Consider the following 115,929-nt stretch of genomic DNA (forward strand, 5'->3'; position numbering starts at 1 on the left):
GGGAAGGAAGGAAGGGGGAGGGAGCGAGGGAGGGAAGAAGGGAAGCAAGGAGGGAGGGAGGAGGGAAGGAAGGAAGGGGGAGGGAGGGAGGGAAGAAGGGAAGCAAGGAGGGAGGGAGGAGGGAAGGAAGGAGGAGGGAGGAGGGAAGGAAGGAAGGGGGAGGGAGGGAGGGAAGAAGGGAAGCAAGGAGGGGGGAGGAGGGAAGGGGCCGATCCCCCGCCTGGGGCAGCAGCCCGTGGCCGAGCGAGCGAGCGGAGAGCTGCGGGAGAACGAGCGGGACGGGACGGGCTGCCCCGGCCGCGGCGGAAGGAGGATGAACCGGGGGAGGGAAAGTTTCGGGGGAACAAGCGAGTGAGGGAGCCGCGCCCCGGGCTCTGGAGGGGGAAGGAGGCAACGACCGGGAAGAGCCGCTGAGCCTCTCGCTGGGGCGTTTGTTTTCCTCTTTGTTTCGTTCTCTTCTTTTATCCTCCCTCCCTGCTTCATTCCCCCTTCCCCTTTTCTTCTCTCCCTCCTTCCTCCCTGCTTCATTCCCCCTTCCCCTTTTCTTCTCTCCCTCCTTCCTCCCTGCTTCATTCCCCCTTCCCCTTTTCTTCTCTCCCTCCTTCCTCCCTGCTTCATTCCCCCTTCCCCTTTTCTTCTCTCCCTCCTTCCTCCCTGCTTCATTCCCCCTTCCCCTTTTCTTCTCTCCCTCCTTCCTCCCTGCTTCATTCCCCCTTCCCCTTTTCTTCTCTCCCTCCTTCCTCCCTGCTTCATTCCCCCTTCCCCTTTTCTTCTCTCCCTCCTTCCTCCCTGCTTCATTCCCCTCTTCCCCTTTTCTTCTCTCCCTCCTTCCTCCCTGCTTCATTCCCCCTTCCCCTTTTCTTCTCTCCCTCCTTCCTCCCTGCTTCATTCCCCCTTCCCCTTTTCTTCTCTCACTCTTTCCTCCCGGCTTCATTCCCCCTTCCCCTTTTCTTCTCTCCCTCCTTCCTCCCTGCTTCATTCCCCCTTCCCCTTTTCTTCTCTCCCTCCTTCCTCCCTGCTTCATTCCCCCTTCCCCTTTTCTTCTCTCCCTCCTTCCTCCCTGCTTCATTCCCCCTTCCCCTTTTCTTCTCTCACTCTTTCCTCCCGGCTTCATTCCCCCTTCCCCTTTTCTTCTCTCCATTCCTTGTTTTTCTCTCCCTCCTTCCCCCCCTTCCCTCCCTCTCCCCAGCTCAGAGCCAGCTGCAGCCCCTCCCAGGCAAAGTACAGCCCAGGGGGCCAGCGGGCGCCCAGCCCAGAGCCCGGGTTTGGCTTCAGCTGCTGGGCAAAGCCCCTGATTATGGGGTTGGGGAAGAAGCAAACTCCCAAGAGAGCCGCTGGCTGCTGAGCTCAGAGATTTCTTGGGAACTCAAAGGGAGGAGTTTGGCTTTCTTTCTTTTTCTTTTTCTTTCTTTCTTTCTTTCTTCTACACATTCAGCAAAAGACCTTATCTATCTCATCCTCAAACCCCTTGCACACTATCTATCTATCTATCCCCATCCACCCCCTCTATCTATCTCTCTATCTCTTTCTGCAAAAAAAAAAAAACCCTAGTCTGGAAGGGGGCTATTTTGGGGCACACTATATTTTTCTGGATTTTGACCTTTGCCAATTGTCGTTTGGACGTTGTGCTCTTTTGGTTCCGGTGCGTTTGCCATCTGGCTGGCTCGGCGCCGGCATCATTCGTGGCATGGTGCAAAATCTGGGGTTGGAGGAGATGCCGAAGCAAATGACGGGGTTTGAATTTTGAGGTAGTGGGGGGATTATTTCAATTTTCTTGGAAGTTGCAAAAAAAATTAACTCTGTGTGTGAGAGAGAGATTGTTTTCCGCAATTTAAAGTTGCCACAGTTTTCCCTGTGGATTAAAAACATTCTGGATTTCTGCATTTGCCTAATTTCTGGAATTTTTGATACATTAATTAGCAGAATTTCTCAGCAATTTCCACCCCAAGATAATGATTTTTTTGCTAGCTTTGCGTAGAAAGTTTGCAACATTTCTGGATTTGTGAATATGCACCACTTCTTCTGTGGAAGGAGATTCAGGATTTAAGGACGCGATTTTGGTGAGGGTTCTGGAGTTTTTTGAGAGTTAGATTATTTTTTTCTTTCATTGTGGGGAAAAAGACTTGTCTAGATTTGTAGGGAGTCTGTGATTTTTCTGGAGATTTGAACTTGTTAAAAAAAATCTGGATTTGCAAAACCAGTATATTTTGAGGGATATTTCATGGCATTTCTGGTTATCCAAACTTGCAAAAAAGGGCGGAAATTTTGAGCTTTCCAAAAATCGTCTTGATTTGGGAACGTTTGCAAAAGCAGGAGTGTTGATGCTTGCGAGAATTCTGGAGTTTGGAATGGTGCCACATTTCTGGCTCCTTTGGCTCAGGAAAATGGTCTAAATTTGGGGGAAAGGTCGCAAGATTTCTACACAGTTGCAAGATTATTTTGCAAAAAATTGTCTGGATTTTTCGCTGGCAAGATTACGCAAAGGTTTGCAAGCTTTCCTGGATTGCCCAGGTCTGCAAAACCCCAATCTTGGATACTCTGAGCTTTGGGGAGGACCCTCTGGAAATGCCTGCCCTTTGCTTTCTGGTTGCAACTCAGTCCTGTTCTTGCAAAATAGGATTTTGTCCTAACTTGTTGAACCTCCTTGCGTGCCTCCCTCCACGCACCATGAAAGCAGCCAGGCCTCTCTGCATGTGTCTGTGCTCGCTGGATGTATTTTGCTGACCAAAGAAGCTGTTTGCAGAGCAGAAAAGACTCCTCGATCCTCTGGAAAATGACCGGGATTTTGCTCTTCCATGTCTGGACTTTTTGAAAAGAGTCGTGTTTGGATCCGAGGGGAAACCCAACGGATTTGCTGAGTTGGCTGGAAACTACTTAGGCTCAAAGTATTGGACTTGTTTGTTTGGCCTCCAAAACTCATGGAAGAAAGACTGAGGGACCTATAAGGAACTGGGACACTTTGAAATGATACTTTGACAAAAGTTTACAAGAAAATTGTGATTCTCTATCTCTTTCTTTCTCTCTCTCTCCATCCCCATATGCCCCCCACCCCCCATTCCACAGCAGAAAGAACTAAACAAATCTATAAACTCCAACGTATAATCTAGGCCTTAATTTACAGTTTAGAGGAAAGCTGTGATTGTCTTTCTTTCATTTCACACTCTTTTCTTCATCATTCACACCCTTTCCCAAGTTCACTCCCTTTGCTTTCTCCTATCACCCCACCTTCCTTCCTTCCTTCCTTTTCTCATCTGTCTCTTCCAACACAAGACCCCTCCCTGGAAGCACCATGTCTGTAAGTAGATTGAAGCTTGGGGTTACAGCCTTCCCATTTTCACCCTGACGTGGAATGGGTTGGCTGGGAATTTGCAGGGGGTGGGGGGTTGTCTCTGCCACACCGACTGGGGGAAATGAGCCCTGTACTGGGGGATACTGGTCTGCCACCAAGCAGCACTGGGAGTACTGGTCCCTCTGCACACAGGCCCAGCCAGCCCTGGGGGTCCCAAACTCTCTTCCGGCAGCCCTCGGGGTCCTCGGTCTCTCTCCTAGCCAGCCCTGGGGGTCCCTGGCCTCTCTCCCGGCTCCCTGGGGGTCCCCGGCCCCTCTCCCAGCCGTCCCTGGAGGTCTCCGGCTTCTCTCCCGGCTGTCCCTGGGGGTCCCCGGTCTCTCTCCCAGCCGTCCCTGGGGGTTCACTGCTCCCTCTGCCCCCAGGCCCAGCTGGCCCGAGCGCTGTTCGACAATGTGGCTGAGTGCCCAGAGGAGCTCTCCTTCCGCCGGGGGGACCTGATGCTGGTGCTGCAGCCCAAGGTGCCTGGCCTGGCCGGCTGGCACCTCTGCTCGCTGCATGGGCAGCAGGGCATCGTCCCGGCCAACCGCGTCCGCATCCTGCCCGAGCCGGGGCCCCCCGACCTCTCCCCGGCGCCCCACAAGGAGAGCGCACCATCCACCCTCTACAACCCACCCCGGGGCCAGAGGAGGAGCAGGGCAGGGCAGAAGGAGGAACAGCAGGAGGTGAGAACCCAGGCGTCCGGGATCTCCCACCACCGCCTCCCTTCCCCCATCCAGCCAAGGAACCCAGGCTTTAGAGGTCCTCCAACACAATCACCCCTGGGGATCCCCCGTACCACTCCCTATCCCCATCACCCACAGCTCGGCCTGAGAACCCAGGTGTCTGGGCCCTGACCCCTCTCTGGCCCCCCCAGGTGTACGTGGTGCCCCCACCCGCCTGGCCGTGCCCGACCACCTGTGATGATATCTACAAGGTGCCCCGTGCCACCCGGAGAGACAGGGACCCCAGTGAGGTGAGAATGGGGGCAGGTGGGGGGAGGGGAAGGGGGCGGGGAGATGGGGGGGACCAGTGTCTGAGCCTTGATTCACTTTCTTTTCCCCCCGAACCCCAGGTCTACGACGTCCCCTGCTCCCTGCCGCGGGATGCTGCCCTGTCTGATACTTATGACACCCCCACGCCCTTCCCCAAGCAGGCAGTGCCGGATACCGACCCCTACAACGTGCCCCCCCCAGCCGTGCCCCCCCTGGGCCAGGAGGAGGAGGAGGAGGAGGAGGGATGGGAGGAAGAGCCGGCCCCCATCTACGCCACCCCATCCAACCTGCGCCGGGCGTCCGCCCTGCTCAACCTCTATGAGTCACCTGAGGAGCTGCTGGGGGGGGAGTACGACCTGCCAGGGCCTCCCCCGCCAGAGGTGGCCCTGGGGGGGCTGAGCCTGGGTGAGACGGGGGGCGTGGGCGGGCGCCCCCGGCTGCCCTCAGCCGAGAGCCTCTCACGCCGCCCCCTGCCGGCTCTGCCCTCGCCTGGTGCCCCCCGGAAGGGCAGCATCCAGGACCGTCCCCTGCCTCCGCCCCCGCCCCGGCTTGGGGGACTGGCTGGGGGGCTGGATGAGGGGGCGGGGGATGGGCACAGCGACTACGAGGGGATCCGGCTGGCAGAGGAATACGACTACGTCCACCTCAAGGTGAGCCGGGGGTGCCCCCGCCCCCCGAGCCCGGCTACCCGAGCCCTGACGCCAACCTGAGCCCGGCTACCCGAGCCCTGACCTCTGAGCCCTAACGCCAACCCGAGCCCGGCTACCTGAGCCCTGACCTCTGACCCCTAACACTAACCCAAGCCTGGCTACCCAAGCCCTGACCTCTGACCCCTAACACCAGCCAAACCTGGCTACCTGAACCCTGACCTCTGACCCCTAACACCAACCTGATCCCAGCTATCCGATCCCTGACCTCTGACCCTGGTCCTGACTCCAACCCAATCCTGGCTACCTGATCACTGGCCCAATGCCAGCCTGCGCCTAGCTACCCAATCCCTGACCTGTGACCTCTGCTTCATCCCAGCTTTCTGTCCAATAACCTCTTACCCTAATGCCATCCTGACCTCTGACCCCAGCCCCCAACCTCTGACTCCAGGTCACTGACCTCTGACCTTGACCCCAAAGCCAACAAAGCCCCAGGGTCCCTCACCTCTGACCTCAACCTCAGAGCCTGCCCCAAACGCCAATCGGACACTGCATTCCCTGACCCCTCATGTCAACCCTGTCCCACAATCACTGACCTCTGACCCCAGCATCGACCCTGACCCCAAATCTGACCTCTACCCCCTCCAGGGGACAGACAGGCTACAGCCCCCGGCTACAGACCGTGACCCCCCAGAGGAGGTGAGCGGCCCCAGACTCCAACCAGAGACCCCCATTTTGCTGGAGGAGGAGGAGGTAGGAGTGGTCCCTTCCCGGATGCTTGGGTCCCTTTCCCTGGTGGTGGATGGGGATCAAGCTGTCCCGGGTGCCTGGGTCCCATTTTCAGAAGGGTGGAGTCCTTCCTGGATGGTGGGTGGGTGAATGGGGGGCGTCAAGATTGCCTGGATTCCTTGGTCTCATCTCCTGGAACAGGGGGTCCCTCCCGGACTCCTGGGTCCTTCCCGACCCCTTCTCCCCAGCCTGGGGCAGGAATGACCCCTTCTAGCACTGACACCCTCCCTCCCCTGCCCCCCAGGTGCCCCCCAGCCCTGAGGACGCCCAGCTGTTGCAGTTCTACGCGGGCCAGTGCCGGACACACTGCGCCACCCTCCTGGCGGCCACGGAGGCCCTGCTGGCCAGCGCCGGGGCCAACCAGCCGCCAGGCGTCTTTGTGCCCCACGGGCGCTTTGTGCTCGTCACGGCGCACAAGCTGGTCTTCGTGGGCGACACGCTAGCGCGTCAGGCGGCCTCGGGCCCCCTGCGGGCCCGGGTGGGGGCAGCTGCCGGCGCCCTGTGCCAGGCCCTCAAGGGGGCCGTGCTGTCGGTCAAGGGGGCGGCACTGAGCTACCCCTCACCCCCCGCTGCCCGCCTGCTCCGGGAGCGCCTGGCCGAGCTCTCCCGGCGGGCCCAGGGCTTCACCAGCCTGCTCAGCACCCTGGCGCCCTCCTGACCCCCGGGACCTTTGACCTCTGACACCAACGATCCTTGGGTGACCTCTGACCCCCTCCCCAGGGTCCTCTGTGTCAATGAAGCCCATGACCTCTGACCCCCTGCCCATTAGCCCTGTATGACCTCTGACCCCCCTCCCCAGGGTCCTCTGTGCCTCTGCCACTTGGTCCTACCTGACCTCTGACATAGTCCCAAAGCCTCCTAGCAAATTATCCCCATGTGACCTCTGACCCCAAAAGCCCTACCCAAACCAATTGTGACCTCTGACCCTAGCCCAAGGCCCTCCCAGATCCAATGGCCTACTGCAATCTCTGACCCCTGGCTTGTTTCCCCTAAGCCATGACACTGTGACCCTTGCCCTTTGACCTTTAGCCTTCCACAACTGATCTTCCCCTTTGCCCTCCGCCCCTCTTTGACCTGGGTGCCCCGTTACCTTCACTCTTGATTCCACCCAAGGGCACCCCCTCCTGGCCTGGCCCCCCAACCAAAAAGCCCCTTGAGCCTTGCCCTGTGACCTCTGCCCCAGTCTAACTCTCACCCTGCAAAGCCCTGACCCACTTCATAGAGGGGAATCTTCCTATCATTGATGGTTCAGGTCTGGACTCATGGAGGGGGATGGACCTCACCCCCCCAGCCCCAGGGACCCCAGCGTTGCTTGGGGGGGGTCAGAGCAATGCCAAAGACTTGACTGCAGTTGGGCAGCACAAGAGGAACACCCCCCCACCCGGAGACGGGACAGCAGCGAGGGGGGTCAGCCAACACCAGCGGGGAGCAGAGGATCATGGGAGAATGGCCAACACCAAGCAGAGGATTACAGGAGACTGGCCAAGGCGACAGGAAGCAGAGGAGTCTGGGTAAAGCTCAGCAAAGGGGATGGTCCCCGTCCGCTGACGACTCCCCAGCCCCTGTACCCCCACTTCACAGCCCTGCCGGTGCCCCTCACTCCCAACCCGCAGCCAGGGAGCCCATGGGGTGACCTGTTCTCTCAGGAAAGATTTTTTCTATGTTTGTAAATAATAAATCAATGAAAAAAGCCAATTGTCTCTGTTCCTTGGGTGGGGGGAAGGCTGTGCACGCGTGCCCCTCCCTCCCCCCCAGCAGTCAGCCTGCCCCTCCAGGGCCAGATCAGAACCAGCAACCCCCTCCCCCCATGTTCTATTCCCTAAGAAAGGTAGGGAGGGGACGGAGGGGCTGTTGGGGGGATTAGTTGGGAAGGGGCTATGCTGGGCGGGGCGGGAAGAGAGTCTGTGAACAGGAGGGGAGTTAGAGGCCAGGCTGTGGGCTCCAGTGGTTAGAGCAGGGGTGCGTCTGGGAGCCACGGGGGAGGGGAGTGAGGTCTAGTGGTTAGAGCAGGAGAGGCTGGGAACCAGGACACTTGGGTTCTTTCCCACTTCTGGGACGGGAGTGGGGGCTCGTGGTTGGGAGGCGGAGGGGACCCAGGACTCCTGGGTTCTCAGCCCAGCTCAGGGAGGCACCACCACCCCAGGACTCACAAACAAGCGCACACTGCTAGGCCCATCCAGGGGTGTGGGCGGGCCAGGCCCAGGAACACGCCTCGCCAGGTGACCATGTGAACTCCACGCCAGTGCCACACCTGGACTTATGGCAGGCCTGTGCCAGGCAACAACACGCCAGCAGGCCCGTGACACGTGAGGAACATGCCAACAACATTGCCAAGTGCCCAGCACACACACCAGCAACACACCAACTCCATGCTTGGCACATGCCCCACCCCATGCCCAGACATGCAAGCACACATGGGCACCATGCCAGCACCACACATGGGGCCAGGCTGACAGGCCAGCTGGCAAGGGGCACCCTCCAGTGGTGGGCAGTGGGATAACAGCTTCCTACTGAGGATGGCAGGGACCTGGGTTCAAATCCCAGACACCCACTCCCACCACCTCTGCACTGCCCCCCCTCACCAGCCTGGCTCCCACCTCATCTCCCCTGACATCAGAGGAAGGGGGCCAAAACATCTGGGCTCCCTGGGAGGGTGATGAGGTCTAATGGTAGAGGGGGGCAGCGGGCCCCTTGTCCCTGCTGTCTGCCCCCACCTCAACAGCTGAGACACCCCAGGGGGATGCCCCCATCCCTCTACAACTCCCTAACCTTTGCTGGGGCCTGCTATGGCCTCAGGGCCCCTCCCCCAACCTTGCCAGACCCCATCATTCTCTGGGGTACCCCCTAACCCCCTTTGACCCCAAATGCTCCCAGGGATTCCCCATCTTTATCAGGACCCCCCCCCCAGTCTCCCCAGAACCTCCAGAGGCCCCCAACCATGCTGGGACCCTCCCTCTTCTATGGCACCTCTCACAGGCCGCTACCACCCCCATCAGCAGAGACCCCAGAGAACCCCACCCCCGACAAACCCCCAACTGAGACCACCCCCCCGCCACTGTCAAGGGCCCTTTTCACAGCACCTGCCCCCCATGACCCTGGTCATATGACACCCGCTCCCCAAACACCCCCTCCAACCCAAGTCACGTGATCAAGAGAAGACACCCAACAGACTTGTCTCAAGAGCCTAGATTTAGGACCCTCCAAACCCCACTCCCACCAAGGGACAGCAGAGCAAGCCAGCAGCTCAGGTCCCCTCCCCCGCGGGGGGGGGCTGGTTATCCAGGGACCCCTTGCCCCGGGGCTAAGATGCACCCCCTAACAACCCAGGAGTCCTGGTTCCCCACCCCCACCACAAGAGAACCCAGGTGTCCTGTCCCCTCACAAATCACCCTTAACCCCCTTTTCTTTCTTCCAAAAACATCTTTTATTTTTTTTCCACCCTCAAAACATTTTTTTTTAAGTTTTTTTTCTCCCCCCTGCCCTTGCCCCCCCCGCCCCCCAGCCTGGAAATTAAAATAAAGGGGGGAGGGGAAAGGCCCCCCCAATCCCTGCTCCGCCCCCCTCCCCCAAAATAGTTAATCTGGTCGCAAGAGCTCCGTGCGGCTCGACAATTCCTTCAGGCTAAAGCCACCTGCAAAGATAAAGACACTGAAATACGGCAGGTAACAGCCCCAGCCCGGACGGAGGGAAGGGGACAGGGGCAGCGGAGGAGAGGAGAGAGCCGGGCAGGGGCAGCGCCAGGGCCAGGGCCCACCCGCCGGGGGGCGGGACAGGGACGAGACGGGGGAAGGGAGGAGTGAAGCGCCGCCTGCCCAAGGCGGAGAAGTGAGGGGCCGGGCGCAGAAAGCGGGAAGGAAGCGGGCCGCCCTCGGAGGGATGGCGGGAAAAGGGGGAGCGAAGAAGGACAGAGAGGAGGAGTGCCCTGTGCTCAGCGAGCCAGCCCCCGCCCCCCGCCGCGCCCCACGGGGCTGCTGCAACACTGTCACATTCTTCTCTTTTTTTTTTTTTCTTTTTCTTTCCCAAAAAACACTTTTTTAGTAAGGGGAATACCATGAGGTTGCTCTCGCCCGGCCCCTGCAGAGGAGAGAAGAAGGGAGCGAGTTAATAAACCAGGGGGAAGAGAGAGGAGAAGAGAAATACAACCGAAGAACCTAGGAGTCCTGGCTCCCAGCTCCTCCTGCTCTAACCATTACACTCCCCCCCCCCCCCCCAACACACACATACACCCTCCACTCCACCCAGGAGTCCTGGCTGCTAGCCCCCACTGCTCTAATCACTAGCCCCCCCACACTCCCAAGCTGGGCAGAAAATCCAGGAGTCCTGGCTCCCAGCCCTCCCCCTTGCCCCTGCTCCAACCACTAGCCCTCACTCCCCACCCAGAGCTGGGGATAGAACCCAAGAGTCCTGGTTCCCCAGCCCCTGCTGCTCTGACCACTAGACCCCACAGCCCTCCCAGAACCAGGAGAGAACCCAGGCATCCTGCCTGCAGCAGCCTGGCCCCCCAGACCTGTATGAGCGTCCGCGGGCTCGGCTGCTGAATCCACTGTAGAACCGGGCCCGGGAGCTGGTGTAGCCAGAACCGCGCCCTCGGTACCGGGCCCGGGGAAAGCCCCGGTCTGTGGTGCTGATGCCGGGCCGGTTGGTCCGCTTGGGGATCACCTGTGGGAGAAGAGGGGGGGTCAGAGAGGCCCAAGCAGGGGGAGGGAAGCGGGGTGCAGCAAGGCTCAATGAGGAACTTGGGGGCAGGGGAGAGAAATGGGCTAGAGAAGGGAAGGTGGGGCTGGGGTTCAGGGACAGAACCTTGGGGTTCAGGGTGATGGGTGAAGCTCCTGTAAGCCAGGAGAGAGCCTAGAGATCAGGGCAGGATAGGGGCCCAATCTCGGGATTCGGGGGCCTGGGTTTTAGGGTGTGGGGCTTACCTTGATCTGTCGCCCCCTGAACAGGGATTCATCTAGCGCCATGGAGGTGCGCACAGACTCCTTGTCGGAGAACTCGATGTAGGCGAACCTGGGGGGGATCCCACATTAGACACCCCAAAAACATAGCCCCCATAAAAACCAGCCCACAGGGCCGCAGCTTCTCCTCCAGCCCCTCCCTTATGATCCACACTCCTCCTCCTGCCGCTCCACGAGCCCCCCAGAATCTCACTCACCCTTTGGGGTGCCCACTGTATTTATCACACAGGATGGTGACGCGGTTGACAGACCCGCAGCCATGGAAATGAGCCTCTAACTCTTCAGCCGTCGCCCCATAATCCACCTGAAAAAGAGGGGGGGCAATGGGCTGAGAAACAGTGTCCCTTGAATCCCCCCAGCCCCTCCATGGCTCCCCCACTTACATTACCCACGTATATGGATCGAGCGTCTGCCTCCATCTTTTCCTCTAGGGACATTATGACTGGTCCAGCTGTGAAGAGAGAACAGGGGGCTTAGTAAGGGGGGGCTGTACCCCAAATCTCTTCCAGGGCACACCCCCTTTCCCAGAACAGAGAGGGGAAGACCCCCCTTTCTGCATTGGATTTATACCAGCATCTGGCATAACTAGTATGGACAGATGTATAAACAAAGATGTTTATACAGGCCCTACACAAACAACCCAAGGGGTAGCGTTTATGTAGGACCTACCTAAAAGGTTCAGAACAGCATGAGTGAGGTCGGTGTTTACATAGGTCCTATGCAAACCAGATGGGAACATTTATGTAGGTACTACACAAACAAAATTCAGAGGGGCATAATTTGCATGTGTCTCCAGGCTTTACAATCGCCAAGGGGGTCTGAGTTTGAATGTGGGGGGCGGGGAGGTTACAGTTTACACAGGTCCTACACGAATACAATTCAGAACAGTGAGACTCCCCTGGAGTCTGGAAATCACCACCATCCACATGGTCCAAGGGCGATATTGCAGGGATGGTTCAGGGCAGTGCAGTTCACAGATGCCCCCTAACTTCGCCACGTACAGGGGGCCTGAGGTTTATGGGGGGCCAGACAGGGGGTGCGAGGAGGTCTCACCATTGCCAGGCGGGGGGCTCATGTTCATCTGCTTCTCCACCTCGTTCTGCAACTCCTTCAGCTTCTCCGCCTCCTCCTCCATCTCCCGCACTCGGGCTTTGATGGCCTCCAGCTCCTGGGGCACGGGGGGGGGGGGAAGATTGGGGGCCTGAGTCACCGCCCTCACTCCCCCGTTGACATCTGCCACCCCCATGTCACCCTCCCCCACCAACTCCCCCCATAGCTCTGCCCTGGCCCCCAACAAATCTCCATCCTACCCAGGACCCCCAGCAAAGAGCCCAGCACCCCAAATCAGCACCCCCCTCCCTACAGCCCCCTCTCCTGTTTAGTCCCCTGAAAACTAGCCCCACCCAAGACCAGATCTGCCCCCTCATGGGCAGCCCCCCCCTCGGGCCCCTCCCCCCCACGGGCCCCAGATCCCTCCCCCCCTCCTCGTGCCCCAGATCCCTCCCCCCTCCTCGTGCCCCTCCCCCCACGGGCCCCAGATCCCTCCCCCCCTCCTCGTGCCCCACCCCCCACGGGCCCCAGATCCCTCCCCCCCTCCTCGTGCCCCTCCCCCCACGGGCCCCAGATCCCTCCCCCCCTCCTCGTGCCCCTCCCCCCACGGGCCCCAGATCCCTCCCCCCCTCCTCGTGCCCCAGATCCCTCCCCCCCTCCTCGTGCCCCTACCCCCCGTTCCCCCCGCCCCGCTCACCGGGTCCTCGATGGCGGGGTCTCCGGGGTCCCCCTCTCCCAGCCCGGCCTCCTCCTCCAGCTCCTCGGGGGGGCGGTGGGCACCGGGGCCCCCCCCAGGCCCGACCCGGGGGGCGGAGGCGGAGGGGGGGGGGCGGGTGCGGGGGCCCCCCCCCGTGCGCCGCCCCCGGCCCGGCCCCCCCCGTCCAGCAGCAGCTCCCCCTCCTCCTCCTCTTCCTCCTCCGCACCCCCCGCCCGCCGCGCGCGGGGCCCCGCCCCCAGTTCCGGCCCCCCGCCCAGCCCGTTCCCGTACTGCGCGGGGGGGCCCCCGCCCGCCTCCGGCCCCTCCCCCGCCCCGCGCGCGCCCCCCGCTGCCCCGCGCCGACGAGGCCATGGCGGCTGCGACTCTGCCCCGCGCTGGGCCGGCCGCTGCGCCGCGCGCCGCTCCTCATTGGCTGCCCGAGCTGGGCCCGCCCCCTCGCCCCCACGCCATTGGCTGGCTCGGCGGAAGGGCCTGGAGGACGCGTCTGATTCGCCGACGGCCCACCATCGCTCTATTCCATTGGCGAAGGCGCCCGCTCGTCTACGGAGCTCTCCCGTGTGATTGGCCGTCCGCCGGAAGGGCCGTGCCCAAACCTCTGATTGGCCCAGTGTCCACTATCGCTCGAATCCTATTGGGGAAGAGTCCCGCCAGTCAAGAGATCGCTGCCTTCCGATTGGCTGCCGGGGGCCAGTGGCGGGGCGTACACTCTTGACCGGCTGAGCATCATGATTCGTCACGTCCGACCCGTGGCTGCGGCCCTGATGGGATAAACCGGCCCAGCCTCAGCGGCGGGGGGCTCCGCCGCCCTGAGCGAGCCCCGCCCACGTCGGACCTTTTGACCCCAACTTGAGCCCCTGGGCCCCTGACCCCTCCCTGCTTCACCCCTCCCAGGGGCCCGGCCCTGAGACCCCGCCCCCGCCCCGCCCCGCCCCCGGGTCGCTAAACCAACATGGCCGCCCCGGGCCTGAATCACCCCACGCGCCCCCCGCCGCTCTGGGGCCGCCGGGGCCGCGGGGCTTCTTCAGGCTCCGTGATGGCACCTGCTCCCGCCCCGCCCCCACCCCCCGTGCCCCTCACTCCCGCCCCGCAGCCCCCCCCGGCCCCGCCCCCACCCCCCCGTGCCCCTCGCTCCCGCCCCGCAGCCCCCCCCGGCCCCGCCCCCACCCCCCCCCGAGCCCCTCGCTCCCGCCCCGCAGCCCCCCCCGGCCCCGCCCCCACCCCCCCGTGCCCCTCACTCCCGCCCCGCAGCCCCCTCCTGGCCCCGCTCCCACCCCCCCGTGCCCCTCACTCCCGCCCCGCAGCCCCCTCCTGGCCCCGCTCCCACCCCCCCGTGCCCCTCGCTCCCGCCCCGCAGCCCCCCCCGCCCCGCCCCCCCGAGCCCCTCACTCCCGACCCGCAGCCCCCTCCTGGCCCCGCCCCCACCCCTCCCCGAGCCCCTCACTCCCGACCCGCAGCCCCCCCCGGCCCCGCCCCCACCCCCACCCCCCCGTGCCCCTCACTCCCGACCCGCAGCCCCCCCCGGCCCCGCCCCCCCCCCGTGCCCCTCACTCGCGACCCGCAGCCCCCTCCTGGCCCAGCCCTGCCCCCCGCCAGCTCTGCTTCCCCTCAGTCCCCCCCACACCCATTCCCTGGCTGGCTTCCCAGGATCCATTAGCTGCATCTTGTCTCATGAATTATTGATCCCAGATTGGAACATTTTAGACCCTTCACCTCTCAGGTACATGGTGTCCCCAGCTGGGCCTAGACTCCCGGACGCCTGGGTTCCTGCCAGGTTAACTCCGTATGGTCTGGAAGGAGCAACTACCCCACCCCCACCTCCTGGCCGGGGCGGGGGGGAAGGGGGAGCCCTGAGCATTGGAAGGAGGGGAGAGTGCTTGGAGGGGATGTGCCGTTTCTGAGCATTACAGTAATTGCCAAGTCAGATTTTGTGTGCACCTGGACCAGGAGGGATGGAGGGATATTGAAAGAAGGAGAGAGTGGGAGGGAGGAGGGGCGTCTGCTGGAGGAAAGAAGGTGAAAGAGACCGAGAGAGAGCCACGGTGAAGCCCCCTCGGAGCGACAGAACGAGACAGCTCCTAGCCAGAGCAATAGAAAGATGGATCGCAAGGAGACAGAATGAACCAGCGGAGAGTGACCAAGCCAGACAGAGCCCGGCCGGAGCGAGAGAACGAGAGAGTCTGGAGGAAAGGAAAGGAAAGTGGCAGGCAGAGTTACGGCAGGATAGGAGGAGAGAGGAGACAGCGCAGAAGCGACCGAACGAATCAGAGCCTGGACAGAGAGAGACACTCAGACTCTCAGGAAGGGAAGAACCTGGAAGACAGAGTGACGGAGAGAGAACAAACCAGCGCCTGGCTGCAGTGATAAATTGGGACTCTCCAGAAAAAAGGAACAAGAAAGCAACAACAGAGAGATAGAAGGAGGCAGAGTCCAGACGGAGACGTAGTCTCGGAAACTCTGGAAGGGAGGAACGTGGAAGGCAGCGAGGAAGGAGTAGAATAAGCCAGCGCCCTGCCAGAGCAATAGAACAAGACACGGCCGAGACGGAGAGAGAGAAGGAGAATTTCGGGAAGGGAAGAACGTGAAGATAGCAACAGAACAAGTCGGGGTCCAGACAGAGAAACAGACTTGGACTCTCTAGAAGAGAACAATGTGGAAGGCAGCGATGAAGTGGTAGACTGAGCTGGTGCCGTAATGGAGCGATAGAATGAGACGCAGCCCAGATGGAGTGATAGAAAAAGGGAGCACTTTGTTGAAGCAGTAGAATGGACAGAGAGCTAGGAGGACTCAAAACCCAGATAAAGCGATAGAGCGAGCCAGGGCCCAGAAAGAGCGATAGGAGGAGGCCTGGACGGGTGACAGAAGGACACAGGGCCTGGACGGAGGGACAGAATGAGGCCTGGGCGGAGCGACAGACAGGTACAGCTCCCGGATGGAGCAACAGAATGAGCTGGTTCCCAGACAGAGCGATAGAACAAGCCAGCACCTTGACAGACCAATAGACCGACACAGCGCCTGGACAGAGCGATAGAAGGAGCCGGCGCCCGGGGGCAGCGATAGAAGGAGCCGGCGCCCGGGGGCAGCGATAGAAGGAGCCGGCGCCCGGGGCAGCGAGCTGGCCTCCACCCCAGGCCCCATGGCACGCGCTCCCCCGCCCCCCAGCGACATCCCGCGCAACCTGAGCTACATCGCGGGGCTGTACGAGCGGGCGTACTACCGCACAGTCCGGCCCAGCCTGGGCGACGACTCCGACTCCGAGGCCGAGGGGCGGGCCCGGGGGGCCCGGCCACGGGGACGGCAGAGCCGCATGGGTGGCGGGGGGGGGGAGCCGGCGCCGCAGGGCCCGCTCCGCCCCGGCTGGGGGCCCCGGTGGGGGATCCCGCAGCTGCAGCCCCGGCTCCCGCAAGCGGGTGCGCTTCGCCGACGCCCTGGGTCTGGAGCTGGCCAGCGTGAGGCACTACTGGCCGGCCGAGCTGCCCCAGGTCCCTGAGCGCGTCCACACCCAGCTCCGGCGCGATGCCCTGCGCCACTTTGCCCCCCTGCGCCCCTTCCAGGTAACGGGGGGCACGATTGGAGGCAGGGGAGAGCTAAGGGCTGGGGAGGGCAGGGGCAGGCAGGGTGGGGGCAGGGAAGGGGATGAGAGCTGGGGGGCACGTGCCTAGCTCTGCCCCCCCAGCAGGGGGCACCGGGGTCCAGGGTGGGGAACAGCGTGACATTAATTTTCTTTCTTTCTCTCCATCCCCACCCCCACCGCCCGTTTTCTCCAGGACCCCCAGGACCCCCTGGAGGGGCGCCTGCTGCTGGCACCATGTTTCTGGGACCCGCTGGGGCTGCCAGACTTCGGGGCGCGGCTGGGGGCGCAGGGCGTGTGTCTGGAGGGGGTGCGGGCCGGGGGGATGGGGGTGGCGGGGACCCTGCGGGTTCTCAACCTGGCCTACGAGAAGCGGGTCAGCGTCCGCTACAGCTGGGACGGCTGGGCCAGCTATAGGGAGGCCCCCGCTGCCTACGCCGGCCCCTCCGCCGGACCCCCCTCCGACCGCTTTGCCTTCCGCCTGCCCCTGCCCCCTGGGGGCACCCTGGAGTTCGCCCTGCGCTGCCACGTGGGGGGCCAGGAGCTGTGGGACAACAATGCGGGACAGAACTACATCCTGCGGGGCGGGGGGCGGGCCGAGGGGCCCCCCAGTCCCCTGCAGGACGGAGACGGGGGCTGGATCCACTTCCTGTAGGGGGCCCCACATCCTCTGCGGGGACTGAAACGTCGGACCCCAAAGCCATGGGATGGGGGGGCAGAAATAGGGGGTGAGATACAGGGGAGGGGCCTGATGGGTGGAGGGGGGAGACAGGACTTCTAGGATGGGGTGTCCAGCGGAGGGTGGGGCTAGGATGGGGGCGGAACTCAAAACAAAGACGCCCCCCACATCAGGCACTGCCCTCTGGGACCTGCACCCCCACCCAGGACGTTGGGGGAGCCATTGCCTTATAGGGGACACTAAATCCCATCTGAACCTGCCCCCAGCTCGAGGGGAGGGTCTGGCTGTATCAGGGGGGGTGGGGGGCAAGGACATTGGGAGGTCATTAACTGGTGGAACTCCCTGCTGGTGGACAGTGCTGCACTCAACCTGCTGCAAGCCAGGACCAGTCAAAGCCACCCGGCCAATCCGGGATGGGGGTCCGTATCACACTGGTTGGGCCCCTGGGGTGATCCAGGGGGGATGTACCAGGCTGGCTGTTGTGGGCAGGTTTCCCCCACGACCGCAGCCCAGAGGGGGGAGGGAAGGTGCCACGTTCTCCATGGCACATTTGTCCGGACACCAGGGCTGCCCACATCTTGGCACCCAACGCCCCCTCGGACCAGCCCCCTGCTCCCCCAGCCCTGCCTCTGGCCTCTGACTCCCAACCTGCAGCCCCCTGCCGCCCCAGCCCTGCCGGTGCCCCTCACGCCCGACCTGCAGCCCGCTGCACCCTGCCGGTGCCCCCTGCAGCCCCGGGGGCCCCCCTGGCTCCATCGTGGGCCGGTTTCCCCAGGGCAGCAGCCGGTTTCTCTTCCGGCCCAGAGGAGCGTCTGTGTCTGAGAGAACCCAGGAGTCCTGGCTCCCAGGCCCCGCAACAGGGAGGGAACCCAGGCGTCCGCCTGGTGGCCGGGTTTCCGGGCTGGGCTCCGTGGCAGCCAATGGCCGGGCCGGTCCCGCCCCCCGGGCCGCGGCCTCCAATCCCCGCCCGGAGGGGCCCAGGCCAGGCCGAGCCGCGCCGGGCAGGGATCGGGATGGTGCCGGCCCAGCCCTGGCAGCACCGCAGGGAGGGTGAGTTCGGCCGCCCTTCCCCCCCCATCGGCGCTGGCCTGGGTCAACCCGTCCCCGCTTTTGTGTCCGGGCTCCTTGCCCCCTCCCGGGAGAGAACCCAGGCGTCCGGGCTCCCAGCTCCTTCCCCTCCCAGGAGAGAACCCAGGTGTCCTGGGCGCCCTTAAAGGGCCAGTGCAGGGGAAGCCCCGCCCCCTGAGTCTCCATTACCCAGGATGCAAGTGGAGCAAAGTCCCAAAACTTGGGAGGAAACTAAAATCGGAGGAGGAGGGAACGTGTGAGTGGGGGGAGGGGCTGGGGGCTCTTGGGGGAAGAGGGGAGGCTTGGGGGGAACCCCGGAGAGAAAGAGGGGGATTGTGGGGGGTCCCTGGGGGTTGGGGGATACCAGGAGGAGAGACTGAGACAAGGGTCGGTGTCGCAGAGAACCCAGGAGTCCTAGCTCCCCCCACCCGCTCTAACCCACTGGACCCCGCCCTCTCAGAGCCAGGGAGAAAACCCAGGCGTCCTGGCTCCCAGCCCCCCACCCCAACCCACTGGACCCCCCGACCCGCCCTCTCAGAGTCAGAGAGAGAACCCAGGTGTCCTGGCTTCCAGCCCTTCCCCGCCGTAACCCACCAGACCCCGCCCCTCTTACAGCAGGGATAGAACTAGGTGGGGCTGGGGGTCTCGGAAAGTGTAGGGGGTTAGAAGGGGGTCGGAGGGAGCTGGGAATTGGTGAGGAAACTGTCTGTGGGGAGGTCGCTGGGAATGCCTGGGGGAGGGGATGGGGAGTCTCTGTGGGGTTGGGGGAGCTGGGGGATCTTGGGGAGAAGCTGGTGTGGGGGTCTCTTGGGGAACTGGGGAGAAGCTGGGGTTTGGAGGAGTTGGGGTCAATGGGGAGCCTCTGGGGGAGGGACTGGGGAGAAGTTGGGGGTTTGGGGAGGTATCTGGGGTTTGGGAGCCTCTGGGGAACAGCTGGAGAGTGGGGGTCTCTGGGGGAGGAGCTGGGGTTGTGGGTGGCTGGGAGGTGAGGAAACGGTAGAGTTGGAGTTGGGGGGTCTCTGGGGGAGGAGCTGGGGTTGTGGGTGGCTGGGAGGTGGGGAAACGGTAGGGTTGGAGTTGGGGGGTCTCTGGGGGAGGAGCTGGGGTTGTGGGTGGCTGGGAGGTGGGAAAACGGTAGAGTTGGAGTTGGGGGGTCTCTGGGGGAGGAGCTGGGGTTGTGGGTGTCTGGGAGGTGGGGAAACGGTAGGGTTGGAGTTGGGGGGTCTCTGGGGGAGGAGCTGGGGTTGTGGGTGGCTGGGAGGTGGGGAAACGGTAGGGTTGGAGTTGGGGGGTCTCTGGGGGAGGAGCTGGGGTTGTGGGTGGCTGGGAGGTGGGAAAACGGTAGAGTTGGAGTTGGGGGGTCTCTGGGGGAGGAGCTGGGGTTGTGGGTGTCTGGGAGGTGGGGAAACGGTAGGGTTGGAGTTGGGGGGTCTCTGGGGGAGGAGCTGGGGTTGTGGGTGGCTGGGAGGTGGGGAAACGGTAGGGTTGGAGTTGGGGGGTCTCTGGGGGAGGAGCTGGGGTTGTGGGTGGCTGGGAGGTGGGAAAACGGTAGAGTTGGAGTTGGGGGGTCTCTGGGGGAGGAGCTGGGGTTGTGGGTGGCTGGGAGGTGGGGAAACGGTAGAGTTGGAGTTGGGGGGTCTCTGGGGGAGGAGCTGGGGTTGTGGGTGGCTGGGAGGTGGGGAAACGGTAGGGTTGGAGTTGGGGGGTCTCTGGGGGAGGAGCTGGGGTTGTGGGTGGCTGGGAGGTGGGGAAACGGTAGAGTTGGAGTTGGGGGGTCTCTGGGGGAGGAGCTGGGGTTGTGGGTGGCTGGGAGGTGAGGAAACGGTAGGGTTGGAGTTGGGGGGTCTCTGGGGGAGGAGCTGGGGTTGTGGGTGGCTGGGAGGTGGGGAAACGGTAGGGTTGGAGTTGGGGAGGAGTTGGGGTTGGGTCTTTAGCATATTAGGAAGCTGTATTCGCTTATTTTACACAATTCCCACATGGTGGAATTTCTGGGCAGTTCCCTACTAATTGGTCACTGCTGAGGAGGCTGATTGGCGGATAACCACCAGGGACTTGTTGAATCTTGGGTGACAAATCAGGATGCTCTTTTCTGGAGGTGGAGGCGGGGCACCTATAAGACCAAGGCCCTGCAGGGATGTCTGGTCACCCCCGGATTGAATCTAATTCCTCGTTCTTCAGGTTTGTTGGGCATTGTTTGGCCCATGACCTGGTAATTGCTAATCACTCATCCGTTATTTCCGTAACGAGGGGCCCGTCAATTAATAGTGGAGTGGTAACGAATAGGGGCTAATTTCAGGACTGGTGAGTTCTCGGTCCAGCTTGGTGAGCAAGGGAAAGACCCGATTGGCCCCAGTGATCTTGTTAATGTAGGGTCTGGGCCATTGTTACATTTCAATCATATTGACAGGATCAGTGCTTAGTTACTTTAATTAGATTGATTGGTTTACTTTAATGAGCTCTGTTCTTTGAGGAACAAGAACTGTTGCTGTACGTCTGCTGCAGGTTAGGAGCCAGGACTCCTGGGTTCTATCACTGGCCCTGGGAGAGGAGTGGGGGTCTAGTGGTTAGAGTAGCAGAGCTGGGAGCCAGGACTCCTGGGTTCTAGCCTTGCCTCTGGGAGAGAAGTGGGGTCTAGTGTGCCAAGCGTAGTCAGGCCCACCCCTCCAATCAGTGACATTTCTCTGTTTGTCTGTAACGCGATGACCTTTGAATGCTGCAACCAACCGAGTCCAAAACGTCCGGAAATATGGCAGGCATTGGTGGAGAGAACCCCATCTGTTGGAGTGAATCCCGGAGACACAACAAATGCCCTCACACTGACAACCTGCTCGGCCGACATCGGGTACAAAGTCTGAGACCCCAGAGCGAGCCAACGGTTTTAGGGAAAGTGGTTTATGACCGTTAGGATTGCTAAAAATTAGAAAACCAGCAATGGCTCCTCTACTTAGAGCTCTAAAGGTTGATAGTTTGTGTGCTCCGATACCACTGGGTTGTACCTTACATACATTCACGGTCCTAGTTCCTCTGGCTGCGTTGCTCTTCCGCTCATCCAGAATAAGGATTGGTTGATAAACCTCAAAGACTGTGGGATGGAACCGAACTAATGAGGATTCGTAGAGGTGACAGCCAGTTGACACACTAGATCATCCAGTTTGGATCACAAGCTGTTCAATTTACCCATTGTCCCTCTATTTAGCCTTAATAACATGCATTAGACTAAAACGTATTTTCCAGTCTGGATTTGAAGAGCTCAAGATATGGAGATGCCACTTCCCTTGGCTGTTTGGGCCAATGGTTTTCTTCCGGAATTGGGGCTGTCTTTCCAATCGGAATTTGGCTGCCTGCCGCGTTCAGCTGTTGGTTTGGATTCTGCTTTTTTCCGCTAGATTACAAAGCCCTTCAGCACTGGGTATTGGTACGTAGACACCATCGGAGAAGGTGGAAGAATGGACAATGTTCTTCAAAAAAATAGGGTTCTCCAGTGCTCCATCCTCTGGGCATTGGCTGAGCTGAGGAAGCCCTTATGTAGGAGTGATAAGATCTGATTTTGAATTTTATAGTTCACTGTCTATCCTGCCCAGGACCAACAAGCAACCAGCAGCAACCAAAGCAAAACGTCAAACCACGTGGTGTCAACAGTGTCTGCAGACCGAGGATGCGCTGCGTGCCATTACCCAGGTGGTGGAAGCCAGCACCTGGTGTCACAGGGAGAGCGCCAGAGGCTAGTTCATGCCATGGAGATGGCTCTCCAACAGTGGCTGCAGGGGGACCGTTGTTGCCATGTCACTACCTGTGCCTTGGAGACACTGGTCAAACGCGCCAGTCAGTTGGTAGCGCAGAGAGCGCGCCAGCAGCAAGCTCGCACCATGGAGATGCCTCTTCAATGCCAGTGGCAGCTGCAGGGGGACCCCTGGCGCCAGGTTGTTGCCCACACAATGGAAACGATGCTACAAAGCTAGCGGCATCTCCTGGAAGAGCAAGAGCATCATGCATTTGCCTGCATCACGGAAACGAAGCTCCACCATGAGCAACATCTGGAAGACGAAGCTGGCTGCACCGTGGACACTTCGGCCGAAGGTGCTGATGGATTGTTGCTTAAATGGCCCTTCCATGGGAACCTGGCCCATTAGTCACTTACGACGGCAAGCAGCCAGATGTGATCAGGAAGAGGTTACCAATGCGGATCCATCTCAACTTGATCGCACGGCTCTAGGGTGCAGCGAAGACCAGGGGCGTTGGGAGCGATTTCTAGGAGCGGTCGGAGCCGGGGGCTCTCAGAAGCAGCACACGCAGTAAGCCATTTGCACTGAACTCAAGGGGCCAGCCGAGCTCGGGGCTCGTTAGCCTACTTCGAAGTGCCAGCAGCCATGCCAGTTCTCGGTAGGGTGGTTACAGTCCCTGCTGCCTAGAGCCTCCCTGGCAGCGTCGGAGTGGGTCGGCCGCAGCATTACAGAAAGACGGAGAAGCAACCAGTGTGGGCTTGGATAACACCCGGCGCCCGGCTTCCATAAGCGAAGAAATGCACGACCCTCCAGTTTCCAAATTACCGGTCAAATATTTTGTGGTATTAGTGACTAATTAGTAATTATTAGTCAATTATTTAATTAGCCAGTCAATAATCAAGCAATCCTTTCCACGAGCTAATTATTGTTATAACAGTTTGACTGTTTCTTTAATTGTTAACCAGTCAGTTCATCACTGAGCAATCCCTTCTTGAAGGTAATCACCAAGTAATGCAATCGGGGTTCGCTTATTTCTTAGCCAGTAATTACGCATTAAAACAAATTGCATTATTAGTAATTATTGTGTGTCTTGTCCTAGCATCTCGGCAGCCTTGTCACAGACACACAAGCACGATTGCTGCCCCAGAAAACTTATTTTAAGGACCGATCAGCTATGTCCCTAGCTAACAACTGACCCAAAGACGTAATTGGCCCTAATTAGCTAAAGAAGGTAGGAGCTGGTCCTTGAGTCCCCTGAAATATGATGGAAATGAATTCCTGGGTATGTATTTCATTTCATTATTTGAATGTTTCTGAGTTCTTTGAGGCAAGAACTGTGCTGTGTGTTTCCTGCCTGGTGGGGGGTGGCTGCCAGGACTCCTGGGTTCTATCCCCAGCTCTGCGAGGGTAGCAGGGTCTAGTAACTTAGGGAAGGGCGGGAGCTGGGAGTCAGAACTCCTGGGTTCTATCCCCATCCCTTTCACCGGCATGTGTCTCTCTTCTCAGGTCTCAGGCTCCCCGGGGGGACGTGGGGCTGACAATTTGGGGTTCAGACCCCCTTACGGCAGGTAAGAGCCTTCACTCCCCATTGCTGTCTGGGCGGGGGGGCAGCAATCACCCCCAAACCACCCCCTGGGGGGAGGAGATTGCCTGGCTTCCCATAGAGCTCTGGGGCACCCCACACTGCCCTCCTTGGTGTCTCCTGCTCATTGTGTCTCGCACTCTCTCTCCCCACAGCTGTCCCCGTGGGCCAGCTGGCCCCGGAGCCCCAGGCCAAGGACCCCCCGGTGGCAGGGCCAGCCATGCCCCCCAACAAGGAGTCGCCAGGCCGCCCCGGCTCGCCAGCGGCCCTCATCTGCCTGCCGCCCATCTCGGAGGACCTGCAGCTGGTGTGGACCCAGGCGTCCCAGACCAGCGAGCTGGACGGCCACCAGCCGCTGCGCCAGGCCTTCAGCTACTTCCCCTACCCCAGCCTGGCTGACCTGGCGCTGCTTTGCCTGCGCCATGGCCTGCAGTTGGAGAAGGTCAAGGCCTGGTTCATGGCCCAGCGGCTGCGCTGCGGCATCAGCTGGAGTGCCGAGGAGATCGAGGAGACGCGGGCGCGGCTGGCCTGCCGCCAGGACCGCCCGGCCTTCGGGGCCCTGCTGGCCCCCAGCAACCCCCTGACGCAAACTGGCAAGGCCCCAGGCGGCAGGGAGGCCCCTGCAGCCGCTCACCACAAAGCCAAGCCCCAGGAATCCCCGGGGAGCTGTTCGGCTGCAGCCCAGGGGCCCCCAGAGCCGGGGAGAGCTTCTGCGGCCCCCCAACCCAAAGCCAAAGAAATGCTGACACCACCCCCCAGCCTTTTCCCCACGCCGCCCCCTCCGTGCCGGGCCTGGGCGGATCCTCCAGCCAGCGCCAGCCACCTGGACACTGCCTGGGACCTCAGCAAGCCCTGCCGGCTGGGGGTGGCTGACGTCGCGCCGCCCTCCTCTGGAGCTGCCGCCAATGGGCCCGAGGTGTGGGCCCGGCCCGGCCACCCCCACGGCACCCTGGAGGCCCAGCGGCAGCGCAAGAGCCGGCGGAAGAGCAAGGAGCAGCTAGCAGTGCTGAAGTCATTCTTCCTGCGGTGCCAGTGGGCACGACGGGAGGATTACCAGTGGCTGGAGCGGATCACCGGCCTGCCGCGGGCAGAGATCATCCAGTGGTTCGGGGACACCCGCTACGCCCTCAAGCACGGGCACCTGCGGTGGTTCTGGGATAACACCGTGCCCCCCGCCGCTGCCCTGGAGCCCGGGCCCCGCACGGACACGGGCCCGCTGGAGCGGTACTGGGCCGCCCGGCAGCAGCTGCGCCAGGACGACCTGCCAGCCCTGTGCCGCGAGTCGGGCATGGGGGCCCAGCAGGTGCTGAACTGGTTCTATTCCCGCTCGCCCGAGCCGGCCGAGGTGGTGGTGTGCCTAGGCGAGGAGCCCGAGGATGAGGACGAGGAGGCCGGGCTCATGGTGCAGGACGACGGGGAGGAGGAGGAGGACGAGCCAGAGGAAGAGGACCTGGGCGCCCAGGAATGAGGAGTTTCAGAGACTCCCGGGAGGGCGGAGGTTCGGGGGAACCGACCCGTGCACTGGGGCCCTGCTCTGTCTAGTTCTTCCCTCTGCTCTAGAACTCAGATCTGGGTCTTGCATCTAGTTCCCCCTCCCTCTCCAGTCCTGGGCCCCACGTTCCCCCCTGCCTCTCCCCAGCTCTAGAACCCGGGTCCCAGGTTCTTTTCCCTTTCTGTTCTGGAACTTGGTGTCATGCGGTTCTGCTTCATAGCTCACTGTTGTAATTTGCTCTCCGTGCCTCAGGTTCCAGATCTGGGTTCCTTCCCCCCTCATCTTGGTGATCTAGAACAAAGTACTGGTTCCTCCCTGTTCTAGAATCTAGAACCCCCGTGTTCTAGAATCCCAATCACACCCTGGTCCTCTTCCTCTTCTAGAACAGAGGGCCACCCCCAAGCTCTGCCACAGACCCTAGAACCTGGAGCTCTTGACCTAGAACCCAAGTGTTCGGTTCCCTCTACCGTGCTCTAGAACCCAGGGACCATTTCACTCCTAGTCCCCAACTCTAGAATCTATGTTGTCCGGTTACTGGTTTGTGCTCTAGAACCCAGTACCTTCCGACCAGTTGTCTGGATTCAGGTATGCTCCCTTCTCCAGACTTCCCCCACCTCTCCCCCCTCCTTCAGGCGCCTCTGTTTCTAGAGTCTGCCCTGGTTCGTCCCTCCCCCCCTTCTAGATCATGTTACGGCCCTGTCCCCCAGAGACACTTGTGTGGAGGGAGCCGGGTGGGGGCGGGAGCTGGTCTGTCGGGGGCTCCCTGGGTTTGGTTTTACAAACTGGGCAGGAGCGAGGGCACAGAAAACTGGGCAGCGGAGAGCGGGCGCGGGACTGACTTTCCCTGGCGGCTGTCGGTCCTTTCTGGAGTTGTTAATTTATAACGCCCTGCGATGGGAGTTAAAGCGAGGTTTGAAGTTGAACCCCACGCCTGTGGCCTGTGTCTGATTGGCGGGGGGGGAGGGTCTGGATGGGGGGCACGGGGAGCAGGGCTTTGGTTCATTCATTCACTCACGTTCTCAGTTCTTGTTCCCTCGTTGGTAGCTAGCGCACGTCAGTGGGGAGGGGTCCCTGACACTCAGTGGGGGTGGGTCTCCCGTCTCCCCTTCCTCTCTCCTCTGGATTCCCGGTCACTCATTTCCTCCTCTCCTCCCTCATTTCCTCTTCCCCACACCCTCCTTCTCCTTCCGCGCCCGGCTCCTGCCATCCCTGTTGCCCCCTTGCCCCACTCCCTGGCCTCACCCCCTCCCACTAGGGCTCTGGGAGGTTGGGGTTCACCCCCCAAAAACCCACAGTCAAACCATCCAACCCTTCCCCCAGCAGAGCCCCCCAGGGCAGGGGAAGAGCGGCTGGGGGGCAGGGAATCGGGTTACATCCCCCCAGGGTAAGGGGCAGGGGGGTTACAGCTGAGTCTCAGTTCTTTCCCCCAAAACACGCAACACCCCAGTTGGAAAAGCCCAACATTTATTGTCAACCTGCGGGGGAGTCTGGGCTCCAGTGGGGTGCCCCCAAGTGTCTCTGATCCCAGCTGGGGGGTGGGGATAACAGGCCTGGCCCTGGGGCTGGCTGGGTGGGGAGGCAGGTGCATGGGGAGTTGGAGGAATGGGGGACCCCTGGGCCGGGCCAGCGGGGGTAGTATGGGGGGGCTGTTAGGGAGTGTGACAGGGTGGGGAGGCTCCCCTAGCTGTACCTCCCACCGCACCCCGGCACAGTCACTCCGGTCCCTAGGGGGCTGCAGGGGCAGAGTCCGTTGGGTGCTGGGGAGCCTGGGCAGTTTCTGTGCCCCACATGCTACAGCTGGGGGGCCCGGCTGGCACTGGGGGGCCTGCGGGGAGAGAATCCTAGTGAAGAGACAGAACAGCCCCTGGGAGGGGTCCCTCCCCTCTGAGCCCCCCCTCCCCAGACCCCTCTTTTGGGGGCTCACCCCATTCTGAGGCCCCCTCCCCCAGACCCCTCTGTCTAGGGTTGTTGCCACCCTCTGGGCTCCCCTCTGTCAGACCCCTCTGTGTGGGGGATGACCCCGTAATCCGTAATCCAGTCTCACTCACCTGCCATGCTGGGAGGGGATGAGCTGGGGGGTGAACCTTAGCTGGGGGAGAGAAGAAATTACCCAGAATGCTGCAGACAGACATCCTAAATCTGAGCCCCCCATCCCCAGCCCACTCTGCTCCTGCGCACCCTCCAGCTTAACCCCCAGCCTGTTCAGCCCCCCAGCTTGACCCCTACCCCACCTCCGAATCCAGTCTCCCCTGCCCCCCCTCACCTGTATGGGTCTTGGTCTCTCTGCGCTTTGGCTCCCCCGAGGGGTGCCCCTCTCTCTCAGATCTGTTAGGCAGATGGGAGGGGTTAGTGGGGCAGATTGGGGATGCCCTGTGGACCCTGCTATGGGCTGGGAGGGGCATCCCCTGACCTCTCATTCCCATCCCTCCCCAGGTCTCCCAGGACGGGGTGTGGGGCTGGCTGAGTTGGGGGTCCTGGCTGCCATTGTGGGTCCTGTGTCTCATCCCCCTGGCTCACCTGCGAAGATGCTCGGTGCCAGCGTGGGGGGGCCCCGGCCCTGCCCAGCCTCACCTTCCACTGGCCCCTGCCCAGGGGGGCGCAAGGGGAAGGTGCCCAGCCCAGGGGTCTGGTTGGAGGAGGAGGAGGCCCTGGGGGGAGAAGAGAGGAAGTTAGTGGAGGGGGGAAGAAACAGAGAGACCCCCCCCCGGGGGAATCCTAGGTCCCAGACCCCCACAACCAGAGAATCCCAGCCCCATAGACCACCCCCCCACTGGGTAATCTGAGTCCCAGAGACCCCCCCCCCACCTGGGGCAATCCCAACCCCACAGCCCGTGCCCCCCAGGGGGATGCAGGGGCACCCCACACACACACACACTCACCAGTAGGACAGGCTTTGGGTGGAGGCTGGAGACGGGGTGGCTGCAGAGCAGAGGGCAGACAGTTTAGGGGGGGTGTCATGGATTTGGGGGGGGCCCAGCCCTGAGAAGGGAGAGTGAAATTGGGCAGGGAAAGGTGGGGAGCGATCCAGTCCCCTGGTGGGGAGGTGGGTGGGGGGCAGCCATGGCTCTGAGGCCTCATCCCTGTGAACACAGTTGGGCCAAGCTGAGGTCAGTTCTCAGACTGCTGTGGGGCTGCCCTCTGGGGCCCCTGAGCTAGCTGGCCCCCCAGTCCTCTCACCGATGCTGGAGCCAGTGGGGGTTTGGGCAGCTCCTGCAGCCTGCTGGGAAAAGGAGAGATGGAGTGTGTCAGAGTGGGGTGCCCGGGCAGCCCCCCCATGCTCCCCCACAGCTTCTGTGGTCCCAGGCACCCACACACCCCACATGGCCCCCAGCTCCTGCACGGCCCTCATGCCCCCCATACCCTGTGTAAGTCCCCAGGCCCCCCCCACAGGCCTCCCACTCCCCAAGGGGCACGCGGGTGACTCACCGGCCAGCTGGGGGTGCTGGAGAGGCGGTAGGGGATGGACTCCAGTGAGGAGGAGTGGCTGTGGGGGGAGAGACCTCGTTACATGGGTCACGGGGGGCACCCCCTGCATGGGCACATACACAGCAGGGCTCCGCTCTGCCAGCAAGGGGCACAGGGACACACACACACCCCGCAGGGCTCAGCCCCGCCCGCAGGGACACAGACCCCCCCCACCGCAGGGCTCTGCCCCGCCAGCAGGGGGCAGAGACGCACGCACACATGCACGCTCACCTGACCACTTGGCTGCAGAGCTGGGTGCGGGGCCGCGGGGCACCTGCGAGGAGGGACGGGCATTAGCTCCAGCGCCAGGTGAAGACAGGGAGTCCAACGCCTCACCCCCATTCACACACCCGCCATCCCCCACTGCCCTCGCACACCCATTGCCCCACGGGTACCCCTTGCAGGCCCACCACCCCACAGGCACCCCTGGCCCTGGTATGCCTGCTGTCTGTGGGCACTCCTGGCCCTCATATGCCCATCACTCTGTGGGCACACCCAAGACCCTGTGGGCACCCCCCAACCTTGCATGCCCACCACCCAGTGGACACCCCCTACTCTCACACACCCATTCCCCCACAAGACCCCTCAGTGCTTGCACACCCACTGTGCCACACCACCCACCTCACATTCCCAGCATCCCCGGCCCTCACATGCCCAGCGCCTATGCGCACCCCCACCTTTGCACACTCACTGCCCCCACCATGCCTTCGCACACTTGTCACATTTGTCCTATTTCAAGGAGGCTCCCTGGTGCCCCCCCCAGGGTTCTCCTTACCACTCTGTGAGGGGGAGGTGATGCCAACCGGCCGGGGGGTGCTGCCCCTGCCCAAGGGAAAGGGACACAACTCAGGGCTGAGAGGATGGGGCACCTCCAGTGCCCCAACTCCCCATACCCCCATCCAGCACTCCACCCACCCCACCCCCGCCCAGCACCCCACTCCCAGTGCCCCCAACTCCCCATCCCCACCCAGCACTCCACTCCCACCTCCCTGCCCAGCACCACACCCCAGTGCCCCCCAGCTTCCTACCCAGCACCCCACTTCCAGTGCCCCTAACTCACCACCCTCCTCCAGCACCCCACCAGTGCCCCCAACTCCTCATCCCCCACCCAGCACCCCAGCCCCCATTGCTCCAACTCCCCATCCCCCCGCTCAGCACCCCAACCCCAGTGCCCCCAACTCCCTGCCCAGCACCCCATGACCAGTGCCCGCAACTCCCCATCCCACCCCCGGTGCCCTCAACTCTCCACACACAGCACCCCACTGCCAGTGCCCCCAACTCCCCACACCCTCCCACCTGGCACCCCCACTCCCACCACTCCCCATCCACTGCCCAAGGCTCCCATGTCAGACCCCACTCCTGCCCCACAGACCCCCCAGGTCACATGCCCTGGGCCCAGGAGGGGTTTGCTGACCTGCTGCCCTGGCATCGGCTGGGCGAGGCCTGCAGAGAGAGGGGCAGAAGGGGGGTTAGTGTGTCCCGGGGGCAGCAGAGAGACGGGGGCACAGGCTGCCCATGGGGTGAGTGGCACAGATAGACAGACAGCAGGCGGGACAATGCACAGACAGACAGACAGTAGTCAGGCGACACACTGACAGATGGACAGACGGCGGGCAGGATGACACACTGATGGTCGGACAAACAGCGGGCGGGATGAAACTCTGATGGTGGGAGGGCAGGATGACACATGAAGGATGGAGAGACAGCGGGTGGGATGACACACTGACGGATGGACAGACAGCAGGCAGGGAGGACACACAGACAGACGGACAGACAGCATGCGGGATGACACATGAAGGATGGATAGACAGTGGGCGGGAAGACAGACAGCATGTGGGACAACACATGAAGGATGGACAGACAGCGGGCGGAACGACACACTGACAGATGGATGGACAGCGGGCGGGATGACACACTGACAGATGGATGGACAGCGGGCAGGAATGACACACAGATGGACAGACAGACAGCGGGCGTGATGACACACTGATGGACACACAGTGGGTGGGATGACACAGACGGACAGACAGACAGAGGACGGGGATGACTGATGGACAGACGGACAGCGGTCGGGATGACACACTGACGGACCGACAGACAGCGGGCAGGATGACACACTGACGACCGACAGACAGCGGATGGGGATGACTGACGGACAGACAGACAGCGGACGGGGATGACTGATGGATGGACAGACTGCGGGCGAGATGACACACTGACGGACTGACAGCAGGCGGGGAGGACGCACAGAAAGACGGACAGACGGGCGGGATGACACATGAAGGATGGACAGACAGCGGGCGGGATGATACACTGACGGGTGGACAAACAGCAGGTGGGATGAGACACAGACAGACGGACAGACAGCAGGCGAGCTGACACACCAACGGATAGAGAGACAGTGGGCGGGGAGGACACACTGATGGACACACAGTGGGTGGGATGACAAACCGACGGACGGACAGACACTGTGGGGGATGACACACAGATGGATGGACACACAGATGGTCAGACACACAGACAGCCCTCGCCTTGAGGATGCTCAGATATTTCTTCAGCTCGCCGTTCTCCTGCCTCAGCGCCTCCAGCTCCCTGGGGAGGGGAAGGATACATGGGGTCAGAGGGGCTGGGCACTGCCCCGCTCTGCCCACCCCTGGGTCCCCCCACATGCTGGGATGCATGCACAAGTGCCAGGCTTCGTGCATGCTGTGCCAAGCAGGCCAGGCGCCGTATGCCAGCCATGCCCCAGGGATGGTGGGTGCTCTGCCCACCAGCGTGTCACCCATGACGGGGACATGGGGGTGAGTCATATATCCCTGGTGACCCCCAGTGGCTGGGCTCTGACCTGTCACGGGTGGAGAGTTTCTGGCGTGCCTCCTGCAGGGACCCCTCAGCCTGGGATGCCCTGTCCTTGTAGAACGAGAGCAGTCGCTCACTCTGCGCCCGCTGGAAACTCCACACCTGGGAGACAGACACAGGGAATGGGGCACAGGCCGGACCCTCTAGGGGGTGCTGGCTCCCATCCAGCCCCAGGGCGGGGACTGGCTGGCTTGCGGGGTGGGCAGGGAATGGAATATGGGGCCTGTCCCCTCTGGCCCGAAAGCAGGGACTGGCTGGTTTTGGGGGAGGCAGGGAATGGGACATGGGGCTTGTCTCCTTTAGTGGGCACCAGCTCCATCCAGATCCACAGGGGGGACTGGTTGGCTCAGGAGGTGAGATCCAGAAGCGAACAATCTCTGGGACTATCAGAAGTGCTGCTGACAGCTCTAAAATCCCCTGTGATGATTAACTTTCCATCTCCATTCATCTCCCTCCTTATCTGGCTTCGTTAGGGTAAATAATTAGCAGGGGCATGGGGGAGGAGTTCCAGCAAAGCCCTTGCACTGATTATTAACCAGTCCCCAGCTTGGCTATTAACCCAGGCATCTTTGCCTGACCTCGAATTCCCCCGGCTGCCTCACCCCTTCGAAGATGTGGGACCCTGCCCGGAATCTGGGCCCCACTCAATCCTCTCTGATAACTCAGCAGAGCGCGCTCACTGGTGGCTTCTCCTCCATCTTTGTTGTTCCCCTGGCTCAGCTCTGCCCCTTTCCTGTCACAGGCGCCCACCCAGAGCTGCATGCGACCTGCCTTGATTGGTCTCCACTCCACCTCCAGAGTCTTCGGTGTAGCCCCCTGAGCTCGCTTTCAGCTGCGTGTCCACCCTGACCGCTGGGTCCGTTTTAGAGTCCCTGCTGGCCTGGCCTGCGTGCCTCCATCCTGGCTGGAGAACTTAATGTTTGTCTGGGTTGAAATGTCGTTGGGTGGAATGGGCCCAGCTCACCCAGTGATCCAGGTCACCATGGGCTCGTCACCACTTCCCACTCTACCAACCCTTGGTGCATTAGCAGACCTGACCCCAGTGATCTTATACTGACTTCCCATCAGTGAGGAGCATCCCAGTGTCCTAGAAACGTTGCCAAGGCAGGACCAAGTAAACCTAGACCAGCCCTGATGCAGGTTTGTCCAACCAGATCTTTAAAATCTCCAACAGGAATCCTCAGTCTCCCTTGCTGTGGACTAAGCCCCTTAAGTCTTCTCCTACAGTCAGTGAACATAGAGAACAATTGATCCCCGTCCTCTTTATAGCAGCCCTCACCAGATTTGAAGACTGTTCTCACTCCCCTCTCAGTCTTCTTTTCTCATGCCTAAACATGCCCTGTTTTCTTAACTTTTCCTTGCAGGTCAGGTTTTCTCACCCTTTGATCACTTTTGTGCTTTCCTCTAGACTCTCTCCAGTTTGTCCCCCTCTTTCCTAAAGTCAGGCGCCCAGAATTGGACACAGTACTCCAGTTGAGGCCTCACCTGTGCTGTGCAGAACAAGATAATGACCTCCCATATCTTATAGACAACGTACCCATTAATATGCCCCAGAATATTTGACTTTTTCTCAACTGCATCACTATGATTCACTCAAGCCCCCAGTGCCTTTGCAGCCGTGCTATTTCATACCTAGTCCTTCCCTATTTTGTAGCTGTGCATTAGATTTTTTCCTTCCTAAGTGAAGTCCTTTGAATTTGCTTTGCTGAATTTCATCTGGCTGAAGTCAGACCAATTCTCCAATCTGTCAAGGTCATTTTGAATTGTAATCCTGTCCTCCAAAGCCCTTACAACCCCTCCCATCTTGGTGACAGACGCAAATTTTAGAAGCATGCTCTCCATTCCATTATCCAAGTCATTAATGCGAATATGACCCTGTCATAAATATAAAGGGAAGGCTAACCACCTTTAAATCCCTCCTGGCCAGAGGAAAAACCCTTTCACCTGTAAAGGGTTAAGAAGCTAGGATAAACTCCCTGGCACCTGACCAAAAGGACCAATGAGGAGACAAGATACTTTCAAAGCTGGAGGGGGGGAACAAAGGGTTCTCTGTGTGTGTGTTGTCTTTTGCTGGGACCAGAGCAAGAATGCAGGTCAGAACTCCTGTAAAGGGTTAATAAGCAATCTAGTTAGATATGCGTTAGATTCTGTTTTGTTTAAATGGCTGATCAAATAAGTTGTGCTGAATGGAATGTATATTCCTATTTTTGTGTCTTTTTGTAGCTTAAGGTTTTGTCTAGAGGGATTCTCTATGTTTTTTTAATTTGATTACCCTGTAAGGTGTTTACCATCCTGATTTTACAGAGGTGATTCTTTTACTTCAATTAAAATTCTTCTTTTAAGAACCTGATTGCTTTTTCCTTGTTCTTAAGATCCAAGGGTTTGGGTCTGTGTTCACCTATGCATATTGGTGAGGATTTTAATCAAGCCTTCCCCAGGAAAGGGGGTGTATGGCTTGGGGGGATTTTGGGGGGAAAGACGTTTCCAAGTAGGCTCTTTCTCAGTTATATTTGTTAGACACTTGGTGGTGGCGGCAATAAAGTCCAGGGACAAAAGGAAAAATAGTTTGTACCTTGGGGAAGTTTTAACCTAATCTGGTAAAAATAAGCTTAGTGGGTTTTTCATGCAGGTCCCCACATCTGTACCCTAGAGTTCAGAGTGGGGAAGGAACCTTGACATTGTGGCAGAGCGGTAGGATTAACCTGAAATCATTTTGAGATTTTTTGAACCAAAAGCACAGATTTTAAAAGGAAATATTTTTTTTCCCCTTTGGGCTGCTGGAAAGCAGGTTTTAAGCTGAAAGCAGTTAGAGTTTTTTGTGTCTCTGCTTGGGGGACAGAGCAGAGACAAAAGGGAATTGTCTTTTGTGAGCTGGAGTTTTCTCTACCTAAAGGCAGGGTAGTTAACCTCCTGCAGGGAAATTCACAAGTCTTCACAGACCTGAAGAGGGGGGTTGTTTTTTGGGGTTTTTTTTACCTAAGAGCAACTAGAGGGGTTTTCTGTCTATTTGCCTGGAGACAAAGGTGTTAGTTGTTTTTTTTAAAGGATTTTTCTGTAGGCTGACAATCACTATCAGAGAACATCGGTATCCGGTTACAGTACAACCTATATATATATTTTTTTTTTACAAGCCACGTTTTTTTGTTTGTTTTGTTTTATTTCTAACTGTCGGGTGTAAAGTTAGTTAAAAACAGAGAGGCAAACGTGACAGAGTCCAAGGCAGAAACAGCGAAAGAGGCTGCCCACAGGAGAGAACGGGAGGCAGCGAGAGAGAGAAAAAAACCAAGAGGCTGCCCACAGGAGAGCTATGGAGGCAAAGGAAAAAGAAATGGAGGAGAGGGAAAAAGAGAGGAAGCATGCACTGGAGATGGAGAAGGTAAGGGTTGAGCAGAATCTACTGGATAACCCTAACCATCCTTCCCAACCAATCCACAAATGGGAAAGACTATGTCCACAGTATGATGAATCCAGTGATATTGCTGAATATTTTCTCACCTTTGAGAGACTGTGCACTCTCCATAAAATTCCTGAAGCTCACAAGATGACCACATTGGTCACAAAATTAACTGGAAGAGCTCTGGACATATTCAATAAGATGCCAATTGATGAGGCTTCTGACTATAATAAGTTCAAGGATTTGATTTTAAAGCAATTTCAAATTACATCTGAAACATACAGAGTAAAATTTTGAACCCTTAAGAGAAGGCCTGGACTAACTACTGTGGCTTATCTAAACCAGATGAGGGATCTGTTAGATAAATGGATCCAAGGAAGGGGTGTCACTAGCTTTGACGGAATGTGTGATTTGATAGCTCAGGAGCAATTCCTGAATATGTCCAAGGAGGAAATAAAACAGTGTTTATGGGATAAGGAAATGGACTCAGCAGAAAGTCTTGCTTCTTATGCTGATCGATACGAGCAGTCCCAGACCACCAGAGAGGCGGGGCAAGCCGAAACAAAACGGGTGGAGGGAGTAGAGAGGAACAACCCTGGTTGCAGTTTGAGCGGATACCAGAAGGGACACCCTCAGACCACACCCTACTACCGGGGGCAGCCCAAGGCCCCAACTACACACCAAGGAATACTCCAGACACCTTATCGTCCTGCCACACTGTTCTCCCGCAACCCACCTCACCCCAGTGACCCGTCAGCTGGACAATGTTTTAAATGCAATGAGAAGGGGCATGTGAAGGCCAACTGCCCCAAGAACCCCAACTGATTACAGTTCATTGCACCGGAATAACACCAGACGTCCTCAGGCCCAGATACCTCCCAGATACCCTTGGAGCAGAGGGAAACTGTGAGTGTGGGCGGGAAGAAGGTCACCACATGGAGGGACACTGGAGCACAAGTATCAGCTATCCATGCTTCCTTAGTGGACCCAAATTTAATCGACCCAGAGATCCAAGTGACAATTCAACCCTTCAAGTCCAACTCTTTCAATTTGCCTACAGCCAAGTTACCTGTCCAGTACAAAGGCTGGTCAGGAATGTGGACTTTTGACATCTATGATGATTATCCCATCCCCATGCTGTTGGGGGAAGACTTGGCCAATCATGTGAAGCTAGCCAAGAGGGTGGGAATGGTCACCCGCAGCCAGGCTAAACAAACCATGACTCCTAGCTCTGTTCCGGAAACTTCTACCAGGATTCGGTCAGAGGTGATGGAACCGGACCCCATGCCAGCATCTGTAACAGCAGTACTGGATCCAGTCTCAGAGACCCAGACAGAGCCAGTCCCAGGACTGGAACTGGCGGAACAACCAGCACCAGACCCATGGCCAGCACTGAATCCAGTACTTGCAACCCCAACACCAGAGGGCCCCACCGAACCTGAACCGGCAGCAGCCGATAACCCTACACCAGAGGCTCAGCCGGAGCCTGAAACCCAACATAGTGCACAAGTGGAGAGCAGTTTACAGTCAATGGAAACAGCCCCATCCCCTACATCGCTTCCAGAGGGACCAAGCCTTGGTCCACAATCCAATGAGGAACTGATGTCTCCAGCATCAAGGGAACAGTTCCAGATCAAACAGGAAGCAGATGAAAGCCTCCAGAGAGCTTGGACGGTGGCACGGAGCAACCCACCACCTCTCAGCTCTTCTAATCGATCCAGGTTTGTTGTAGAAAGAGGACTTTTATACAAGGAAATTCTTTCTGGTGGACACCAGGAAGACTGGCATTCTCAGAGACAGTTGGTAGTTCCAACTAAGTACTGGGTCAAGCTCTTGAGCTTAGCCCACGATCATCCTACTGGTCATGCTGGGGTGAACAGGACCAAAGACCATTTGGGGAGGTCATTCCACTGGGAGGGAATGGGCAAGGATGTTTCTACCTATGTCCAGTCTTGTGAGGTACGCCAAAGAGTGGGAAAACCCCAAGACCAGGTCAAAGCCACTCTCCAGCCACTCTCCATCATTGAAGTTCCATTTCAGCGAGTAGCTGTGGATATTCTGGGTCCTTTTCTGAAAAAGACACCCAGAGGAAAGCAGTACATACTGACTTTCATGGATTTTGCCACCCGATGGCCGGAAGCAGTAGCTCTAAGCAACACCAGGGCTAAAAGTGTGCGCCAGGCACTAGCAGACATTTTTGCCAGGGTAGGTTGGCCTTCCGACATCCTCACAGATGCAGGAACTAATTTCCTGGCAGGAACTATGGAAAGCCTTTGGGAAGCTCATGGGGTGAATCACTTCGTTGCCACCCCTTACCATCATCAAACAAATGGCCTGGTGGAGAAATTTAATGGGACTTTGGGGGCCATGATATGTAAATTCATAAATGAGCACTCCAATGATTGGGACCTAGTGTTGCAGCAGTTGCTGTTTGCCTACAGAGCTGTACCACATCCCAGTGTAGGGTTTTCACCATTTGAACTTGTATATGGCCATGAGGTTAAGGGGCCATTACAGTTGATGAAGCAGCAATGGGAGGGGTTTACACCTTCTCCAGGAACTAACATTCTGGACTTTTGGCACCTTAGAGACTAACCAACTTATTTGAGCATGAGCTTTCGTGAGCTACAGCTCACTTCATCGGATGCATACCGTGGATACTGCAGCAGACTTTATATACACACAGAGATCATGAGACAATACCTCCTCCCACCCCACTGTCCTGCTGGTAATAGCTTATCTAAAGTGATCATCAGGTTGGGCCATTTCCAGCACAAATCCAGGTTTTCTCACCCTCCACCCCCCCACACACAAACTCACTCTCCTGCTGGTAATAGCCCATCCAAAGTGACAACTCTCTACACAATGTGCATGATAATCAAGGTGGGCCATTTCCTGCACAAATCCAGGTTCTCTCACCCCCTCACCCCCCTCCAAAAACCACACACACAAACTCACTATCCTGCTGGTAATAGCTCATCCAAAGTGACCACTCTCCCTACAATATGCATGATAATCAAGGTGGGCCATTTCCAGCACAAATCCAGGTTTTCTCACCCCCCCACCCCCATACACACACAAACTCACTCTCCTGCTGGCAATAGCTCATCCAAACTGACCACTCTCCAAGTTTAAATCCAAGTTTAACCAGAACATCTTGGGGAGGAAGGTAGGAAAAAACAAGGGGAAATAGACTACCTTGCATAATGACTTAGCCACTCCCAGTCTCTATTTAAGCCTAAATTAATAGTATCCAATTTGCAAATGAATTCCAATTCAGCAGTTTCTCGCTGGAGTCTGGATTTGAAGTTTTTTTGTTTTAAGATAGCGACCTTCATGTCTGTGATTGCGTGACCAGAGAGATTGAAGTGTTCTCTGACTGGTTTATGAATGTTATAATTCTTGACACCTGATTTGTGTCCATTTATTCTTTTACGTAGAGACTGTCCAGTTTGACCAATGTAAATGGCAGAGGGGCATTGCTGGCACATGATGGCATATATCACATTGGTGGATGTGCAGGTGAACGACTCTGATAGTGTGGCTGATGTTATTAGGCCCTGTGATGGTGTCCCCTGAATAGATATGTGGGCACAGTTGGCAACGGGCTTTGTTGCAAGGATAAGTTCCTGGGTTAGTGGTTCTGTTGTGTGGTATGTGGTTGTTGGTGAGTATTTGCTTCAGGTTGCGGGGCTGTCTGTAGGCAAGGACTGGCCTGTCTACCAAGATTTGTGAGAGTGTTGGATCATCCTTTAGGATAGGTTGTAGATCCTTAATAATGCATTGGAGGGGTTTTAGTTGGGGGCTGAAGGTGACGGCTAGTGGCGTTCTGTTATTTTCTTTGTTAGGCCTGTCCTGTAGTAGGTAACTTCTGGGAACTCTTCTGGCTCTATCAATCTGTTTCTTCACTTCCGCAGGTGGGTATTGTAGTTGTAAGAAAGCTTGACAGAGATCTTGTAGGTGTTTGTCTCTGTCTGAGGGGTTGGAGCAAATGCGGTTGTATCGCAGAGCTTGGCTGTAGACGATGGATCGTGTGGTGTGGTCAGGGTGAAAGCTGGAGGCATGTAGGTAGGAATAGCGGTCAGTAGGTTTCCGGTATAGGGTGGTGTTTATGTGACCATTGTTTATTAGCACTGTAGTGTCCAGGAAGTGGATCTCTTGTGTGGACTGGACCAGGCTGAGGTGGAGGGTGAGAAAACCTGGATTTGTGCTGGAAATGGCTCAACTTGATGATCACTTTAGATAAGCTATTACCAACAGGACAGTGGGGTGGGAGGAGGTATTGTCTCATGATCTCTGTGTGTATATAAAGTCTGCTGCAGTATCCACGGTATGCATCCGATGAAGTGAGCTGTAGCTCACGAAAGCTCATGCTCAAATAAATTGGTTAGTCTCTAAGGTGCCACAAGTACTCCTTTTCTTTTTGCGAATACAGACTAACACGGCTGTTACTCTGAAACCTGTCATTCTGGACTTTGTAACCAACCTACAAAACACCCTCCGAACCTCTTTAGCCCTTGCTAAAGAAAACTTACAGGATGCTCAAAAAGAGCAAAAAGCCTGGTATGATAAACATGCCAGAGAGCGTTCCTTCAAAGTAGGGGACCAGGTCATGGTCTTAAAGGCGCTCCAGGCCCATAAAATGGAAGCATCGTGGGAAGGGCCATTCACGGTCCAGGAGCGCCTGGGAGCTGTTAATTATCTCATAGCATTCCCCACCTCCGACCGAAAGCCTAAGGTGTACCATATTAATTCTCTAAAGCCCTTTTATTCCAGAGAATTAAAGGTTTGTCAGTTTACAGCCCAGGGCAGAGAGGACGCTGAGTGGCCTGAAGGTGTCTACTACAAAGGGAAAAGTGCTGGTGGTATGGAAGAGGTGAACCTCTCCCTGACTCTTGGGCGTATGCAGCGACAGCAGATCAAGGAGCTGTGCACTAGCTACGCGCCAACGTTCTCAGCCACCCCAGGACTGACTGAACGGGCATACCACTCCACTGACACAGGTAATGCTCACCCAATTAAAGTCCAACCTTACCGGGTGTCTCCTCAAGCTAAAACTGCTATAGACCGGGAGATCCAGGATATGTTACAGATAGGTATAATCTGCCCCTCTGGCAGTGCACGGGCATCTCCAGTGGTTCTAGTTCCCAAACCAGATGGGGAGATACGTTTTTGCGTGGACTACCGTAAGCTAAATGCAGTAACTCACCCAGACAACTATCCAATGCCATGCACAGATGAACTATTAGAGAAACTGGGACGGGCCCAGTTCATCTCTACCTTGGACTTAACCAAGGGGTACTGGCAGGTACCACTAGATGAATCTGCCAAGGAAAGGTCAGCCTTCACCACACATCTCGGGCTGTATGAATTTAATGTACTCCCTTTCGGGCTGTGGAATGCACCCGCCACCTTCCAAAGACTTGTAGATGGTCTCCTAGCGGGATTAGGAGAATATGCAGTCGCCTACCTTGACGATGTGGCCATATTTTCGGATTCCTGGGCAGAACACCTGGAACATCTACAAAAAGTCCTTGAGCACATAAGGGAGGCAGGACTAACTGTTAAGGCTAAGAAGTGTCAAATAGGCTGAAACAGAGTGACTTACCTTGGACACCAGGTGGGTCAAGGAACTATCAGCCCCCTACAGGCCAAAGTGGATGCTATCCAAAAGTGGCCTGTCCCAAAGTCAAAGAAACAGGTTCAATCCTTCTTAGGCTTGGCCGGATATTACAGGCGATTTGTACCGCAATACAGCCAAATCGCCGCCCCACTGACAGACCTAACCAAAAAGAAACAGCCAAATGCCGTTCAGTGGACCGAAGAGTGTCAGAAGGCCTTTAACCAGCTTAAAGTGACACTCATGTCTGACCCTGTGCTAAGGGCCCCAGACTTTGACAAACAGTTCCTAGTAAACACAGATGCGTCCGACCGTGGTGTGGGAGCAGTTTTAATGCAGGAAGGACCGGATCAAGAATTCCACCCTGTAATGTTTCTCAGCAAGAAGCTGTCTGAGAGGGAAAGCAACTGGTCAGTCAGTGAAAAAGAATGTTAAGCTATTGTCTACGCTCTAGAAAAGCTACGCCCATACGTCTGGGGATGGCGTTTCCACCTGCAAACCGACCATGCTGCGCTACAGTGGCTTCATACCGCCACGGGAAATAACAAAAAACTTATTCAGTGGAGTTTCACTCTCCAAGATTTTGATTTCGACATCCAACACATCTCAGGAGCTTCTAACAAAGTGGCTGATGCACTCTCCCATGAAAGTTTCCAAGAATCAACTGGTTAAAATCATCCTTGAAATGTGGAAAATATTGTTAGTCTTTATATACTTGGTAGTATATTTAGAGGTGCATGTGTCTTATTAACTCTGTTTTCTCCTTGAGCTCCAGGAAGAAATCACAGCCAGCCTATCTGTGATTTGGGGGGCTTGTCATAAATATAAAGGGAAGGCTAACCATCTTTAAATCCCTCCTGGCCAGAGGAAAAACCCTTTCACCTGTAAAGGGTTAAGAAGCTAAGATAACCTCGCTGGCACCTGACCAAAAGGACCAATGAGAAGATAAGATACTTTCAAAGCTGGAGGGGGGGAAACAAAAGGTTCTCTCTGTGTGTGTTGTCTTTTACCAGGACCAGAGCAGGAATGCAGGAATACAGAACTCCTGTAAAGGGTTAATAAGCAATCTAGTTGGGTATGCGTTAGATTCTCTTTTGTTTAAATGGCTGATCAAATAAGTTGTGCTGAATGGAATGTATATGCCTGGTTTTGTGTCTTTTTGTAGCTTAAGGTTTTGCCTAGAGGGATTCTCTGTTTTTTTAATTTGATTACCCTGTAAGGTGTTTACCATCCTGATTTTACAGAGGTGATTCTTTTACTTTTTCTTCAATTAAAATTCTTCTTTTAAGAACCTGATTGCTTTTTCCTTGTTCTTAAGATCCAAGGGTTTGGGTCTGTGTTCACCAATGCAAATTGGTGAGGATTTTTATCAAGCCTTCCCCAGGAAAGGGGGTGTAGGGCTTGGGGGAATTTTGGGGGGAAAGACATTTCCAAGTAGGCTCTTTCCCGATTATATTTGTTAGACGCTTGGTGGTGGCGGCAATAAAGTCCAGGGACAAAAGGAAAAATAGTTTGTACCTTGGGGAAGTTTTAACCTAATCTGGTAAAAATAAGCTTAGTGGGTTTTTCATGCAGGTCCCCACATCTGTACCCTAGAGTTCAGAGTGGGGAAGGAACCTTGACAGACCCGACCCAGGACTGACCCCTGTGGGATACCACTTAATACACCCTCCCAGTTTGCTAGTGAACCATAGATAGCTACTATTTGAGGATGCATCCGATGAAGTGAGCTGTAGCTCACGAAAGCTTATGCTCAAATAAATTGGTTAGTCTCTAAGGTGCCACAAGTACTCCTTTTCTTTTCGCGAATACAGACTAACACGGCTGTTACTCTGAAACCTGTCATATTTGAGGATGGTCTTTCAACCAGTTGTGCACCCATCTGCAGTATCATCAAGATCAGATTTCCCGAGTTTGCTGTGTCAAAGCCTTACTAACATCAAGCCATATCACCTTTACGGCTGCCTCCCATCTGTTAAGCCAGTAACCCTGTCAAAGGAGGCTGGTTTGGCATGATTGTTCTTGACAAATCCACTGTAGCTATTCCTTATACAGTGTTGAAGATTGCCAGGCCTAGAGCTGACCTCTCTCAGTGCGACCCCACTAGAGACGTCCCCATTGGATGGTGATTCCCCGTCAAGAACTATTTGTTGAGATCTGTCCCTTAGCCAGTTCTTAACATGTGCACCATTGACATTGGATCCCTGCCCGTTCTTTAATCAGGGTGTCAGGCGGTGCTGTGTCAAACACCTTACAAAATCCGGTCACATCTACAGTTACCTTTACCAACAAAACTTGTGATCTCCTCAGAGAAGAAGGTCAGGTGTGTTTGGCTGAGCAGTTTTCCATATAACCATGCTGACTGGTGTTGATTATACCTCTGTCCTTTAATTCTTCATCAACTGAGTCCCATATAGCATGTTCATACTTTAGCCCGGGATTGTTTCCTGGCCTATAGTTACCTTGGATGGAGGCTTTCCCCTCTAGGGGGTGCCGGCTCTGATCTGCCCCCTCCAATGGGGACCTGTCTACCCCTTACCTGGGAGATGTGGGCCAGATATTTGAGGGCCGTTTCCACCGGGCTCTTGAAAAAGACCTTTTCTTGGGGTTTCATCTGTGGGCAAGAAAGAAATAGGCAAAGCAAGTACGGAGCAGCTCCCACCCGGCTTGGATCATGACACCCCCAGTGATGCAATCCAGGCAAAAGGGACTGGCATCTGAAGGGCACATCTGAATGAAGATCGAGAGAGACATATCTACAAACATATGTGCCTCAGTTTAATAAAACCTAAGGCTAGAAAGCTCTGGAGATTTTATCCCGAGCCGCACAGTCTTTTGTGATTTTTTGCTAGTTGTCAGCACCCACAGCACCGTGATTATGGGAGAGTTTCAGCTTTCATTTATACCAAAAAATCCCTATGTTTCTAGCCTTCATGACTGGGGTGGAAGGCTTGACAATGTGAATACAACTGAAGCAAAGGAAAAGAACCCCCAATTTATGATCTCATACAAGCTCATGCTTTGAAAGGCAATCATGGTTATTCTAGGGGCTGATGCATGGTATGTTTGATTACTTGGGTCAGCGGCTCTGAAAGCTGGGACTTGAAACAAATCAACACAAGACTTGGGATTAAGATGGTGAGGCTTGCACAAATTTGCACATCTCCAATTTTGGGTTGAAGTCTTTCAATTAAGAATGGAAGAGCCTTTCAAAGCTCAGCCATCAGATATGGGCTATTTTGGTAGGGCACCTTCAAGCCACATATGCTGCACTGTGGACCTGCATCCCAGAGTCCTTTGCACTGCTTTCAGGCTTCCTGGGGGATTTTCAGGGAGGACCGTGGACACCTGAAGTGGTCAGAGGCCCATACACCAGGATCCTCCTGGAGCTTTTGAGCCAACATGAACAGATCATTTTGGGGACCTGAAACAACCAAAGCAAAATTGTTCAGGGCTAAAACTCCAAAAGAGCCTTATGCTAAATTGAAATCACAACTGGGTAAAGACCATATCTCTAGTTAAACCAGCATCACCCTGCATATGTAGACGAGAGAAGGAAGGGAGAATGGTAGAAAAGGAGGAGAGCAACTCACATTATTGGCAAGACACAGATATTTGCAGGTCACTCCACAAATGGGACATTTCTCTGCAAGGGTTGAAACAAGTGATTATTATTATTATTTTATTTTATTGTGGTTGCAAGTTCTGTACAGAATGATTTAACTAAGCCAGGGAGTTGAAGTGGTACAGTTTGTGTGTGCAGGCAAGGCACTCTGTTACTATTCCCCTCCCTTGTTTTCTAGTGAAACAGAGAGTGTGAAAGTGAGAGAAAATGCAGGAAAAAAACATTTTTGCTTCCTTTTTACTTTATTTTTTCCACTGGAAAAAGCTGATTTTTTAAAAAAGGTACTTTCTCTCGCTTTTTAACATTTTTAAAGCTATTTTTGCACTTTTCCTGTGGGAGAAAAATGTGTGAAATGTGGGGAAGAACTCGCTTTTTACTTTCCCCCCCGGAAAAGAGGGTGGAAAAGAGATTTTCTATCATCTCCCCCACCCCATTCCCCCATATTTTTTGAGTTGGGGGAAATAGTGCAACTCTCACCAACTATTTTCCCTATTTTCTATTATTTTCACAATTTTTCCAGTCAGAAAAAGTTAGTGAGGGTGCAAATATGGGTTTCCCCCCTCACTTTCTTTATAGTTTGAACATTCCCCCTCCTTTTTCCAATGGGCCAAGGGTGGGCAAAGTTAAAAAAACACAGAAAACAGGAATTTTCCTGTGTCGCTAAATGACAAATGTCAGTTTCCTCTTGAACTTCATCAAAATGATTTTCTAAAAGAAAAAATTAATCTTCAAGGCGGAAAATTTTGAGAAAAATGCAATGGTTGAAAATCTCTTCTCAAAACGAATCAACAATGATTTTTGGGGGGAGGGAAAATTTTTCAGAGAAATTTAGTTTTTGAAGGAAACATTTTTGAAGCATTTTTCAGGGGGCTCCAATGATGGCCCACTATGTGCATGGTCCCAGAGGCTTCTGGAGGGGGCCGGACCCCATTCCCTGCCCCTCAGAACCCAGGGGGCAAAGCACGGAGCATGCCCTGAACCTCACCTGCAGCAAAGCATTTCCTGCAGAAGAGGTGTCCACAGCTGGTGATGCAGAAGTCAGCACCATCTTGGCAGAAGCACTGGTTGCAATGGAACCAATCCATGCTGTGCGGGACATGGACAAGGAGGAGTTAGCTCTGGCCGGCCTGCACTGGAAGGGAGGGATAAATGGGGGTAGGTGGATAGATCCAGGGACAGATGGATGGAGAAGGATGGAGACATGGATGGATAATGGGATGGGTGAGTGCGTGTGAGGATGGAGGGAGGGATGAGGGAGGGTTGTGTGGATGAATGGGTGTGTATGGGGATGGATTGATCGAAGGCAGAGTGCGGGGGAAGCTAGAGGGATGGATGGTGTTCGGGGGATGGATGGGTGGAAGGGTATGTATGGTGATGGCTGGATAAAAGTGATCAAGTTCCTTATTAATGAAACAAATATGTATGATTAATTAACTTTTTAATATTGATTTTTATTTCTTAACACTTTAATGATGGTAGTCTATTGACTGAAATGTTATTTACTTTATTAGCTATTAAATATTTATTATTAATTATGTATAACCACTTAACTATAAAATATTGTTAACAAATAGTGTTAATTATTTGCTAATTGACCATTGATTTTTATCAATAACCGATGTAAAATATTTAGGGCAGTTCTCTGGCCTCTGTCATCCAGGAGCTCAGATGGAATGGTCCCTTCTGGCTTTATAATCTATGAATCTCTATTCTGATATGGTTTCTTTAGTTATCATCAGTCATTAGTGGCCATTCATCCTTTGTGGATTATTTTTGGGCTTGGAAGGATCAGATTTTTATTGCCAACATTAGTAAACATTGATTTCGCTGCAGACACACAAAACTTTTCCATCAATAATAATTGAAAGTTACAGCCACTACTTCAGAAATGATTGGAGTTTGATTTCTGACTATTGACTGTGTATGTTTTGTCATGTGACCGTTTGTGTTTATCAGTTATAAAGCTTTAACTTTTTGAATTTCAGTGTCTACCATCATTAAATAATTACTGTCTGACACCCACCCATTATCGATCCCGCTCTAATTTCCCACAATGGTGAAAATTTAAATAAGTAAAACTAGAAAAAAAATGCTTTTAACTCTTTTTTCTGCACAATTTAAATCAAGAAAAAATGTCTAAACACTGATGTGATCCATCAAAATTATAACAAAATAAAAATTGAATTCTGCCAATAATCATTAATAATCTGTGAATATGTATTCTGGGCAGTGGTTCTTTTGTTATAAGTGGCCGTTTTTCTTTTGTGTATTATTCTATTATGTCTGGTGGGTTATTTATGAATAGCATCATGTATTTAATTAGGCCTATTTTATGGGTTATTTCTTTACAACAAAATATTGTGGATATTTACTAGTTATTTCAGATTGTTCACTAATTGTCTGGCTCTTGGTTGTCTTTTGATTGATTATTTATCTGTTACCATGGGCCTTTGAGGCAGTATTTAATATTTATGAGTCCTTTAATCATGGCCTGTCATCAATTTGCTAATTATTCAGAACAAGCTAATTATGGGCTCCATGTTAATTATGGGTTTTTCCGGCATGTTGGCTTTTGAATGACTGTTTCCTGAGTATGGTGTATTGATTATATTGGAGGTTATTAATTGTAGCCCCTTTATTAATGAGGGATTATTGGTTATTTAATTAACTCTGGGCTATGTATGAATGATGTTAATTAGGGGTGATTGGCTCTCGTTATTGATGTAAATTAGGGGGGATGTTAATTAATATTTTTTTGATAGTAATGCCAGTGATATTAATGATCGTTATTGATATGAATGACATTCCCGCAGGGTGATTGGCTACCGTGAGGCTATCCTTAACATATTAATTACCCTGCGGGGATCAGTTGGGTGTTAGGCGCCATGGGCGACTGGGGGGTCAATATTAGTCTTTATTAACGCATTAATTACCTGTGTTAATTAGCTGTGCCCAGGCTATTATTGGCAAAGGCCTTAATGACTGGGGTTTCTAATTAGATGCTGGGGGAATGGGGCTGCTGGGACAGAGCCAAGAGGTTAATTAGCTCGGGGAGGGGTTAATGGGGTGGTGGCCATGGCCAGGTTATTGCCATGAGTTATCGTCCCCCGGGGAGAAGGGTTTAATTCATTAGCTGGCGTGGCTACTTAGGGGGAGCTAATTAGCAGGCTGTGCCCTAGGGAGGAAGCACTGAGGGGGGTTACTATCCCCTCCCCCCCCCGGACTCAAACAGAACCGCCCCTCCCTCCAGCCGCCCAACGGTCACCTCAGGGCACGAGGCGGGGAGCGACCGTTGGAACGGGCGGGAAAGCGGAGGGAGTCGCAACGGCCGCGGCGCGAGGCCAGGGGGCGGGGCTGGGGAGGGGGAGGAGGGAGCAGTGGAGCGGGGGTTGGGAGGGGGCTGGAGGAGGGAGGGAGTGGGGTGGGTTGGGGAGGGCTGGAGGAGGGAGGGAGTGGGGGGTTTGGGGGAGGGGGAGTAGGGAGGAGTGGGGGGTTGGGGAGGAGGGAGTAGAGAGGGAGTGGGGAGGGCTGGAGGAGGGAGGGAGGCGGGAGTAGAGTGGGATGGGTTGGGGAAAGGCTGGAGGAGGAAGGGGGGAGTAGAGAGGGAGTGGGTGGGTTGGGGGAGGGCTTGAGGAGCGAGGGAGTAGGGGGGTTGGGGGAAGGGGAGTAGGGAGGAGTGGGGGGTTGGGGGGGACGGGAGGAGGGAGTAGAGAGGGAGTGGGGAGGGCTGGAGGAGGGAGGGAGGCGGGAGTAGAGTGGGATGGGTTGGGGAAAGGCTGGAGGAGGAAGGGGGGAGTAGAGAGGGAGTGGGTGGGTTGGGGGAGGGCTTGAGGAGCGAGGGAGTAGGGGGGTTGGGGGAAGGGGAGTAGGGAGGAGTGGGGGGTTGGGGGGGAGGGAGGGAGTAGAGAGGGGTGGGGTGGGTTGGGGAGGGAGGGAGGAGGGAGAGGGGAGTAGGGAGGGAGTGGGGGGTCTGGAGGGCTGGAGGAGGGAGGCAATTGGGGCGTGGGAGGGGCCACAAAGTCCCACTAGAGCTGCCCTGCGAGGCTGGGCCATGGTGGGGCACTGCCACCGGGGGGCAGGGCAGGCTCAGCCTTGACTCAGGCTGTGGGGGTCTGTGTGTGCCGGGGGTGGGGGCTGAGAACAGCTTCTAGCCTCTCTCCCACCCCCACTCCCACAGCAGGATCCCCTCCCCTTGGGTCTCTGCATCCTGTACCCCCTCCTCAATTCCTGCCCCTCTCTGGGGCTGGGGGTGCCCCCAGGATGGGGAGGGGCCCTAGGCCCAGGTGCTGGGAGCTCCTGAGGGTGAGGGGACCGTGGCTCTCTCCCCCTCCCTTTTCTCAACTCTGCTCTTGGGGAACCAGCCGGTGGCCCCCTGACTCCACAGTCAGAGTGTGCGTGACCAGGGCGCACGGTGACCCCCGGCCTCCATCCACCTCTGGGATCCATCCATCCACCCGCCCACCCCCTGCCATGCCTTTCTTCCCCTCACCCCCACTTCCCCGGCTCAGCACATTGCCCCGCTGGCAGGGGAAAGTCTGGGCCTGGCCCCATTATCAGCATCTCCCAAGGCCAAGTGGGGGCAAAGGTTGGGCTGGAAGGAGGGATGGCAGTGGTGGAGGCACGGGGTGGGGGATGGGCAGGCAAGAAGTTCCTTCTCCAGCCCTGGGTTGGATGGGATGGGTGGTTAGCGGGGGTGGGGTGGAGGGGGTGTTGGCCTGGGGGATGGGGCAGATGGGCCCAGATCCTGTCCCCCACACAGGGGGGTAGAGGAAGAGGAGAGCTCCCTGGGGAGGGAAGGATGCATGGATTGATGGAGGAGTGTGGGGGGCAAATGGATGGTTATGTTGATGCAATTACTCTGTGGAACTCCCTGCCACATGTGGAGCAAGGTTTCTTAGAGAGGGGCCAGCCTAGGCCTCCCGATCCAGGGAGGGGTTGACCCCAACTCCCAGGGCTGGGGAAGCCGCGCTGGGGCCTCTAGGGGGTTGTGCTTCTCCTTGGGGGGCACCTGGGCTAGATGGGGAGAGAGAAGGAAAGAGGGAGATGGCAAAGGGAAAGAAAGAAAGAGGGAGGGAGGTAGGTGGAGGAACAGAAAGAGAAAGAAATAAGATGAAGTGATGACAGAAAGAAGACAAAGTGAAGTGAAAGAACAAGAAGAAGAAAGGTGGAGTGCTAAAGAAAGGAAGAGAGGAAGCGATAAAAGGAGAAAGAAAAGAACCAGACAGAGAAGCGGAGTGATGGAAAGGAGGAAAGAACCAGACAGAGAAGCGGAGTGATGGAAAGGAGGAAAGAACCAGACAGAGAAGCGGAGTGATGGAAAGGAAAAGAGGGAGTGAGGAGGAACTCAAAGAGGGATGTAGCCAGCAGAAGGGAAGTGGCTCTGGGCTGACCGAGGGAGGAGTCTGGGTCCCCCGGGAGTCGGTCGCTGGGAACCGGGGCTCCAGCCCCATGTGAGAACGAGGGAGTGAGCCAGAGAGACGGACGGAGAGGAACACACTGCCGGGGAGCAGAAACCCCCTGGCAGAAGGAGAACTCCGCGCTGGAAGGAGGGAGCGAGAAAGTCCTCGAGGGAGGAGTGCCGGGCAAGAGAGCCTTGTATAACCTCCGAGCGAGCGAGTGAGAGGTGCAGAGGGAGAACTGGGCGCCAGAAAAGGGGAGCAAGAAAAGCCCCCGGGGAGGAAAGAAGTCCCAAAGAATTCCCAGCTGGAAGGAGAATATCCCTGGGCTGGCGAGCCCCTTGTAACTGGAGCAGGGGAAGGAAGCAGGCGGCGAGAAGGAGGAAGCCGAGCGAGATCAAACCGGTCTTGGGTTTCCACGCTGCGCGCTCTCCCCTCCTCCGCCGGGGATAGGACGGAAGAGGGGAACGAGTAAACAAGGAGGGACAAGTGCTGAGATTTCGCGAGCAGGGGGCCGGAGCGGCCGGTTCCAGAGACCTCGGACTGGACCGCACCAGAACCAGTTCCCGGTCCGGTTCTGGAAGGAGCCTAGTACCAGCGCCGTCAGAATCAGAGTGCCAGGTACAGAACTGGGCCAGTTCCAGGGGACAAGAGCCCAGAACTCGCGTGAGAGGGAACTGGACCTGCATGTCTGGCCCCAGAATCAGAGGCCCAGAACCAGCCTGGATCTAAGGGTACCAGATCCAGAGTGTAAAACAGAACAGTCCCAGTCCAGAACCAACTGGGTTCTAGGAGATTCAGACCGAGACAGAACCAGTCCAGTTCCAGGGATTCCAGAACCAGAGAGAGAGAACCAGCTGGGAATCCAGACCTAGACTGAGACAAAACCAACCCAGTCCCAGGGAATCGAGAACCAGCTGGGTTCTAGAGGATCTGAACCCAGAACCGGCCCAGTTCCAGGGACACCAGAACCACCTGGGTTCTAGGAGATCTGAGTCCAGAACAACAGTGACAGAACCGCCTTGGGATCGAAGCCTAGAACCAAGAAGACAGAACCAGCTGGGGACTAGGGAGCCAGATCACAGAACCAGACCAGGAGGGAAATACACAGAACCGCCCTGGTTCTAAAAGACCTGAGATCACAACCAGCAGGACAAAACTGCTCTGGTTTTAGAAGATCTGAGCCCAGAAACAGCCCAGTTTCCAGGCATACGTGTCCAATACAAGTGATTCCAGAGCGGCCCGCTCTGGATCGGTGCCCGGTGTTCCCCAGCACCATCTGGTCTGGTCCCCTACCATGGAGGAGGGTGCGCGGCGCCGGGGTGGTTCCGAGAAGGCCACAGATGGCCCAGATCAGCTGGCAGAGGGTGGCGTGGGGCTCAAGAAAGAGATCGGGCTGGTGAGCGCTTGCGGCATCATCATAGGTGAGTGGCGGGGGGTGTGGAGGAGGGACCCCAACTCTGGTCCAGGGGGCCACTGGGGTCCCCCCTCCTGCTCTGTGTCATTCTCTCCTTCTATCTCTCCATCTCTCTTTTCCCCCTTCCTTCCCCCCCTCTGCCCCCAGCCTGGCTGGCTCTATAAATAGCCTGGAACTGCCTGTCACCTTGTGGTCCTGTTATTCTGATCCGATTAGTGCTGCCAGCCTTCCCCTCACCCAGTAAGGGGGCCCCACCCCAGAGCCAGCCGCCTCTCAGCGCCGGGCAAGGGGTCCCCGTATAACCAGGCCCCGCGCCCCACCCCAGAGCCAGCCACCTCTCAGCGCCGGACGAGGAGTCCCAGTATAACTAGCCCCCATACTCCACCCCAGAGCCAGGCGCCCCAGCCTGCAGTAGCAGGGGACAGGGGGTCTGGGCTTTCCACTTCGATGGATCGGAGCCATGGACCGTGAATTCCTGGTGGCTCCATTAATCCTGCTCCAGATGGTGCTGCTCAGCAGGTGCCCGGAGACGCCAGCGCGTGGGAGGGAGGGGGGGTTGGGGGCTCAGAGACAGGCCCAGCCCCCTACTCACCCCCTGCACTGCCCCTCACTCCCGACCCACAGCCCCCTGCTAGCCCAACCCTGCTCCCTCCCAGCCCTGCCGGTGCCCCTTCCCCCCACCAGGTCAGAGTCCCTCCCCATAGCCTAGTTTATGGGGTGAAATCTAACCTGATATGTTTCAGAGTAACAGCTGTGTTAGTCTGTATTCGCAAAAAGAAAAGGAGTACTTGTGGCACCTCGGAGACTAACCAATTTATTTGAGCATGAGCTTTCAAGAGCTACAGCTCACTTCATCGGATGCATCCGATGAAGTGAGCTGTAGCTCACGAAAGCTTATGCTCAAATAAATTGGTTAGTCTCTGAGGTGCCACAAGTACTCCTTTTCTTTTAACCTGATAAGATTACAGTTAAGGACTCTGCCCCACTCCTTCCCTTCCCACATTGCTCCCTTCTCCCCAGCCAGGATCCCCCCCAGTGCCCCTTCCCCTGCGACTCCTCCTAGTGGGGGGGTCCCCACAGTTCTCTGCCAGCCGAGAGGTGGGGCTGCGGGTTGGAAGTGAGGGGCACCCTCTTTGTAATGCCGCTTGAGTTGCCATGGCGATCATTAATGAAGGGCTGGTTGCTAATGAGGGGGTTAGTTCTGAGTCTAGAGCCCCCATCCTCCCACCAGGCCCTGGGCCCTCTGCCCCCCTCTCCTCTTATCTCCACTGCCCTCCCCCAATAAAACCCCATCTCCCATTTCCCCCCCCCAGCCTTGAACGCATCCCCCTCTCTTTGTAATGCTGTGCCCCCACCCCAGGCATGCAGCTCCGCCACCCCCACACCTTGGCTCCCACCCACAGTCGCAGCAGTGTAATTTGCTAATGGAGCACATGGAGCCAGGAAAGAGGGCAGCCGGGAGGTGAAAGAGAGACAGGGATATGGCAGGGAAGGGGGGGGCGGCGGATGGCAGCTCGGCTAGAGGAGGGGATGTGGGGTGACATTTTAAATGTTATCATTAGACTCCAGAGATAACACTCCCCTGAGATGCAGGAGGCAGGTCACCCCTCTCCGAGCAACTGCCCCAGGCTCTCGGCAGACTCAGGCAGCGGCCCGGCAGGTCACCCCTCTCCGAGCGACTGCCCCAGGCTCTCGGCAGACTCAGGCAGCGGCCCGGCATGTCACACCTTTCCGAGCGACTGGCCCAGGCTCTCGGCAGACTCAGGCAGCGGCCCGGCAGGTCACCCCTCTCCGAGCGACTGGCCCAGGCTCTCGGCAGACTCAGGCAGCGGCCCGGCAGGTCACCCCTCTCCGAGCGACTGGCCCAGGCTCTCGGCAGACTCAGGCAGCGGCCCGGCAGGTCACCCCTCTCCGAGCGACTGGCCCAGGCTCTCGGCAGACTCAGGCAGCGGCCCGGCAGGTCACCCCTCTCCGAGCGACTGGCCCAGGCTCTCGGCAGACTCAGGCAGCGGCCCGGCAGGTCACCCCTCTCCGAGCGACTGGCCCAGGCTCTCGGCAGACTCAGGCAGCGGCCCGGCAGGTCACCCCTCTCCGAGCGACTGCCCCAGGCTCTCGGCAGACTCAGGCAGCGGCCCGGCAGGTCACCCCTCTCAGAGCGACTGGCCCAGGCTCTCGGCAGACTCAGGCAGCGGCCCGGCAGGTCACCCCTCTCTGAGCGACTGGCCCAGGCTCTTGGCAGACTCAGGCAGCGGCCCGGCAGGTCACCCCTCTCTGAGCGACTGGCCCAGGCTCTTGGCAGACTCAGGCAAGCAGCCCGGTAGGTCACACCTTTCCAAGCAACTGGCCCAGGCTCTCGGCAGACTCAGGCAAGCAGCCCGGCAGGTTACCCCTCTCAGAGCGACTGGCCCAGGCTCTCGGGAGACTAAGGCAGCAGCAGGGCAGCCCTGTCTCTAACTCCCATCCCCATCTCTTGCTTCCCCCGCCAGGTAACATCATCGGGTCAGGGATCTTCGTGTCGCCAAAGGGCGTGCTGGAGAACGCGGGCTCCGTGGGGCTGGCGCTACTGGTGTGGATCATCACAGGGCTGATCACGGCTGTGGGAGCGCTGTGCTACGCCGAGCTGGGTGTCACCATCCCCAAGTCCGGCGGTGACTACGCCTACGTCAAGGACATCTTCGGGGGGCTGGCCGGGTAAGGGGGCGAGGCCCCAGGGGGCTGGCTGGGGGGCAGCCAGGCCCAGACCCCCTCTCATGCCCTGCTGTGCCCCCCAGGTTCCTGCGGCTGTGGATCGCGGTGCTGGTGATCTACCCCACCAACCAGGCAGTCATCGCCCTCACCTTCGCCAACTACGTGCTGCACCCGCTCTTCTCCACCTGCCTGGCGCCCGAGAGTGGGCTCCGCCTCCTGGCGGGGGTGTGTCTGCGTGAGTACCCCCTGCCATTCCCATTGGTGCAACCACTGGTCTAGCTGGCACCTGCAGACCGGCACCAGCTGCGCCCAGCCGAGAGGGGAGTCGCTGAGTCAGTGCTGGGTCAGCAGGAAAGCATCTGCGGGCGTCTGTCTGGCCAGGACGTCTGTCTGGCCACGTGTGTGTCCCTGTGTCTTGCCACTCCCTGCATGGGGACAGGCCAGCAAAGCTGGCGGGGGGAAGGGCTGGGCTGGCGCTGCGGGTTGGGAGTGAGGGGCACCGGCAGGGCTGTGGGGGGAAGGGCTGGGCTGGCTGGGACTGCGGATCAGGAGTGAGGGGCACCGGCGGGATGTGGGGGAGTGTTATCTGGGGCTCGGTTTCCTGGGTGCTGAGGCCATTTGTGGGTGCTGGTGACTGCGGGGGGGGGGTGTGTGTGAATGCTGGAGCGTGTGCAGTGAGGGGTGTTGGAGGGATGTTGGGTTGGGGAGGTGCAGGCGGGTGCTGGGGGGTACCGAGCGGCGGGTGGCTCTGGCAGGGGCTGGGCTGGGAGTTATTTACACCCTGTGACGAGAGGGGGAACCCCCCCCACACTCCGCCTGTCCTGGTCTCAGGTTCCAGGTGGGGGGCGGCAGCAGGGGGAACGGGCTGTTTGGTTCTGTTGGGGCCCGGGGCCTGCCCCCTCACCCCCACACCAGGCTGGGTCACAGACAGGAGCTGGGCACGGGACCCAGGCATCCGGGGCACTTTTGTCAGTGGGGCTCTGAGGGCGGCTGGAGCCAGGGCCAGGCACAGGGGGCAACACTGTGTGTGTGCTGCCCCCGCCACAGCCCCCCCCACCCAGTCCCCCATTCCCAGCCCCTCCCTTGCTCCCCATTACCAACTCTGCTCCACCCTGGCCCCCAGATTCCTGGCCCCCCCTGGCTCAGCCCCCCTATTCCCAGCCACACCCACCCTCCACCGCAGCCCCTTGTTCCCAGCCCCCGCCTGGGGCCCACCTGCCCCAGGTCTGGCCCCCCTTTCCAAGCCCCCCATTTCCACCCTCCCCAGCCCAGCCCCTGGCTCAGATCCCCACAGCAGGCAGCTCTGGGTGTGGGGCTGACCCTCTGTTGCCACAACATCCCCACGCCAGGCTGGTTATCTCCCCGGTGGGGCAAGGGCGGCCTTGGGGGGGGGGGAGCGCCCCACCCCGTCTCCACCCTGAGCCCTCCCTCTGCCCCCAGTGCTGCTGACTTGGGTGAACTGTGCCAGCGTGCGCTGGGCGACGCGGGTGCAGGACGTCTTCACGGCTGGGAAGCTCCTGGCCCTGGCGCTCATCATCATCATGGGCATCGTGCAGATCTGCAAGGGTGAGACGGGGGCACTGGGACTCCCAGGCCAGCTGTGGGCAGGGCACCGGGGGGCATTGGGACGGCTGAACCAGCTGGGCACAGGGCAGGGCATCAGGAGGGCAAGGGGACAGCTGGGCGCAGGGCAGGGCACTGAGGGGGGGCGGCGTTGGGACAACCGGATGACTGGGCACAGGCCAGGGCACTGGGGGGGGTGTTGGGATGGCTGGGCCAGATGGGCGCAGGGCAGGGCACGGAGGGGCAGGGGGATGGCTGGGTGCAGGGCAGGGCACGGAGGGGCAGGGGGATGGCTGGGTGCAGGGCAGGCCACCAGAGGGGCAGGGGAAGGGCCAGGCGCAGGGTAGGGCACCGTGGGGGGGGGGCATTGGGACAGCCGGGCTGGCTGGGCGCAGGACAGGGCACCGGAGGGGCAGGGGGACAGCCGGGCTGGCTGGGCGCAGGGGGTACCCATGCCATGGTGCCACTCTTGCACAGGGCACTACTACTGGCTGGAGCCGCGACACGCCTTCGAGGCCTTCACGCCGGTGGACGTGGGGATGGTGGCGCTGGCCTTCCTGCAGGGCTCCTTCGCCTACGGCGGCTGGAACTTCCTCAACTACGTCACCGAGGAGCTGGTCGACCCCTACAGGTCAGTGTGGGACCCCGGTGTCCAGGCCCCCCCTGGGATCAGCACCCCTCTGGGGAACCTCGAGGTCAGCGCCCAGCTGGGGAAACTCTGCGTCCAGGCCCCGCCCCTGCCATTAGTGCCCAGCGGGGAATCCCTGGTGTTCGGGCCCCCCGCCCCCGCTGTTAGCGCCCGATGGGGGAACCCCAGCATCTGGGCCCCCCACAGCTGCTGTCAGCGCCTGCCTGGGGAACACCGACATCTGGGCACTGCCGACTTCAGTCCCTCCCTTCCCTGGGGTCAAAGTGTGCCCCATTATGGAACCCCAGGGGACCCCGGCATCCGGGGGTTGCACACACTCACACTGCCGCCTCCCCAGGAACCTGCCACGGGCCATCTTCATCTCCATCCCCGTGGTCACCTTCGTCTACGTCTTCGCCAACGTGGCCTACGTCACCGCCATGTCGCCCCAGGAGCTGCTGGCCTCCAACGCCGTGGCCGTGGTGAGCCCCGCCCCTGGCCTTTGCCCCGCCCACAGCCCCCCAAACCACTCCCACAGCCCCCCAACCCCGCCAACATGGCCTACGTCACTGCCATGTCGCCCCAGGAGCTGCGGGCCTCCAACGCCGTGGTGAGCCCCGCCCCTGGCCTTTGCCCTGCCCACAGCCCCCCAAACCATTCCCACAGCCCCCCACCCCGCCAACGTGGCCAATGTCACTGCCATGTCGACCCAGGAGCTGTTGGCCTCCAACACTGTGGCCATGTTGAGCCCCGTCCCTGGCCTTTACCCTGCCCACAGCCCCCCAACCCCGCCAACATGGCCTACGTCACCGCCATGTCGCCCCAAGAGCTGCTGGCCTCCAACGCTGTGGCTGTGGTGAGCCCCGCCCCTGGCCTTTGCCCTGCCCACAGCCCCCCAACCCCGCCAACATGGCCTACGTCACCGCCATGTCGCCCCAGGAGCTCCTAGCCTCCAACGCCGTGGCCGTGGTGAGTGCTGCCCCTGGCCTTTGCCCTGCCCACAGCCCCCCAAACCACTCCCACAGCTCCCCAATCCCACCAATGGAGCCTATGTCTCTGCCTTGTCACCCCAGGAGCTGCTGGTGAGCCCCGCCCCACCCCTGGCCTGAGCCCCACCCACAGCCCTGAGCCCTTCCTCTAGGCCCTGACTCCACCCCTTGGCCCTGAGCTCTGCCCACAGTGCCTAACCCCACTCCCTTGGCCCTGACCCCACCCCCTGCCCTGAGCCCCTACCCTTGGCCCTGTCTCCGCCCTTTGGCCCTGCCCCTGCACTGAGCTCTCCCCCGATCTCCTCCACTCTTTCCCCCCCCAGACGTTCGGGGAGAAGCTGCTGGGTGTCATGGCCTGGATCATGCCCATCTCCGTGGCCCTGTCCACCTTTGGGGGTGTCAACGGCTCCCTCTTCACCTCCTCCCGGTGAGTGACCCCGCCCCCCCACAGGGCCTGCCCTGGCGGTGGGGGGAGGGGATGGAGTCTCCTCTCCCATCTCAGATCCCAATTTCTGCAGCCTGACGATCACCCTGAACCCTACTGATGGCACCGAGAGCCAGGTCTGTTGGGCCCGGAGCTCCCGCATTCTACCCCCCACTCTTACGTCTCCCCTCCCCCCACAGGCTGTTCTTCGCAGGAGCCCGTGAGGGCCACCTCCCCAGCCTGCTGGCCATGATCCACATGCGGCGCTGCACCCCCATCCCCGCCCTCCTCTTCACTGTGAGTCACCTGGGCCTGCTGAGGGCGGGGTCACCGGGGCGGGGGTGGAGTTTGGGGAATGGGGGCAGAGTCTCTGGATCAGGGAGCATGGCTTGCGGAATGGGTGCAGGGTCTCTAGGACAGGGGTGGGGCTTGCAGCATGGTGGTGGGTGGGGTCTCGTATGGGGCGGGATCCGGCATGACCCCGCCCCATAGTCCCCCTCCCTACAGTGCCTGTCTACGCTGCTGATGCTGGTGACGAGCGACATTTACACCCTGATCAACTATGTGGGGTTCATCAACTACCTGTTCTATGGGGTGACCGTGGCTGGGCAGATCGTGCTGCGCTGGCGCCAGCCCCACATGGCCCGGCCCATCAAGGTGAGCCCACCCCCTGCCCCACATGGCCCGGCCCATCAAGGTGAGCCCGCCCCCTGCCCTGCCCCCATTCCCCGCCCCCAGCCCCACATGGCCTGGCCCATCAAGGTGAGCCCGCCCCCTGCCCTGCCCCCATTCCCAGCCCCACATGGCCTGGCCCATCAAGGTGAGCCCGCCCCCTGCCCTGCCCCCATTCCCTGCCCCAGCCCCACATGGCCTGGCCCATCAAGGTGAGCCCGCCCCCTGCCCCACATGGCCCGGCCCATCAAGGTGAGCCCGCCCTCTGCCCTGCCCCCATTCCCCGCCCCCAGCCCCACATGGCCCGGCCCATCAAGGTGAGCCTGCCCCCTGCCCTGCCCCCATTCCCTGCCCCCTGCCCCACATGGCCCGGCCCATCAAGGTGAGCCCACCCCCTGCCCCACATGGCCTGGCCCATCAAGGTGAGCCCGCCCCCTGCCCTGCCCCCATTCCCAGCCCCACATGGCCCGGCCCATCAAGGTGAGCCCGCCCCCTGCCCTGCCCCCATTCCCAGCCCCACATGGCCCGGCCCATCAAGGTGAGCCCGCCCCCTGCCCTGCCCCCATTCCCTGCCCCTGCCCCACATGGCCCGGCCCATAAAGGTGAGCCCGCCCCCTGCCCTGCCCCGCCCCCATTCCCAGCCCCACATGGCCTGGCCCATCAAGGTGAGCCCACCCCCTGCCCCACATGGCACGGCCCATCAAGGTGAGCCCACCCCCTGCCCTGCCCCCATTCCCCGCCCCCAGCCCCACATGGCCCGGCCCATCAAGGTGAGCCCGCCCCCTGCCCCAGCCCCCATTCCCAGCCCCACATGGCCCGGCCCATCAAGGTGAGCTCGCCCCCTGCCCCAGCCCCCATTCCCCGCCCCCAGCCCCACATGGCCCGGCCCATCAAGGTGAGCCCGCCCCCTGCCCCAGCCCCCATTCCCCGCCCCCAGCCCCACATGGCCCGGCCCATCAAGGTGAGCCCGCCCCCTGCCCTGCCCCCATTCCCTGCCCCTGCCCCACATGGCCCGGCCCATAAAGGTGAGCCCGCCCCCTGCCCTGCCCCCATTCCCAGCCCCACATGGCCTGGCCCATCAAGGTGAGCCCACCCCCTGCCCTGCCCCCATTCCCCGCCCCCAGCCCCACATGGCCCGGCCCATCAAGGTGAGCCCGCCCCCTGCCCCAGCCCCCATTCCCAGCCCCACATGGCCCGGCCCATCAAGGTGAGCTCGCCCCCTGCCCCAGCCCCCATTCCCCGCCCCCAGCCCCACATGGCCCGGCCCATCAAGGTGAGCCCGCCCCCTGCCCCAGCCCCCATTCCCCGCCCCCAGCCCCACATGGCCCGGCCCATCAAGGTGAGCCCGCCCCCTGCCCCAGCCCCCATTCCCCGCCCCCAGCCCCACATGGCCCGGCCCATCAAGGTGAGCCCGCCCCCTGCCCCAGCCCCCATTCCCCGCCCCCAGCCCCACATGGCCCGGCCCATCAAGGTGAGCTCGCCCCCTGCCCCAGCCCCCATTCCCCGCCCCCAGCCCCACATGGCCCGGCCCATCAAGGTGAGCCCACCCCCTGCCCTGCCCCCATTCCCCGCCCCCTGCCCCACATGGCCTGGCCCATCAAGGTGAGCCCACCCCCTGCCCCACATGGCCCGGCCCATCACGGTGAGCCCACCCCCTGCCCTGCCCCCATTCCCCGCCCCCTGCCCCACATGGCCCGGCCCATCAAGGTGAGCCCACCCCCTGCCCCACATGGCCCGGCCCATCACGGTGAGCCCACCCCCTGCCCTGCCCCCATTCCCCGCCCCCTGCCCCACATGGCCCGGCCCATCAAGGTGAGCCCACCCCCTGCCCCAGCCCCCATTCCCCGCCCCCAGCCCCACATGGCCCGGCCCATCAAGGTGAGCCCACCCCCTGCCCTGCCCCCATTCCCCGCCCCCAGCCCCACATGGCCCGGCCCATCAAGGTGAGGCCACCCCCTGCCCTGCCCCCATTCCCCGCCCCCAGCCCCACATGGCCCGGCCCATCAAGGTGAGCCCACCCCCTGCCCTGCCCCCATTCCCCGCCCCAGCCCCACATGGCCCGGTCCATCAAGGTGAGCCCACCCCCTGCCCCCATTCCCCATCCCCATTCCCACATGGCCAGGCCTATCAAGGTGAGTCCATCCCCTCCCCTGTGTGCCCTGCCCCCAGGGCTTGCCTCCTGCCCCACATGCCCCACCCCCTACCCTGCCCCATTTGCCCCACGTGCTGAACCGCACCAAGGTGAGCCCCACCCTGCATATCCTGCCCACCGCATGAAGGTGAGCCCTGCCCCACTGCCGCCTGTATGCCTCGACCCCGGCTGAGCCCCATGTCCCCCCCAGGTCAGCCTGTTCTTCCCCGTCGTCTACCTGCTCTTCTGGGCCTTCCTGCTGGTCTTCAGCCTGTGGTCGGAGCCGGTGGTGTGCGGCGTGGGGCTGGCCATCATGCTGAGCGGGGTGCCCGTCTACGGGCTGGGCGTGGCCTGGCACCGCAAGCCACCCGCCGTCTACACCTGCCTGGGTGAGTGGGGGAAAGGGGGCGCAGCCGGCTGTGCAAGGGACGGGGGTTTGGGGGCAGCCGGCCTGGGAGCGGGGGAAAGGGGGCACAGCTGGGGTGCAGCCGAGCGGGGGAAGGGGAGCAGCTGGCCAGGGGGCGGAGGAAGGGCCCGTGCCCCCCTGCTCTCTAACCCCCCCGTCTCCCTCCAGCGGCAGTGACGCGGGTGGCCCAGAAGCTGTGTGGGGTGGTGTACCCTGAGATGGAGCCCCCCAACCCTGACCGCACCGAGCAGCTGGAACCCATGTGCAACAGCGGGGACCCCAACCAGCCCCACGACTGAGCCCCCACCCTGCCATGGACTGCACCCCACAACGCCTGCCCCTGCCAACGGCCCACTCCCCACGGCCCCCGCCCCGCTCTCCACGGCTCCCCACGGCCCCTGCCCCGCTCCCCACAGCACCCCCTGCTGCCAGAGGTGGGAGCTCCATCACTCACAGATGCCTTAACCCTGTTCTCTGGCCCCCGACGTTCGGGCCCCAAATTTGTGGCCTTTCGACCGTTTGTCTCTGGTTTTTGATGTAATAAATACAATGACCTCAACGCTGTGGAGCCTAGCTGGGGGGCTGAGGACATTGAGGACTGGGAACCCCCATAACCGCCCCCTGCTGGCATCCCGCATAATGCACCTTGCTGGGACCCCCGGGACCCTTCTTGGGCCCCTCCCAGTGCCCCCTGCTGGGACCCACAGGGACCCTGCTGAGACGCCCTTCCTGGGACCCCTTAGTGCTCCCTGTTTGCACTCCCATGGGACCCCCCCAGTGCTCCCTGCTGGGACCCCCTGCACCCGATGCTGAGATCCCCCCTGCACCCCATGCTGAGACCCCCCAGTGCCCCCTATTGGCACTCCCCTGGCACCCCATAGCATCCACTATTGAGACCCCTGTAATTCCCCCCTTTTGGAACCTACACCCATAGCCCCCCCTGCTGGGGGCCCCCCCCACCTAGTGCCTTCCAGCACCCCCTGCTGGGACCTGCACCCCCAGCCAGTGCCCCCCACTGCACCCCTTCTTAGGAGCTCCCCCACACATAGCGATCCCTGCCCCATAGTGCCCACCCCATGCCAGTAGCTTCCCCCCCTCCCCCCCAGCCAGTGGCCTTCCCACAGCACCTGGGATGGGATTTTTCATGTAATGGTGCCACCTTGTGGCCAGTGATGGCCCTCACACCTCAGGCCTGCCCCACTGGGCTGACGGGCCCAGGGCAACTGTGTGGGGTAGAGGGTGGGAAGCCCAGGGCTAGGCTAGCAGGGGACTGTGGGTCAGGAGTGAGGGACACTGGCAGAGCTGGGGTGGGCAGGGGCTGCAGGTCAGGAGTGAGGGGCACCAGCAGGGCTGCGGGGGAGGAGGGGTGCAGGGCTGGGCTAGCAGGGGCTAGGGTGACCAGATGTCCCAATTTTATAGGGACAGTCCCGATTTTGGGGTCTTTTTCTTACATAGACTCCTATTACCCCCCCCTCGTCCCGATTTTTCACATTTGCTGTCTGGTTACCCTAGCAGGGGCTGCGGGCCCAGAGGGAGGGGCACTGGCAGGCCTGGGGGGCCCAAGGCTGGGCTAGTGGGGGCTGCAGGTTGGGAGTGAGGGGCACCGGCAGAGCAGGGGTGCAGGGCTGGGCTAGCAGGGGCTGCGGGTCGGGAGTGAGGGGCACTGGCAGCAGGGCTGGGAGGACAGGGCTGGGCTAGCGGGGGTGGAGTCAATCAGTGGATGTGGCTTGTGGGGCATGGGGCGGGGCTGGGGGCTGAGAGGGGTGAAGTTGGGGTGTTATTTGAAAAGAGGGGGCATAGGGAGGGGTTGGTGCTACGGCCCCCAGGGCTCCCCCAGACATCTGGGGGGAGATGTCTACTGCCATCAGCCCAGCCTCCTTGGAGGGCAGGGAAGGGGGCCCCCTCTCTGGGGCTGTCGCAGGGTGGGGTCCCCTGGGGCCATCAGCAGGGGGAGCCGGGGAGCCCATCGGAAAGAGGAAGGAAAAGGGGGGCGGGGGGATGGGGGGAATGAGAGAGAGAGAGAGAGAGAAGGAGGCAGAGCTGGGAAGAGAAGCGGGGGAGCGCGGCAGAGACCTGGACGGAGAGAGGGAATGAAACAGGGCTGAGAGAAGAGAGAGAAGCTACAGGGGACTGCAGGGGGCGGGGGGGGGGGTGGATTAGACACAGACAGAGGGGAGGAAAGACAGCAGGAGAAAGGGGCCAACGGAGAGAGGGAAAAGGAGCGAATCTGAGAAAAAGGAGAGAAAGAAAATCAGCGAGAGAGGAAAACCCAAGAAAGAGACGAACAGGCGGAGAGGGGGACGAAGGAGAAAGTGACTGACGGAGAGAAAGAAACGAAGGAACGAATTGGCGTGAAAAAGAGGAAGAGAGGCAAGACCAAGCGGCAGACGCAGCCTGCGAGGAAGGAAGGGACAAGAGAGAGAAACAAATAAAGTGACTGAGAGCAAAGAGGTTCGAGCAAGTGGCGAGTGGCGGGAGAGAGGCGAAGGAGCGAGCGAGGCGCGAGCGCAGGGAGAGAGCACAGCCATGTCGCAGGGGGGGTTCTACGATTGCGAGCGGGCCCCCCCGCGTCCCATGGCGTCAGAGCTGGGGGCACTCGGGGAGCATGAGGGCTCCATCGACCTGGCTGCCTACATTGGTGATGAGCAGCTGCTGTCGGAGCTGCTGCAGGGCCCCCCGCAGCGGGCACCGAAGAGTACCCCCTACCCGGGCTACCTGCAGGGGGAGCCCTGGGGCTACGGGGCCGCCCACAAGGGCTACGGCACCCTGGTGAAGGAGGAGCCACGGGGGGCTGAGCCCGGGCGCCGCAGTGGCTACAACCCCCTGCCCTTCCAGGTGGCGCATTGTGGGCAAACGGCCATCAGCCTGCCCCCAGGGGGCGCCGGCCCGGCCCTGCGCACACTCAAGGTAAGGTGCCCCTCACTCCCGCCCCACAGCCCCCCGCATCCCCCAGTGCCCCTCACTCCCAACCCGCAGCCCCCAGCGCCATTCCACTCCCCTCCCGCAGCCCCCCACACCCCTCCGGTGCCCCACACTCCCAACCCGCAGCTCCCCTGGCGTCTCCCTGCTTCACACCCACAGCCCCCCCAGCACCCATCCTCTCTCCACCTGCAGCCCCCAACACTCTCTGGTGCCCCTCACTCCCAGCCCGCAGCCCCCAGCGCCATTCCGTGCCCCACACTCCCGACCCACAAATCCCCTGGCGTCTCCCTGCTTCACACGCGCAGCCCCCCCAGCACTCACCCTCTCTTCACCTGCAGCCCCCCACACCCCCCGGTGCCCCTCACTCCCGGCCCACAGCGCCATTTCGCTCCCCTCCTGCAGCCCCCCACACCCCCAACCCGCAGATCCCCGGCATCTCCCTGCTTCACACCCACAGCCCCCCCCCCAGCACCCACCCTCTCTCCACCTGCAGCCCCCTACACCCCCCGGTGCCCCTCACTCCCGACCTGCAGCCCGCCACAGTGCCCTTCACTCCTGACCTTCAGCCCCCTGCTAGCCCAGGCCTGGGCTCCCTCCCAAAAGCACTGCTGGTGCCCCTCGCTCCTGCCCCACAGCCCCAGCTGGCCGTTTCTCTCCACAGGGCCCCCCCTGCTAGCCCAGGCCTGGGCTCCCTCCCAAAAGCTCTGCTGGTGCCCCTCGCTCCTGCCCCACAGCCCCAGCTGGCCGTTTCTCTCCACAGGGCCCCCCCTGCAGCCCGCTGCTGGCCTCGCCGGGCCCGGGGAAGGGGAAGAAGGCGGTGAACAAGGACAGCCTGGAGTACCGGCTGCGCCGGGAGCGGAACAACATCGCCGTGCGCAAGAGCCGGGACAAGGCCAAGCGGCGGGTGCTGGAGACGCAGCAGCGGGTGCTGGAGCTGGCGGCGGAGAACGAGCGGCTGCAGAGCCGGGTGGCGCAGCTGAGCCAGGAGCTCGACACGCTCCGGGCCCTTTTCCGCCAGGTGCCCGAGGCCGTCGTGCTGGGCAAGGGGCTGGGGGCCTGCAGCTGAGCCGGCCAATAAACCTGCTTACACCTCCGGGCCTGGTGATCTGTGGGGGGTGAGGTAGGGGGGCTGGTCGCGGCTCCCCGGGGTCACTGTCCCAGTGATCCGTGGGGGCAGGGCCGGGGGGGCCAAGGGCTGGTCCCCGGGGTCACTGGCCCGGTGATCCGTCGGGGCTGGGATGCCAATTGCTGGTCCCCGGGGTCACTGGCCCGGTGATCTGTGGGTGGCAAGGGGGAGCCAATTGCTGGCCCCCAGGGTCCCTGTGATCTGTGGGGAGGCAGGAGGCAGTGATCCCTGGCCCCCCGGGTCACCGTCACAGGATGTCCCGCCCATTTTGGGAGCCCAGCACCCCATGATCATTAGTTGGCCCCCTCCCCAGGGAAGGATGTGGGGCCGCAGGGGGCAGGCAGGAATCGGATGAACCAAGGGCTGCAACCCCCCATTTGGAAGAAACACTGGGCTGCGGGGTGTTGTGGGAAACTGAGGCAGAGGCGCAGCTAGGCCAGAAGCAGGGCAGCAACCCTGGTCCAGCCACAAACGGGGGGAGGTCACCCGTATTAGGGGGCACAGATTGGGGGGGCTGAGCAGTGGACCCTTGCAGCTTGGGGGATCCCAGTCAGGCTGGCTCATTGCCCCCCAGCCACCGCCCAGACTGCTCAGGGCTTGCCCGGATCCCATCCCAGGCTCTCTCTGCTGGCCTGGGAGCGATGGGGGACCCGTGGGGCACTGGCCTGGACTCCTGGGTCCTTGGCTGTGGCCTGTCTCCCCTCCCCCGGCCGCAGGCGTTGTGCAAGGCCGGTTGGTTCAGCCCGTGGTTGGTGTCTCAACCTCCGGACTTGCCTGGGGGGCGGGACAGAGACACTGTCTCCCCCCCCCCCCCCCCGGAAGCGGAGCGTCCCCCCCTGCCCTCCCCAGCGTGGGCCAAGGCCCTGCCCCCCCTGGGGCAGGGAGATTGCACTGAATTGTGAAACAGGCCGTTACCCCGCAGCCCCCCCCGGGCGTTTCCATGGGGCCGGTTTGCGAAACTCCCGGTCTCGGTCTCGCCACCCACAGGGTGGAGCTGAGAGATCCCCTCCCCTACTCCCTGTGCGCCCCCCTCTCCCGCCCCTAGTGCGCCTTCCCCCGCCACCTGTGTGCCCCCCGCTGCACCCCCCCACCCCACCAAGGGAAACCCTCACCCTCTGCACTCCCCTCCATCTCTCCATCCCACTCCCAGACCCCCTCCTCTCACCCACCAGACCCCACCCCCTCCCAGAGCTGAGGAGAGAACCCAGGAGTCTGGGCGCCCAGCCCCCACCCCGTGGCAGCACTGTGAACAGACCACACGGGGACGCTGCGCTGGTACTTTCGGACCCATTCAGTTTATAACTCAGTAACCGTCCCCCTCCCCAGGCCTCTGCCGGCTGCTCCAGGCACTCAGGACAGGCCTGTAGGTCCTACGTAAACAAGTCCCCAAGAAGAAACGGCCACTAGTGTAGCCCATGCGGGGGGTGGGGTGCATAAAGTTGTGTCAGGCCTATGTCAGCAGATGCCACCGTGGTGGCTGGCATGGAGTGGGTCGCCCTGGGGCCTCGGCAACCCCCGCTGGGCACCTGGCTGGCTGATGTAATTATGTGTAGGTCCTACGTAAACAGACTCACTTATTGTAGGTCCTATGACAATGGAAGTCACCTGAGGACAGTGATGTTCATCCTGAGGTAAGGCGGGGAGGGATTTGCCACAGGGTCTTTGTGCCTTCCCCACAGCTGCCAACTTCTTGTAGGTCTTACATCAACAGGCCAACTTACTGTAGGACCCACATAAACAGAAGTCCTCTTGATGAAATTGAGGCTCATCCAGCCACACTGGGGGAGGGGTTGTCACAGAGCCCCCTGCTGGTGATACATTGCCTTATTGGTAGGTCCTACATAAACCGCTTCAGCGGAATGGAGACTGGTGAGCAGATGTGGGGGGTTTTCACCCCCCTGCACAGAACGGGAAGGGGGTCCCTGGCACGGTGCGGGGGGCAGCCCCAGCCACCTACTCCTGCCCAGCGGTGGCCGCCAGCTGGCAGTAGAAGTGGGCGGTGAAGTCCGGGTCGACCTGCTCCAGCCGGGCCAGGAAGTGGTTGCGCTCCGGCTCGCTCCAGCCCCGGAACCACTGGTCCCAGAGGCGCAGCTGGCACTGGAAGAGGGAGGGGGGCGGGGCAGGAGCCCCGGAGAGGCTCAGCGCCTCCAGCCCCTCCAGCAGGGGGCGCAGCTTGCCAGGCACAGCCTTGGCCAGCAGGTCACGCAGGAAATGCTGGCGCTGGGGGGGTGCCCAGCCCGAGAACCAGTGCAGGACACAACGCATCTCCTGGGCCACCCCGTGCACCGGCAGGGGGCGCCCCGCCATCTGGGGAGAGAAGGGTCAGTGCCTGGGTCAGTGCCCTGCCTTCCTGGGGATAGCCCCGCCCCGGTGCTGTTAGCCCCGCCCTCCTGGGCACAGCCCCGCCCTCCTGGGCACAGCCCCGCCCCGGTGCTGTTAGCCCCGCCCTCCTGGGCACAGCCCCGCCCCGCCCGGGGTAGCCCCGTCCCAGTGCTGTTAGCCCCGCCCTGGGGCAGAGAGGGGGAGGAGCGGGGCCCGAGTGGGGCAGAGCCCAGCCGGGGCAAATCTCAGTCCTCACCCGGGTCCACACCGCGATCGCCAGGCGCCTCCACGCGCAGCCCCAGGCCAAGCCTCGTTTTCACCCTGGCCCCTCCGCGCGTGGTGGGCGGAAGCATCCGAGCATTTCCGGAGCGGCCCGAGCGCACGCTTGTTTCCTTCGCCTGTCGGCGGAAATAACCGAGCGCGTTCGAACGGCTGGCGACGGCCGCATGCGCAATGACGAAACCGAGTCGGCGCCGGACGTGCTCGATGTTTTCCGAGTGAGGACGGACTCATCCAAGCACCGCTGGACCTCACTTCCGGGTCCCGAGCCTCTACCCGGAAGCTCCCGAGGAGTGACGGAAAGTCCCGAAGTCCACTTCCGGGTGCGCGCCGGTACCGGCGCAGCCCGAAGTGAGGCCGAAAAGACCCGAAGAGCCGAGGCGGGCACTTCCGGGTGATCGAAGGTCGCCGAGCGGCGCCGGAAAGAGCCGAAGGCGCACGAGGGGCGGCCCGGAGGCGGCCGAGCGGCTCCGGAAAGAGCCGACGCGCGGCCGGAAGTTGCCGAGCGGGCCCGGGCCGGGCGAGGGAGGAGGCCGGTAGCGGCGCCACACAAGATGGCGGACGGGGAGGAGGTGACTCTGGACGGGAGGCCGCTGCAGGCGCTGCGGGTCGCCGACCTGAAGGCGGCCCTGCAGCAGCGCGGCCTGGCCAAGAGCGGCCAGAAGAGCGCGCTCATCAAGCGGCTCCGTGGGGTGAGGCGTGGGACGCAGTGCGCATGCGCAGGGGGACCCCCGCTCCCCGCCCGGCACAGGGCCCCGGGGCCCCGGAGGGAAGCCAGCGCGCATGCGCGGGGATCCCACCCTCGCACGGGCGGGGGGCGCGGAAAGGGGGAGCCCGGGGGGCGCAAGGGTGGGGGGAGGGCCGGGGTAGAGCCAACTGCCGCCAGCAGGGGGGGCGGGGCTTGGGGAGATCTCCCTGCCCCCACCAACGGGGGGCGGGGCTTGGGGAGTCCCATTGCCGGCGCCAATGGGGAGCAGGACTTGGGGAGATCCCACTACTCCCACCAACGGGGGGCCGGGCTTGGGAAGATCCCACTGCCCCTACTAAGTGGGGGCAAGACTTGTGGAGATCACACCCCCCACACCAAGAGTCAGGGTTTTGGGGAGATTCCACTGGCACCACCAGCGGCAGGGTGGGGCTTGGGGAGATCCCACTCCTGACTCCAATGGGAAGCAGGGTTTGGGGAGATTCCATTGCTACCACAAATGAGGGGTTGAGGCTTGGGGAGATCCCACTGCTACCATCAACAGGGGACAGGGCTTGGAGGAGATCACACTGCCGCCGTCCTCAGGGAGCGTGGGGCTTGGGGGATCCCCTTGCCACCACAAACCACAGAGGTGAGGCTTGGGGGGATCCTCTTGCTACCACAAATTCTGTAGGACAGTGAGGCTTGGGGAAATCCCTCCGTTACCACCAATGTTGGGTGGCAGGGCTTCATGTGGATGTTGTGTTGGACAGTTCATGGTTGGTAGAGTTGTGGTTGAGGGACACAGTCGGTTTGGTTGGAGGGTGAATGTTGTGCTAGCACTTGATGTTGGATTATTGTTGAATGACATGATGGGATTGTATTAGATGATGGATGTTGAGTTGGGTTGCGTCTGAGATATCATAGAATATCAGGGTTGGAAGGGACCTCAGGAGGTCATCTAGTCCAACCCCCTGCTCAAAGCAGGACCAATCCGCGACTAAATCATCCCAGCCAGGGCTTTGTCAAGCCTGACCTTAAAAACTTCTAAGGAAGGAGATTCCACCCCCTCCCTAGGTAACGCATTCCAGTGCTTTACCACCCTCCTAGTGAAAAAGTTTTTCCCAATATCCAACCTAAACATCCCCCTCTGCAACTTGAGACCATTATTCCTTGTTCTGTCATCTGCTACCACTGAGATATATGGTGGAATAGGTCGGATGGCAACTGTTGTGTTAGGCATTCAACATTGGGTTGAGTTGTTGGGTTACAAGATGGAATTGGATTGGATGGTGGTGGTTGTTGGATTGGGCAGCCAATGTTGGGCTGGGTTCTAATTGAGTTGTGCAGTGGGATTAAATGGTAGTGGTTGGATTGGGCATCTGATGTTGGTTTGGGTTCTAGTTGAGTTGTGCGATGGAATTGGATTGGATGGTGGTGGTTGCATTGGGCAGCCATTGTTGGGTTGGTTTGTAGTTGAATTGGGCCATAGAATTGGATTGGACGGTGCTGGTTGGAGTGGGCAGCCAATGTTGGGCTGAGTTCTAGCTGAGTTGTGCAGTGGAATTGGATTGGGCGGTGCTGGTTGGGTTGGGCAGCTGACGTTGGGTTGTAGTTGAGTGTGTGGTGGAATTGGATTGGGAGGTGGTGGTTGGGTTGGGCATCCAATGTTGGTTTGTTTTGTAGTTGGTTTGGGCGGTGGAACTGGACTGGGGGGTGGTGGTTGGGTTGGACACCTGATGTTGCACTGTGTTGTAGTTGAGTTGTGCGGTGGAATTGGATTGGGTGGTGGTTGTGTTCAGAAGATTAGTTTACATGTATCAAGTGACTGGGTCAAGTGACTAGTCCAGTGCCCTGGGGTTTTTCCAGCTGAGAGTAGAAATTGGCGATGGAATCTGGCGTTTTGTCTGATGCAGTTTTGTTTGCTTACCAAGAATGTACATAATCTTGTTTCTCTGAATGCAGGAGGAATCCAACACCAGCAGCTGGTTCCTGTGCTCACTGTCCCGAGCTTTTAGTTTTCTCTTCAGGCCATGTTACTGTGCTTCCAATCTGTCGGCTTGGCTTTCTCCCTCTGTCCATGTCTCTCTCTTGCTTGTGCTGAATCTAGTCTTCCCACACTCTGACCCACACATACCTCTGTGTCTGAGTTGTTTGTATTCATGAGTGGCCTTGGAGACTTCTACTGTTACTTGTGCTAAGCCTGAATGAAGGACAGCTTTTCATCTCATTGATAATAATGGGCTTTGAACCCAGTCTGTAACAGAGCGCTGACCTGGGTGGGGTTGGAAGGCCACTCTTGTGTTGTTCTGTTGGGTTGATGATTTGGCAGGCGCGGATATGGGCAGCAGATGGATTGAGGTGGGCTGAAGCTGGATGGGTGAGTTGAAAGGTGGCTTTTGAGTGGGATGCATGGGGATGTTGGCGGATTGAGTATGACTGACATGTCTTGTGTCGAGGTGGAGTTGTTTTGGATGGCGGATGTCCTGGGACGGTCCAGGAATGTGGCAGAGACTGTTCAGAGTCTGGTGCAATGGTGGATTTTCAGGGCTATGTAGCTAGGTCTGTGGCTTGTGGAGGGGCAGTGGGTTGGATGGCACACACTGAGTTGGTCAGCCCATGGGCATTGTGTTGAGAGTCGACTGGGGGTCTTGGGTTGTGGGGTGGGTTAGAGAGCAGACATTGCATGGGTAGGGTTGAGTCAGGCCTTGAATGTAGGCTTGATGGGATGACTGCTGAGTTGGAGGGGCTGCGAACGGACATTGGGTGGGAAGGTGGCCGTTGGGGTGGGCGTAGCTGGGTTGGGTCAAGTCACGGACGAAGGCTGGGGGAGGACGTGGCTTTGGAAGAGTGGGGAGATGGTGTTGGGTCAGGCTGCAGAGGCTCTGTGCAGTTCGGCGGGCTGTGGCGGTGCATTGAGGGAGTTGGGTTGTGGATGGGATAAAAGAGAGCACTTGGATGGTTGTGTTGGGTCACACGTGTGAGGGTCAGGCTCAGCTGGGCGGGGGCAGGCCCTGTGTGTAGGGTTGGGACAGGAGGACTTGGAGGAGCTGGGGAGTGGAGGCTGGGCTGGGGGGCCAGGGCTGGGGGCCCCTTTGGCATCAGGGATCCGTCTCTGAGCTCGGTGTCTCTCCACCCCAGGCCCTGATGCTTGAGAACCTCCAGAAGCACTCAACCCTGCACGCCACCTTCCAGCCTAACTCCCAGGTGAGGCCCGTCACGAGTACCGGGGGGCCTGAGTGCAGGTGCAGGGTGCAGGTGCAGCCACCGCCAGCCCACAGTGAGAGCGAGGAGCTGTTCCTTCTTCTAGCCCTGCCTCTAACCACTAGAACCCACTGCCTTCCCAGAGCCAGGAGAGAGCCCAGGAGTCCTGGCTCCCCCCCAAGCACTAGAGCCCACAGCCTTCCCAGAGCCAGAAAAGAACCCAGGAATCCTTGCTTCCAGCCCCCCCCCATTCCTCCCCTGCCCTAACCACTAGAGCCAACTGCCTTCCCAGAGCTGGGAGAGAGCCCAGGAGTCCTGGCTCCCAGCCCCCCCCCACCCTAACCACTAGAGCCCATTGCCTTCCTAGCACCAGGAGAGAGCCCAGGAGTCCTGCCTCCCAGCCCCACCCCCACACTAACTACCATCCCCCCACAGAGCAAGGGATGGAACCCAGGCATCCTGCCCCCTCACCCTCTCATCTCCCTGCAGATCGGCGAGGAAATGAGCCAGAACAGCTTCATCAAGCAATACCTGGAGAAGCAGCACGAGCTGCTGCAGCAGCGGCTGCAGAGGGAGGCGCGGGAGGCAGCCGAGCTGGAGGGTGAGTGTGGGGAGGGCCCAGTCCCTAGTATCTGTGTCCAGGGACCCTGGTTCTTCTCAGCCTGTGTGTGGGCACCGGGCACGTTTGATTGGCTGGAATTCGTCTCAGCATTCAGCCAGTGGGCATGAGGCTTCTTCAGAACCCAAGCCACCAGATGAGGTGGAAATGGGTGCCTTTGATTGGCTGACTGCAGAGGGGGTGTCAACGAATGGCAGGGCTGCTGCCAGGTTTGCATCTCTGGGTCTGCCCAGTACTACCTGCGTCCTTCCCTGTTTCTGTGACTGGAGCGAGCTTTGCCCTCTGCATCTGGAGCCGGTGGCTGACTGGACTCTAGAACCCTGGGATCTGGAACAACATGCTCTGGAGCTGGTGTTCTGGAGTGGGATTCTGGAATGACTGGTCTGGAATCTAGAAAACCTAGCACTGTAACTGGTTTAGAACATGCAGCCCCAGTCCAGGATTCGATGCAGAAGGGTGTGTGGGACCCAGAAAGCTAAGGTGATCTAGAACCTCGCTCTCCCCAGGGGTGTGTCATTGCCTCTGCTCATGAGCTCTCTTTGCAACAGTAACCAAGCATTTTAGAATCAGGGGGTCTAGACCGAGACACCTAGAACATTGCTTGGGTCCAGACCCCTCGGTGCACTCTTTCAGACCATATATAGCAGAGATCTAGAATGCTGTCCTCACTGCCTGAGGAGATAGAAAAGCGGAGAGACAGCAAGAATGGAGAAAGAAGGTGCTGGGTCTAGAACAGGTGGGTTCTGGCTCAGAAGGAGCGAGGTCCTAGATCACGGGGTGCTGGGTTCTGTCCAAGCTTGGTATGGCCTCTAGAACAGGCACACATCTAGACTTCCCTGGGGGGATTTAGATTCAACAGAGTGGGCCTGGCCTGGGGATCCAGAAGGGAGAGGTTCTGGATCAGGGGGTGGTGCAAAGGTCTAGAGCAGGATGCAGGCTGGACTCTAGGCCCAGCCCCTTGAGCTGATGGTTCCCTGTCATTTCCCAGCCTCTGGGAAGAGCTACCCCATCTCCCGGGAGAGAAACGACTCCGACGAGGAGGGGACCAGGAGGCAGGAGCGCCGCTCCACCAGAGTCAGGCAGGTCAGTGCTGCAGCATACAGCAAGGGGGCGCTGGGCTGCAGAGAGCAGGGCAGGGGCTCACCGGGGGGCTGGGCTGCAGGGAGCGGGTGCAGCGGGGGGCTGGGCTGCAGGGAGCGGAGCGGGTGCAGCGGGGGGCACTGGGCTGCAGGGAGCGGGGTGGGTGCAGCGGGGGGCGCTGGGCTGCAGGGAGCGGAAGCGGGTGCTGTGCTGTGCTGTGGGGAGCGGGAGGAAGACGGGGCGCTGTGCTGGAGGGTGTGGGGGGTGCTGTGCTGTGGGGGGTGGAGGGGACAGAGGGTGCTGTGCTGCAGGGGGGCAGCAGGGAGCGTCCTCTATCAGCCACTCCCCTTCTCTCCCAGGCCAGAGCTGCCAAGGCCCCGGAGGGTACCCAGGCCGTGGGGCTGGAGGAGCGGGAGGCGACCCCAAGGGGCCGGAGGAGTGCGCCGCGGCCCGCCCTGAAGCTGGAGGAGGAAGAAGAGGAGGAGGAAGAGGAGGAGGAGGAGGAAGACGACGATGAGGAGGAGGAAGAGGAGGACGAGGAGGAGGACGAGGAGGAAGCAAAGGATCCAGAGGGGAAGGAGTCTTCCCGGGGGATGGGGGAAGCCTGGCCCCCAGGCCCTCAGGCAAGCAGCTCACCCCAGGAAATCAGGGGGTCCTGGCAGGAGAAGGGGGGCCTCATGGCCCCAACACTCCAACAGACAAGAGTGCCCAGATCCCCAGCACCCCAGGAAGTGGGGGGGCCCAGATCCCCAGCACCCCAGGAAGTGGGGGGGCCTGAGGCCCAGGGAATGGGGGGCCCCAGATCACCAGGGCCCCAAGGAAGGGGGTCAGCCCAGGTTCCGATGCCCCTGGAGACAGAGGGGCCCGGAGGTCCTGAGCCCCAGGAAAGGGGGGTGACCAGGCCCTCGGAACCCCAGGGAAGTTGGACAGCTGTGACTCCAGCCCCCCAGGAGAAGGGGGAGCCCAGCCCACCAGCCCCTCAGGAGAAGGGGGAGCCCAGCTTGCCAGACCCCCAGGAAAAGGGGGAGTGCAGCCCAATGGTCCCCCAGAAGGAGGAGGAGCCCAGCCTGCCCTCCCCCCACAAGAAGAGGGAGCCCAGCCTGCCCTCCCCCCACGAGAAGGGGGAGGCCAGCCCGACGGCCCCCCAGGCAAAAGGGGAGGCCAGCCCGACGGCCCCCCAGGCAAAAGGGGAGGCCAGCCCGACGGCCCCCCAGGCAAAAGGGGAGGCCAGCCCGACGGCCCACCAGGAGAAGGGGCAGCCCAGCCTGATGGCCCCCCAGCTGAAGGATTCCCCAGAGAAGAAGGGAGCGGCTGGGGTCCAGGATGACAAGGGGGCCCCCCAGGAGGAGGCAGAGGGGCCCCCTGAGATCTCACAGGAAGGGGGGGCATCTGCAACCCCCGGCTCCCCAGCCCCTCCCCAGCTGTCAGAAGGGGAGGCACCGATGGTCCCTCCTGGGGAGGATGAGCCCCCTCCCCCACTGCTGACCAAGGAGCCCCCCCCCAGTCAGAAAAGGCCATCAGGGGCCCACCCAGCATCACCTTCCCCTCCCCCCCAGCGCCGGCGGAGGGGTGGGTCCAACTCAGACTCCGACTCAGACTCCACCTCCTCCGGGTCCCACTCCAGCCGCTCCGAGTCGCCCACCAGGAAGCGCCAGGCCTCGCGCTCCAGCTCCAGCAGCAGCAGGAAGGTGAGCCCCAAGCCACCTGCCCTGCTCCCTGTGCGATCTAGGACCCAAACCTATGCTAGAGCCATGTCCTAGAGGGCTAGGCCTGTTCCAGACTCAGTCTTGGTGTTCTAGATCCCCCTCCCCACCAGCTCCTGCTCTGTGTGCAATCTAGAACCCAACCCTATGCCGGAGCCATGTTCTGGAGCGCTAGGCCAGTCCCAGACCCAGTCTTGGTGTTCTAGATTGCAACCCCCCATCATAGACCCAAAAGATGCCCCGTCCCTCTGTGGCCTAGCTCTGGGCCCCATTCCTGCTCCCCTTCCTGGGGTGCTGGGCTCGCTCCAGGTGCAGGTGGGCGTTCTAGACTCTAGTCAAGCCCTGACTGAGAAGGAGCCAGAATTTACCAATGTACATTGCCAAAGAGCCACAGTAATACGTCAGCAGCCCCCCCACGAGCTCCCGGCGCCTCCCGTCCACCGGCTTCCCCACTGATCAGCTCCTCCCCCTACCTCCCAGTCAGCTGTTTTGTGGCATGCAGGAGGCTCGGGGGGCGGGGGGGGAGGAGCGAGGGCGCACCAGGCTCAGGGGAGGGGGCGGGAAGGGGTGGAGTGGGGGCAGGGCCTGGGGCAGAGCCAGGGGTTGAGCAGTGAGCACCCCCGCAGCACATTGGAAAGTTGGTGCCCGTAGCTCCAGCCCCAGAGTCGGTGCCTAGACAAGGAGTCGCACGGTAACCTCTGAAGAGCCGCATGTGGCTCCGGAGCCCCAGGTGGGCCACCCCTGCCCCAGACCCTGCAGGGCACTTGCCTCTCTAGGCCTCTGCTCCAGAATCCATGTGGATCCTGCTTCTGGCGCTGGCTATTAGTGACCATAACACAGAGAAGTTGAACATCACAGGGGGGCGCCCCCACAGTAGCATCTACATTCAGAAAGGGATCGATGGCAACGCAGGCAGCTGGTGACCCGGAAATTCAGAGGACCAGGGTGAAATGCTTGCAAACTGCAGGGAGAGTCAGAGAGGCTCAAATTTCAGAAATCCTCCAAATTACAAATAGTCAGGGGAGGAGGTGCGGAGAGGCCAAAGGCAACTCAGAGAGGAGCTGACCCCCGGCAGGGCCAGAGGAGCCGCTTGCAAGAGACACGCAGTGTCACAGGAGGAGTGGCCGGAAGCCCGTCGGAAGCAGGGAATCTGGCACTAAAGGAGCCCAAGGCCGTGGCAGAGACACGCTCTCGGCATTGCTCCTCGCTGCCCGGCCACAGGTCAATTCCCACCTCCCTCCCCAGCTGTTCTCTGGGGGTGATGGGGCTGAGGATGCGGAGTGCGGTGATGAATTAACCTAGCGTAATGCCCCAGGCCCAGGGCTCTGTGCTAGGGAACCGGCCTCGCACCCAGCAGGCTGGCACCTGGCTCCTGTGATGCCTGTTTCTCCTGGCAGTGCTGGGCCCGGGCTGAAGTTCGGTGCCTGGCTAAACTCTAGCAAAGGGCCCCATGGGCTGTGAGAAGGGAAATCTCCCTCGCCAGGCTCTGGCGATCCATGGAGGGGGCCCACGACTGCGGCGCCATGGGCGGGGTGGGGAGGGGCAGAGAGCCTGGGCCAAGGTCCCTCCCCAAGGGCTCCTAGCCCAGCGAGCGGGGGCAGGGGGAAGGTCTCTCCTGGGTCAGTGCGCTGGACCCACATGAGAGATCTCGAAGCCGTGGTTTGTTCCCGGCAAACAGCCACTCACCTTGCAGCCGCCCTCAGAAAAGCTCCTGGCGCATTAGAAGAGAGAACGAGACAGGAAATCTCATCCTACCCCTGTCTGAATCCCTGGGTGCCCAGTGCCCACCCCTGGCATCCCGCACGCACAGATCCAGGGCACTGGGAGAAAGACCAGAACCAGGCTGTGGGGGCTGGAGTGGGCTCCCTGTGAGGAGAGATGGCAAAGCCGGGGCCTGCTCAGGAGGGAGAAGGGGCTACCGCGGGGCCACGGCAGAGGGCTGGGGCGGAGACTGTGACTAGGGCTGACACAAACTGGAGGGCTCATGAATATGCAGCAGGTTTCCAGCAGGCAGGATTTCAGTTAACCTGTGGAACTCACTGCCAGGGGATGGGTTGAGGCCAGAAGTAGAAGGGGGTTTGACACACAAGGAGCCACATTTCTGGAGGCCGGGTCCAGCAATGGCCATTGGCCAAGCTGGTCAGGGATGCAGCCCCCTACGCCGGGTGGCCGCAAAGCTTGGGCTGCCAGGAGCTGGGTGGCTCGCTCGATGATTGCCCTCTTCTGGCCAGTCGGACACAGGGTCCTGGGTGAGAGGGATCCAGTTCTTAGGTTCTTTGATGGGCCTTTGATGTTCTAGACCCTGAGGACATTCCCCCCCCCCCCCAGTTCTGTTCAGACCCCAACCCTCTCCAAACCCTACACCCTGGTTACAGATCCAGCTGGTGGTTCTAGATCCTAAGCAAGTTCTCAAGCCCCAAGGAGCCAGACTCCTGCTCCCCATCGGGTCGATACTCTAGATCCGGCTCTAGGTCTCCTCCCCCTGTTCCAGATCACACCTGGCGGTGGGGGGCAGCCGGGGTCAATGCCTCACTAAAGCTCTGTCTGTTTATCTGGATGCCCCAGTCGCGCAGCCCTGACGCCTTGTGGGCTGGCCCCAGTTCCCCACGCACCAAAGAACCCTCCCCAGCAGGACAGCAGGAGGCGCCGGAGAGTCCCATGGCAGAGGGCAGACCGGCCCCCTCGCCCCCACCGGCCCCCCAGAGGCGCCCCAGCCACGGGCACCGGCACAGCCCGTTGTCACAGCAGGTATGAGAGAGAGGGGCACGGGGCCTTTTCCTCGGGGGGCAGGGAATGGGGCCTTTCCCCTCCAGGGGGAGTGACTGGCTGGGAGGGATGGGGCTTTTCCTCTCCGGGGATGCTGGCCCAGCTCCGGCCCCGGGGCCAGAGGGGGGACAGGCTGGCTGGGGGGCAGGCCTGGGACCCCTCTAACACAGGCCCCTCCTCTGCCTCTCCCCACAGGGCAGCTCAGAGACCCCGGGGGGCCCAGCCAGGGCAGTGCCCACGGGGGACCCACCGCGCCAGGCAGAGCAGAGGCAGCCTACGAAGTAAGTGTCCAGGCTCAGACGCCTGGGTCCCTGAGCCTGCAGGGAGGGGCTGGGATGGGGGGAGGGGTGGGCTTGGACGCCTGGGTCCCTGAGCCTGTGGGGAGAGGCTGCACTAGGCCATGCTAGTGGCCAGCCACTGTGCAGGCTGGAGATGGGGGAGGGGCTGAGGGGGCGGGGCTGTGACTTGAGGGGGCTGTTGATGGGGGAGGGGCTCTGAGCGGGGGGGTCTAAGAGGGCTGTTGATGGGGGGCTGAGGGGGCGGGGCTGTGAGCTGAGGGGGCCGTTGATGGGGGCGGGGCTGTGAGCCGGGGGGGGGAGTCTGAGGGGACGGGGCTGTGAGCCGGGGGGGGGCGTTGATGGGGGCGGGGCTTTGAGCGGGGGGTCTGAGGGGGCCGTTGATGGGGGCGGGGCTGTGAGCCGGGGGGGCCGTTGATGGGGGCTGTGAGCCGGGGGGGGTCTGAGGGGGCGGGGCTGTGAGCCGGGGGGGCGTTGATGGGGGCGGGGCTGTGAGCCGGGAGGTGTGAGGGGGCGGGGTTATGAGCGGGGGGGCCGTGAGCCGGGCGGAGGGGCTGTTGAGGGGGGAGGGGCTGTGAGCCGGGGGGTCTGAGGGGGCGGGGCTGTGAGCCGGGGGGGCGTTGATGGGGGCGGGGCTCTGAGCGGGGGGGGGTCTGAGGGGGCGGGGCTGTGAGCCGGGCGGGGGCGTTGATGGGGGCGGGGCTCTGAGCGGGGGGGGTCTGAGGGGCTCGTTGATGGGGGCTGTGAGCCGGGGGGGGTCTGAGGGGGCGGGGCTGTGAGCCGGGGGGGGCGTTGATGGGGGCGGGGCTGTGAGCCGGGAGGTGTGAGGGGGCGGGGTTATGAGCGGGGGGGCCGTGAGCCGGGCGGGGGGGCTGTTGAGGGGGGAGGGGCTGTTGAGAGGCGGGGGGGCTCCGGGGGGCTGCGGCGGTCCCGCCCCCGCGCGGGGGCTGCTGGGTAGCGGTAAAATGGCCGCCCCGCCCGCTCGCCGCCCGCCGCTGCCCCGGCCCGGTCCGCAGCCCTGAGTCGCCATCGCCGCCGCCATGCCGGGCCCCCGGGCCCGCGGGTGAGACCCGCCCCCGCCCCCATAGCCCGGCCCGCGCGCCGCCCCCCATTCATTGCCGGCCCCTCCCTGCTGCGCCCCCCCCCATTCATTGCCGGCTTCCGGCCCGGCGCGTGCCCCTCCCCCCATTCATTCCCTCCCGGCCCCCACGTGCGGCCCGGCCCCCCCGCCCGGGGTCTCCCTCCCCTCCCCCTCCCCCTCCCCGCCGCGCCTGGGCTGAGCTGGCCGGGGAGGGAGGTTGGGGTGTTTGCAGGGGGCGGGGGGATGTGGAGGAGGGTGTTTCCAAGCTGTGCTTTGGGGGGGTGGGGGGTGAGGGATGCGGGAGGGAGTGGGGGCAGGCCAGAAATAAAGGGCCCTGGGATGCGGGGAGCTCTGTGGGTGCAGGAGGTGGAGGGAAGGGGGCGGGAGTGAAAGGCCTTCGGTGTGCACGGGGTGAAGGGGCTGGGGGTATGGGGGGGCTGGGAGTGAAGGATCTGGGGGAGTGAAGGGGCTGGAGATGTGGGGGGCAGGGAGTGAAGGGGCTCTGGGGGTGAAGGGGCGCTGGGGTGCGGGATGCTCTGGGAGTATACGGGGGCCAGGGGTGAAGGCTCTGGGGTGCAAGGAGCTCTGGGGTGAAGGGGCGCAGGATGTAAGGGAAGGGCTGCAAGTGAAGGGGCAAGGAGCTCTGGGGGTGAAGGGTATGGGGGCTGGAAGTGAAGGGGCTCTGGGGTGCGGGGTGCTCTGGGGGTGAAGGAGGTGCAGGGAGTTCTGGGGGTATGGGGTGGGGTGAAGGGGCTCTGGGGGGAAGGGCTTGGGGTGGAGGGGGCCAGGAGTGATGGGGCTAGGAGTATGGGGGAGCGGGGGTGTAGGGGCTCGGGGGAGTGGGGAGCATTGGGGGGTGAAGGGACACTGGGATGAGGGGAGGCTGGGGGTGAAGGGCCTGGGGGTGAAGGGTAGGGGCTCTGGGGGTGATGGAGCACTGGGGGTGAAGGGATGTAGGGCGCCCACCCCCCAGTAACCCCCCATTTCCTCCCAGTAACCAGGAGGAGAAGGAGGAGGTGCCTATGGAGTTGGAGCCCCACCAGGCCGGCGCCAGCCCCCCGGCCGGCCCCCCTGCTCAGCCCCCCGGCCCTGACGAGCGCCCCGACGGGGGCCCCGAGGACGAGGAGAGGAAAGAGGTAGCATGGCGGGGCGCCCCATGGCATGGTGGGCAGGTGGGGGTCCCGGGGGGGTAGCTCAGCCAGCAAGGGGCAGGGCATGGGTTGGGGGGCGCCAATGGGGAGGACTTTGCTGGCAAAACCAGGGTGGGGGAGGGGTCTGCCCCCCTTCCAAGGCATTTGTGGGAGGTCTCCCCAACTTCCAGAGCTGCTCACAGTGGAGGAGACGGGGGGCTGGGATAAGCCCGCATGCGCTGCCAGCCAATTTGGGGGTGCTCTCCTGGGCACCCCCTGCCACGGGAGGGTTTCCAGAACCCCCGCCAGAGCCAGCCAAGCCTCCCCCTGGCCCCCCGTTTGCTGTAGTTTGGGGACGCAGGGCCTGGGGGGCTGCGGGGGCGGTGGTTGGTTCTGCAGAATGTCGCCTTGTCACGAGGTCCATCTTTCCCGAGCTCCACCCCAGTCCTTGGTGCTCCCCCCGCCCCGGCTGGGGGCACCCCCTCTCCCAGAGCCGCCTCCGGGGACGGGCAGGACCCCCCACGGCCCCCCCAATCCCCCGTTGACCTTCTCCTCTGGACTCCTCTGTTCTGATCCACGTTTTTAAAGAGCATCCGGCCCAGCGGGCGCACGCGCCAGAGAGATGCGGAGAGAGAGACAGAGAGCGGGCGGGGGGAGGGAAGCATGAACCCTGGCGTCCAGGCGGTCCAAGCTCCCAGCCGCGGGGGGCCCCTGGAGACACTGCTCCCACGCAGCTCCGCTGGGATGTCATCTGCATGTGGGGCCGGGGGACCTGCTGCTCATGAACCTTGGCCCCTGGGGTCTCCAGGCTGATGGACTGTCCAAGGACCTGGGGGTCATCTCCAGGCCCCCAAGGTCACTGATAGCCCTGGGGGTCTCCAGACTGGTGGATTCACTGCAAACCCCTCTGTTACTGACCTGCGCCCCCGAAGGGTCGGTGCTGCCAGGAGCCTCCACCGCTCCTGGGACTCTCTCCAAGGACCTCCGGCCCCTGGGCATCTCTGCTGCTCCTGGGACTCCTTCCAAGGACCTCCGTCCCCCGGGCGTCTCTTGTGGCCCCAAGGGTCTCCGCTGCTCCTAGGACTCTCTCCAAGGACCTCCAGCCCCTAGGCATCTCTTCCGGCCCTCGGGGTCTCTGTTGCTCATGGGACTCGACATCCGGGGGCAGAACTCAGCTGCTCAAGGAATGAGCTCTGAAGACCTTCACCTCCTGGGGGTCCCTGCAACTCTCACGAGTCATTCCAAGGATCTCCAGCCCCTGGGGTCTCATTTGCTCTCAGACCATGCTAGGATCTCCAGCCCCCAGGAATTTCCAGCTCTGGGGTCTCCATTGCTCTCAGACCATGTGAGGATCTCCACTCCTGGGATTCTCCTTGATTCCAGGCGTCTCCGTTGCTCGCAGACTCGCTTGAAGGATCTCCAGCTCCTGCGGTTCTCCTCCCCTGGGGAGTCTCCACTGCTCTCAGGACTATGCCAGGACGTCCGAGCCCTGTGGTGTCCGCTGCTCTTGGGACTTGCTCCAGGACCTCCAGCCCCTGGGTGTCTCCTCCAGCCCCCGGGGACAGAACTTGTCTGCTCAAGGGATGAGCTCTGAAGATCTTCATCTCCAGGGAATCCCTGCAACTCTCAGGGGTTGCTCCAAGGACCTCCTGCCCCTGGGGTTCTCCTCCACCCCGCTCGGGACTTGCTCCAAGGACCTCCTGCCCCTGGGGTTCTCCTCCACCCCGCTCGGGACTTGCTCCAAGGACCTCCTGCCCCTGGGGTTCTCCTCCACCCCGCTCGGGACTTGCTCCAAGGATCTCCTGCCCCTGGGGTTCTCCTCCACCCCGGGGGTCTCCGTTGCTCTCAGGACTTGCTCCAAGGACCTCCAGCCCCGGGTGCCCGCTCTCTTGGGACTCTCCACCCAGCCCCCCGCCGGCGGGCGGCTCCCACCTTTGCCCTCTCTCCTCCGGGACGCCAGCCAGCCAGCGCTAGGTTCCTCCGCCACCACCACCTTGTCTCTTGCCGCCCCGCCCCGCCCCTCCAAACCTGGGAGGGTGCATTGCGATTGGACCGGCCGTTGCCTAGATACCCTGGGCACTGCGGTGCGATTGGCCGACGAAGGACGCCCCAGGTGTGAGATGGTACCTGGCGCCTCTGGCTGCACCTTTATTTCTTCTTGTCTCTTTGGTTTCCTTACGTTCTTTAAAGGCAAAGGAGGTTTTTGGTTAAACTCTTTGTGTGGAGATTTTTGGGGGAGGGGCCCAGCCTCCAAGGTGTTAATGGATCTGTGGGGCAGCAGGGTCCCCAGCTCCCTCTTTGGGGTTTGAGCTTTCCAGGAATAAATCCAGGGGGGCAGCGTGGGGCGTGGAGGTTCGGGGGGCAGAGTTGGGTCACAGGGCTCACAGAGAGCAGGATGGGGCCAGCAGCTTGTGGGGGGATGGTGGGGGGCAGCGTGAGGGATCGGGCTTATGGGGGGCAGTGGGGGGATGGGTCATGGGGGCAGAGTGTCGTGTTGGGGGACAGTGTAGGGGGATGGCGGGGACAGTGTGTCGGATGGGGGCAGTTTGTGGGAATGGTGGGGGCAGTGAGGGGGGTCAGGGTCATGGAGGGAAGTGAGGGGGTCGGTCATGGAGGGAAGTGAGGGGGTCAGGGTCATGGGGGGCAGTGTGTGGGGTTGGCGGGGGGCAGTGAGGGGGTCAGGGTCATGGGGGGCAGTGTGTGGGGTTGGCGGGGGGCAGTGAGGGGGTCAGGGTCATGGGGGGCAGTGTGTGGGGTTGGCGGGGGGCAGTGAGGGGAGTCAGGGTCATGGGGGGCAGTGTGTGGGGTTGGCGGGGGGCAGTGAGGGGAATCGGGGTCATGGGGGGCAGTGTGTGGGGCTGGCTCTGGGGTAGACCCCCTTTCCCAGGACTCTGAGCCCTAGCTGTGCCCTGTTGCTAGGGGGGAGGGTGCCCCGTTATTCCTGGACTGTCTGAGAACCCCCCGTCTCCCAGCCCGTTGGCCTCATCTGAGCCACTTGCGCCCCCCACCCCAGCGGGTCTGGGGGCCGCTGCCCCACGGAGAGGTGCTGACTGGCCCCCTCCCCCTGTGTGGGGCTCTCTCCCCTCCTCTGTCTCGTTCCCTCTCTCTGCAGGCTGCGGCGCAGCACAAAGCCTTCAAGAGGAAGATCTCCGTCGTGTGTAAGTGACGTCCCGAGACCGGGCCCCCCTGAGACCTGGATGGGTTCCTAGGACCCCTGACTCCATAGGTGCCCGTGGGTCAGGGATGGGCTCGCGGGGCAGTGGGATTGGCCATGGGGGAGGGGCACTCGGTCCCTGCCCCATGTGCTGATTGGCTGTAGGATTGTGTGTGTGTGGAGGGGGGGAATAGGGGGTGCCCCTGGATATTAGGGGTGGTCCTTGTGGGGATCCCCATCCTGTGCTCTGATTGGCTGTTCGGGCTGGGGGTGGCCCAGGGGTAGGGCAGTGGCCCCATGCTGTGCTCTGATTGGCTGTTGGGTTGCAGCAGCGGCCAAGGGGGCAGCAGCGGGGAACAGTGACACGGAGGGCGGCCAGTCGGGGGGGCGCAAGCGGCGCTGGGGGGCCAGCACGGCCACCACCCAGAAGAAGCCGTCCATCAGCATCACCACCGAGTCGCTTAAGGTATGGGGGACCCTGCCCTGGACACCTGGGTCCCTTTCCTTCTTCCAGCCTCTGCCCATGGGGGGACACGCGCCATCCCCAGATGCCTGGATCCCTCGCCCGCTCTCTCCCCACCAGGGGGTCGGTACAGTGGGCACTAGGTGGTGGCCCCAGACACCTGGGTCCCATGGCTTTCCTGGGCTTTCCCTACTGGGGGGTTGGTGCAGTGGGCTCTAGGTGGTGTCCCTAGATGCCTGGATCCCTCGACCCCACTCTCCCCGCTGGAGGGTTGGTGCAGTGGGCACTAGGTAGTGTCCCCGGACTCCTGGGTCCCATGGCTCTCCCTACTGGGGGATTGGTGTGGTGGGCTCTAGGTGGTATCCCTGGACACCTGGGACCCATTTCTCTCGTGGTGCCCACAGAGCCTGATCCCCGAGATGAAGCCGGTGGCGGGGCAGGAGGTGGTGGTGGATCTTCACGCTGACGACTCCCGCATCTCGGAGGACGAGGGGGAGCGCCACGGGGAGCCGCCCGCCCATGAGAAGGGGCTCAAGATCTGCCGGACGGTCACGCAGGTATGGGGGAGCCAGAGAGCCCTGCACTGCCATCCTGGATGCCGGGCTCCCATTCCCCCCTGCCGGGGCGACATTGTCCCGTTCTCCACGTGCTCACTCTCTCCTGTGGCAGGTGGTGCCAGCCGAGGGGCAGGAGAATGGGCAGGGCGAGGAGGAGGAGGAGAAGGAGCCCGAGGAAGAGCAGCCCGAGGCCCCGCAGGTCACAGCAGAGTTACCGCTGCCCCCGCCCGTGGAGCATGAAGTCAAGAAAGGTCAGGACTCGGATGGGGGGCGAGGCCAGGCTGACCTGGGGGAGTGATGGTGGCTAGGCGGGGGGGCTGGGGGCACCTGGAATGGGGGACTGGGCTGGGGGAGCGTGGGTTGTGGGGCTGTGGGGGCCTGGAATGGGGGTGGAGGCTGGGATGGGCTGGGGGGCAAGGCCAAACGAGGCTCCAGGCAGTGTGGGAGGTTGGGGGTGCCTGGAGTGCAGGGCAAGGCCTGGCTGGGGGGCAGTGTGTGGGGCTGGGGGGGTCACAGGATTCAGTGGGGGAAGCAGAGACCATGGGAGTGGGCTGGGGGGGGTGACTCGGGGGTCAGGGAGGCATATATGGGATTGGGGGAGACGGGGGCTCCCCCATGGCTACCTGACCCCTCTCTGCCCCCCGCAGTGACACTCAGTGACACCCTGACGCGCCGCTCCATCAGCCAGCAGCGCTCGGGCGTCTCCATCACCATCGATGACCCTGTGCGCACGGCCCAGCTCCCGTCGCCCCCCCGCGCCAAGCCCAGCCCCATTGTGCATATCTGCAACCTGGTGAGTGGGGGCTGAACCGGGGCCCGGCTCCGGGCCTGGCTCTGCCGCGCCCTGCCCAGTCGGGGCCCGGCTCCGGGCCTGGCTCTGCCGCGCCCTGCCCAGTCGGGGCCCGGCTCCGGGCCTGGCCAAGCCTGGCTCTGCTGGAGCCTGCCTGGTCTGTTGCCAGGCATGGAGTGAACGGGGCAGGGGCTGCTGGCCCGGAAAGGCCAGGCTCAGGCTGCTCCGGAGAGGTGGGAGCCCTGCTCTGTCTGCCACTGCCTGGCGTTGCCCCGCTCAGCCCACCCCTCTCCTGCAGGTGCGGCCCTTCACGCTGGGCCAGTTGAAGGAGCTGCTGGGCCGGACGGGGACACTAGTGGAAGAAGCCTTCTGGATCGACAAGATCAAATCACACTGCTACGTCACAGTGAGTGTGTGTCCGTCTGTCCTTCCCTGCCGCGAGTCGGTCCCCACCACCCCTGCTCCATCTCTCTCTCCCCCGCAGTACTGCACGGTGGAGGAGGCTGTGTTGACCCGCAACGCCCTGCACGGGGTGAAGTGGCCCCAGTCCAACCCCAAGTTCCTGTCCGCCGACTTCGCCGAGCAGGATGAGGTACCAGCTGCTGGCAGGGCGGGTTGTCGGGGGGCACCATGCCCCCTCTGATCCCTTCCCCTCGGCTGGATTACCCCATGGGGCTCTGTCGGGGGAGGAGTTTGGGGGGTCAGGGCTAGTTTGCAGGGGGTTGTTGGGGACTGGGAGGAGTTTCAGGGGATCAGGGAGTGTCAGGGCACTGAGGATTTTGGGGCAATTGGGGTGGGGCTGAGGGGTTGTTGGGAGTTTGCGGGGGGGCAGGGGCAACCTCTGACCCACTCTCTCCCCTCAGCTGGACTTCCACCGGGGGCTGCTGCCAGAGCGGGTGGTGGAAGCAGCGGCGGCGGCCCCGGGGGCTGGGCCAGCCGGAGGGCGCGGGGGCCGGCGCTCAGCCCCCCGGGAGCGCTCGCGGGAGCCGGAGCGGGCGGTGCGGGAGCAGTGGGCGGAGCGGGAGCGCGAGATGGAGCGGCGGGAGCGCACACGGGCCGAGCGCGAGTGGGACCGCGACAAGGTGCGCGAGGGGCCCCGCTCCCGTTCCCGCGAGCGCCGCCGCAAGGAGCCACCCAAGGCCAAGGAGAAGAAGGGCGAGAAGAAAGGTACTGGGGCGGGGCCTGGCCAGGGATGTGGGGGGCGGGGCCTGGCCAGGGAATTGGGGGGCGGGGCTGGGGCTGCACCTGGGGCTGCACCCTGCTGAGCCCCCCACTGACCCTTGACACCCTGCCCCCCCCCCAGAAAAGGCCCCAGAGGAGCCCCCCGCCAAGCTGCTGGACGATCTCTTCCGCAAGACCAAGGCCGCCCCCTGTATCTACTGGCTGCCCCTGACTGACACCCAGGTGAGCGTGGGGGTCGCCCGGTTCCCTGCCCCTGCTCAGTGTGGGAGCTGGTGCCACAGGGCAAGGAGGCTGGGGGGGCTCTGGGGCGGGGCTGGCCAGGGCTCTTGAGTGGGACTGGGGGCTCCCCAGCCTGGCTCTCACCCCGTCTCTCACAGTTCGTGCAGAAGCAGGCGGAGCGGGCAGCCCGGGCGCGGGAGCGGGAGCGGCGCCGCAAGGAGCTGGAGGAGGAGGAGTTGCGGCAGCGGGAGCGGAGCCGCCAGGCCGAGCGGGACAAGCGACGGGAGCACAGCCGGGAGCGGGGGGCCGGGGGCGCCCCAGGGGCGGCAGGCGGTGCTGAGCGGGGGGGCCGGGAGCGCCGGGAGGCCAAGAGGCACAGCCGGAGCCGGAGCCGCAGCACCCCAGTGAGGGACCGCGGGGGGCGCCGCTGAGTCCCCGTTGGCCAGCTGTGGGGGAGGCAGGCCCAGCCCCCCATGGGGCCACCCTGGGGCTCTACCGGGGGCTGCTGGATTACTGAGTCGGATAATTCTGCCTCCCCTGGGCAGATCCACCTTCTCCCGCTGCCCCCCCCGGGGCAGATCCCCTCCCGAACCCCATTAATTTGTATTTTATTTTGGGACAAATGTTTTTTTATTCTGCTGTCGCTGGGAATCGAGAGGAATAAAAGCCGGAGTTAGTTTCATACGCGAGGGGTGTGTGTGATTCCTGGGGGGCCAAGCGCCAGGATTGTGGCCCCTGGGTGGCTCTTTGGGGTCACCCCCAAGGTACAGCCAGCCCCCCACAAAACCTACTCAGTGCCCTGCCCCTGCTCTGCTGTGGGGCTGTTCCCAGGACCAGCCGGAAGAAGTGAGTGGGTGTTTGGGGGAAAATCAACCAAATCCCTTCGTAAAACCCCAGGAAGATGGTATTTTTCAAGTGGTGTTTTTGCTCCTGCCACCCCAAATTCTCTCTCACACACACCCCAGCATTTCTCATCTGGTAAAAGTGTTAAAAAGTGGGGAAGGTTGGCAGAGTTGAAAGTATCGCCATTCGTTAACCAGGCTGCAGTTGTTAAACGAGGGGAAAGGCCCTTTTCCCAGTGGTTTTCTTTGTAATTTTCCAGGATAAAAACACTTTAAACCAGAAAAACGTATCGCAAGTGGGAAACACGCTGACAGGTTTGAAATGGCCCCAAAGCAACAGGCGAGGTGATGGACCAATTCTGTAGCTTTGCAGGGTTTAAAACCCCAAGAGAAACGAGGGACCTGGCCTTGATTTTTCCAGAGATGGGGGGATTAGCCGTTTCCTCGCCTGCCGCATCTCTGATCTCCTGGGGCTGGCTGCAGCTGTTTGGCAACATTGGGGGGAAACAGACTGTTCAAGGAGAGGGAATGCTAACATTTTTAGCAGGTTTTTCCAGTTTTCCTAGGACAAATACCAACTTGTGACATGAAGAGAGAACCCGCATTTTGGAGAGAAAACCCTTTTACACTCCAAGTTGATTTAATTTCACACTCTGCAAACCAATTGAAGTGGGGATTGTGGCCCTTTTCAAACACTTCCCCAGGTGAAAAAATGATAACGTTCCCATTGAATGAGGAATTACTCTGCCCGCTGGGGAAAATAAATCTTAAAATATTTAAAATTGATTGAAAAGGGACTAATTTTTTTTAAAACAAGTTTTATTTTTTAGGCTAATTTAAAAAAATGCCAGCCTGTTTAAAAATGTAGGTTTTCCCTCATTCTCTCCCTTTGTGAGTTTTAAAAAAACTCAGTGAAATCTGTGAAGGAGCGAAAATACTTTACTGGGATGAAATTACTGACAATTGGAAGAAAGGGTTGGGGAGGAGGGGCTTTTTCACACGCACGCTTGCATCCATTCCATGTTAGGTGTGTGCTGTGTGCATGGTTGCTGGAGATTTTTCCCCTAGTGGTATCCATAGGGGCTGGGCCTAGCGCCCCCTGGAGTCCTGCGCTCGTGCACCGGTATAAAGGGGCACCACTGCCCCCGCACCCTTCGATTCCTTCTTGCCGCCTGAGACAGTTGCCGGAACATGTCTTGCGATTGCAAGTTTCCTAGTGGTTCTTGGACTTGTTCTTGGAGTTTTTCTCTTGTGTATAGTTCAGAGTTTTACTTTAGTTACTTAGTTCGGTGTCCCGCTTCGGGTGCCTGGCTTTCCAACCGTGAGCTGCCTGCCGTAAGCCCAGGCCAGCAAGCGACCTGCATGCGAGCTGCTCAAAGTGCTTTGGGGAAGCTCACGTCAAGGACAGGTGCAAGATCTGCAGAACTCCGCACAGCTGAGGACAGGGACGTTCGCTTGAATGCCCCGTTATTGGAAGTGGCTCTTAGCCCAGGAACATTGGCCTTGGTGTACACCGGGCCCCTCCCAGCACCACGGCACTCCCTTTCACCACTCTCCATCTCCCATGCCAAGGAAGAGGCACAAGAATCAGCGAGCAGAAACCTGACGCTCCCTGGTACCTCGGAGGACTAGGTGGGGGACAAGGTGAGACCCACGCCAGGCCAGTTGTCCTCCCCAGAACCATGGGCTGCAGCAGCAACGGTCCCCCAGGCACCAAGCCTGGTCCAGGACCCATCACCGACTCCTGGAAGCGGTCGGGGCATCTTCCACCTACAAGCTCCATTGACTCCTGGAGGCGTTCCAGGCAGTGAGGTGCTTAATGTCTCTCCCGGTGCCCCCCACGTCCTGGAACCTCAACCAGCCCCTTCCAGGCGAAGTCCCCCACCCATGGGCCCACCATGGTCTCCGACCCTCGCAGCTCTCCGGCTTCACAGCACCGTTCACCAGCCTCCTGGGCACCAGTTTCTTGGCATCAGTCCCCAGAGCCACAACACATATCCCTGGTGTCGCAGCACCTGTCTCGGGCTCGATGCCACTCCCCGGCCCCCCATCACCGCCAGTACGTGGACATAGCAATGGCTCCGCCATGGTCCCCAAGGGAGGAATCGTCTTCTGACTCCAGGGTTAATCCATCCCTCCCCCAAAGAGGCACTGGTACCAGTCGTACACATCAGACCTCAGTGCAGATCTGTCTGCAGGTGCTTGGACACCTGGGCATTGGCCAGCACATTGGCCTTATTGGAACCTGTGGACCTTACTCCCAGATGTCATCCTCAGTGGTCTCTGAGGAGTACCCCAGTACTGGGCCTGGATTCAGACTCCGACCCTAGTACCGAGCTTCCATCTGTCGCAGTGGAGGAGGAAGCAGCCCCTGATGGTTTCAGCCACTACCAAGCAGGGCAGACAGGGAGGAACAAGCACCACCCCTGAAAATAAGGATATGAAAAGACTCGATTGGTTTGGTAGGAAGGTGTGTTTGGCAGCCAGCCAATGACTTCGTATCTCCAACCAGCGGGCGTTGCTGGGGAGACGCTACTTTAATATTTGGGACTCTGTGGCCAAGCGTCAAGACCCCCATCCCGGGAGTCGAGGCAGGAACTCTTGGCCATCATGGAGGGAGGCAAGACCGCCTTAGACGTGGCTGATTTGGCAACCAGATCCTTGGCATCAGCTGTGTTTCTCCGGTGCAGTTTGTGGCTGCGGTCTTCGGGCCTTTCTTACAAGGCTCAGCAGTCAGTCCCAGACCTCTCCTGTGGAGCAGACGAACCCTGAGCTGCACGGCTTGAAGGACTGCAGGGCCACGCGCTGCTCTCTACGCGCCCCGAGTCTCAGAGATACTTCTAGCCACAACCACCTCTCAGGTTCTCAGGTCTCCCAGGAGCAAGGCCTGCAAGAAAAAGGGGAGAGACTGTAAGTGCCAGCACTAGTGAAGTCAGTACAAACTACAATTTTATACAGACGACTTGGTTATACTGCTCTATAGACTATACACTGAAAGGTAAGTACCATGTTTACATTCCAGTTGATTTATTTTATAATTATATGGTAACAATGAGAGAGTATTTTTTCACACAATGCGCAGTCAACCTGTGGAACTCCTTGCCAGAGGATGTTGTGAAGGCCAAGACTATAACAGGGTTCAAAAAAGAACTAGATAAGTTCATGGAGGATGGCTCCATCAATGGCTATTAGCCAGGATGGGCAGGGATGGTATCCCTAGCCTCTGTTTGCCAGAAGCTGGGAATGGATCACTTGATGATACCCTGTTCTGTTCATTCCCTCTGGGGCACCTGGCGTAGGCCACTGTCAGAAGACAGGATACTGAGCTAGATGGACCTTGGGTCTGACCCGGTCTGGCCGTTATGTTCTTAAAGGAAGCAGGTTTTCAGTACTAGCGTGCTGCGACGCTTTTTTATTTTGTCTGATTTTGTAAGTGATTTAAGTGAGGTGAAACTTGTGGTTTGCAAGACAAATCAGACTCCTGAAAGGGGAACAGTAGTCTGGAAAGGTTGAGAGCTGCTGATTTAAAGGACACTTATTTCCATATCTCCGATCTTCTGTGGGCACGGGTGATTCCTCCGGTTCGTGCTGGAGCAGCACCCGTACCAATTCACTGCACTCCCCTGCGGTCTCTTGTCAGCCCCAAGAGTTTCCACAAACCACATAGCGGTGGTGGCAGCTTCCCTGAAATGTCGGGGCTTACAGATCTGCCCATACCTTGACGGGCAGTCTAAGGCCATTCACAGGCTCAGGTCCAACACAGCATGGTATGGGCCACCTGTCGGGAGCTGGATCTGCTTATAAACAAACAGCAATCAGCTCTGATACTGGTTCAGAGGATAGAGTTTGTAGGAGCGGTGCTTGACTCCACTTGGGCCAGAGACCACCTGCCGGAGACCCGGTTCCAACAAGTAAGGCAGAGCTCGCTGTGCTGGGAGGCTCTTCGGTTATGGGATTTCTGCGTGGAACATGCTGTTCGCCTCGAGGCGTCGCACCACCCCCAGGACGCGCAGGGGTGGATCACCTCAGCAGGCCCTTCTCCTCTCCCCACAAGTGGTCCCTCCTCCCAGAGGTCGTCAGCGCTGTCTTCCAGAGGTGGGGACTCCTTGGGTGGACCTGTTCCCCTCCAGATGGAACAGGAAATGGCAGCAGGTTTGCTCAATGCACAGGCTCAGCATCCGACGTCGTCTGTTCTTGTGGGCGGGGGTGACTGCTGTACACCTTCCCACCGACACGCTTGGTCCACAGCGTCCTCTTAAAGACCAAGAGAGACAGGGCGAGGGTTATTCTGAGAGCCCCAGTGGCTTGGCATGCTTCTGGACCTGTCGGTGGCGGCCTTGTTCGAGCTCCCACTATTCCTGGACTCGCTCTCGCAGAACAACGGTCGGTTGCTTCATCCAAACTTCGTGTCCCTGCATCTGATGGCTTGGCTGCTCCATGGCTGAACCCTGAGGAGGGCCTCCTTGGAGCAGGTCCAGCAAGTCTTACTGGGTAGCAGAAAACCCTCTCCCAGGGCAATGTGTGGCCAAGTGGAAGCATTACACATGTTGGGCCTTGGATTGGGGTCTGTCCCCATCTCAGTCCTCTCTGCATCCAGTCTTGCTCCACCCGAAGCACCAAGATCTGGCCCTATCATCCATCAGAGTCCACCTGGCAGCCATCTTGGCCTTCCACCCTCCGCTCTGCGGGAAATCCGACTTCTTGCATGAGATGATGGTCAAGTTCCTTAAAGGTCTGGAAAGGCTCCGCCGTCAGGTCCATGACCCAATTCCCCCGTGAGACCTGAGTCTGGTGCTGTCAAAGCTGCTGGGGGGCCCCCTCTTCAAGCTGTTGGCATCTTGTTCCCAGCTTCTGCTGCTCATGGAAGGTGGCCTCCCAAAATCAGAGCCCCCACTTCTGATTGTCCTTTGAGGACAAGGTCTGTCTGTGTCCTAACCCAGCCTTCCTGATGAAGGTGGTGTCCCAGCTCCCTAACAACCGGGACATTTTTCTGCCTGTCTTCTTCCTCGGGATTCGGCTGAGGAACGTTGCTGTCAACGCAGCTCTTTGGTGGCAGACAGGACAAAGGGTCTGCTGGTGTCATCTCAGAGGATCACGGACTGGATACCCACCTGAAGCTGGGTATGTTACAGGTAGACAAACGTTTCCCTCGGGTCATTGTCACGGCTCGCTCTGCAAGGGCTTCGTCTGCAGCGTTCCTCGTGCCAGTATCAATCCAGGACATCTGCCGGGCCGCAGCGTGGGCATCGGTCCATCCCTTCGCAGCCCGCTATACCCTCACCCAGCAGGCCCAGGCGATGCTAGCGTTGGGAGAGGGGTCCGGGGACACTCTTTGGGAGTCACCTGTTGTGGAATGGATGGGAGCCAGCACTCGGAGAAAAGACGCTGACTGACCTTTGTAACTTGTTCTTCGAGATGTTGCTCACGTCCAGTCCGGACCCGCCCTCCATCCTCGCTGGCTCAGTCGCTGACGAGGAACTGAAGGGTACAGGGCTGGTGGGACCCCTTCTACGGGTGCATGGGCCCAGGGGTCCAGGGGGCACCAGGACTGGCCTCCAGGGTACCACTAGGGGAAAATCTCCAACCATGGTGCCTGTGGCACATGCCTAACATGGAACTGACACGAGCGTCACATCTGCAAGGTCGGTAACCACTTTCTCCTCGCCTCAAAGCGCGCCCAAGTGCCATTAACATTGGGCCGCCCCCTTCCCAGGCTTCAAAACCAGCGCACGCAAAATTCTAGAAAGGAGAAAAATGGGGGACTTTTTTGGTTGCTTTTCCCTGGGAGGATCTCTCACACGGCTTTGATATTTTTTTTTTAAAGTGGTATTTATTTTTTGAGGGTTCTAAGAATTAAGATTTCAGAGAATGGCAAAATTGTGACCATTCTTAGTCTTTTTGTTCTGTTTTTCCCAGGAGGTGGTGTCAGAAATATGAAAACGGGGAGGGGAGGGGTCGCTCTAATTGAACACTTTTTGAAGGGGGAAAACTGCTCTAGACATGAGAGAACAGGCCCCTTTATCCAGCTTTCGCCAGGCTAAAAACCTTGAAAAGGGGGGGGCACCATTTTTTGGTCACTTCCTTTTTCCTCTGCTTTTATCCGTTTTCTTTTTGCTTGGAAAATAAAAGAAGCAGAGAAACGGCGCTGGTCTTGGTTTGTAGGGCTCTGACTATAGCTGGAGGTTTTCAAAGGAAAAAGGAATAAATGAAACCTGCTACGAGGGAGGGGAACGGGCTGAGTTCTTAATTTTGGCCAGGTCAGCAGAGGAGAAGAGCAAATGTTTTCTCGCCTGATGCTGAAAAAATAATTTTTAGTGTGAAAAATGAGAGGTTTGATGAGCTGTTTTGTGGGGGGGTTGGATGGGGGCACAAGAAAAGGGGGTTGAGCCTCCTCCTGGGAAGGGGGCTTCAGATACCAGCCTGAGCCTCCCTCTAAGAATTGCTACAGCCTGGAGAAAGGTCGCCCTGGCCTAGTGAGGCGGAGACAAGTGGGGGAGGCCCCTGCCCCATACATGGGGGGGCACTCCAACCCCCCTGGCACCAGCTGCAGGAGGGAAGAACACTGGTGCTCTTTGACCCCCGTCTCTCTAGTGCTAAGCCCCACAACCTAGAATTCACTGCCCCACTCTGCCCCCCGGGCCTACCTGCCCTTATCTGCCCCACTGCAGGAGGGGCCCAGGGACTAGGGGAATAACATCCCTCCCCCAATTCCTCTGGTCCAAAGTACTAACCCCCCACCTCACTCCTAGATGGTCGCCTGGGGGCCATAAGGACATTAACAAAACTCTACCCCATAGTGCCCCTCACTCCTGACCCACGGCCCCTGCTAGCCTAGCCCTGCCCCCGACCCCAGCCCTCCTGGTGCCCCTCACCGGGGCGCAGGGTTCTTTGTAGTCCAGGGCTGAAGGCGGCCAGGGACTGTATCAATTCGGCTTTCACAAACTTTCCGGGTTTTGACTCCGGGGGGCCCAGCTGGGGATAAGAGGAGTGCTGGGAGGGCTGCCAAGGGAGTTGAGTGTCCCCCCGCTGGGTCACCCCTGTCCCCGCTCCCCATAAATCTCCCCCCCACACCCCACTTAAAAATTCCACAGCTCATTAAAAACAATCACATTTTCCGGTTCCCAGCCACCGCCGAGGGCAAGTGATGCTCGCCCGGAGCTGGGAAAAGGGGGGCAGGAGCGGCAGGGCTGGGCTATCGGGAGTGAGGGGCACCGGCAGGGCTGGGCTTGCAGGGTCGGTAGTGAGGGGTACCAGCTGGGCGCCCCAGGGCTGGGCTGGCAGGGGGCTAGCGGGGTTGGGAGTGAGGGGTACCAGCTGGGGGCCCCAGGGCTGGGCTGGCAGGGGGCTAGCGGGGTCGGGAGTGAGGGGTACCAGCTGGGGGCCCCAGGGCTGGGCTGGCAGGGGGCTGCGGGTCGGGAGTGAGGGGCACCAGCTGGGGGCCCCAGGGCTGGGCTGGCAGGGGGCTGCGGGTCGGGAGTGAGGGGCACCGGCAGGGCTGGGCTAGCGGGGTCGGGAGTGAGGGGCACCAGCTGGGGGCCCCAGGGCTGGGCTGGCAGGGGGCTAGCGGGGTCGGGAGTGAGGGGTACCAGCTGGGGGCCCCAGGGCTGAGCTGGCAGGGGGCTGCGGGTCGGGAGTGAGGGGCACCAGCTGGGGGCCCCAGGGCTGGGCTGGCAGGGGGCTGCGGGTCGGGAGTGAGGGGCACCGGCAGGGCTGGGCTAGCGGGGTCGGGAGTGAGGGGCACCAGCAGGGCTGGGGGGGGGGCAGAAGAAGACTCGGAAGGGGGTTGGGGGGTCTCTTATCTCTCCCCCGCAGCAGGCGGCTCCGGGGGCCGGAGGGAAGGAGGCGGGCGGAGGGGTGGGGGGGGCAGGACTCAGCTCCGTCTCCGCATCCTTCGCTCGTGTCCAGGCAGCGGCTCCCGCTCCTCTCCCGTCCCCCCCGCCCCGGTTCCTGCCCTCGCTCCCCCCACCGACCCAGGGTCCCCCAGGCCCAGGTAAGTCCCTGGGGGGCGTCTGTGGGTGTTGGAGAGCGGGGACGGGGGTCCCCCCGAATCTCCTTCCCCCACTTCCACATTCCCCTGGTGTCTCTTCAGTGCCGGGGGGGAACCTGCGGGAGGATTGGGGGGTCAGGGGAGCTTAGGGGCTCAGTGGGGGGATCTGGGCTGGGGGGAAAGTGGGGAGCGCGGGGCCGGGGGGTCTGGGAGAGCGCGGGGAGGTAAATGCGGGAGATCGAGGTGGGGGGGCCCAGGGACTGGGGGGGAGTCAGGAGGTGGGGCCCAGTCTGGGGGGTCGGAGTCGGGGGGTGTAGGCTGGGAGCTGTTTGTGTTTCTCCCTCCTTGTCTCTTCCTCCTTCCCTCTCTCCAACCCCCCCGATAGGGTGTCTGGGATGGGGGAACCCGGGGGGGCAACGGCTCCCCCCTTCTTTTGTCCGACGGGTGCGTCCGGAGACATTAAATATTGACTGCGACAATCGCAATGGCGGGGGAGGGGACGGGGGGGGGCGCGGGGATCTTCTCCGTCTGTCTCCAGCGGCTCCGACCCTCATTAGCCATTTCGGTCACGCAGCTCGGCTGTAAATCTGCCTCCAGACCCACGGTGCCCCTCACTCCCGACCTGCAGCCCCTCCCCCCCCGGCTCTGCCCCCCCCCAAGATCTGCCGGTGCCCCTCACTCCCGACCTGCAGCCCCTGCCCCCCACCCAGATCTCCTGACCCACAGCCCCCAGCTCTGTTGAATTCTCTGCTGAGCCCTGGAAGCTCATCACACTGGACGCTGGTTTCTCTGCCCCCTTTGCTCACCCCTTGTGCCCCCCCCCACCTGCTCACGGTGGATTTTATGACATCTCAGTGCTTGGAGGGGGAGGGGCTCTAGGGTGTCTCCCTCCATAGCTGAGCCCCGTGTCCCTCCAGGTGCCCCCCGATGGGGTAGCTGGGTGGGGGCCCATGGGCAGTGCCCCCCGCAGGAGGCGGCGTGAGTGGGCAACATGCCCAGCATCCTGGGGCTCCTGCTGACCTGGCTGGGGGGCTATGGCTGCGCCGGATGCCTGGGTCCCCCCGGCCGGGCTCCCAGGGGGCCCCAACCCAGGGCTGGGAGCGCCCCCTGCTGAGATCTCGACGTAGCTGGGTCTGGAACCAATTCTTCGTCATCGAGGAGTATGCCGGCCCCGAGCCTGTCCTCATCGGCAGAGTGAGTGCCCGAACACCTGGGTCCCGTGGGTGGGGGGAGGGCCTGGAAATCTGGGTCCCGTGGGCATGGGGAGAGCCTGGACACCTGGGTATTCTGGAAGGGATGAGCCCTGGGGTCTAGTGGTTAGAGCGGGGGTGGAGCTGGAAGCCAGGATTCCTGGGTTCTCTGCCTGGATCTGGGAAGGGAGCAGGTCCTTCAGAGGGCTGCAAGCCCGGACGCCTGGGTCCATGCGCCCCTCTCCCCACAGCTGCACTCGGACGTGGACCGGGGCGAGGGGCAGATCAAGTATGTGCTCACGGGCGAAGGGGCCGGGACGGTGTTTGTGATCGACGAGCGGACGGGGAACGTGCTCGTGACCAAGACCCTGGACCGGGAGGAGAAGGCCCAATACACGCTGCTGGCCCAGGCCGTGGACCAGGCCTCAAACCGGCCCCTGGAGCCGCCCTCCGAGTTCATCATCAAAGTGCAGGACGTCAACGACCACCCGCCCGTCTGCCCGCGCGGCCCCTACCATGCCACTGCGCCCGAGATGAGCAGCGTGGGTGAGTGCCCGCCCTGCCCCAGCCTGCCAGTGCCCCTCACTCCCGACCCGCAGCCCACCCCCCTCACTGCGCCCGAGATGAGCAGCGTGGGTGAGTGCGCCCACCCTGCCCCAGCCTGCCAGTGCCCCTCACTCCCGACCCGCAGCCCACCCCCCTCACTGCGCCCGAGATGAGCAGCGTGGGTGAGTGCCCGCCCTGCCCCAGCCTGCCAGTGCCCCTCACTCCCGACCCGCAGCCCACCCCCTCACTGCGCTCTCCCCCCAGCGACATCCGTGATCCAGGTGACGGCCCAGGACGCCCATGACCCGAGCTCTGGGAATAGCTCCAAGCTGGTGCACATGGTGCTGGAGGGGCCCCTCCTCCTCCATCGCCCCCCGACCGGTGCGGGCAGACGCCGCCCGGAGGGGGGGGCGGGCTGCAGCCTGTGGGGGCTGGGATGCAGGTGGACCATGTAGGGTTGGTGTTGGTTGCGGGGGAGGAAGTGGGGGGGGGGTGATGTGGGGCCCCAGTTTGTCCGTCTCCCATCCCCTGAGTGTCTGTGCCCCCTGCCCCCTCCAACCCACCTGCCCCTGCCCCCTCCAACCCACCTGCCCCTGCCCATGGCTTCTGTGGCCTCCATCTGCGTGTCTTTGAGTGTCCTCCCTCAGAGCATACGTCCATCGCCCCGTCCCTCCCTCCGTCCACCCGTCCGTCTGTCTGTCCACCCGTCCCTCCATCCGTCCACCCATCCATTGCCTCGTCCACTCATCCGTCCATCCATCCACCTGTCCCTCCGTCTATCCTTCCCTCCATCCACCCGTCCCTCCCTCCATCCATCTGTCCGTCTGTCCGTCCATCCGTCCCTCCATCCGTCCACCCATCCATTGCCTCGTCCACTCATCCATCCACCCGTCCCTCCCTCTTTCCCTCCGTCCGTCTGTCCGTCCACCCGTCCATCCCTCCATCCACTCGTCCCTCCATCTGTCCGTCCGTCTGTCCACCCGTCCCTCCATCTGTCCACCTGTCCCTCGGTCCATCTATTCCATCCACCCATCCCTCCTCCATCCCTCTGTCCATCCACCTGTCTGCCCCTCCATCCGTCTGTCTGTCCATCCGTCCACCCGTCCATTCCTCCATCCGTCCGTCTGTCTGTCCATCTCTACATCCGTCCACCCACCCACCCGTCCATTGCCCCCTTGGTCTCTGACTGCCCCCTCTCTCCCGTGGCAGGCGTGGTGTGCACCGCGATCCCCAACATGGACCGGGAGGCACAGGCCGAGCTGCTGGTGGTGATCCAGGCCAAGGACATGGGGGGCCAGGCCGGGGGGCTGTTGGGGAGTGTCACTGTCACCCTGAGCGACGTCAATGACAACCCACCCAAGTTCCCCCAGAGTGAGAGACCCTCTGCCCCGCCCGGGTCCTCTGCCGCCCCTGCCCCTCCTCCACACCCCTTGACTCCCTCTCCTGCCCTGCTCATGTACTCAGCCCCCTGGCTGGGGGGGGACTGGGTGTGTGTGGGCTCCCAGCAGAGGGGTGCTATGGGGTGCAGGGGGTGCTGGCTATGGGGGGCTCCCAGCGGAGGGGCGCTAGGGGGTGCAGGGGGTGCTGGCTATGGGGGGCTCCCAGCGGAGGGGCGCTAGGGGGTGCAGGGGGTGCTGGCTATGGGGGGCTCCCAGCGGAGGGGCGCTAGGGGGTGCAGGGGGTGCTGGGTATGGGGGGCTCCCAGCGGAGGGGGGCTAGGGGGTGCAGGGGGGTGCTGGGTATGGGGGGCTCCCAGCGGAGGGGTGCTATGGGGTGCAGGGGGGTGCTGGGTATGGGGGGCTCCCAGCAGAGGGGGGCTATGGGGTGCAATGGGTGCTTGCTATGGGGGGGCTCCCAGTGGGGGGCGCTATGGGGTGCAGGGGGTGCTGGCTATGGGGGGCTCCCAGCGGAGGGGGGCTAGGGGGTGCAATGGGTGCTGGCTATGGGGGGCTCCCAGCGGAGGGATGCTATGGGGTGCAGGGGGTGCTGGCTATGGGGGGCTCCCAGCGGAGGGGGGCTATGGGGTGCAGGGGGTGCTGGCTATGGGGGGCTCCCAGTGGGGGGCGCTATGGGGTGCAGGGTGTGCTGGCTATGGGGGGCTCCCAGCGGAGGGGGGCTAGGGGGTGCAGGGGGGTGCTGGGTATGGGGGGCTCCCAGCGGAGGGGGGCTATGGGGTGCAATGGGTGCTTGCTATGGGGGGGCTCCCAGCGGAGGGGGGCTATGGGGTGCAGGGGGTGCTGGCTATGGGGGGCTCCCAGTGGGGGGCGCTATGGGGTGCAGGGGGTGCTGGCTATGGGGGGCTCCCAGCGGAGGGGGGCTATGGGGTGCAGGGGGTGCTGGCTATGGGGGGCTCCCAGCGGAGGGGGGCTATGGGGTGCAGGGGGTGCTGGCTTTGGGGGGCTCCCCCGTGGGGCGGCTCCGGGCCCACGATCCGGACGAGGGGCAACGCGAGGCTCCAGTACCGGCTGCTGGACGGGGATGGGCCCTTCGCCATCAGCACCGACCCGCTGGGCCGGGCCGGCCTCCTCACCCTCAGCCAGGTGCCCCACCCGGACACCTGAGTCCCCGCGAGCCTCCCCTGCCCTTCCCTAGACCCTGGGGTCCCATCCAGCTACCCGCCCCCCCGCCCCAAGGTCCTGCCGCCCTACCCAGACCCATCCCGCCTGGACACCAGGGTCCCTCCATGGCTACGTGTCTTGCTGCCCCCTTTCCCTACCCCCCTTCCTGGATGCCTGGGTCCCTTTGCCATTCAGCTTCCCAATGCCCTCTTTCCCAGGCTGGGATCCTCCCCTCGGGGCCAACTGCTAACCCCCCGTTCCCCCCCCGAGCCCGGCTGCTGACGCCCCCTGTCACGGGGTGCCCGGGCGATGCCTGGGACTGTTCCCGACGAAGCCAGGCAGGACTCTGGGGGAGCCTCCTCTCGGGGCGCAGCCTGTCTGCAGGACACGCAGCTCACCCGGCTCCACCTTCCTGGGTCTGACCCCAGAGCATTCAGCATCCTCTGCCCCACCGTGCGCTTCCCCCAGTGAGTCCGCACAGGCGGGGTCCTGGGGGAGCCAGAGGGTCCTGCCCCCCAACTCCACAGTCAGACGTGACTCTCAGCCAGCCGGTAAAACAGAAGGTTTATTAGACGACAGGAACAGGAGCCAAAACAGAGCTTGTAGGTACAGGAAACTGGAGCCCGAAGTCAGGTCCATCTTGGGGCCAAAGAGGCCAGAGCCCCGTCTGGGCCCCGCTCCATTTCCCCAGCCAGCTCCAAACTCCATTTCTCCAGCCCCTCCTCTGGCCTTTGTCTCTTTCCCGGGCCAGGAGGCCACCTGATCTCTGTGTTCTCCAACCCCTTCAGTTGGCTCCTTGCAGGGGAGGCCCCAGGCCATCAGTGGCCAGGAGACGGGGTGTCGGCCATTCTCTGTGCAGACAGCATCACGCTGGCCCACTAGGGCTCTGCAGCAATCACACCCCCTTATCCCACCCCCGAGATACTTCAGAACTGCATAGGGGAAACTGAGGCACCTACACCGTATTCCGAGAGAACATTAAGAACAGTCCCACTTCGTCACACCCCCATCTCCCCCAGAGACCGACTGCTAACCCCCTCCTCTTCCCCCCACCCTGTCTTCCCCCAGCCGCTGGACTTCGAGCAGCGCCCAGCATACACCCTGCGGGTGGAGGCGGCCAACACACAGGTTGACCCACTGTACATCCGCCAGGGGCACTTCAAGGACGTGGCCGCCGTGGAGGACGCAGCCGAGCCCCCAGCCTTCGCCCGGCCCAGCTACCAGCTGGGTGTGCCCGAGGACAGCCCCCCGGCACCGTGGTGGGGAAGATCACAGCCTCCAACCTGGACATGCCCAGCAGCGCCATCCGGTACCAGCCACACCCTGCAGGGGGCACTGGGGGTGGTGGCCATGGGGGGAGCTCCCAGCAGGAGGCACCGTGGGGCACACGGAGCCAGTGGCTGTGGGGGGAGCTCCCAGCAGGGGGTGCCGCGGGGCACGGGGAGGTGCTGGCCGGGGGGAAGCTCCCAGCAGGGGGTGCCGTGGGGAGAGTTCCCAGCAGGCGGCACCGTGGGGCACGGGGAGGTGCTGGCCGGGGGGAAACTCCCAGCTGGGGGTGCCGTGGGGCACGGGGAGGCGCTAGCCGTGGGGAGAGTGCCCAGCAGGGGGTGCCTTGGGGTACGGGGAGGCGCTGGCCGTGGGGAGAGTGCCCAGCAGGGGGTGCCTTGGGGCATGGGGAGGCGCTGACCGTGGGGAGAGTGCCCAGCAGGGGGTGCCGTGGGGCACGGGGAGGTGCTGGGCGTGGGGAGAGCTCCCAGCAGGGGGCACCGTGAGGCACGGGGAGGTGCTGGCCGTGGGAGAGCCCCCTGACCCACCCCGATCTCTTGCTGCTCCCCCAGATACTCCATCCTGCCCCACTCAGACCCCGGGCGGTATTTCAGCATCAGCCCCCAGGACGGGACCCTCCGCACGGCCCTGCCCCTCGACAGGGAGACGCTGGCCTGGCACAACATAACTGTGGTGGCCACTGAACTAGGTAAGGGGGGGCCCAGCCGGAGGCAGCTGCCCAGGGGGGCTGACACCACTGGGGGAGGGGGGGTGGTCTATGGGGGCCCAGTGGGGGGCAGCTGCCCTTGCAGGGGGTGCTGACAGTTCTGGTTTGCCTTAGTATGTATTCACCAGCCTTTTCTCCCCCTCTGTGTCTGCGTGTTGGTGGGATGGTGTTTGCATGTTGTTGGCGTGTTCTTTGTGTGTTGGTGGCCTGTGGGCTCCGTACTCGCCCTGGTGTTTGGCCTGTGGCAGTGTGTGGGCTGTGTGTGCGTCGTGTATCGGGCATGGCTGCCCCGTGGGCTGCGTGTTGGTTGCGTGTGGCCCCGGCTCTGGGCGTGGTTTGCGTGTGGGCTATGTGTTGGCTGGCTGGTGGCTGGCCCTGGATTGCATGTGGGCTTTGCGTGGTGGCGGCATATTGCTGATGCTCTGGGACTCGTGCACGGCTTGTGCATCGTTGGCTGCGTGTGGACTGACACGGGCTTTGCACATGGGCTGCATGTTCTGTGTTTGCGGCATGTGTGCTGGTGTTGCTGTGGATCATGGCACGCTACCCGGCGCGTGGCGGGCGTGTCCCCGCGCGTGGCGGGCGTGTCTAGGTGTGGCGGGCGTGTCTAGGTGTGGCGGGCGTGTCTCTGCGCGTGGCGGGCGTGTCTCTGCGCGTGGCGGGCGTGTCCACGTGTGGCGGGCGTGTCCCCGTGCGTGGCGGGCGTGTCCCCGTGCGTGGCGGGCGTGTCCCCGTGCGTGGCGGGCGTGTCCCCGTGCGTGGCGGGCGTGTCTCTGCGTGTGGCGGGCGTGTCTCTGCGTGTGGCGGGCGTGTCCCCGCGCGTGGCGGGCGTGTCTCTGCATGTGGCGGACGTGTCCCCGTGCGTGGCGGGCGTGTCTCTGCGCGTGGCGGGCGTGTCTCTGCGCGTGGCGGGCGTGTCCCCGCGCGTGGCGGGCGTGTCTCTGCATGTGGCGGGCGTGTCCCCGTGCGTGGCGGGCGTGCCCCCCCTCGTGTCTGTGCTGGCCGCGTGCCCCTCCCCGTCTGTTGCTCCAGACAGCCCGGCGCGGGCTGCGCCCGTCCCTCTGGCTGTGCACGCCCTGGACGTGAATGACAACGTGCCCCAGCTGGCACCAGGGACCGAGCCCTTCATCTGTCACGGCACAGCGCCAGGCCAGGTGAGCGCCCGGATGCCTGGGTCCCTCCCTGCCGGGGCCGATGGGGGTGCAGTGGGGGTGGGGGCTGGGAGCCAGGATGCCTGGGTTCACGCTCTTCTCCTCCCACAGCTGATCCAGACCATCTGGGCGCGGGACCGGGACGACGGTGGGGCCGGGAGTCGGGTGACAATTCGCTCCCCCCCCGGGGCTGGGGCCCCCCAACATCACTGTGCGGGACAACGAGGGTCTGCTAACTGCCCCCCCCTCTGTCCCCCCACGCTGTCCTCTGTCCCCGGCCTTCCCAAAGTCCCCCCACTTCCCCACTCCTCCCCTGGCCCCCCACACTGTCCCCTTCCCCTCTGCTCACCACCCCTCCCCCAACCCCCTCACTTACTCTCTGCGTCTCCCCCCAGATGGTTCAGCCGCTCTCCTGCTCCAGGCCCTGTGGCTGCCCCCCCCCAGGTGGGCCCCCCCTGCTGGTGCCCCTGGAGCTGGTGGATGGGGGACGTCCCGCCCTGACGGGCACCCCCACCCTGACGCTGAGCATCTGCCAGTGCCGGCCCGATGGCAGCCTGCGCTCCTGCCAGCCCCCCCCCCCCGCTGCCCGTGCCCCCCCGGGCTCAGCACTGCTGCCCTGCTGGCCATCCTGGGCTGCGGCACCAGCCTGCTCGGTGAGGGGGGTGTGGGGTCTGGGGGGACGGGATGGGGGAGGGGCTCTGGGGGCCCGGCACTGACCCCCCTCCCCTCAGCGCTGGCGGGGCTCCTGGCCCGGGGGGCCCCAAGGCAGGCATGGATGGAGGAGAGGAACCGGGGGGACGGGCCAGGTGGCACCCAGATGGGGGGTATGGGAGGGCTGGGGGCAGGATAGGGGAGGGATGGCTGGGGTAGGAGGGCCTCTGGGGGCCCAGCACTGACCCCCCTCCCCCCAGCGCTGGCAGGGCTCCTGGCCTGGGGGCGCCCCAAGGGGGGGCGCGGGCAGCGCCGGCGGAGAGGGCAAGGTGTGCGAAAACATCATCAGCTACGGGGGGGGCGAGGCCGACACCCAGGCCTTCGACATGGCTGCCCTGCAGCGTCCACCCGCCCCCGGACTCCTCCCTGGCCCCCCCCGCCTGCCTCGCCGCCCGCCTGGGACGGGCCAACGCCGACCCCCGGGCCCCCCCACGACTCGCTGCAGGTCTACGGCTACGACGGGGGGGGACACGCCCTGCGGCAGCCTCAGCCCCCTGGGCTCCTCCTGGGGGGCAGCGAGGGGGAGGGGGGCAACCCTGGTGAGTGGGGGCCCCTCTTTTGCACTGTGGCCGAGCTCTATGGGGGCCAAGAGGGGCCCGCCTGAGGCCACGCCCACCTCCCAGCCACTCCTGAGAGGCCACGCCCCTCCCTCTGGGTCATGCCAGCATGGCCACGCCCACCTCCAGCCATGCCCGGGGCATGCCACTTGACCACGCCCACTTCCTGACCACACCTGCAAGGCCACGCCCCCCTCCCTGTAGGTCATACCAGCAAGGCCATGCCCACCTCCTGGCCACACCAGTGAGGCCACGCCCACCGCCAGGCCATGCCATGGCCACTCCTGCAGGCCCACAACACTCTCCTAGCCACGCCCCCAAGCAGGCCGCTCCCACTTCCAGCCACACCCCCTTCTCAGCCCCCAAGGCATGGCCAGGGCCATGGGGGAGTGGCTACATCTGGCCATGGCACCCACCCCTCCCCTGCTCCGCCCTGCCCCCTCTCAGTGCTTCGGCCCCATGGCCTCCCCCGCCCCAGCTCGGCCTTTGTCCTGTGTTCGCCCCCATGGCCATTCGCCCACTGTGACTGACCGTGACCCCCCGCCCCCGATTAATGCCTTATCCAGCCCCCCCATCAGGCTGAGACCCCCACCGTCGCATCCTGCCGCCGCCCCCAGCCAGGAGAGCCCCAAGAAATCCCAGGGGATGAGGGCGTGGGCTGGACCCCACAGATCTAGGAACTTCCCTGATCCACCAGACCCCTGCCCCCCCCCAAGCCACCAGACCCCTTGACCACCCTTGGATTCTGCTCTGGGACTTTTAATCCCACTGGATACTGCGGGGGGGGGTGCCATTGTGTAGGGTGGGAGGGACGTACGATTGTGTTCGAGAAGAGGGGGAAGTGTCCATGTTATAATTTCGTAATAAACACTTTATTTTGTAAACTACAAACCTCTGCCTCATTGCGGGGCCCAAATGCCTGGGGTCCCTCCCGGCTCCGGGAGGGGAGTAGGGTCTGGTGGTTCAAGCTGGGGGAAGGGTTGGGAGGCAGGACTCCTGGGTTCATGCAGGGCCCCGGGGGCGGATGCTATAATGACTGATCTGCCCAAGTGTCTTTGTCTCCAATTTAATTTCTATGTAAATGAGAAGGGGAGGGGGGCCAGCAGGACCCCCCCAACAGTAGCAAAGAAGGGTGGGGGCACTGCTCCGCTGGCCCTTCCCCCTCCCTCGCTCTGCTGGAGCATGAAGGACCTGCTAATGGGGCCTCCGTGAACACTGGGGTCCCCCCAGACATATGGGGAGGGGGTTCAGCAGGGGCTGGTGGGACAGAGCAGAGCAATGGGGGAAAGAGGGGAGCAAGAGATGGTGGGTCAATGTGAGAGCCAGAGGGAGGGAGTGGGGCAGGGACAGAGGGATGAAGGGAGTGGGGCAGGATGGAAGGAGTCGGGCAGGGACAGGGGGATGGAGGGAGTGGGGCTGGACGGAAGGAGTGGGGCAGGGACGGAGGAAGTGGGTCAGGGACAGAGGGACGGAGGGAGTGGGGCTGGACGGAAGGAGTGGGGCAGGGACCGAGGGACGGAGGGAGCAGGGCTGGACGGAAGGAGTGGGGCAGGGACAGAAGGAGTGGGGCAGGGACAGAGGGACAGAGGGAGTGGGGCTGGACGGAAGGAGTGGGGCAGGGACGGAGGGAGCAGGGCTGGACGGAAGGAGTGGGGCAGGGACAGAAGGAGTGGGGCAGGGAGCGAGGGATGGAGGGAGTGGGGCTGGACGGAAGGAGTGGGGCAGGGACCGAGGGACGGAGGAAGTGGGGCTGGACGGAAGGAGTGGGGCAGGGACGGAGGAAGTGGGGCAGGGACAGAGGGATGGAGGGAGTGGGGCTGGACGGAAGGAGTGGGGCAGGGACCGAGGGACGGAGGGAGCAGGGCTGGACGGAAGGAGTGGGGCAGGGACAGAAGGAGTGGGGCAGGGAGCGAGGGACGGAGGGACAAAGACGGGGCGGGCAGCTGGCTGCGTGGCAGGGCCGTGGGGCAGTGCAGTCGGAGGGGGAGCGAAGCAGCCGAGCGGAAGGAGGAGTCGGGGGGAGCCCAGACCCTGCCGCCCCCGGACCCCAGTTCAGATCAGGGAGTGACATGCCCAGGGCGTGGCTGGAATAACACCCCCCAGCAGCCGGGCGCGTGGGGCTCCCAGTTACTCCAGTCCCAGCCTCGCCTGCAGGGGGTGCTGTGGGGCGGGGGATGGAGGGCTGGTGCCAGATGGGGAGATAAACATGGAAACCCCCCCCCACATACATCTCGGCCCCCAGATACCGCGCTGCCCGGCCACAGCCGCGTTTATTGCTCATCTGCTGCTTTATTCCAGTTCCGGCCAGAGCCGCCTGCGCCCAGGGCCCGCTGCTTGGGCGGTCCCAGGGGGTCCGGCAGGGTGGGCTGGTGGCGCCCGGGGCCTGCTGCTTCGCGGGAGGCCAGGCTGGGTTACGCCGGTCCGGCGCGGGGCTGCTGGAGCGGGGTGGGTCCAAGCCGGGTGTAGACACGGTGCCCGGCTGTTTTGCGCTGCTCTGAGCCACGTCGTGCTGCTGAGCGCTGGGCCGCGCCGATTCATAATGCTCCAAGTCCGTTTATCCTGGTATAGACGGGCTAATGATGCTCCAGGCTGGTTCCTGCTGGTTTATACTGGTCCACACTGGTCTGTTCTGCTCCCTCCTCCTCCTCGGTGGGCCCCGGTGCCCGGGCCAGGCCCCCCAGCTCCCCCACGTCGCCGCGGGACACCCAGACCCAGCCGCTCTGGCGCACGTGGAAGACGTCGACGCAGCCCCCGGAGTAGGCGTCGCGGCGGGCGGCGTGGGCCACGGCGCGGCGGGCAAGGGCGTAGGCGGCGGCGGGCGGCATGTCAGGGCGGTAGGCCCCGTCCAGCAGCCCGTAGGCGTAGGGCGAGCCGGAGCCCACGGCCACCAGGTCCAGGGGCAGGCGGGTGCCGTCGCTGTGGACGTACCAGAGGCCGGGGCCGGCGCGGTCCCAGCCGCAAAGCGCCACGGCCACGCCCAGCCCGCGCCCCCGCCACGCCCGCAGCCCGCCCGCCAGCAGCGCCGCCGCCTCGGCCACGCCCGGCTCCCGCCCGTCCTCCTGGCAGCGCAGGGCCAGCTGGCAGCGCAGGGCCCGCAGCCACGTGGCGCAGTCGGCCGAGGTCCCCGAGGTGGTGGCCAGCAGCCGGGCGTGGACGGGCAGCACCTTGCGGGAGGCCGGGCAGGCCACGTAGGTGCCGCAGGACGAGCGGGTGTCAGCTGCTGCCACCACGCCCTGGGCCAGCCGGAAGGCCAGCGTGGTGGTGCCATGGGGCAGGGGGCAGGGGGTGTCAGCAGGCACCGGGCAGGGGGGTGGCAGGGGCCACGGGGGCGGCGGGGGGCGGGGCCCGCAGCACAGTAAGTCCTGCAGAGCCATGGGACAGCCAGGAGAGTGGGGCGGGGAGGGAGGGTACCAGCAAATATAGGGGGACGGGGGAGGGGAATGTCGCTGGGGGGAGGGGAGACAGTGTCATTGGGGCAGGAGAGAGTGGGGGGGAGGGGGAGCAGCGCTGGGCGGGAGGGAGCCCCCCGGTCGGTCTCTGATTCCCCCCCACCCAGATGCTGCCTTGTCAGCTCCTGTCACGCTCCATTGCTCAGCCCGGCGTCCCCCACCCCCACGCCGCGTCCCCTGCCCAGAGCTGGGGGCAGAGAGAGACGCACAGGGGATGTGTCAGGTAACAGCACCGGACCCCTCGCCCCACACCTACCAGGGCTGGGGGGGCCGCGGGGGAAATGGGGGTGTCTCCATGCTCAGGAGGGGAGTGGCAGCACACACACCCGAGGTGGGGAGGGGGTTGCACGCGCACAAGGGGCTTTGCACTCGCACAAGGACTTTTGCACGGTCTCAGCGGGGCTTTGCATGCCCAAGGCGTTTGGAGGGTCGGGGGGAATTGGCACACCTGCCGTCTGCTTTCCACGTGCCCGGGTACTTGGCACACCCAAAGGCATACGGCCAGGTGCAAGGGGTTCTGTACAAATGGGGTGGGGATGCACTCAGAGGAATTGTACATGGGGCATGGCAGAGCACTTTGCACACTCAGAGGGGATTGTGCACATGCATGTGGGGGCTGGTGTGTTTTGATCCATACAAGGGGTAGCTTGCACACAGAGACAGGGGAGCCTGAGAGGGGGGCTGCACCTGCATAGGGAGCCACTGGCTGCCGTGCAAAGGGGGCTGGCCCAGCCCCAGGCATTTTGCACTCTTGAGTTGGGGTTGTACACACACATGTTGACGGGCAAGGAGCCACCCTTACACACCAGGCATTTTCGTGCACATCAGGGGCAGCTGACTCCAGCACAGGGCTTTGTTTTACCCCCACCTCTCCAAGAAGGTTTGAGGGAGTTGCATGCTCTGGGGGGGAGGGGGGGGAAGTTGCACACAGAGACAGTAGCTTGCACATTCATGGGGCAATTTATAGGCTCCCAAGGGAATCTGCATATTGCAAAGGGATTTTCACACCCAGCAAGAGATTTGCATGCACACAAAGGGGTTTGCATAAATGAAAAGGGGGAGTTGTGCACTGGCAAAGAGGGGTTGCACAGTCAAGGGGGTGTTGCACACTCACAAAGGGGGTTGCACACACCCAGGAGCTTACCAATTTGCAAAAAGGGCTTGCACACTCATCAAGGGGGCTTGCACACTCCCAAATGGTTCCCACACTCCCAAAGGGGGATTTGCATGCTCCCGGGAGTTGCATGCTCACATGATGGGATGCACAAACATGCGGCAAAGAAGGGTTGCGCAGTCGAAAGGGTGTTGCACACTCACAATGGGGGTTGCACACTCATGTGGGCTGTTGCACACTCCCAGGTGGTTTGCACATTCACAAAGGGGCTTTGCACACTGGCCCCCAGAGGCTGCCAACTGATAAGTGAGTGTGCAGGGGGGGTTGCACTAGGGGTCTCAGGTGTCCAGTTTTGGACAGGAATACCTGCTGACCGGGCCATTAAGAGTCTGGTCAGTGTCACGGCAGGGCTAAGGCAGGCTCCCTGCCTGCCCTGGCCCCGCGTGGCTCCTGGAAGCAGCAGCATGTCCCCCCTCCAGCTCCAAGGGGTAGTGAGGGGGCTCCACGCACTGCCCCCAGCCAGAGCCCTAACCCCCCCACGCCAACCCTGATCCCCCTCCATCCCAGCCCCACCCCGGTGCCCGCCCCCCCGGCCAGAGCCCTCACTCCCCCAGCCCCAACCCTGATCCCCCTCCATCCCAGCCAGAGACCTGGCCCGCCCCAACCCCACCCCAGTGAAAATGAGTGAGGGGGCGGGGCCAGGGTGTTCGGCTGGATGGGAGTAGAAAGGTGGCAGCCCGAGGTTGCACGGCCCTTGCACACGGACCGCAGGTGTGACCTGCCCCAGGAGGATTTGCACGCGCTGGGGGACGGGCGGCGCGCGGGGCTGCAGCCCCCGCCCTTTCCAGGGCCAGTCATGCCCCTAATAAAGATGGCCGCCGCTCACCATGTGTTAGACGGGAGCGAAGTGAGGCTGCTCATAACCAAGATGGCCGCTGCGGGATCTGTCACGTGATCTTCACTGACCTCGGAAAGAGGACGGACCGCCGCTTTCAGCAGGTAGTGAAGCCGCCTTGCCTTTTTCCAAGATGGCCGCCACGCACAGCTTTACGCGAGCCCATCACCCCAACCCAAGCTGGCCTCCGAACCCTGTGAGTGACCTAGGTCGTCTAGCCAGCTCGCCTTCAAGGCGCATGCGCTGCCCTCACCGAAGATGGCGCCCACGCACCATACATCTGATAGGAGGTGAAGTCACAGAGCCCTTCCGTCCAACATGGCGGTCACAGTGCCGCCGAGTCACGCTGTGCCCTCACCCAAGATGGCGGCCGGCCTTACATATGGGACAGGGCGAGGCCACGCCCCCATCCTGCCCTCACCTAAGATGGCGCTGGCCAGCCTGCTGCCGCCGGAGCTGGCCGTCAACCGGGCCGGCTTCTTCGGGCTGGCGGGGCGCTGCGAGCTCCAGGCCCCCGGGCCCCGCCCGGCCCCAGGCCCGCCCGGCTTGGCCCCGCCCGCCTGGGGGCTCCCGGCCGCGGGGGACGCCAGGATCGAGCTGCTGCACGGGACCACCACGCTGGCCTTCAAGGTGGGCGGGGCCGGAGAGGGAGACCCCCCCTCGCCCCAAGGGCAGCGCCAGCCAGGGGCGGGGCTAGGCTGGGAGACCCCCCCCATAGGAGGAGGGGGCGGGGCTAGGCTGGGAGACCCCCCCCATAGGAGGAGGGGGCGGGGCTAGGCTGGGAGACCCCCCCCATAGGAGGAGGGGGCGGGGCACAGACTCTGCTATGTGTGTGGGGCGGGAATTAGGGGGGTGCCCCCTGTGACATGCTGCAGGGAAGGGGATTGAGGGCTGCGCCAGAGTCCATATGGGGGGCACAGTGGGGTCAGGGTCAGCCCCTCTGCTCCGGAGTGGGTTGGGCAGTGATCTGGGGTGGAGCGAGGGTGTAGGAATGGGGCTGCCATCCTCTGAGTGGGGGTGCCTTGCCCCAGGGGGGCCATAGCCGGGCTTGGGCCCCTGACCCGCCCACCCCTCCAGTGGCAGGAAAGTGGCGGTGGGGGGCACTGTGCTCTGGGGGGTCGTACCCCAGCTCGGTGTCCCCTGATCCCTCCTCCCCCAGTTCCAGGAGGGTGTGGTGGTGGGGGGCACTGTGCTTGGGGGGGCACTGTGCTCCGGGGGGTCGTACCCCAGCTCGGTGCCCCCTGATCCTCCCTCCCCCAGTTCCAGGAGGGTGTGGGGGGGGCACTGTGCCCTGGGGGGGCGTACCCCAGCTCGGTGCCCCCTGATCCTCCCTCCCCCAGTTCTAGGAGGGTGTGGGGGGGGCACTGTGCCCTGGGGGGGCGTACCCCAGCTTGGTGCCCCCTGATCCTCCCTCCCCCAGTTCTAGGAGGGCGTGGGGGGGGCACTGTGCCCTGGGGGGGCGTACCCCAGCTCGGTGCCCCCTGACCCCTCCTCCCCCAGTTCTAGGAGGGTGTGGGGGGGGCACTGTGCCCTGGGGGGGCGTACCCCAGCTCGGTGCCCCCTGACCCCTCCTCCCCCAGTTCCAGGAGGGCGTGGTGGTGGCGGTGGACTCGCGGGCCACAGCCGGCTCCTACGTGGCCTCGCAGACGGTGAAGAAGGTGATCGAGATCAACCCCTACCTGCTGGGCACCATGGCGGGCGGCGCCGCCGACTGCAGCTTCTGGGAGCGGCTGCTGGCCCGGCAGTGCCGCATCTACCAGCTGCGTAACAAGGAGCGCATCTCCGTGGCCGCCGCCTCCAAGCTGCTGGCCAACATGGTGTATCAGTACAAGGGGCTGGGCCTCCGCTTGGGGACCATGATCTGCGGCTGGGACAAGCGGGGCCCAGGTGAGGGCACCCCTGCCCCAGAGCACCCAGCCCCCTCCCGGGATTCTCCCTGCCCCCCGGGGCCCCAGAGTACCCAGCCCCCTCCCCAGCTCCTCCCCCCTCCATTCACTTGTCCCACCTTCCCCCTTGGGGTGATCCCCTTATCTACACCTTCCAGGGGACCCTCATTGCCCCATCCTCTCTCCTTGGGCTTCACTTTGGGGAGAGGAGTTACATGTGCAGTGCCCCCTGTCTCTGGGAAGAGGGGGGACCCCGTAGCTGGGGAGGGGGGACCGCATCTCCGGGGGGAGCCTGCAGTAACCCCCCTCTTCCCTCAGGCCTGTACTATGTGGACAGTGAGGGGAACCGCCTCTCAGGCACCGCTTTCTCCGTGGGCTCGGGCTCGGTGTATGCCTACGGGGTGCTAGACCGCGGCTACGCGTCCGACCTGTCAGCCGAGGAGGCCTACGACCTGGCCCGCCGTGCCATCTACCAGGCCACCTACCGCGATGCCTACTCCGGGGGCGAGGTCAACCTGTACCATGTCCGGCAGGACGGCTGGGTCCGTGTCTCCACCGACGACGTGGCCCAGCTTCACGCTCAGTACTGCGGGGACCCGCAGGGGGACGGGGCCGCCTGAGTGTGGGCTGGGGCCGCGGGGGGGGGCACAGATTGGCCATGGGGATTCCCTGAAGGTTACAAAGGAAGGGGCGTGGCTGGGGTAACTGCACATGGCGGGGGACATGGCCTATAGCTGGGGGTGGAGCTAGGGCCATGGGGTGGCTGCAGGGGCCCATGGTGCGAGGACCCTGCTGGCTCCCTATAAAGCTTGTTTCTGTCCCACTGCTGGAGAGTGTCGTCATTTGGGGGGGTAGGGGGTGGGCCTAGTCCTAAGCTGGGCTGCTAGTGAGCCCAGCCTGGCCCGCCTGCGCCACCCACTCCCTGGGCATCAACCTGCCCCGGATCAGGGGGAGCCTGGCTCGGGGAATCCGGTGGGGGGTGGGGAGGCAGGCTGGGGGCTGGACGCAGTGCTCTGACCCTGAATTCTCTGGCCTCCCAGGAAGGCTGGGGGAGGCACAGGGGACATCGCCGAGGGGGGCAGTCAGCATCTGCAGGGCCAGTGCCTGGCTGCTCCTGGCTTTACAGCCTGAGGGGCAACCCCTACCAGCTGTAAATCCCCAGGGACAGGGCCCGGGCAACCTCGCCTGACCCTTGCGCATTGCTGGCTTCCAGGGAGTATTGTGGCACTGCCCAGCGGGCCCCAGTTCATTAATTCCTCGAACAAAGGCTCAGAGCCAGCTGGGGGCGAGCGAGGAGGCTCTGCCAGTGTGGCCTTTCCTTGCGGTAGAAGCTGGCTGCCTGGCAGATCCCCAGAGGGGAACTCACCAGGGCATCGGCCGCCTGTCAGGTGCGGTTTGTCATTCGCCTGCCAGGGGCCGGCCAGTGGTGCTTGACCCCGCAAATGGGGGAGTGGGAAATGAGGACGAGCTGGGCGTGAGCCAGTGCTACAGGTGTGAGTACAGCTGTGTGGGTACAGCCGGGAGCGACTGTCCCAGCCAGCGCTGGGGGGGTGAGTACAGCCGGGAGCCCCTGTCCCAGCCAGCGCTGCGGGGGGGAGTGCAGCCGGGAGCCCCTGTCCCAGCCAGCGCTGCGGGGGGGAGTGCAGCCGGGAGCCCCTGTCCCAGCCAGCGCTGCGGGGGGGAGTGCAGCCCCATGGATACAGCCGGGAGCGACTGTCCCAGCCAGCACAGACAAGATGTGGGGCTGGAAGGTGAAGCTGGCCAATGAGGGTGTCAGTGGCGACAGGTGGATTTGCTCTGTGCAGCCCACCCCAGAGCCGGCCCGGGGTCGGTGCCATCCGGCCGGATCATGTTCCATGGGCTTCGGAACCGGCCCTGTGCCCTGCCTTCGCCTGCGATGCCGAGGTGGCTGCATGTCAACAACCCACCAGGGAGCAGCAAGGAGACGGGCATAGAACCCAGGAGTCCGGCTCCCAGCCCCACTGACCAATGGACCCTACTTCCTTCCCAGAGCCAGGGAGAGAAGCCAGGAGTCAGTCCTCGCTCCCAGCCCCTGCCCACTCTAACCACTAGACCCCACTCCCCTCCTGGAGCCAGGGAGAGAACCCAGGAGTCCTGGGCTCCCCCCAAGTGGCCCATGCTCCTCAATCCTGCCTCTCACACCCCATCTCACCCCCACTTCTTTGCTGGGTCACTCTGTGGGAGGTGACCCAGGGTTAACCTTGCCCGCACCCCATCTCTGCTTGACCCCACTGCCCATTCCCCTGTATCCCCACCGTAGGGTGAGGAGTGGGAAAGGGGGGATGGAGGTGGGGGGAGAGTAAGAGACAAGGGTGCTCCGGAGCTGGGCCATGAAGAGAGGGAGGGTGGAGCACCGGGGGAGAGGGGGACAGGGAGCCAACCCAGGAGGGGAGAAAGGACAGAGAGAGGGTGGCTGCGGGGGACTGGGAAGGTGGGAGCATGTTGGGGTGTCCCTGGCAGGGCCCCACTGAGGCATGCAGGAGAGGGAGATGTGTGCAGCTGGGGGTGTGCAAGCTGTGGGCCCACATGTGCAGCTGCGGAAGGGGGGGTGGGAGCCACCGGGGGAGCAGTGCGTGCTGGGGGTGGGCATATGCAGCTGAGGGGGGGGGGAAGCGGTTGGGGGATGGGAACAGCTGGGGTGCCCCTGGCAGGGACCCACCAAGGAATGCATGTGGGGGGGGAGGCAGGCGTGTGAGCAGCTGGGGGTGTGTGCGCTGTGGGTGGGTGTTTGTAGCTGGTGGGGTGGGAGCAGCCGGGGGGAGGGTTGAGGGGGTGGGAGCAGCTGGGGGGAGCGGTGTGTGCTGAGGGCAGGCGTGTGCAGCTGGGGGGGTGGGAGCAGCAGGGGGGGTTGAGGGGTGGGAACAGCCGGGGGAGCGGTGTGTGCTGAGGGCGGGCGTGTGCAGCTGGGGGGGTGGGAGCAGTGGGGGGGGGTTGAGGGGTGGGAACAGCCGGGGGAGCGGTGTGTGCTGAGGGCGGGCGTGTGCAGCTGGGGGGGTGGGAGCAGTGGGGGGTGGCTGAGGGGTGGGAACAGCCGGGGGAGCAGTGTGCTGAGGGCGGGCGTGTGCAGCTGGGGGGGTGGGAGCAGCGGGGGGGTGGTTGAGGGGTGGGAGCAGCCGGGGGAGCGGTGTGTGCTGAGGGCGGGAGTGTGCAGCTGGGGGGTGTTGAGGGGTGGGAACAGCCGGGGGAGCAGTGTGCTGAGGGCGGGCGTGTGCAGCTGGGGGGGTGGGAGCAGCTGGGGGGGTGGGAGCAGCGGGGGGGTGGTTGAGGGGTGGGAACAGCCGGGGGAGCGGTGTGTGCTGAGGGCGGGCGTGTGCAGCTGGGGGGGTGGGAGCAGCTGGGGGGTGTTGAGGGGTGGGAACAGCCGGGGGAGCAGTGTGCTGAGGGTGGGCGTGTGCAGCTGGGGGGGTGGGAGCAGCGGGGGGGGGTTGTGGGGTGGGAACAGCGGGGGAGCGGTGTGTGCTGAGGGCGGGCGTGTGCAGCGGGGGGGTGGTTGAGGGGTGGGAGCAGCCAGGGGAGCAGTGTGCTGAGGGTGGGCATGTGCAGCTGGGGGGGGGTTGTGGGGTGGGAACAGCCGGGGGAGCGGTGTGTGCTGTGGGCGGGCGTGTGCAGCTGGGGGGGTGGGAGCAGTGGGGGGGGGGTTGAGGGGTGGGAACAGCCGGGGGAGCAGTGTGCTGTGGGCGGGCGTGTGCAGCTGGGGGGGTGGGAGCAGCGGGGGGGGTTGAGGGGTGGGAACAGCTGGGGGGGCGGTGTGTGCTGAGGGCGGGCGTGTGCAGCTGGGGGGGTGGGAGCAGCGGGGGGGGGTTGAGGGGTGGGAACAGCTGGGGGAGCAGTGTGCTGAGGGCGGGCGTGTGCAGCTGCGGGGGTGGGAGCAGCTTGGGGGTGTTGAGGGGTGGGAGCAGCCGGGGGAGCAGTGTGCTGAGGGCGGGCGTGTGCAGCTGGGGGGGTGGGAGCAGCGGGGGGGGTTGAGGGGTGGGAGCAGCCAGGGGAGCAGTGTGCTGAGGGCGGGCGTGTGCAGCTGGGGGGGTGGGAGCAGCGGGGGGGGTTGAGGGGTGGGAACAGCCGGGGGAGCGGTGTGTGCTGAGGGCGGGCGTGTGCAGCTGGGGGGGTGGGAGCAGCTGGGGGGTGTTGAGGGGTGGGAACAGCCGGGGGAGCAGTGTGCTGAGGGTGGGCGTGTGCAGCTGGGGGGGTGGGAGCAGCGTGGGGGGTTGAGGGGTGGGAACAGCCGGGGGAGCGGTGTGTGCTGAGGGCGGGCGTGTGCAGCTGGGGGGGTGGGAGCAGCTGGGGGGTGTTGAGGGGTGGGAACAGCCGGGGGAGCAGTGTGCTGAGGGTGGGCGTGTGCAGCTGGGGGGGTGGGAGCAGCGGGGGGGGTTGAGGTGTGGGAACAGCCGGGGGAGCAGTGTGCTGAGGGTGGGCGTGTGCAGCTGGGGGGGTGGGAGCAGCGGGGGGGGTTGAGGGGTGGGAACAGCCGGGGGAGCAGTGTGCTGAGGGTGGGCGTGTGCAGCTGGGGGGGTGGGAGCAGCGGGGGGGGTTGAGGGGTGGGAACAGCCGGGGGAGCGGTGTGTGCTGAGGGCGGGCGTGTGCAGCTGGGGGGGTGGGAGCAGCGGGGGGGGGGGGTTGAGGGGTGGGAACAGCCGGGGGAGCAGTGTGTGCTGTGGGCGGGCGTGTGCAGCTGGGGGGGTGGGAGCAGCGGGGGGGGGTTGAGGGGTGGGAACAGCTGGGGGGGCGGTGTGTGCTGAGGGCGGGCGTGTGCAGCTGGGGGGGTGGGAGCAGCAGGGGGGGTTGAGGGGTGGGAACAGCCGGGGGAGCAGTGTGTGCTGTGGGCGGGCGTGTGCAGCTGGGGGGGTGGGAGCAGCGGGGGGGTGTTAAGGGGTGGGAACAGCCGGGGGAGCAGTGTGTGCTGTGGGTGGGCGTGTGCAGCTGGGGGGGTGGGAGCAGCAGGGGGGGTTGAGGGGTGGGAACAGCCGGGGGAGCAGTGTGTGCTGTGGGCGGGCGTGTGCAGCTGGGGGGGTGGGAGCAGCGGGGGGGTGTTAAGGGGTGAGAACAGCCGGGGGAGCGGTGTGCTGAGGGCGGGCGTGTGCAGCTGGGGGGGTGGGAGCAGCGGGGGGGGGTTGAGGGGTGGGAACAGCCGGGGGAGCAGTGTGTGCTGTGGGCGGGCGTGTGCAGCTGGGGGGGTGGGAGCAGTGGGGGGGGGTTGAGGGGTGGGAACAGCCGGGGGAGCGGTGTGTGCTGAGGGCGGGCGTGTGCAGCTGGGGGGGTGGGAGCAGCGGGGGGGTGTTGAGGGGTGGGAACAGCTGGGGGAGCAGTGTGCTGAGGGTGGGCCTGTGCAGCTGGGGGGGTGGGAGCAGCGGGGGGGGTGTTAAGGGGTGGGAACAGCCGGGGGAGCGGTGTGCTGAGGGCGGGCGTGTGCAGCTGCGGGGGTGGGAGCAGCTTGGGGGTGTTGAGGGGTGGGAGCAGCCGGGGGAGCAGTGTGCTGAGGGCGGGCGTGTGCAGCTGCGGGGGTGGGAGCAGCTTGGGGGTGTTGAGGGGTGGGAGCAGCCGGGGGAGCAGTGTGCTGAGGGCGGGCGTGTGCAGCTGGGGGGGTGGG

At 61.8% G+C, this 115,929-nt stretch overlaps 12 protein-coding genes across 22 annotated transcripts; 8 read left to right on the forward strand and 4 right to left on the reverse strand.

The window, feature by feature from the left end:
- Positions 1-3,163: 3,163 nt before the first annotated feature.
- EFS (embryonal Fyn-associated substrate) lies at positions 3,164-7,451 on the forward strand. Its single transcript, XM_048820306.2, has 6 exons — positions 3,164-3,295; positions 3,712-4,011; positions 4,203-4,301; positions 4,401-4,970; positions 5,616-5,720; positions 6,001-7,451. The coding sequence occupies exons 1-6, from the start codon at positions 3,290-3,292 to the stop codon at positions 6,412-6,414; spliced, it is 1,494 nt and encodes a 497-aa protein (XP_048676263.2). The 5' UTR covers positions 3,164-3,289; the 3' UTR covers positions 6,415-7,451.
- Positions 7,452-9,156: 1,705 nt separating this feature from the next.
- PABPN1 (poly(A) binding protein nuclear 1) lies at positions 9,157-12,574 on the reverse strand. Its single transcript, XM_048820479.2, has 7 exons — positions 12,459-12,574; positions 11,765-11,879; positions 11,095-11,162; positions 10,909-11,015; positions 10,676-10,763; positions 10,264-10,415; positions 9,157-9,830 (listed from the first exon to the last, which is right to left on the reverse strand). Exons 2-7 carry the CDS (start codon positions 11,844-11,846, stop codon positions 9,791-9,793), a joined length of 537 nt encoding a protein of 178 aa, XP_048676436.1. The 5' UTR covers positions 11,847-11,879; positions 12,459-12,574; the 3' UTR covers positions 9,157-9,790.
- A 1,517-nt stretch (positions 12,575-14,091) lies between these two features.
- Positions 14,092-25,518, forward strand: HOMEZ (homeobox and leucine zipper encoding). Of its 8 annotated transcripts, none has more exons than XM_075118967.1 (3): positions 14,092-14,196; positions 23,023-23,084; positions 23,254-25,518. In XM_075118967.1, the coding sequence occupies exon 3, from the start codon at positions 23,319-23,321 to the stop codon at positions 24,564-24,566; it is 1,248 nt and encodes a 415-aa protein (XP_074975068.1). In that variant the 5' UTR covers positions 14,092-14,196; positions 23,023-23,084; positions 23,254-23,318; the 3' UTR covers positions 24,567-25,518. The 8 variants fall into 8 exon arrangements, with proteins under 8 accessions (XP_074975068.1, XP_074975063.1, XP_074975062.1 ...); XM_075118962.1 differs by lacking the exon at positions 14,092-14,196 and adding an exon at positions 17,689-18,050; XM_075118961.1 differs by lacking the exon at positions 14,092-14,196 and adding an exon at positions 19,695-20,636.
- On the forward strand, positions 15,551-16,746 carry PPP1R3E (protein phosphatase 1 regulatory subunit 3E). Its single transcript, XM_075118968.1, has 3 exons — positions 15,551-15,773; positions 15,805-16,030; positions 16,244-16,746. The coding sequence occupies exons 1-3, from the start codon at positions 15,613-15,615 to the stop codon at positions 16,700-16,702; spliced, it is 846 nt and encodes a 281-aa protein (XP_074975069.1). The 5' UTR covers positions 15,551-15,612; the 3' UTR covers positions 16,703-16,746.
- On the reverse strand, positions 24,946-42,563 carry RNF212B (ring finger protein 212B). The gene is made up of 12 exons (XM_075118536.1): positions 42,468-42,563; positions 30,901-31,016; positions 30,507-30,647; positions 29,470-29,970; positions 28,831-28,877; positions 28,287-28,329; positions 28,017-28,074; positions 27,768-27,810; positions 27,470-27,509; positions 27,108-27,238; positions 26,639-26,679; positions 24,946-24,969 (listed from the first exon to the last, which is right to left on the reverse strand). Exons 1-12 carry the CDS (start codon positions 42,540-42,542, stop codon positions 24,946-24,948), a joined length of 1,260 nt encoding a protein of 419 aa, XP_074974637.1. The 5' UTR covers positions 42,543-42,563.
- Positions 42,564-48,531: 5,968 nt separating this feature from the next.
- Positions 48,532-60,426, forward strand: SLC7A8 (solute carrier family 7 member 8). Its single transcript, XM_048820329.2, has 11 exons — positions 48,532-50,373; positions 52,853-53,057; positions 53,138-53,289; positions 54,495-54,620; positions 55,095-55,248; positions 55,604-55,727; positions 56,558-56,661; positions 56,859-56,955; positions 57,166-57,315; positions 59,673-59,850; positions 60,036-60,426. The coding sequence occupies exons 1-11, from the start codon at positions 50,247-50,249 to the stop codon at positions 60,164-60,166; spliced, it is 1,548 nt and encodes a 515-aa protein (XP_048676286.1). The 5' UTR covers positions 48,532-50,246; the 3' UTR covers positions 60,167-60,426.
- Positions 60,427-61,879: 1,453 nt separating this feature from the next.
- CEBPE (CCAAT enhancer binding protein epsilon) lies at positions 61,880-63,882 on the forward strand. Its single transcript, XM_075118969.1, has 2 exons — positions 61,880-62,774; positions 63,550-63,882. The coding sequence occupies exons 1-2, from the start codon at positions 62,394-62,396 to the stop codon at positions 63,853-63,855; spliced, it is 687 nt and encodes a 228-aa protein (XP_074975070.1). The 5' UTR covers positions 61,880-62,393; the 3' UTR covers positions 63,856-63,882.
- Positions 63,883-65,191: 1,309 nt separating this feature from the next.
- On the reverse strand, positions 65,192-66,736 carry C13H14orf119 (chromosome 13 C14orf119 homolog). Its single transcript, XM_048819674.2, has 2 exons — positions 66,494-66,736; positions 65,192-66,222 (listed from the first exon to the last, which is right to left on the reverse strand). The coding sequence occupies exon 2, from the start codon at positions 66,220-66,222 to the stop codon at positions 65,869-65,871; it is 354 nt and encodes a 117-aa protein (XP_048675631.2). The 5' UTR covers positions 66,494-66,736; the 3' UTR covers positions 65,192-65,868.
- Positions 66,737-66,900: 164 nt separating this feature from the next.
- On the forward strand, positions 66,901-86,127 carry ACIN1 (apoptotic chromatin condensation inducer 1). 4 transcript variants are annotated; one of them, XM_048819670.2, is made up of 18 exons: positions 66,901-67,208; positions 70,343-70,408; positions 70,895-71,006; positions 72,013-72,107; positions 72,464-73,792; positions 76,373-76,555; positions 76,769-76,854; positions 78,945-79,086; positions 82,193-82,238; positions 82,564-82,700; positions 83,102-83,254; positions 83,367-83,505; positions 83,902-84,047; positions 84,343-84,450; positions 84,529-84,636; positions 84,908-85,211; positions 85,348-85,448; positions 85,604-86,127. In XM_048819670.2, exons 1-18 carry the CDS (start codon positions 67,071-67,073, stop codon positions 85,874-85,876), a joined length of 3,666 nt encoding a protein of 1,221 aa, XP_048675627.2. In that variant the 5' UTR covers positions 66,901-67,070; the 3' UTR covers positions 85,877-86,127. The 4 variants fall into 4 exon arrangements, with proteins under 4 accessions (XP_048675627.2, XP_048675628.2, XP_074975071.1 ...); XM_048819671.2 differs by having other exon boundaries at positions 82,567-82,700; XM_075118970.1 differs by lacking the exon at positions 66,901-67,208 and adding an exon at positions 67,566-67,853.
- Positions 86,128-94,561: 8,434 nt separating this feature from the next.
- CDH24 (cadherin 24) lies at positions 94,562-103,871 on the forward strand. Its single transcript, XM_048820369.2, is given in 21 exon segments — positions 94,562-95,335; positions 95,338-95,468; positions 95,716-96,010; positions 96,275-96,391; positions 97,220-97,395; positions 98,391-98,452; positions 98,454-98,550; positions 99,637-99,808; positions 99,811-99,877; positions 100,407-100,543; positions 101,594-101,715; positions 101,824-101,892; positions 101,894-102,145; positions 102,147-102,299; positions 102,302-102,365; positions 102,624-102,663; positions 102,665-102,799; positions 102,801-102,854; positions 102,856-102,892; positions 102,894-102,930; positions 102,933-103,871. Coding segments are annotated over 21 exon segments (2,382 nt in total). The 5' UTR covers positions 94,562-95,265; the 3' UTR covers positions 103,028-103,871.
- Positions 103,831-108,080, reverse strand: PSMB11 (proteasome subunit beta 11). Its single transcript, XM_075118971.1, has one exon. The coding sequence runs from the start codon at positions 106,352-106,354 to the stop codon at positions 105,554-105,556; it is 801 nt and encodes a 266-aa protein (XP_074975072.1). The 5' UTR covers positions 106,355-108,080; the 3' UTR covers positions 103,831-105,553.
- A 761-nt stretch (positions 108,081-108,841) lies between these two features.
- PSMB5 (proteasome 20S subunit beta 5) lies at positions 108,842-111,150 on the forward strand. The gene is made up of 3 exons (XM_048820427.2): positions 108,842-109,068; positions 110,019-110,325; positions 110,643-111,150. The coding sequence occupies exons 1-3, from the start codon at positions 108,865-108,867 to the stop codon at positions 110,942-110,944; spliced, it is 813 nt and encodes a 270-aa protein (XP_048676384.1). The 5' UTR covers positions 108,842-108,864; the 3' UTR covers positions 110,945-111,150.
- Positions 111,151-115,929: the final 4,779 nt, after the last annotated feature.

This window comes from Caretta caretta, chromosome 13 (assembly GCF_965140235.1).
Source record: "Caretta caretta isolate rCarCar2 chromosome 13, rCarCar1.hap1, whole genome shotgun sequence".
Classification (NCBI taxonomy): Eukaryota; Metazoa; Chordata; order Testudines; family Cheloniidae; genus Caretta; species Caretta caretta.

What these genes read in the sequence shown, in the direction of transcription:
- PABPN1 (XM_048820479.2), bottom strand. Translation starts at nt 11,846, where the DNA reads ATGGAGGAGGAGGCGGAGAAGCTGAAGGAGTTGCAGAACGAGGTGGAG. An exon ending in GATCCATATACGTGGGTAAT is followed by an intron (nt 11,016 to 11,094) that starts GTAAGTGGGGGA and finishes CCTCTTTTTCAG; the next exon opens with GTGGATTATGGGGCGACGGC. An exon ending in TCAGGGGGCGACAGATCAAG is followed by an intron (nt 10,416 to 10,675) that starts GTAAGCCCCACA and finishes CTTCTCCCACAG; the next exon opens with GTGATCCCCAAGCGGACCAA.
- PPP1R3E (XM_075118968.1), top strand. Translation starts at nt 15,613, where the DNA reads ATGGCACGCGCTCCCCCGCCCCCCAGCGACATCCCGCGCAACCTGAGC. An exon ending in GGGGCCCGGCCACGGGGACG is followed by an intron (nt 15,774 to 15,804) that starts GCAGAGCCGCAT and finishes GGGGGGGGGGAG; the next exon opens with CCGGCGCCGCAGGGCCCGCT. An exon ending in CCCCCCTGCGCCCCTTCCAG is followed by an intron (nt 16,031 to 16,243) that starts GTAACGGGGGGC and finishes CGTTTTCTCCAG; the next exon opens with GACCCCCAGGACCCCCTGGA.
- ACIN1 (XM_048819670.2), top strand. Translation starts at nt 67,071, where the DNA reads ATGGCGGACGGGGAGGAGGTGACTCTGGACGGGAGGCCGCTGCAGGCG. An exon ending in TCACCACCGAGTCGCTTAAG is followed by an intron (nt 82,701 to 83,101) that starts GTATGGGGGACC and finishes TGGTGCCCACAG; the next exon opens with AGCCTGATCCCCGAGATGAA. An exon ending in ACTTCGCCGAGCAGGATGAG is followed by an intron (nt 84,637 to 84,907) that starts GTACCAGCTGCT and finishes CTCTCCCCTCAG; the next exon opens with CTGGACTTCCACCGGGGGCT.
- EFS (XM_048820306.2), top strand. An exon ending in AGAAGGAGGAACAGCAGGAG is followed by an intron (nt 4,012 to 4,202) that starts GTGAGAACCCAG and finishes TGGCCCCCCCAG; the next exon opens with GTGTACGTGGTGCCCCCACC. An exon ending in TTTTGCTGGAGGAGGAGGAG is followed by an intron (nt 5,721 to 6,000) that starts GTAGGAGTGGTC and finishes CCTGCCCCCCAG; the next exon opens with GTGCCCCCCAGCCCTGAGGA.
- SLC7A8 (XM_048820329.2), top strand. Translation starts at nt 50,247, where the DNA reads ATGGAGGAGGGTGCGCGGCGCCGGGGTGGTTCCGAGAAGGCCACAGAT. An exon ending in TCCCCGCCCTCCTCTTCACT is followed by an intron (nt 56,956 to 57,165) that starts GTGAGTCACCTG and finishes CCCTCCCTACAG; the next exon opens with TGCCTGTCTACGCTGCTGAT. An exon ending in CGCCGTCTACACCTGCCTGG is followed by an intron (nt 59,851 to 60,035) that starts GTGAGTGGGGGA and finishes GTCTCCCTCCAG; the next exon opens with CGGCAGTGACGCGGGTGGCC.
- PSMB5 (XM_048820427.2), top strand. Translation starts at nt 108,865, where the DNA reads ATGGCGCTGGCCAGCCTGCTGCCGCCGGAGCTGGCCGTCAACCGGGCC. An exon ending in CCACCACGCTGGCCTTCAAG is followed by an intron (nt 109,069 to 110,018) that starts GTGGGCGGGGCC and finishes CTCCTCCCCCAG; the next exon opens with TTCCAGGAGGGCGTGGTGGT. An exon ending in CTGGGACAAGCGGGGCCCAG is followed by an intron (nt 110,326 to 110,642) that starts GTGAGGGCACCC and finishes CTCTTCCCTCAG; the next exon opens with GCCTGTACTATGTGGACAGT.
- CEBPE (XM_075118969.1), top strand. Translation starts at nt 62,394, where the DNA reads ATGTCGCAGGGGGGGTTCTACGATTGCGAGCGGGCCCCCCCGCGTCCC. An exon ending in CGGCCCTGCGCACACTCAAG is followed by an intron (nt 62,775 to 63,549) that starts GTAAGGTGCCCC and finishes TTCTCTCCACAG; the next exon opens with GGCCCCCCCTGCAGCCCGCT.
- PSMB11 (XM_075118971.1), bottom strand. Translation starts at nt 106,354, where the DNA reads ATGGCTCTGCAGGACTTACTGTGCTGCGGGCCCCGCCCCCCGCCGCCC.
- C13H14orf119 (XM_048819674.2), bottom strand. Translation starts at nt 66,222, where the DNA reads ATGGCGGGGCGCCCCCTGCCGGTGCACGGGGTGGCCCAGGAGATGCGT.
- HOMEZ (XM_075118960.1), top strand. Translation starts at nt 21,782, where the DNA reads ATGCATTTGCCTGCATCACGGAAACGAAGCTCCACCATGAGCAACATC. An exon ending in TCTCAGAAGCAGCACACGCA is followed by an intron (nt 22,087 to 23,022) that starts GTAAGCCATTTG and finishes CTCTCTTCTCAG; the next exon opens with GTCTCAGGCTCCCCGGGGGG. An exon ending in TTCAGACCCCCTTACGGCAG is followed by an intron (nt 23,085 to 23,253) that starts GTAAGAGCCTTC and finishes CTCTCCCCACAG; the next exon opens with CTGTCCCCGTGGGCCAGCTG.
- RNF212B (XM_075118536.1), bottom strand. Translation starts at nt 42,542, where the DNA reads ATGAAACCCCAAGAAAAGGTCTTTTTCAAGAGCCCGGTGGAAACGGCC. An exon ending in CCCCACTGGCTCCAGCATCG is followed by an intron (nt 27,510 to 27,767) that starts GTGAGAGGACTG and finishes TCTGCTCTGCAG; the next exon opens with CCACCCCGTCTCCAGCCTCC. An exon ending in ACCCAAAGCCTGTCCTACTG is followed by an intron (nt 27,239 to 27,469) that starts GTGAGTGTGTGT and finishes TTCTCCCCCCAG; the next exon opens with GGCCTCCTCCTCCTCCAACC.